The 143,675-nt window shown below is 46.8% G+C and overlaps 10 protein-coding genes; 5 read left to right on the plus strand and 5 right to left on the minus strand.

Annotated features, from left to right (window-relative positions):
- Positions 1-10,448: 10,448 nt before the first annotated feature.
- On the plus strand, positions 10,449-11,154 carry GSTUM_00004606001 (uncharacterized protein; the record flags this gene model as incomplete). The annotated part of the gene is made up of 3 exons (XM_002836267.1): positions 10,449-10,538; positions 10,602-10,900; positions 10,971-11,154. 3 exons carry the CDS (start codon positions 10,449-10,451, stop codon positions 11,152-11,154), a joined length of 573 nt encoding a protein of 190 aa, XP_002836313.1.
- A 41,646-nt stretch (positions 11,155-52,800) lies between these two features.
- Positions 52,801-54,678, plus strand: GSTUM_00004607001 (uncharacterized protein). XM_002836268.2 has 5 exons: positions 52,801-53,367; positions 53,427-53,530; positions 53,589-53,709; positions 53,762-54,266; positions 54,329-54,678. The coding sequence occupies exons 1-5, from the start codon at positions 52,873-52,875 to the stop codon at positions 54,460-54,462; spliced, it is 1,359 nt and encodes a 452-aa protein (XP_002836314.1). The 5' UTR covers positions 52,801-52,872; the 3' UTR covers positions 54,463-54,678.
- A 2,144-nt stretch (positions 54,679-56,822) lies between these two features.
- Positions 56,823-60,198, plus strand: GSTUM_00004608001 (uncharacterized protein; the record flags this gene model as incomplete). XM_002836269.2 has 10 exons in its annotated part: positions 56,823-56,976; positions 57,044-57,074; positions 58,240-58,408; positions 58,457-58,496; positions 58,570-58,604; positions 58,680-58,710; positions 58,766-59,000; positions 59,097-59,235; positions 59,303-59,362; positions 59,462-60,198. The coding sequence occupies 10 exons, from the start codon at positions 56,823-56,825 to the stop codon at positions 60,053-60,055; spliced, it is 1,488 nt and encodes a 495-aa protein (XP_002836315.1). The 3' UTR covers positions 60,056-60,198.
- Positions 60,199-60,453: 255 nt separating this feature from the next.
- Positions 60,454-61,697, minus strand: GSTUM_00004609001 (uncharacterized protein). XM_002836270.2 has 2 exons: positions 61,439-61,697; positions 60,454-61,380 (listed from the first exon to the last, which is right to left on the minus strand). The coding sequence occupies exons 1-2, from the start codon at positions 61,555-61,557 to the stop codon at positions 60,567-60,569; spliced, it is 933 nt and encodes a 310-aa protein (XP_002836316.1). The 5' UTR covers positions 61,558-61,697; the 3' UTR covers positions 60,454-60,566.
- An 11,931-nt stretch (positions 61,698-73,628) lies between these two features.
- On the minus strand, positions 73,629-74,859 carry GSTUM_00004610001 (uncharacterized protein; the record flags this gene model as incomplete). XM_002836271.2 has 2 exons in its annotated part: positions 73,629-74,683; positions 74,744-74,859. The coding sequence occupies 2 exons, from the start codon at positions 74,857-74,859 to the stop codon at positions 73,891-73,893; spliced, it is 909 nt and encodes a 302-aa protein (XP_002836317.1). The 3' UTR covers positions 73,629-73,890.
- Positions 74,860-76,874: 2,015 nt separating this feature from the next.
- On the minus strand, positions 76,875-78,021 carry GSTUM_00004611001 (uncharacterized protein; the record flags this gene model as incomplete). XM_002836272.2 has 3 exons in its annotated part: positions 76,875-77,487; positions 77,546-77,667; positions 77,724-78,021. The coding sequence occupies one exon, from the start codon at positions 78,019-78,021 to the stop codon at positions 77,824-77,826; it is 198 nt and encodes a 65-aa protein (XP_002836318.1). The 3' UTR covers positions 76,875-77,487; positions 77,546-77,667; positions 77,724-77,823.
- Positions 78,022-88,145: 10,124 nt separating this feature from the next.
- GSTUM_00004613001 (uncharacterized protein) lies at positions 88,146-89,535 on the minus strand (the record flags this gene model as incomplete). XM_002836273.2 has 5 exons in its annotated part: positions 88,146-88,864; positions 88,917-89,032; positions 89,096-89,369; positions 89,442-89,448; positions 89,502-89,535. 5 exons carry the CDS (start codon positions 89,533-89,535, stop codon positions 88,261-88,263), a joined length of 1,035 nt encoding a protein of 344 aa, XP_002836319.1. The 3' UTR covers positions 88,146-88,260.
- Positions 89,536-89,557: 22 nt separating this feature from the next.
- GSTUM_00004614001 (uncharacterized protein) lies at positions 89,558-90,118 on the minus strand (the record flags this gene model as incomplete). XM_002836274.2 has 3 exons in its annotated part: positions 89,943-90,118; positions 89,680-89,811; positions 89,558-89,618 (listed from the first exon to the last, which is right to left on the minus strand). Exons 1-3 carry the CDS (start codon positions 90,023-90,025, stop codon positions 89,558-89,560), a joined length of 276 nt encoding a protein of 91 aa, XP_002836320.1. The 5' UTR covers positions 90,026-90,118.
- Positions 90,119-90,864: 746 nt separating this feature from the next.
- On the plus strand, positions 90,865-92,937 carry GSTUM_00004615001 (uncharacterized protein; the record flags this gene model as incomplete). XM_002836275.2 has 2 exons in its annotated part: positions 90,865-91,132; positions 91,191-92,937. Exons 1-2 carry the CDS (start codon positions 90,960-90,962, stop codon positions 92,935-92,937), a joined length of 1,920 nt encoding a protein of 639 aa, XP_002836321.1. The 5' UTR covers positions 90,865-90,959.
- Positions 92,938-99,233: 6,296 nt separating this feature from the next.
- Positions 99,234-102,343, plus strand: GSTUM_00004616001 (uncharacterized protein). XM_002836276.2 has 7 exons: positions 99,234-99,569; positions 99,624-100,282; positions 100,335-100,612; positions 100,663-100,815; positions 100,966-101,111; positions 101,161-101,284; positions 101,354-102,343. Exons 1-7 carry the CDS (start codon positions 99,338-99,340, stop codon positions 102,267-102,269), a joined length of 2,508 nt encoding a protein of 835 aa, XP_002836322.1. The 5' UTR covers positions 99,234-99,337; the 3' UTR covers positions 102,270-102,343.
- The last annotated feature ends 41,332 nt before the right edge of the window (positions 102,344-143,675 follow it).

Below are 143,675 nucleotides of genomic sequence, written 5' to 3' on the forward strand. Positions count from 1 at the left end.
CTCACTGATCAGGTTGAAGTATATTAGGATTGTCCCTGACTTCTCCAGGCTGCATTCTTACAGCTCCTTCCATAGATGATTGGCATTGTAGCCAACCAAAGTCTTGTATGTCCCGGTGACATAGTTCCATATGGTGGTAGGAGTCGTAAAGAGTGAGCCATAGTACGTTACGGTGATTGTGTCTGTCATTCCCAACTAGAGAGTCCAGATTGCCTTCTGAATACTTCTCTGTTGCGCCTGGTATCTTTCCAGTGCCCTCTGGTAGCCTACCACCTCATTAGTCTCCGGCTTAATCACAATCTCTTCCTCACCCATTGTCAGATCCCAGAGTCTCTCCTATTGGAGGAGAGCTGCCATCCGCATTATTAGGTGGAGACAATCTGATAGACTTCAGAATTGTCTAGGCTAATCAAAATTAGTTTCTGTAGATGGAGATTGTCTAGGAAGGCTCAGGTTCAATATTTTCATTTATGACTTCTAAGAGCAAAGTAAATTCGGTAAAGTAAAATAAAATCATAAAAATATTATTATATTGTTAAGGTCTCTTCTCTGTTGCTTGATGATGTCTAAAGCTTGAGAGGGACTTCAATATTTATATTCCGCATCTGAGTATTTGCAGACTACATCTATTTATCATACAACTATGTACCTTTCCAATTATAACTCGCAACATCAGGTATTCTTGAAAGGTGCAAACACCTGAAGACCCTGAAAATCACTACACCCTCTTCACTAATTATGATATAACTAACTTGGAACTATACTATTGCCAATAGTAGTTATCCGATCTTTAGAGTCTTTAAACTTGTGGCCTAATTCTCAAGTTGAACTGAGTTGGCTCCAATTGTCTTTGCTATCAATAAAATGATCAGTTTCATCTGCGGGTTGTATCTGCGAAGGTAGTCGTAATCACAATCCTTTCTTGGTTGCCTAACTTTAAACCTCCATAACTTCTTACCCAACTAATAGATGTCTTCCGGAGGACTTCCTACTAATTCACAGGAATCTATTCTCCCGGATTGACTATTATTCCCTTGGTTGCTTTAGATAACAGGATTTCAATCACTGTTGTAGTATAGGAAGTTGTTTTCGTAACTATAACATATTCCGAAATCTGGTTACAACACTCTGTAAAGTTGAATAACTTTTATAGTAGTATTTCTCGGAGTTCTAGAATCTTCTGGACATTGTAGAATGGGTGTGAATGTATTGGTCTCTGGCTGAGATTCTTTACCATTCACTACCATCTCTTTGTATGGAAACGTCCTATTACCTACAGCCTATGCTAAAGGTATCACCTCTTTGAAGCCTAGTAGCATTCTGAGTAGTTGACGGATTTACTCTGTTCCACTTCTCAGACCTTACCGAAGGTCCCCTCTCATATATTCTGTGAACAGGATCCGGTCGGACAGATGGCGGCAACATATATGGTATTATCCTGACACCTTCAATTCTGTGGTATTATAGTCACAGGACGCAACTGAGATTGATATGTATGATGACATGCAGGCCCCGTCAGGGGGCCAGAGGGGGCTGTTAGAGACTAGAGATTCCGATTCCGGATGAGGTTACCCTACTTAAGGTGACTTCTGGGTATTGGATTCTGGTATTCCTAACACTCATGCTCCAGATGTGATGATTCGTTCTGTCTAGCTTCGGGAAACTCAGTCCCACTGATGGTGTACCGTTATGTTCCCTCATCTTGTATTAGGTGATGCTGGTCTACATAGCATGAAGGCTTTTGAAAAAAGATTCTCCTCTCAGCAAGGAACGTCTGCTGTTCCAATTTGTCTTAAAGTAAAGACGAGCTAATAACCTGATGGCAACACTGTCGAGACGTAATAGATCAATCGTATGTAGGACAATGACTATATGTGTAGCATGTGTGTAATCACCAATACCAGGAACAAAACACCGACGTGTGGTAGAAAGTGAATGTGTGATATAAATGCTAAGTGACAACAACGATGACAACCATTAGTGCTAGCTACTGGAAAGCTCTCAGCTTTATATACATGTAGCTAGTGCACACAATCGGCGAAAACAGGAAAACCCACACAACATGAAAACCCAGTCACCGGTGCACATGATGTCCAGTGCATGCGCCCAAACCAGTCACACTTAACATTGTGCCCTTGGATCTCTAGCACCCTAGTCACCCAATGACGTACTGCACGCAACAGACATGCGGTGCCGTAGCCCAATCTATATACTATGCCATAGGATTCCATCCATCACGAGGCACCCCCACTTCCCCTTAAAAACCGCAATACCTGAAATTATGCCAAGGATCATCACCGCAGCTCCAAGTTCCCTCGTGCAAGACGCTCCCCATATATCAGAACAAATACCGTACCGGTATGGCGACGTTAAAGCAACCATCTTGCCCGAAGTTGGCGCCAGAAACGGAGAGCACAATGGCATATAGCAACCCAAACCATGCGTTTTCGCGCTTTCCGTTCAATACATTCTCAAGCTATAACAAACAGAGAAATTGATAGTATAGTCCAAAGCCCCTTCAAATATCTCCCCGGGTGCCCACAGCTTGTTAAAGAATAGTTGGCTACCGTACTTTGTCATGAGATGTTGTAAAGTTGAGGTCTAAAAATGCGCAAAGACAAATGCACCGACCGTAGCTCTCTTGAAAATCCCTCAGCCGGTTAGGATACAGGGCTCTAAAGGGTCGGAAAGCAGAATCAAGGGAATTCTTTCGCACATAGATGAATATCTGGTTCAGATTGCTTCACTGGATGAGTGGTTGAAAGGTCATGAGCATAGCACTTTCAGTGAAAAACCCTTACGATACATCTCTCATCTTTTTTGTCGCCAGCCTCGCACAATGCACTCCTGTTGCCATTCCCTGTTCGAGTTGTGTTGACCCTTTTCGTTTGAGGGGTGTTTTATGACAATTGAGCCGTATGCCAGGTGTTAATAGGTTCGTATGTCGTTTCCGTGGGAACGTCGGAAAGTTAGGTACGCAGCTCAGACGGAGAAATACGCAGAGAACTACCAAAGCCGATAGAGCGATGACATTACTCACTTGCCTTTGTCAAGAATGCCTCCGCAAGCTGAATATTCGGTGAGGACTCCCGAAAAATATCGCCCGGTGGAGGCATTCTTGGTGGAGATGTGTGAGTTGAAATTCGAAGTCAACCCAAATAACAACAAGAGCCGATACATACAAATTTCCTAGTCCAGCGCAGCCATCATTCCATACCCGCCTTCATTCAAAAGGCGGCTCATTCCATATAACGCATTCCAGGCAACATGAATAGTCTAGATCTGGTCGAACGAGGTTATGTGAAGGCCACGTATTTTGAGGACCGTTGCGGGTACGTGTGTTCCCGGCATGCCCTGCGCAGCGGCGGACCCCCCCGACACGATCTGAGCTCATTATCACCAAATATACGGTACCGGTAGATAGAAATCATTCGGCTAGAGGAATCGGGTAAGCAGAGCGTTAGTGCGCATTATAGAAACTTGCACTTTCTCGGGTAACTTATCGCGTGAGATTCCGTGATGTTATCCCCTTTTCCCGACTCAACTCTCTCCTAGCGGCCTTATGTCATGCTGGGGAGGGCGGGAGTAACGGCAAGTAATATATAATCCCTTTGTCACACTTGAAAGAAACAAATCAGCAACCGAAAAAATCAAGATCAGGCACAACGGTCACTAAATATCACGTTGCAAGCGACCCAGACGAAAGCCGGGTGGTATCACACGGAACGCCGGGTCCATGATATGCCCCCACTCCATAGTCAAAAGGAGTGAGTGGCGCTAAAAATCTAGCTATCTTTCCCATATCCCACCAAGGAAGGCCAAAAAGACTTGTGACAAAAAAGACTTGCCCGAAGAGCAAGGGTCCCGGAGTAATAGCAGTATCACCCACCGAAGGTGCTGTCCGGCAAGTTCGGCAAACAACTCTCCTTCTCTCCTATTGGCTAAGTCCAGTTTGGTTCGGTTCAATTGCTCTAGGCGTACTATGGGTTCCTGAATCTCGAGAAAAATGTATATCATTTTCATCTTCGGAAGGGTGAATGGTTAGACTACGCTAGAGCTACTGTTTACCTAGGAATATGTACTGTACCTCTAGAGGAGCGAAGGGGGTTAGTTGGCAGGTTGCGGCCGGAGTAAGTTCCTTCTGTCTGTCGGAAGAATAGTTTCTCGGGAACACGGGTTGAAGCTCTTTGGCATAGGGCTGGAGTGCTGGTACCAGTATCCTCACGGGATCGATGTCAGCCAAGGAGTTTGTTCTGCGGAACAGATATTCTTGGTTAGAGTTTGAAACGGTCCATCTCCACGGAGCTCCGCTTTTCGTTTAGGGCTGCAGTATGCGGCTTGGCCTTACTGCAAGACTGTGCTCGAGAGACAGGGTGAAAGGAAGCAAAAAAATCGGGAAACGCATGTTGCTTAGAGGACAGATGTACAGTATGCTTGATAACACCTGCAGACAAGGTTACTCAGGTACGAGTAGTCCGAGCTGCAGCCCTGTTCTTCACTATGATTAGTTGGCTTACACCTTCCGCAACCAGGATTGCAAGAGAAAAAAGAGGAAGGAAAAAAGCCAAGGAGAGGATATACCGAGACATGATCGCAAAGGTTCCAACGCCTCCACCATCTCAATGCAAGCATGCGTTGAGATAGCGGCTCAAATAAGGTGTTTTCAGCCGCAACTCGAGCATAGCTTAGCAAGAGCCTCACCGCATTTAACCCGACTGTACCAGTATCTTAACTGCTACTCACCGCACTTCCACAAAACCCCTGATTTATCATAATCAAAGCCCGAGCACTTCAAGCGCTTGTGGTAATGGGCGTACAACAGGGCACCGATGGGAGGAGGGAAAAATAATAATCTTAACCAGGAGAAAGCAGAGAAACTCACCTCCGACCTGTAAAGCCATGCTCAACTCGAGATCCGGCGTTCACAAACTTCAAGGCTCACACCTCGGATAAAGCCGACGCATAATTTCAGCAGCATAAGTTGACCAAATGTTGAACTTTGTGAGACCAAGCTAGGATGCAAGACTTGCCTTTCCAGGTATGATAACAGTCAAGGCATCCAATTTATATGACGCACTGGACCTTGATAGATGGAGATTGGAGGAGTTATGCAGAGTCCAGCGCCATATTGAGCACGGGAAGATAGTCACATCAGGGTAAAAGTTTGCCGCGTAGTTATCTACATCATAGACAGCTCGCAGTGCTTCGTTGATAGCCTGTACTGTATCGTACCGCTAGGTGATCTGGGGATACTACTAAGGTAAAAGGGAACTCGGGGTTTTAGAACACTTACTTCATCCTGAATTCTGCTAGTGTACTAGGGGATAGCACAGCACAGATTTCTCTCGGAGTCGCCCCGGCTCCCTCGACTAATCAATCCTCGCGATGTGTAGGGCGTAACAATCAATAAGAATTGAAATCTCCCTAGGTGGAGCTCTGGTTCCCGAGAACCTCACTATCAGGAAAAGTTGTATAGGGGAAAGGGGGGAATAGAGTGTTTGCACTGATTGTCTTTGGCTTCTGGACGAAGTTACAAACTACGATACTCGACGAAATTGTACTGTACTGTACAGTACCCCCAATCTCACAACCTTCCAAACCATTTTTGCCAATACAATCGAATTCTGCAAAGGTTTCTCCTACGATAGAAGGTGGGGAGGTGGTTTCGGTTATCCATGTAGCCTGTGACTCAATAGGCGACGGAATGATATACTATCTCTGGTCAAACACCAGGGGTGTCCTGTAAGAATTGATAGAGCAGTTGGCGGGAAAGCAAACGGGTTGACCGACTGTTTCATATAAGAAATATGCGATGTATAAGCACACCAAATCTTGTTCGGAGATCGCACGGTCACATTCCATATCCTCTCATCACCAGATAATCGATTATACTACGATGGCACAGCACATCGTCGTCCGGGTATTTTGCCTAAAAAATGACATTATTTTTTCACCTTAGAGCACATAAACTTACTATTCAATTATCAAAATCTGCAGGTAAGATGATTCATTTGTTGCTACCAACATATTAGCATCCTAAGTGTTTTCCTGCGGATTTGGGTTGTGAAATCCGCAGTTTTCCAATCAAGAACCTCTCTCTAGGGCACCCATACAAATTTTAGGCGTTTAGACTGAAATTCGGAGCTCTTCTGAACAGAGCTACCTTTCTAGACAAGTCTGGCTTAATTGACAAAATCCCACTCCGACATTGAACCCTTAGATTCCTAACTACATGTACATGTACATGTATAATATAAGACCAATGAGAGGGTTAACGTAGCAAGTGTGAAACTAGAATCCTCACCTCCCCCGATCATTTTGGTATAGTCTTGTTATAATAGTATAAGCTACAATGATCGACGGACTTTGACACTATCGTTCGGGATCAGAAGCCAGTTTCGTGAATTACATGTATTGCTTCGAGACAAGAAACGGATGGGACTACTAGGGTACCGGCCTAGAGCTATGTAGTGCAAGTACTAAGAGAGATAGCTAGTCCCCAAGAGTCGCTAGCAGTAGCACTAGCATTCCCCACCTCTCCTGCAGCACCCCAAAAAACTTTGTTTCCAATTTCTCACGCAGAACACTTCCCGTGCAAAAGTTAGCCCCTCTAGTCCCTTGAGTTGTTTCTTTCGTAAGGGTCAAGAGTGTGAAACCATTGCTTTTTTTCTTGATTACCGTACTTGACTGCCACCCAGGCGTGCTGTTAATTGAAATTTGGTTGCCTTGCCTGGACTGTATCCATCCTAGATTAGCCGAGTACAGTACTCAGCAAACAAGTTAAATTATGGCTATTCATCGGCGGTCACTCGGGGCCTTTTGTGCCCAATGTCTTGAGGAGAACAGAGAATAATAGGAAATTAGCCCGGCTCGCTTTACCCGTCCGAAAGATTTGGCGAGCCCTGTGTTGAACGGATTGGGTAGAAAGCTCTTCGGCTTGGTTAACGAGATTTGAGTTATGCGCTTAGGATGTTGGATCAATATGTAATGTCACAGGCGAAATTACATCTTCATTCCAGCAGAATGCATTTAGTAAACTGCAGACGGAATGTTTCCGTTATTTCGACAAATTTTCAGCCTCAACGCAGCAGCTCTCCTAAGGGCAGTTTCGGATCAGGGTAAATTAGTCCTCAGTTGCTCTGCGAAACCTAATGCTTGTCGATAGAGAGGTGCAACAGCTATATGACTTTGTTGGGGGTAAGCTAAGGCTCCAATACTCAATCTATGGTGGAGCAAGAACTCAACTTTAACTTCCGCCTCCATTCAATTCTTAGTTCTCCGTTGTTGCGGGTTATTATGATATGGTATCACAATGAACCGAACTTTTGCCATCAAGTGACGGGGCTTCAACCGCGGCCCACTGTGATCTCTCGTTTCAACTTGCATCCGGAAATATCCAAATCTCTAGACCATACATTATTAGTCAAGGATATGATAGGAATAGGTCCAGACATCCCATAAACTCACAAATCCCTACGGAGGTCTAATCTCCTTTCATCGGCCGCCATTATTATTAGCTTATCGTGAATTTATTCGTTCGGAGCATCCGACTGCGGAAACTCCGAGTATAAATTTACCATAATGTTCCAAGTTGCTGTGAGCTTGAGCTGATAAGCGACGCATGTGAGTTTGCGACAGTGGCTCAGTACGAGGGCGGTTAAGGCTTGACAGGTGTGGAGGCTCTGTTATCCATTTCGGGACTAGCTCATCCTAGCCCCCCACCACCATTACTTATCGGTAGTTTAGAGTCTAATACCGGTATGCAGCGGAAACACAGTACTAGTACAGAACCGTATATCGATACAATTCTCTCTGCAGCATCAGATAATCAGGTACAGTGCAAGGCATAAAAACGGCAGTGCAACGGGCTCCAAAGGGAAAGGGTCAAAAACCAACCACCAACAGCGGTGCAATCTTTTTCTTACAAGCACTCACATTCTGGAATACGGTGGGGCACATAGTATAGTATGATACTTCATGATTCTTAAAGACTCTCTTGCCAAGAAAATGACTAGGACTATCGTAGCTACGAGGATCGCTATATATGGTGTTTGTCTCAGGACATAAGTACCCGAAACAGGGATTGAAGAAGTACCGTATCCCGGTAGTAAAATATTTGTTTGTACGAGTATCTGAGCCCCAATGCAAAAATACCCCCCGTTTTCGGGTACTTCTAGTTTAGGACAAGCAGGAATGACTAATATCCCTTCGGTACACACACAATACGGTATACATCCTTGCCTGAACATTCCCGGTTAAATATTGGCACAGGATATGTGCTGGATGTAGATCTAGTGGACTCATGGTACTCGAATACAATACCTTGCCAATCATCCACCATGTTTGCCGTGGAATGGAACTGCCATGGCGCGGAATAGGAGGGCTGGTTAGAACTCTGATGGCTTCCCGGGTATAGCCAGAACCCGTGACCTAGATGGCTCATCAGGATTTAGACACCAGAAATGCTTGGGGACTTTGACAAAGTATACGCCATCACTAGCTCGGGAGAGGCACACCATCAACCGTCCCAGTTCGAGAACTGTATGACAGGACTTTGCGGTGGGATTCTGCCTCACGCACACCACTACAAGCTAAAGAGCCGATAGTTTGGTAGATCTATCGAAATTTGTCCGCCTGGATCTGAAATGCAATGCACGGTAGGGCACATGTGTTACTTTTTTTCCCAGTGTGTGTGCCTCAAATGATATAAGCAGGCGTGAACTTATCTTATAGTGTAAATTCTGGGTAAAACTCGACCTGCAGCTGGTCTCTATATGGCGCTTACTATCCCCAGGAAAGCGGGTTTGCCACAGGATTAGTCCTTGAAAAAAAGCACTCAAAAAATCGGGCTGAGCCTCAAGAATTTGGTGGTAGGCAAGAGTAGTCGTCTTCCAGAAAATTAGGGGCAGTTCCTTTGTATAGCGACGTTTCGAGATCACCTAGAATCCGCGGCACTCTCTTAGTTTTAGGATGGTGGTGGAGACAGGCTGCAAACAATGGATTGGCACCTAGCACTCCTACTGGGAGCCGCAGGGGAGTCAGCTATCATAAAAGAAATATTATGTGAGAAATACTGTTTATGTGTATTAGGCCTTGCATAAAGGATGGAGGAAGGCTCAGCATAGATTTGTCACTTGGCTGTTCCTTCGCCCAAAAGCGGAGCCAAGCCATAGCTCCCTTGCTGTGCCACAGCCAAGCCAGCTGCAAGTGACCAATGAAAAGGAAAAGTCCCTTAATTACCCATTTCGAGGCATTCCGTTGGCACCGCCCCCTTTCGTCCTGATTGTTCATCAAGAATGCTCTGATTAGGGAATTTAATGTCTAGATCGTTGCCCACTTTTGGTCCTCCTATTGGTTAGTGGTCCTCAATGGTTCTTTAGTAGAATCTACTCGTATATCCCTACCCATGCTAATCCGTTTCCACCCACCTGGTACGGTCACAACTATTTTACCTTTTGTCCAGGAACTTTGATGGGGACGGTAGCTGAGGCTACTTCCTGGCGAATGGCGCTTATGATTCAGCTTGATTTTCTCATATGGGTCAGGTCTTAACTACAGATTAGATGGTGACTCGAATGGTTCTATCATAACGAAGGATGTAAGATAGGACGAGTTCTCTAAACTTACTTCTGCCGATTTGTAGTATGCACGATCCTTTCCAGCGGACCTACAGACGCTCCCGCTTTGTAAGTGTTTTGCGGCGAGATTTTTTTTTCTTTGAGCGAGTTCCTCTATGACAAGGAAAACCGGTAAACAACAAACCCGGCAATACATTCGTAAGGAGCAAAAAACAAAAAAATGGCCAAAGGAGAAACCTGTGAGGTCATAGAGCAGCTGGCTACCGCCCCACCGCTCCTTCGTTGCTTCCCTTCCTCCCCCCTTCAGCAACTCAAAGGTGAATATAAGTGTTAGCCACCGTCAGCCCGTTCATGCCGTTGCAGATCAGGAAACTAAGCTTCTAAGCAGTGAAATTCGAATTCATCCAGAGATAGCTGGTGTTTACTGAAGCATCATCTCTAAACAGTGCAGCAAGTATACTCGTGGAAGTTTTAGAACAAGCCATTATTCTTTACGTTGCTCCTATTCCTTACAAATTCCCACAAGGTCTAAGCACAACTCAGCCCGACTTCAAGCAAGCTATCTCACCGACTACCTTCCTTAGATCCTCGAATAACACTGCACCCCAAGCTACCAGCCCACACTTCAATTCACCTCTTATAAGACCTCATTGCTTCCCTCCTCGAAGCATGTCCTCATCAAGCAAGCAACAGCAATCACATCTTTCAGTTCAAGAAACAAGCCGGTCTTCTTCTGCTCCCCCTTCTACTTCTTTAGCTCCAATCCCAATTTCCACTTCAGCAACTCCCGCAATCCGGGTTCATCCAACCCTCCAAGCCCAGATCGACTCATTCAACCACAGTCTAGCCGATCCAAACCACTATCCGGAAATGTCCAACTATTCTAGCTCTCCTTCTGATTATTTATACCCTTCCTCTACCGGCGGGGCTCCGGGGAGCAGCTCAGCCATTGTTTCTCAGGTAATGCTACAATTACTTCCGGAAGTTCACTGCAAAACTCATGGAATGCTAACTATTTCCTAGACTGAGATCAACCAAATGTTACATACTCTCCGCAGCCACAGGGTCAATACCCTCACCGAGTTGCGGAGAATTGAGAAGGTCTTAGCTTCTATCAACACTATCGAATATTGCACAGTCATGAGGGATGCATGGAACCACTACGTTGGTTCCAACTTCCTGAATGAACTGAGAGGCCTAACTCAAAAATATCCCTTCTCAAACGATCTCCTAGAGAATAGCAAATGGAGAGTCTACAACGACCCCACTAGCAACAGGAGCTGGAACTTTGCTTGGCTCCTACTTGTCAAGATGAAGAATGAGTCAGTTCCTCTTGCTCCCCTCCACCTCCAAGGCTCGTATTGAGATTCCTCGAGCTAATATTTTTACCAGCAACATGATTTCTGAATACGCAACAAAGACCGCCTTCCAACCCGCAATGTGGGGCAACGTCGTCCCGGACGCGGCGAGTGCACAGCAACTTTCCAACGTCCTTACCCAAGAATGGACCAATGCTGTCGACAGATTGCTCAAACATTGGTCCAACTCACCTCCGGTCACCGCTGAATTCTACTGAGCTGGAGGTGGAGACAATCAATCAATCACAGCAAGCTTTGTTCCTCATTCATCTGCTCATCTGCTCGACTGCTAAAAGCTCACCTCTAACGGCATTTGCGAGAGCTCAGAAGAGGGAAGGGATGTGGAATATCTTGTCTGGTTGCGGTGGGGGTAGGGTAGCGAGGGAGGAATTTATCTAAAAAGCAAAAAAAAAAAAAATCACCGGGGGTTATAGGAAATTGGAGAAATCGAGGGCAATTGGCGCACAGGCTCAGCTTATAGATTTTTGTCCGCTCTTCCCCATTATTTTCTGGAATTTCATCTTTATGTTTTCATTTTTCTTTAACCATGGACGGGCAAGTTAGTCTTGTGGCTCCTCCGAAATAACTCGGGTTTGCCTGGAGAACGCTCACCATTAGTTTAGCCATTTGTTTATTTAGTTCCTTTGCCTAGTCTAGTTCTAGTTTATTAATATTTAAGTCTTTATACCACCACTACTAATATCGTACTTTTTTCGATCACCTCGTGCTACAGTACCTTTACTGGTACATCAACCAGTCCAGGAGATCACGGAAACTTGAACTAAGGGGGAAAAAAAACATCCCCTAGGCAAATTACCACCCTTAGTTGATACAACATATAGCACCGCAAAGTTATTTACGATAGAAAAGGAAGCAGATTAAATGGCTATGCGAGGAATAGCCCCCCCCATAACCTGCTCCCTCCCTCTATTTCCCACAATTCATTAGCTACTGACAGTACCATAGCTAATACCACGACGTTATGCCCACCCGCTGGTACCATACGATATTACCGAAGGGGCCCGCCACTAATGCGTTTAGCATGTCGTTTGTTTTAGTCTACCGGTACCCGTTTTAAGGCGCAGGGTTTTCTTGCTTGAGGGGGCACTACAAGTACGAGTAATTACTGTTTCGGGAAATGTGTTTTTTCTTGGCAAAGTGAAAAGGTGATTTTCGCGTGGGAGATGGCTGGAGATAGGAGTTAGGTTAGGTAGGTGGGGTTGGATGACTGATATGGTACGGCGGAGATTGGCGTTTAGCGCTCTCTCTCTCTGGGGGATTAGATGGGGGGGGGGGAAAGTTCCGGGGGAGAGAGGGAAAGGTAGAGAATACTCCTTCAGGTTCCATTGGGGAGGGCGATGAGATGGGGTTCACTAATGCTTACCCACCGTGCGGTATTTGCTTGCTTGGGTTGCCAGACTTCGAGTTTCCGAGTCGTAAGCCATGATACCGGTAGTGGGGGATAGAGTATCATACCGGTTTGTGGGTCCTGTATCATAACCGTTATACGGCTAGTAACTTTTTGGTAGCATATGCAGCTTACCTGCCATGCTCCCACCAACTGTCAAACTGCGCAAGTGAAGAAAGCCAACTCGCACCCATCCACTTCTCTCTGTTGCTATGCCATCTTGGTCACTGGCCTACCGGTACTCGTGCCGGCTCGGGGGTGCCAGGGTGATAAATTGTTATTGAAGAATGGGTAAACGTTTTCCATGTCTTGACGAGCAAGTCAATTGTACCCGCCAAGCCCTCTAATGCCTTACCTGCATAGTACTCGTACATCGACCAACCAGCGCGCTAACGCTTGCGTTACCGGTTACGGGAATTTGTCCTATGTAGGGTTGCTTTTGTTACGTTGTATTGTGAGATGAAAGCTTTTTCATTGGCCTTTGATTGGTAGGTGTAATAATTTCAGGGGAATCTTCTGGAGTGTTTTTTTACACGTTTTTTCTTTCCCTGGTGATTGATTATTAATTGAGAGGTTGAAAGAGAGGCTCTACACAAGGAGATCTCTACATCTATAGTGAGTGGGGGGGGGGGGGAATTGAGGGTAAGCAGAAAAAGCAAGGAGAGGGCAAAGTAAACTGGCAAGCGTAAGAGTACAGTACAAAGCTAGAGCTCGCCTGCTGCGGTTGCGGTTATTGTTATTGTGGTTTCAATTACGGTACACAACCGGTACCAACTGCCGCTACTAACCACCACCAACCCAACCGTACTCGCTGCAACTGTGGTGTGTGCAACTGTGGTGTGCCGGGCATTCAATGCATACAATAGAAGGATCCAGAACCGGAGAGTTACCTGGATTTGGGACATGTACTTATATGCTTTGCGTGTATAGGTGGGGGGGAGGGTATGTTTAGGCGAGGTGAGGCTACCTTTTCTGCACTTTGTAAACGGGGACACGCCCGGCAAGCTCCATTCAATACAGCGTGATTTTGGAGGATTTTCACGTGTTGGGGAATGGAGTGGGAGATCGTGGCTCATGCGGGGATATGCGACTGGCGGGGGAGGGTTAACGAGGAGGGCGGACATGCCATGGATGCGCGCTCAGGAAGATTCGCGACCTGACAATGGGGAAGATCAATCACCTATAGGTCGGGTGAGGGAACGCATGAGAGAAGGTTCTTTTGCTCTCTCGGGTGAAAGGTTTGAAGCATTGAACGTATAGTGGTGTGCAACATAAAAGCGTGATGCTGCATCTCACGGGCACAGTTGAGGCTGAGGGGCACAATGGTAGACAGAACTCAATCCGTGGATGCGAACCACACCCCAGTGCTTAGCAACAACAAACTACACTGTCGCCACTACACCAGATACCGGTATGCCCATATCATCGGACCGTTTCTCCCGGGCGAGTGAATTCTCCTCCGAAACCGCGCAACACGCGCCAAATATCCCCCTGCTTGCCAAGGAGCAGGTTAAGCCGAAAAAATGCACAGACAACCGGATATTTTAGCCTCACCTCAACCTTATCAGCAGCCACAAGAGGCTGGCCCGCGTTCCACCAACCAGCCCCACCCACCTACTGTAACAAACCAACTCACCCTTTGCCTTTCGACGCTCACAAGTTTATTCTAACCCATGATATCGAGCATGCCAACCCACCGGCCGTAAAACGGAAGCTTGGCTAGCTTGCGGCTAAGAAAGATGTACGAGAGAGTGGAAAAAAGCGCTATATCCTCGGGCGGCAAGAATTTCCCGGTGATAGGGATCATGAATCATGGTCCCCCTCTCCAGAACCCTGCAGGAGCGAGAGCCAGGAACCAGGACAGGGGGGATATCTACCGGCGGATGGCAGCAAAAGCAGATAAATTTGAGTTCGCTTGGGTGCGGGTAGTCCCCGTCGCGTTGGGATCGGATTGTGTCATGCACTGGCTCGATCCATGGGTTTGCGGTGTGTATGTGTGCGGAAAGAGACAGGAGAGCCCAACTCAACCGGTTCAAGGCTAGTCATGAGGAGAGTATTAGGCTGACTTGAGGGTTTTTTATTGTTTGGTTGTTTCTTCTCCCCTTCCCCGTCACGGCGCAGAATTGACCTTCTGCTAAAGGGATGTGAGTCGGTGAAGGCTAATTGTCTGGTCTTGTTACTTGTTACCCGCTTTGTCTATGCCTTAGCTTAGTTGCTACGGTGGGTTCCAGGAAAATTGTAGGGCTCAAACATTATCCGGATCGGGCTTTTTTGGCATGATACTACATTTAATTTTTAATAACCTAATCTCTACTACCGCCTCTCACCGTGAACCCCACCGGAAATCTAGCTTGAGCGGGGAAGAAAGGAGATGGGGATCGAGAATATGGGAAAAGCGAGGGAATCCATATTTTTATCCTACTTCAAGTACAGGGAGGAGGGATGATAATTCTGGATCATGTTGTTTCACGCGCGGCACATTGGAGAGACTCCTTATTTAGTTTTTTTTTTTTCTGGCCCTTCTGCTGCACTTTATCGCCTCCTTTTGGTAAAGTTTGTCCCCCAATTTACGTTGTTGTGCTTGGGGCCCTGCTAGAGTCACTGATAAAAAAAACAATCTTTTATCGGGTCTTCCGGTCGGGTTCTGTTTCTTGGGGACTGCACCAGAGCCCGATGGCGGCACCCAGGTTGCTTTGGATGGACCGGGGATTTGAGGATGTGGGATGGTATGACAGGGTCGGACAAGGATGTTGATGAGAGTCTGTCATAGGGAACAAGCTTTGTGACACACTATAGTATCGTGTGAGGCTCCTTATTACTTGGGGCTCAGATGGGACTCGAGTGCGAATTAGTAGTGGATCACGAAAGCCTCTGGTGAGGGAATTGAGCTTCTGGGGGGGGGGGTATCGGAGAGAGTGAACTCCAACCCAGTAGAACACCCAGGAGGGGGGAGAATCTATCCTTGTTCTGCAAGGGAATTGGAAAAGCGTTGCAGATCTTCCTTCCTTTAGTTGGCAATTCTCGGGAAGACGCCCTCCTGCGTTGGGGCCTCACGAATCACGGGATTATCCCCAAGGCACTGCTTATCCAACGGTACAGCGATATTCTAATCCTGGACCGCATTTCCCCGCACTCTCTGACCTACGTCCCTCTTCCATCCATTCCCAGCACTACCTCACCCAGGTCCCCCTTGAGCCCACCCCACTCTCTGGTGAGTCAAGGGAGAGGCAAAGGCCTGAGCCACTCACCATGGGCAAGAATTGATATCAATTCCCCCTAAATCTATATTTAGCACCGAGTGATAAGCGATGTTTCCACAAGCGCCGGGGTAGCTAGGATAAACCCTCCCTAAAAAGAAGGTCATCTTCTACGCGAGCGGCTCTTAGCCATGTTCCGCACATTTGAGGCCTATTTGGGGGGTGCTAGAGTCGTACACGAAAGATACCAGTGGAATGCGCAGGGTAGATGACGTGTACGCGGATGATATATTAATCCACAATGTATCACTCGTAGAAGCGCTTTTTGGGCGGTATGGGCGGATGATGGATTCTGTTCGATTCGCCTGATCTGATGCGATTGAGGGTGCCTCTTTGAGGGCTGCTATGAAGACATGCCTGCGCCACGAGCAAGGCACCTCCCCCCTCCCCCCGACAGATGGGGAGTCTAGACTTTGATTCACATGGGGGAGGGGAGAGATCCGGTTGGCATTTCTAGTTACCTGAGAGGCTGGCGGTCGTGTTCAGGGATTGTCGACGAGCAGGTTAAAAGATGGCCACGGTTTTTGTTGGTTGGCTCCTGGTGCGTTGTAGATGCAAGTCTGCATACTGTTGCGGAGTTTCACTACAACATAGCTCATGCAAGTAATATCATAGGCAGAGTTATCAACTTCCTCTAACGTCCTGTATGTTGCAATTGGCTCATGCGTTTATCGGAGTCGCGTTCTTTCCCCTTTACTTTTTACCGTTGGATTCCACAACTGAGAGGGGGAGTGTCTTGGGCTGATGTTGGGGCACTGTCCTCCACCTCAATGGCTGGTCACGGTCCTCATACAAACGTTGTCTGAGGGGGCAGTCGTAACACGTGATTTTTCTTCTCAAGCCACCCGATCTCCACCATGCTGTGTTACTTTCATCTCTGATGCACCCACATCCCTCCGCTTCTGCTGTTAGCAATTATTACCCGAGGTTTTGGTAATGGACTCGAATTTGACCGCACCCCCCCCCCCACTCGTCTATTTAGCACTGGATTGAGGTTCGAGCAGATCAGCCCCGACCAGTCTAAAACCTTCCGATGTGATCAGGTTCTCCGGTCTCCTTCGGCCCGCGCCGGACCTCAACAAATCCATTGGGCCTCGGTCCCGAATCCCCGCGCAAGCCCAAGACTCTTCGGGGAATATATTTTTTTATCTATATCGAACTAGGCCTGCACGGCTAGAGTGAATCCAAAGGGTATGCGCTTTATTTTCGAGAAGGACTAGCTGGTGTTCTTTCCGGTGTTTCAAAAAGTGCTGCGGCGTGTTCTCTCGTAGCGCGTTTCATAAGGGGGGGGTTTGTCCAAAGTCTTTTCCCTTCCCTCCTTTTCAAACCGTTAAGTTAGAGTAATGCATTGGAGGTTCGTAGAGCTTCGGTTCATATGGTCTTGGCTTCAGACATGCGAGATGGGCGTCTCCCTTAACTTATATCGTTCATGCTATTGTTGAAATGACATACTTATGAGGCGAGAATTCCATGTAACTGCGCTCCTATTTCGTTTCATATACCTTCGAGTTTGGGTACATTGTCCCAAAGCTTTCTACTGTGCCTTACAGCACTGGGGATAGACAGGTTAAATTCCTCGAGTTTTTGAATATTGTAGAACATGACTCCGTGAGATTACAGGGCCCCCTAATACTGTTTTTTGCTGATTCTCCCAAAGCGGTCTCTATTGTTTTGTTCTGGTTCATTGATTTTACTTAGTCTCAATATCTCGATGTCTGTTTTTTTTCTTCCTCCTCTGCATATTGCTTACATTTAGGACTTGGAATCTCTATTGATGAATGATTTGGAAAGTACAGTGCCTCGTCAGAAGTGTTTGTGATCTGAGACATGTTTAATTATGGTTGCGCCATGGGATCGTGGGGTGGAGTTGTCAATGGCGTTCGTGCTCACGCGCGTGCGAGTGTATGATGAACTTTCAACTACTACCTCTTAACAATCAACGGTTAATGATCAATGATTTGCTATGTAGATTTTAGAGTAAAATAATAATAAATAAAGCTAGCCAATACTTTGTATAACCTCCCCTTGCTTCCAATACTGCAGCTACTCTACCAGGCATTGATTTCCACAACTTTTCAAAAAACTCCTCGGGAATTGTCTCCCAAACCAAAGGTAATACTTGTGCAAGCCTCTTGTTAACAGCTTCTTTTCCTCCTGGGGTATCTCTAATCCTTGGATACTGCTGGTGTAATCACTTTTTAAGCTCAGCCCATACATGCTCAATAGGATTTAACTCAGGGGAGCAAGGGGGGTGTTCCACCAATTCAATACAATTCCTTCCAAACCATTCCATAACACTACAAGCCTTGGGAATAGGAGTATTGTCTTGGTGAAAATGAATATCTTCAAGTTGCATACAAAAGGAAATCCTTTGATGAATTACAGGAAAAAGATGTTTTCTTAAGAGTCTAACATACCTGGTCTTGTTGATATTTTGGGTAATAAGAACCAAAGAACCTTTTCTCTTTCCCTAAAAGCACCACCATACTATAAGCAAAATACCCTTATCCTTTCCCTTTAGGTGAATACAGTCTGCAAGCCACTGCTCTCCAGCTTCTCTGAAAACCCACTGCTGCCTTGGATCCCTAGATTTATCCACACTGCACTCATCACTCTGGATAACTCTCTCAAAATCCTCAGCTGTCCAATTCCTGTAAGCTGTAGCCCATCTTAGTCTCTTAGCTATATGGACAGCTTTGAGCTTAGGTCTTGACTTGGCTAGCCATTTCTTGATATTGGCATCTCTGAGTACTCTATGCAGAATAAATTTATTAGAGAATTATGTTCTATCACTCAGGCTCAGATGGGTACCAACCAGTAGAAAGAGAAATACCCAGTCCATATTTATCCCTAAAATCTGATCAAGTTATGTTCTGGTTAGATTTGGCAGCCCGGATGATTGTGTGATACTGTTACTGTAATGTGTTTGCAAAGTGCTAATCACGTTATCGGTAATAGATACGATAGTTAGCAGGTGTCCTACTCTTCCAGAGAGAAGGTGAGAGCTGAGAACTAAAGGAGGCTTCGAGGGTGTACTGAGGAACAAAGAAGTAAGCGTTCAACCAAGTATATTGAAATACTGTTTGTCGAAGTCTGCCTTTTCTATTGTAGAAACAGGCAGTCTTTAAATACACAAATCTGTTCATGCCTGGCATGAACAAAACTAATCAAAGGTATCAATCAATATACTTTGGTAAAACTAATAAAGTATCAAAGTGATACTTAAAACAAAACATAAAATAAAGCTAAGTATCAAACGATACTTAAAACAAACCAAGTATCAAAGCGATACTTAAAACATAACACAAAATAAAACTAAGTATCAAATGATACTTAAAACAAACCAAGTATCAAAGTGATACATAATATAAAACAAAACTAAGTATCAAATGATACTTAAAACAAACCAAGTATCAAGGCGATACTTAAAACAAAACATAAAACAAAACTAATAACAGAGTACCCGCACCGGTTAGAGTTACTGGCTGAGAACATGTGTGTGACAGGGATGAGGAATATTATCCAAGGATAGATGCTCACATGCATGAGAGAGGAAGCTTTTAATAGTTGACCACGGTTGGCCAATAATTTGAGCAACCAGAGTAATATTCCGAAAGCAGTAGAAAAATCTGATGATCGTGCCTTTTTCCACATTTGTCATTTCAGGTCGAGTGGTCTTTGAGTTTCGTTTTTTTGGGTTTGATTTATATCCGGATCGGTTAACGATTGGAAATTCAGAGGAAATTAAAATTAAAGAATTATTTAAATAGAGGATCATGGTATCGTGGTGTAAATATTGTATGGGGCAGGTATCATACGGTTGTGTGATCAGCAAGGTGGCAGTTGTTAGGTGGAGAAAACCTGATAGACTTCAAGGTTGTCTAGGCCAATCGAGATTCATTTTTGTAGATAGAGATTGTCTAGGAAGGCTCGGACTTGACTCATTTCATTTATGACTACTAGGAGCTAAGTAAAATAGGTAAAGTAGGGTAGAATCGTAGAAACAGTATTATATTGTTATGGTCTCTTCTCTGTTACTTGATGATGTTTAAAGCTTGGGAGGCACTTTGATATTTATATTCTACGTCTGAGTATTCACGGACTATATTTATTTATCATACAACTATGTACTTCTTCAATCGTAATTCGCAACGTCGAGTTTTCTTCCCAGGTGTGAACACCAGTGGACTCTGAAAACCATCATACCCTCTTCGGTAATTACGATATTTCTTCTTAGGAAACGTACTGTTTCCAATTGTAATATCCCGATTAGCAGAGTCTTTAGACTTATGGCCTAGTTCTTAAGTTGAACTGAGTTGGCTCCAATTGTCTTCGCCATTGATAAAATGATCAGTCTTATCAACAGCTATATCTGCAAATGTGGTCATTATTACAACCATCGTAGGTCATTAGACTCCGATCCTTTGTAACTCCATACCCAACCCATAGATTTTCTTTGGATGACTTCCTATTAACTCACAGGAAGCCACTCCACTAGACTGGTAATTAATTCCTTGGTTGGCAACCCTTGGTTGCTCTCTGGGTAGTAGGTTTCAGTAACCATTGTAGTATTGAGGATCACTCCTGGCTACAACGTGTTCCTAAACCCAGTTGCAACACTCCGTGAAGTTTGTTGGCTTCTTTAGTAGTGTCTTTTGGAGTTCTAGACTCTTCTGGTGTATATAATTGTATTGGTCTCTAGTAGAGATTCTTTACCATTTGATACCATCTCTTTGTGCGAAATCGTCCTGTTACCTACGGCCCATACCAAAGGTGTCATGTCTTTGAAGCCAAGTAACTCTCTGAGTGGTTGACGGAATTACTCCGCTCCACTTCCCAGGCCTAGCCGAATGTCCCCTCACCTATATCCTGCAAACAGGATCCGGTCAAACAGACGGCGATGACGTATATGGTATTATTCTAACGCCTTCAATTCTGTGGTAATATAGTCACAGGACGCAACTGAGATTAATATATATGATGATATGCGGGCCCCGTAAGTGAGCCAGAGGGGGGTGTTGGAGACCAGAGATTCCTATTCTGAGTGGGGTTACCCTACCTAGAGTGGTTCCTAGGTATTGGGCTCTGGTATTCCTAACAGCAGTGGGGGAAGTGGCATTTTTGGTGAAGTTGCTTAGTAAGACGATCATGAACACAACTGACGAGGCACTGTAAGTTGATTCTGAATTTGAGCTCCCATATTTTCATGGAACCTTCCCATTTCCTGAATCTTACTCTTCAGCTCCTCTTCAAGCATCAATGTAATAATCTCTCCTTGGATAGTTAGTTCTTGGCGACAGGGAATGATACTTTTCTTCTTCTTATATTTCTCTCCTTAGTCTTACGATAGCTCTAGGCCTCTGCCTACGTTGCCAATAGTACAAGACTTCCATCTTCTATTAGGAATGCCTATCATAAGCTTTCTCTAACTCTTCTTCGTGGAGAGCTTTCCTTGACGTAACGATAATGAATGTTGCAATAAATATAAAGATAGTAAAGGTGTTTTATATTCGTTAAAGTAATAAGTAGGAAAAGTACGTAGCATTCAATCTAATTTTATTTATGCTAGTACCACCAACACTGGCATACGACCAGTCTCCCCCCCTGCTCCCCATAAAATAAACTATCTAAAATACACTACCACGGACCACTCTGCCTCGCAACCGCTCCCCCCAAACATAAATCTAAAAATCACTACCTAAGTGGGCTCACGGGCACTCGCAGCAACTAGTGCTGCCCCGGATTAATGCGTCTTCCCACCTCGCTACCCAGCCACTATCTCATACCCTCATTCCTATTTACCCCCAATACAATTTGGCCTACATACTCCACAAAAGAAACATACAGTCTATCCCAACATCCTTCCGCCCTCTTGTAATGCAACCCTAGATCCAAGTAGCCCTCTGCCAACACCATACCGCAGTAGGTGCAGCATGATTCCTTTAGCAACCCATTCATCTTAGCCCATCTCAAAACCACTGACGTCTGCGTTGCTAAGTTCAGCTCATCCCACTGCCAATGTTGGGAGTGCCAGAATCAATTGTGACAAATCCATAGACACCGGGGACGTTTTTCGAAGTGTTCTGTGAAGGTGGTGCGTTTCTTTGTGGCTGTAGCTGTAATGGCAGTACCACAACAGGGACAATTACACCGTTGCTGGTCGGGCAAAAAGAACCACTTCTTTGGTCATGTTACCTTACCAGGCAAAATGCAGCCACTACCATCGTGTTTCTTCTCGCACCGGGTGCAGGTCGTAGGGTCTCCTATCAACACCGTCCTCCCATTCCTTTCCACCATCAGTATGCCATCAAAGGGATTACCCGCCACAATCAGTTCTCCATCTATTAGTTTAACATGGTGAGGGACCCCCAGGCCCAGCCACCGATGTTCCGTCTACCAGTACTTCCATCTCGGGACTGCTGAATCCTTATACAAAGCTTCATCAGCAGGTTGTCCCCTAGCATAACGGGGGCACTTAGTCCAGTGATGTCGGTCCTCCTTCCCATCACAGCCATCATGGCTGACCATGCCCATCCCACTACGAATCCTTATCAAAATATAGGAATCCATCTGAGTTAGGCCTCGGAGATGCCGAGGTACCTTCAGTTCTCAAGCATAGTATCCGTACCCTTCTCTAGCATACCAAGTCCCCCATTCCTCCTTTTAAAGCTCTCAGGCCAGAGCTGCATGGCCGACTCCAAAGCTAACCCCTTCCCAACAGAGAGGGCGCAAGGGGCATCCCATACATGCCTTGGCCTTCAAGTCGACCATCTCATTGCCATCAATGCCCATGTGTCTGGGCACCCAGTCGAAACTAACATGTGAGACCGTATTTAACAAGGGCACCATTACCTCCTACAACTCATCTGAGTCGCCATCTGAAAACATGTTGTCAACCATGATGAGGGCCGGCACACAGTCCAAGAACACATGAACTGGGCGTCTTTTGGCCATATCCTGTGCATGCTGGAGGGCACACACAACAGCAAACAGCTCGCATTCCACAATACTCCAGGATGGGGGAACCGAGTACCCGTTAACATGGGTCAAGGCCCCTCTCTCAAATACCGCCCAGGCTACACTAGCCCCTTCTGAGCACTTGGACCCATCTGTGTACAAAACCACATCCGAAGATGTACAGAGGTCTTTGTACAATACTCCGTGGCGTGCAGCCATCACTGCCTTGCCTTTCCCAATCGAGACTGATAGGCGACAGGTGAGCTCCTTATCCGAATTCTGTTAATGTGCCACCATTCCTCCCTCCTTCTACTGTAACCGTATTTCTCTGAACCATGGATGCTGGTCACAGTACTGGTAATTAATGAACTAACTATAACACCTCTGTTGTAGGTACCTTCCCTGAATAGCAACAGGCGGCGTCCCGAACTCAACTAATAGTATGTTGTTTGCCAACTTCATAGGCATTCAAAATACTGATCGGAGGCAGTCGTTAACGTGGACCTGAATCTGCTTCACATACGATGCATGGTCAGTTACAAACCCAAGTCCATAGTAGACGGTCGGAAGATAGGCTGCCTGTACCAAATGGTAAGTCTCCCATGCCCCCAACCCACCAACACTCCCAAACCTCCTCCCTAACACTGAAATCCTTCTCCTAACACCCAACCCCCTTTCCAACCAATACTTCACATGAGAGGAAAAATTAAGAAATACATTAAACCTGTATCTGAGAACCTGTAAGTCCCCAGAAGGCAATACCATCTCTTCTAAGAAGTCCATTTCCCCCCACGCCTTATCTCCAAACCCAATCCACTGAGTCTTGAGAGCACTGAACCCCATTCCCCTAGCCCTGGCTATGCGGTCACAGTCTGCAAATATTTCTCCCGCATGGTATTGGGCCGCTCTACAGGACTCCGCCACTACCATATTGACCCCGTCATTGACGTACGAGACTACCAACTGACATACGCCAGGAGAGTATCGTATGCGTGGCCTGAAAATATCTGCAACATACCCACCGAAAAGGAATGGGGAAAGGAGCGAGCCCTGAGGCACTCCCTTACTGACATAGTAGGGCTTAGAGATGCACCCATTGAAGCGGAACCGTACCAACCGACAGGAAGCCTATCGACGGATCCATTGGCAAAGGTATCTGGAGCACCCCCTAGCCACCAGAAAGTCTGACGGGAGATCGATATCAATGTTATCAAACCCTCCTTTGATGTCCATTGACAAGATCAGTCATTTGTAGCCCTCTTTATGCCACAAGAACTCAAAGACCACTGCCATGGCATCATAAATACCCCTCTTCCATCGCGACCTGAATTGTGTTTCTCCCAGATCCAGGCAGGTGGCCAGTCTCAACAGGACCACCCGCTCCGTGATCTTCGTCAGTGTTGGAAGGAGATGTATTATCCTCCATGATTTCACGACATCATACTGGGGTTTGTCCAGCTTGGGTATGAGCACCACCTCAGCCTTGTGCCAGTCTGGAATATTGTGCCGTAACCTGTAGTCCACCAGGTACCTCAATGTCGTTGTATCTCTTCGCTTCCAAAACCGTAGGAAGGGATAGCCAATATTGTCCTCGCCCAGGCCTATATTCGTAGGGGACTAAACAAGGGCAATTCCCATCTCTTGAGCACTGTCTATATCGATCTTGGAGTCTTCCCAGGGAGTGGGGTCAACAGGGGATAACTGCTGTGCAATCAGGTCACTAATGTCTGAATGTGGGTAGCATAGGACCCATCTGGTCGTGCCATGGAGGGAAGAGCTCTCTTAGCTTCCATCTTCCGTGCCAATCTAAATATATCTGGGTCTTTGCTCTCGGCTAACTTTTCCCTGATATGCTCGAACCTAGCCCTCAGCAGGCATGCTCGGTACACACATTGGACCAATTTGTAGTCCTCCATCTGCTCCCCCTTGCGTTTGGAGTATCGACGTAGCCAGGCCACATCCAACCTCATCCTGTCCAACTCCAGTGTCCACCACTCACACTGACCTCTGCCAACAGCAGCCCATGGGAGTGCGTCCACCACTCATCTCACTCCTTCCCATAACTTCCTATCTTCCACCCCTTGCAGGATGTCTAACTGCTTCCCAACCTTTTCCCATACTGCCATCTTCCAGGCCGGCCTCCGACGCATAATGTTGTCAGGAAGGTCGACCGTCAACTTCAGGGCTTGAGCACTGTGTGCGCAGCCAGCGGTATCCAGGTATCGATGCCTGACATATGGCGCTCTGTGCAGGCAGAGGTCAATTCTGGACACGTCCTGAAAGGTAGGTACTGTTGGGGGGACCATGTTCATATCGCGCATTGGGGCTGTGAACCACTGTTTCAGCCACTGTGCCCCCGTATTGTTATAGTCCGCATTGGGGTCCCAATCCTGGTATCTGATATTGAAGTCACCAAACACGATGTCTGGCTCTCCAAGCTCGTCCAACCAGCCAACGAACTGGTCCTTAGTGTACCCAGGTCAGAAGTAAACCCCAGCAAGTACTCTCTTCACCTTTTTCTCCCAATAGCCTACACTGACACTGCTCTCTCCATGTCCCACCATTTCAAACATCGCACAAATATGGGACTGAACAAACACCTCGACACCTGACTTCTTAACAAAAGAAAACAAATCCCACCCATCAACATCTATAGGTACATGCAGTCCCTCCAAGTCAACTGGCAGTTCAATAATAAAAACAAAATCAACAAAAGAAAACAAATCAAATGCCAGTGCCCGATTCTGACTACTCCGCCCCACGTTTAATGCTATTGTCATAAGAAGCATTAAAAGGGGGCTTCAACTGATCCACTCAGGCCGCAAAGGTCAGAGGCGTAGGGGACAACACTATCCTGGTCCCGGGCTGTCCAAAAGGTATCTTTCCGGTGGGGTTTGCAGGTGGTAGTGGTTTTCAAAATCCCACATACTGGTGAGGGGAAAGGAGAGGAGCGTTCAGGTTCCTTATCCTTGGCCTTGTCCGATCTCTGATGGGGGCCGTCATCTTCCTCATCGCTGCTGATCTCAACCAGTTGTGGCATTGGGAACCTTCCATGGCTGCGACGTCGTCTCCAGGGCCTCTCCGTTTGACTTCCCTGGTGTTCTGGTTTCTTAGCAGGTTCTGTCGATAGGGCTGTCTCTTGTTTTTGACTCAACGAAGACTGAGCTGGGAGTGACGACCTGACCCCTGGGCACTACTCGTATCCAGTGAAATGGTCCATCTGGTCACAAAGCCAGCACTGTCTTCTAGTGTGTCCACAGGCTTGGCCCACACCTCCCATGCATCCAAGCTTGCTGCACATATATTCTCGGGAGAAGTGTACACCAAAACAAAATCGACAGCGAGGTGGGCAGCCACACGTGGCCTCAAAGTGGCTGGTCTCCAGGCACTTACCATAAACCTTTAAGGGTCTGTGTTCTTCAAACACCTGAACATTGCGGGCTCCTCCTCTTAACCAAATCTTTCCCTCGGCCAACCTCTCCCTAATGGCCTCGTTTCTTTCGACCACGAAACGGATACCACATGTCGTAGCATTAGCCTGCCTCATGGCATGGATGGATCCCATAATATCTGGCCTGGACACCATTACTACACCAGTGTTGGATTGCTCCAGGTCAGTGCAGAGGCCATCAGAAGCTGCGCTTCTGGTCTATCCCTCAACTCTCTAAATTGACCCCCGCCCTGTGTCAGCAAGCGGGACACCAGAAACAAAAATCTTCACCTTCTCCAAGTTCCTCTGAAACTCGAATTCTGGTAGCGACAATTCTCTAAGTAAGTCAAGCCTAGCCTTGTCGAGCTGGTTGCCTAACTCTGTAACAGAATGTCCTGCCAAGATCAAAAAGATACAACCAATCTCAGGCCTGACGTGCCCGGCACGGATATATGGGGCACTGCCTCTAATCTTTTCCTGGTTTGAGAAGGTCATGTTGATCCGATTCCGAAGTGCCTCCATGCCCACACTCTCAGGTAGGGCTACTTGTTTGCAGGTGGCGAATCGCATGGTAATATGCCTTCCGCAGGCATCCGGGGTCTGTGACGATTGTGGTTGCACCGGTATCGAGTTGAGTGGATTGGGAGGTCCCTGCAGAACCCTTCGGTACTCTTGTCATGTTGGAGCTACGGTTACCTTGATGCTGGCCATGGCCACAGGTCCCGATTGAGCTAGTATGGTAGCAGGTGCTCCTGCAACAGGGGCCGGTTTCTGGCTGTCAGCGTTCTTTTCTTGAGTTTTGGCCGGGGTCACCTTCTCCTTTCCGCTACCAGATCTACTGGCATTCTTTCTTCTCGTTCTGGCAGCACTGCTAAGGTGCCTACCTCTTTTCCTACATTCTCTCTTTTCTTCTTCCTTCCCATCCTCTTTTTCCCAGTGTACCAATTTGCCCTCTCCTCTACGAGCCACACCTAGAGTTACCCCTCCTTCACTAGAGGAGCTCCCACTGCTAGACTGGTGGGAGGAGGCTGCTGATATAGGGCGGATGGAAGGTGCCTGCTCCCTCTGAGTGGCGGGAGGCTTGGGCACATATGCCATCCGTTTCACTACCTCCATGAAGAAGGCTTTAGCAGTAGGAGCTGCAGCAGCAGTCTCCTTTCCCTCAACCGGGGCAGGGGGTGGTGCAGTTCCCAGCAATGCAAATGGGGCATTGCCGGACCCTACTGAAGGAGATCAGCGGCAGGGGGACAACTTGCCTTGCAGTATTTTTATCTCTTCCCCTTGCCTGCCAACGATATCTTCCAGCGCCTTCACCGCCCGCTCTAGCAGGTGTATTCTGCTCTAGTAATTCACTCCGTCCTCTGGTCCTTCATTACCAAATGCGGCGCCATTGTTCATCTAGGTCCGGACATCACGTACTGTGTCATCCTCAATCAATCCAGATTCTGAAGATAGAAAGGGTTGATTGTTGCTGGAATGGATGTCCTCCAGCCCTTCCAACATGGATCCAATTATGCTACCCGAGCAGGGCCCAGGAGATGGAGTCCTACCTGCTTCCAACATTTCGCAAACTCCCGCCATGATTGAGTCCACCTGAGCCACAGTGGCATCAGCTTCCTCAGGTTGGGTGTCTGGAAGGTGAACCTCTAACAGTGTCTGGACATCATGCGAGACCTCCTGAGAGTCTAATAACTGTCCTTCAGGCAAAGCCCAATCTCTGCTCAAGGCTGGTAGCGATGATGCCATTGCCGGAGAGGGAGCATGGATGCTGTCACCCAGTCCAGTTGCTTCAGAGTTGCGCCCCTCTTCCAAGTCCATGGGAGTGTCCTGAGCTAAGAACTCAGAGGTAGGTAGGACATCTTCTGTTTCTAATGGGGATGGGGTATGCGCTGTATCTTCAATGGTCGAAGAGAGACTCACAGGTGGGGGAATGGCCAGGGATCCTTGGTACACGTCGAGGCCCAAGCCCGGCAGGGCAGGAACAATCTGCTTTTTCCGGCCTTCATCAACATTGATGGCCCTCAAAAATTGTGGCCCCAGAACTGGAGTAGCGGATCGCTTAGCGGGGGATGCCGACTGTGCACAGCGTCACGTTCCAGCAGCAGGAGGGTTGTAGTCCTCATCCTCTGGATCATCTAATCTGAACTTCGGGGTTCTGTAAAGAGCCCTTTCTCCAGATGACATTCCAGTCAGAAAGAAAGAGGTTGATAAGCCAGCCTTGCGTACAGGGACCTGGTGGAGGAAACTAGGCATCTTGCTTTTGACGGCCCTAGTGAGGGGAGGGGTAGTAGACCATGAACTTGCCTCTACCATAGTCATACTCCAGGTTGGTAGTACAGGAGATTCAGGCACCATGGCTTGAGAGTCCTTGGGTGGAGAGGGTACCGGGGCTGGAGAGTATTCCAAGCCATGATTGGAGTTGAACCGAACGAAGAGTCCTGTGGTGGTGTCCTTGTTCAAGCCACATGTAGCTGAACAGCCTCTCCCAATTAGGAAACCCTTCACCAAAACCTCTACTTCTTTCATCGTTTGAGGTGGGAGTTACTCACTGCACCCCACTCGACTGTGACATAGATATTGCTAATATCCTAGTACGCTCCTCTCCTAGTACACCCTACCGGCAATGTGGAGGAAGACCCCTGTGACCTCGCTATACTTCTAAGGAAATTATTGAACCACTGAGATGGGAGGTGGATGGAACTTGGTCGATGGAAGAGAGGAGAGGCCCTTGGAAGATCGAACAAGAAATGTCACACACCACAACTAGGGGCAATGATTACTCGCGCATCCATCATGACAAGGTGGTTGCTCATGCCCCATAACACTAGACATAAATATCTCAACTGTAGAAAGCAGTCTGAGGGGGGGTGTTGAAAATATCTGCTTGCCATGCCGATATCTATCATGACTCTCCCGACCGTGACTACTACGACTACCACCCAACATGCTCACAACCTGTCTGACATGTTTGTAACATGCGTGACATGTTCTGAGAATACTCGGCATGCAGGTTACGCTACTATCCATTATTCATCCATCTATCCATTTAACCATTTGTCTAATCACCTGCTCGTCTATCCGTCCATCTGTTCTCGCCTGTCTGTCTGTCCATCTGTTGATTGGTTAGTTCATTTGTTGCTCATTTGTCTATCCGCTTGTTCATCACCTATCTATCCATCTGTTCCCTGTCCCTCCATCCATAATGGATGTTCTCGCAATGTGTTCACAGGGTGCTAATCACGTTTGAAGATAAGATACAATAGTTTACAGGTGGCCCACTCTACCTGAAAGGAGGCAAGAGCTGTGAACTAAAGGGGTCTTTGAAGGTGCACTGAGAAATTAAAAGAGTAACCATTCAACTAAGTATATTGAAATACTGTCTGTCAAAGTCTGCCTTTTCCATTGTTGAATTAGTCAGTTTTTAAATACACAAATTAGTTCATGTCTAGCATGAATGAAACTAATCAAAGGTATCAAGCGATACACTTTGGTAAAACCACTTAAGTATTAAAATGATAATTAAAACAAAACATAAAACAAAATTAAGTATCATATGATACTTAAAACAAACCAAAAATCAAAGTGATACATAAAAAAAAACATAAAACAAAACCAATAACGGAGTCCCATACTGGTTACAGTTCTCGTTATGTGCTTGGGAAAAGTGCTGCCAGCAGAGAGGGATATTGTAACCGGTACGGGTACTCGGTTATTGGTTTTGTTTTATGTTTTGTTTTAAGTATAGCTTTAATACTTGGTTTTGTTTTATGTTTTATTTTAAGTGTCACTTTGATACTTGATTTGTTTTACCGAAGTGTATCGCTTGATACCTTTGATTAGTTTCGTTCATGCTAGATATAAACAGATTTGTGTATTTAAAGACCGCCTGTTTCCACGATGGAAAAGGCAGACTTCAACAGACAGTATTTCAATATACTTGGTTAAACAGCTATCTCTTTGTTTCTCATTACATTCTTGAAGCCACCTTTGGTTTTCAGCTCTCACCTCTACTTTGGTAGAGCAGGTGTTAGGAATACTAGAACCCAATACCTAGGAACCACCCTAAGTAGGGTAACCCCACTCGGAATCGGAATCTCTTGTCTCCAACACCCCCCTCCGGCTCACTTACGGGGCCCACACGTCATCATCTATATCAATCTCAGTTGCGCCCTGTGACTATATTACCACAGAATTGAATGTGTTAGAATAACTCCATATACGCCATCGCCGTCCGTCCGACCGGATCCTGTTCGCAGGATATAGGAGAGGGGACCTTCCGCTAGGCCTGGGAAGTGGAACGGAGTAATTCCGTCAACCACTCAGAGAGTTACTTGGCTTTAAAGACATGACACCTATGGCATAGGCCGTAAGTAACAGGACGATTTTGCACAAAGAGATGGTATCAAATGGTAAAGAATCTCTACTAGAGACCAATACAATTACATACACCAGAAGAGTCTAGAACTCCAAAAGACACTATCAAAGAAGCCAACAAACTTCACGGAGTGTTGCAACTGGGTTTCAGAATACGTCGTAGCCATGGGGTGATCCTCAATACTACAATGGTTACTGAAACCTACTACCCAGAGAGCAACCAAGGGTTGCCAACCGAGGGATTAATTACCAGTCTAGTGGAGTGGCTTCCTGTGAGTTAATAGGAAGTCATCCAAAGAAAATCTATCGGTTGGGTATTGAGTTACAAAGGATCAGAGTCTAATGACCTACCATGGTTGTAATAATGACCACCTTTGCAGATATAGCCGTTGATAAGAGTAATCATTTTATCAATGGCGAAGACAATTGGAGCCAACTCAGTTCAACTTAAGAACTAGGCCATAAGTCTAAAGACTCTGCTAATCGGGATATTACTATTGGAGACAGTACGTTTCCTAAGAAGAAATATCGTAATTACCGAAGAGGGTGTGATGGTTTTCAGAGTCCACAGGTGTTCGCACCTTGGAAGAACACTCGACGTTGCGAATTACGATTGAAGAAGTACATAGTTGTATGATAAATAAATGTAGTCCGCGAACACTCAGACGTAGAATATAAATATCAAAGTGCCTCCCAAGCTTTAGACATCATCAAGCAACGGAGAAGAGACCATAACAATATAATACTGTTCCTACGATTCTACCCTACTTTGCCTATTTTACTTAGTTCCTAGTAGTCATAAATGAAACAAGTCAAGTCCGAGCCTTCTTAGACAATCTCTGTTTACAAAAATGAATCACGATTGGCCTAGACAATCTTGAAGTCTATCAAGTTGTCTCCACCTAACAGCAGGCCACCTGCCAACTATTATACCATTTACTGATAACGTGATTAGCACCTTGCGAACATGTTGTATTTTTTAACCTCAGCAAGTGGTTAAGAACCTGTCTCCAGATTTAGGCCTGATCAATCTATCGACATCTCCCTCAGAATACTAGTGGAGAAGTGGCAGAATCGTGGTACATTCGGCTTCATCTCAAAACTAATATAGAGTCATTGACATTTAGGAGTGGGAAGCAGATCTCACAACAAGACCTCACAAGAAAGAAACAACCCCGTGCTCAGCAAAAGAGCTGGGAGAATCTGCAGACATATAAGCCCTCCAACCTCTAGGAGAATTCGCACCTAACCCAGCAAAGAAGCCTACCTTTGAACCTTTTAACGACCCCAAAACCAATAGCGAATTAGATATGGCTAGTGAAGGAGGAGGGCCTTCGGGAGGAGGAAAGTCTCAGGCTCGACCTAAAGAAGAGGAAGAACACGAAGTACCTGAACCCCCTAAGTTCAAGCTCCACCTTCCAGCAAAGTTAATAGGAGAAGGAAAAGACCTCAAGCCTGAAGCTTTTGACCAATGGACAACTCAACTTACACACTTCCTTCTCTTACAAAGAGTAGATGTAGAAAACCCTACAGTTGGACTATACATTGGATCATTCTGTGAAGGAAAGACAACTGATACATACCACAAATGCTATAAGAAATATGGCAAAAATGTAAGATTGAAAAGATCCACTGTACTCGATTACCTCAAAAATTGATTCCAATCTTCTATCACAAACAACCTCCTATACAACAAATTCAACCAGCATCATCAAGTCAATAGAGGACATGTCAAAAGAATTACAGACGAAGCTACAGATCTCCTGATTTATAGGGACTGAATGAAGAAAGAAAGCATCTCCAGTTATATCCTTAAGCGGCGATTCTACAATGGCATACACCTTACCCTCCTGCGAGAGGTAGAGCCACTCAAGGAAGATGACGATGATATGCCAGCAATAATCGCAAGAGCAGAGCGAAAGGATGCCATCCTCCATGAAACCAAGGCATACAAGATACAGGTATCCTCTAGCAGTAACAGGCAACCACGATACAAGCCCTCCAACAACTCTGAAGAAAATACATCGTGTGTTTTTAAGAAGAAAACAAAATTCACCAAAGAATCGAAATGACAAAAGGGAGAATGTTTTAAATGTGGAAAAGAATTAGACATATGGCAAAGAATTATCCTACGAAGAAGGGAAAAGGAAAGGCAATTAAGAAAGAGGCATCGGCCTATAACATTGAGAGCAATAGTGATGATGCCCAATCTAATGAATATGAGGAAGTCCATATTGGATATATCAATGTGGAATGTAACAGTATTCAACCTCCTACTACATTCAAGTCACAAACCGTCTTAGAAGGTACTATCCTGATTAATGGCAAAAGAGCTTGAGTTCTATTTAACCCTGACGCAATTGGAAGGGACATGATCAGCAATGCTTTTATCTCTATCCATGGACTTGCAACCTGAGACCTTAACCAGCCCATACCAGTCAATAGGGTAGTAAAGAGGTCATGATCTACAAGCCATAAAACCTGTAGTACTATTATCCGACTTGGTTCTGCTACCCTTCCCCCTCAAGAGATGCTGGTAGGGAACCTGGTCAAATACAATGCCTTGATTGGAATGTCATTCCTAAACAACTATAAGGCCATAATCAGATGTGGAGAATCTACTATTGACTTCCTAGAACAGAAGGTCGGAGTCTCATGTAAACTAACAAGTGGATAATAGCATACTGTAGTCTGTGAAGCAACTGCCCAATTCATATTGGACGAATACTCTGATGTTTTCCCTGATCAGATCCCAGAAGAACTACCATTTTTGAGGGAAATAAAGCATCATATCCGCCTACAGAACTCCTCTAATCTCAAGAACCAACCAACCTACTCTATCCCTGATACATATAAAGACCCACTAAGTGATTAGATAAACCAGAACCAAAGAAGAAGAATCCTCTACCAAGTAGAGGTAATAGGTGCCGCACCAATATTTGTCTAGCTCAAAGTGTAACGTGTTCGTTAGGTGCTAATCACGTTATTGTAATGAATACGATAGTTGGTAGGTGGCCTGCTCTTCCGGAGAGGAGGCGAGAGCTGAGAACTAAAGGAGGATTCGGAGGTGTACTGAGGAACAAAGAAGTAACTGTACAACCAAGTATATTGAAATACTGTCTGTCGAAGTCTGCCTCTTCTATCATAGAAACTGGCAGTCTTTAAATACACAAATCTGTTCATGTCTAGTATGAACGAAACTAATCAAAGGTATCAATCGATACACTTTGGTAAAACTTCTTAACTATCAGAGCGATACTTAAAACAAAATATAAAACAAAACCAAGTATCAAAGCGATACTTAAAACAAAACATAAAACAAAACCAAGTATCAAACGATACTTAAAACAAACCAAGTATCAAAGCGATACTTAAAACAAAACCAAGTATCAAACGATACTTAAAACAAACCAAGTATCAAAGCAAATACTTAAAACAAAACATAAAACAAAACCAATAAACGAGTACACATACCAGTTATATTCCCCAAAACAAAACAACTGTTTAAACAAACAAAACCTAATAATCATCAAAAGCGGATTCTGAGAAACTCATGGCCTCAGTTTCTGCTAAAAACTCTTCATTATAGGTATTACACCAGGGACAAGAAGAAATCCTAAGAAAACATTTAGACTCAAAGAAATGCAAATCGCAGGGTCACAAATACCAGATTCACGCTGTACATCAACCCAAGCGTGGTCGCAATCAGGACAGTAGTCTATCCAGAGGATTTCGAAGTAGTCTTCAAGTTGGATAGCATCACGGTTCAACAACAGTCCAACAATCTATTGTCGCAGCCTCACATTGAGTTCTACATAGTTTGACATCGTTATAGTATTCAGATGGTGATTGGTGACTAGAGAAGGTTTTTGAGAGCCTGCTCCATAGCTTGATTTTCCTCATCGCTGCTTTCGAATTCTGACTCAAAGTATGGTACCCAAAATGCATCTCTCACTTCGAGTTCTGCATGCCATCGCTCTGTTACTGGCATCGTAGGTGTCCAGCACATGGTCATATAATTGATCGTCGGGGGGAGGGATTCGTTTGGCAAGTTATCTTTCTACCAATCATTCACCATACCCATAGCGTGCTCTAGTCCTTCTAGTGGTTCCCAGCTGTTTTCACCTGTTGGATATCCTTTCTATTTGACTAGGAACTGATCATTTACATGCCAAAGGCGATGGTCTCTGATTTCTTCAACTTCCCATTCATCTTTCTTGTCGATGATGATAGGTGCAGGTCAAGAGTGGGTTCTTCCAGGGAACCTGGAGTCGTCATTTGGGTAGAATTGTTTGACAGCAGAGGCGTGGAAGACTGCGGTATTGCGACGGTACATGCGTCCATCCATCTGGACAGTGTAGTTTTCTGTATGCTTATCAAAAGATAAGACTTTGAAAGGTCCTCACCATCGGGGTTGTAATTTCTTGCTGCGTCCCACATTGGTAATGAACATGTTTTCATGTACCATAAGCGTATCACCTGGCGGAATAGGGACATGTTTGCGTTGTCGCTTTTGAGCAGTAGTGGTGTTTCGGAATAGGGCAGCTTTAACAGCTTCGAAGGCATCATTCCGAATTGCTTGATGGCGGTTTAGGTGGTCATTGGAGGCAGGGACTGAGGAGTTCTTAAATATTGTTGTGGGTAGGAGAGGGTATTGACAGCCGAAGATTACCTTGTATGGAGACATTCCTAAGGTGTCTGAGAATCCGGCATTGATATATGCGGCAAGCTCAACAAGAGCTGGTTCCCAATTGGTTTGTCGTTCATTGATCATGTTCCTAATTCCGGTCTTGACTTCGCGAATCTTTCGTTCATCCTGGCCATTAGTCTCATGATGTTCTGAGGCAGCCATAATGTGGTTGATTCCGAGGGAGGTCAAGGTTTGCTTCCAGAATCTGGCGGTGAAATGGGGATCAGCATCACTGACAATAGATAAGGAGTACTCATTGGGTGTGAATAGGTATCGTTGGTGGTTATTCCAGGTGTCTTTGGAAGAGTCGGTAACCTTCATTGGTATTAGCCATGTATATCCGGAAAAGCGATCCACAGCTACCAAGATGGTGTCATATCCTGCGGACTTGTTGAATGGCCCAGCAAAATCGATGGCATAGGATTCGAATATTTCACATGGTAGTTGGAGAGTCTGGGCTTTCCCTTCAGATAGTTGTGTTCGCTCCTTATTTGCCTGGCATATTTCACATTGTTTGACGAAATCGTGGATGTCCTTTCGCATTTCAGGCCAGTAGACATATTCTGTGGCATATTGGAGGTTGCGGTCCGCACTGTGGTATCATTTGTTGTGAATCTCAGTAATGACATATTCCCTAATTGTCATTCCATTGAACATATGGCCTTTTGGAATGTATAGACAATGTTCACCATAATCGGTGCTGGTATAGACCATTCCGTTATATATGTTGTAGGGGGCGAGATCTCCATGCCTGGAGCTATCCATTGCTTTGAACTAGATCGGGTCATAGTGATATCCTGCTATCATTTGGCTTCAGAAAGAGGAGGTTAATTCCGCTGTAGTTGATCTAACATATCACTCATCCTCAATGAGAGATCCTCTTGTTGGTTCGACAGGGGTTTCTTCTTCTTCAAAGGTCTCATAAAGTTGTCGGCGATGCTCGGGGATCCTGGGAGGCATGACAGAAACAATGGTCTCATTGTTGTATACTCGTAAGGGTCCACCATATAGTGGTCGTGAATCGATTATGAGAGGAGATGATGGCAGGGCTGACTGTGGAGGTTGTAGGTAAGATATTGCATCCACGTAAGCTGCGGCTTGTTCGAATTCTTCAAGACCTTGGTGCCGTGTTGGAACAGAATTAAAGGTATGGAGAGGTTGGGTCGATCCATCTTCATCGATCATTTCTTCTGCTTCTTCTGCGGTGTCGAAGCTGGTGTTTTTGGAATCATCAGCAGACATATAGTACAGTCGCTGGTATCTGTTGCCAAACTTAATCTCAGTCTGGTGAAAAGGGCAGGTGTCATAATAACAGTGGGACCAGTGGAGTCTGCTTTGTTCAAGCTCGTTAGGAGGTGTGCTGCGGAGGGTGCAATTGTCTTTCCATTGGTCATCAATGTCTTTTCCTCGTTCAGTTCCGGCAACTCTGTATATGGTGCAAGAGAAAGGATTGGAGAGAGCGTCTGAGCTGGCGGTAGCCATCGAAGGTTCTTGTTCATAGGAGGTGTTGTCAGGACTGTCTTCGCTTTGTCTTGTGTGGTCATGAGCGAGAGGAGGATCTGCGAGGTCTTGATTCTCATATAGGCGGGAGAGAGCATCAGCTAAATATTTCGTTCTTCCAGCGGTATAGATGATTTTTGCATAGTATTTGCTGATCTTGCCTATCCACCTTGTTCTTCTCCTTCCAGGAATTCTTTCTGTTTTGAGATTAGTGAGTGGTTAGTGGTCGGTAACAATAGTGAAGGTATTGCCCATCAGGATATCATTGAAAGCGGCGAGAGCATCAATCACAGCATGGGCTTCCTTGTCTGTTGTTCCATAATTCATCTGTGAGTTAGTAAACTTCCTGCTGTGTAATGCCGCTGGTCTTGCCATTTCATAGGAGGCCCCTTGCCCAACCCATGCTCCAACTCCAACATCCGATGTATCAGTAATCAGCCATATCGGTTCTGGTTTACTATAGTCGATAGGTTGTATAACATTAGCGTTTTTAATTAGTTCCTTGATGTTAGTAAAGGCTTGGTCATGAGTGTGGGTCCAGACAAATTCTGCATTGCCGGTAAGGTCTGTGAGCGGTGCTGTCACAGTGGCCTGGTGTGGTAGGAACTGGGAAATGTAGTTGACTAGTCCTAGGAATCGCATGAGTTCTTTTTGATTCTGGGGTGTCATCCATTCTGTTAAACAGGATATTTTTCCAGGGGCTGCATGTATTCCTTCGTCATCTATAACATGTCCTAGGATATCGAGTTTATCATCAAACAGAATTGATTTGTTTCTGTTAGCATAGAATTTGGCTTCCCTTAGTTTGGTACAGACTAAACCTATATGGCAGGCATGTTCTATTTTAGTGTTCGAGAAGTTGAGAATATCATCAATGTAGACCCAGACAAAATGGTGGCGGTATTCGCTTAGGAGGTTTTCCATTATTCGCATAAAGGTGGCAGGCGCATTCATATCACCTTGCAACATAACTCGGCTAATGAAACTTCTGAAGGGTGTTTTGAAACTATTGTAGTGTTTGCTTTCTGGATCTAACCTTGTCTGGAAATAGGCATCACTTAGGTCAATCTTGCTTCGAAATCTAGCTCTTCCAACTGCATTCATGATTTGGGTTTGGTTTGGGATAGCTGAACTGTCCATAACCGTGTTTTCATTCTGTAGTTTGAGGTCCACCAGGGGGCGGATTCTTTTGCCATCTGCTTTGGGTTGAACAAACATAGGAGCGGCACCTGGGGCTTCTGCCCGGTAGATGACTCCTCTTCTTTGCTGTTGGTTGATCCAATCACAAAGTGGACTTTTGTATGCGTCAGGGATAGAGTAGGTGGGTTGGTTCTTGAGATTAGAGGGGTCTCGGAGGCGAATGTAGTGGTTCACCTCTCTCATAGGTGTTAGTTCTTCGGGTATTTGATCAGTGAAAACATCAGAGTATTACTCTAATAGTTGTTGGGCAGTTGCTTCGCAGACTGTGGCTCGGTACTCTCCGCTTGTCGGCTTGCATGAGACTCTGACCTTCTGATCTGGAAAATCGATGGTTGATTCCCCACACCTGATTATAGCTTTGTGGCAGTTCAGGAATGGCATACCTATTAGGGTATCATATTTGGCTAGATTTCCAACCAGCATTTGCTGGCGGGGTAGGACAGCAGAACTAAGCCGAATAGTCGCACTACAGGTTTTATGGCTTGTAGATCGTGATCCCTTTACTGCTATATTTACTGGTATGGGTTGGTTAAGGTCTCGAGTTGGGAGTCCATGGACAGAGACAAAGGCATTGCTGATCATATCTCTTCTGAATGCGCCAATGTCGAATAGGACTCGAGCCTTTTTGCTATTAATCAGAATAGTATCATCCAGGGTGGTGTGTGCTTTGAATGTAGCCGGAAGTCGAAAACTGTTGCATTCCCCATCGATATACCCAATATGAATCTCCTCGTATTCGCTGGGTTGGGTATTATCACTATCGCTCTCAATATTGTTGGCCGATGCTTCTTGCTTAATTGCATTCCCTTTCCCTTTCTTCGTAGGGCAATTCTTTGCCATTTGTCCTGTTTTTCCACATTCAAAACATTCTCCTTTCTGCCATCTCGATTCTTTGGAAGGTTTTGTTTTCTTCTTGAAAACTCGTGGGGTATCGTCTTCAGCGTTGCTGGAGGCCTTGTGCTGTGGCTGGCTATTCATATTAGAGGGTGTCTGTGTTTTGTAGGCCTTGGTCTCATGGAGAATGGCGTCCTTTCGTTCTACTCTTGCAATTATTACTGTAATATCGTCGCTGTCTTCCTCGAGTGGTTCTACTTCTCGCCGGAGAGTAGGGTGCATAGTGTCATAGAATCGTCGCTTCAGGATGTAATTGGAGATACTTCCTTTCTCCATTCGGTCCTTATACATCATCAGGTCTGTAGCCACATCGGTGATTCTCTTGACATGTATTCCGTTAACTTGCCGGAGCTGGTTGAATTGGTTGTATAGGAGGTCGTTGGTAATAGAGGATTGGAATCATCCTTTCAGGTAATCAAGAACTGTAGATCCTCTTAATCGTACATTTCCACCGTATTTGTAACGTGTTCGCAAGGTGCTGATCACGTTATCGGTAGTAGATACGATAGTTGGCAGGTGGCCTGCTCTTCCAGAGAGGAGGCGAGAGCTGAGAACTAAAGGAGGCTTCGAGAGTGTACTGAGAAACAAAGAAGTAACCGTTCAACCAAGTATATTGAAATAGTGTCTGTCGAAGTCTGCCTTTTCTATCGTAGAAACAGGCGGCCTTTAAATACACAAATCTGTTCATGTCTAGCAAGAAACTAATCAAAGGTATCAATCGATACACTTTGGTAAAACTCCTTAAGTATCAAAGCGATACTTAAAACAAAACATAAAACAAAACCAAGTATCAAACGATACTTAAAACAAACCAAGTATCAAAGCGATACTTAAAACAAAACATAAAACAAAACCAATAACCGAGTACCCGTACCGGTTACAGTATTCCTTATAGTATTGATGGTATGCGTCAGTTGCCTTTCCTTCGCAGAATGGTCCAATGTATGGTCCTGTTGTAGTGTCTTCCACATCTTTCCCTTGCAGGAGAAGATAGTGTGTGAGTTCTGTCGCCCATCGGTCAAAGGCTTCAGGTTTAAGGTCTTTTCCTTCTCCTGTAAACTTCGCTGAGAGGTGGAGTTTAAACTTAGGGGGTTCAAATACTGCAGGTACTTCCTCTTCTTCAGGCCAAGCCCGTGATTTCCCTCCTCCAGAGGGCCCTCCTCCTGTGCTAAACATGTCGGATTCGTTACTGGATTCGGGGCCGATTGGAGGTTCAAAGGAAGGCTTCTTTGCTAGAGTAGAAGGGAATTCTCCGGGAGGTTGTGTGTCTTCTGTGTTTGAAGAATCGCCCGGCTTTTTAGCAGAGTGCCGGGGTTGTTTCTTTCTTGTAAGATCTTGTCATGGGATTTGCTTCCCTCTCCTGATCATCAAAGACTCTATCTTGGATTTGAGACGAAGCCGACTGTGCCTTGATTCTGCCGCTTCTCTCCACTAGCATTCTCAGGTGGATATCGATAGGTTGATCAGGCCTAAATCCGGGGATAGGTTCCTAACCACTTACTGAGGTTAAAAAAATGTAACGTGTTCGCTAGGTGCTAATCACGTTATCGGTAATGAATATGATAGTTGGCAGGTGGCCTGCTCTTCCAGAGAGGAGGCGAGAGCTGAGAACTAAAGGAGGCTTCGAGGGTGTACTGAGGAACAAATAAGTAACCGTTCAACCAAGTATATTGAAATACTGTCTGTCTAAGTCTGCCTCTTCTATCGTAGAAACAGGCGGTCTTTAAATACACAAATCTGTTCATGTCTAGTATGAACGAAACTAATCAATGGTATCAATCGATACACTTTGGTAAAACTCCTTAAGTATCAAAGCGATACTTAAAACAAAATACTTAAAACAAAACCAAGTATCAAACAATACTTAAAATAAACCAAGTATCAAAGCGATACTTAAAACAAAACTAAGTATCAAACGATACTTAAAACAAACCAAGTATTAAAGCAAATACTTAAAACAAAACATAAAATAAAACCAATAACCGAGTACATATACCAGTTACACAAAGCAGATGGCAAAAGAATCCACACCCTGGTTGACCTGAAATTAAGAAATAAAAACACAGTTATGGACAGTTCCGCCATCCAAAACCAGACCCAGATCCTGAATGCAGTAGGACAGGCAAGATTCCGAAGCAAGATTGATCTAAGTGATGCCTATTTTCAGACAAGGTTGGACCCAGAAAGCAAATGCTATAACAGCTTCAAGATACCTTTCCGAAGTTTCATTAGCTGAGTCATGCTACAAGGAGACATAAATGTGCCCACCACCTTCATGTGCATTATGGAAAACCTGGTAAGCAAATCCCTCTACCATTTCATAGAGATTTATATTGATAATATCCTGATTTTTTCAAACTCCGAAGAGGAATATGCATACCATATACGTTTAGTGTGTGCCAAGTTAAGAGAAGCTAAATTCTACACTAGCTGAAACAAATCTATTCTTTTTGCCGATAGACTTGAGATCCTGCAACATGAAATAGACGATAAAGGAATACATGCCACCCTGGGAAAATTACCTGTTTAACAGAATGAACACCCCTTCAAAATCAAAAGAAAATAATGTGATTCCTAGGAGTTGTCAATTACATCTCCCAGTTTCTACCACATTACGCTATAGCGATCGCACCTCTCACAGACTGTACCGGGAATGCAGAATTCGTTTGGACCATTACTCATGACCCAGCCTTTACCAACATTAAGTAATAAGTCAAGAACACGAATGTTATATATGACCTATAGACTACAATAAACCAGAACCAATCTGGCTGATTACTGATGTATTGGATGTTGGAGTTGAAGCATGGGTTGGCTAAGAACTATCGCATAAAACAGCAAGACCAGCAGCATTGCACAGCAGGAAGTTTACTAATTCAGAGATGAACTATGGAATAACAGACAAGGAAGTCCTTGAAGTAATAGATGCCCTTGCCGCTTTCAACCATATCTTGATGGACAACACCTTCATTATTATTACTAACCACCAATCTCTCACTAATCTGAAAACTGACAAGATCTCCGACCGGAGGCAAACATGATAGATAGGAGAAATCAGCAAATACGATGCAAAAATTATCTACACCTCCAGAAAACCAACTATTTAGCTGATGCTCAGTTCCACATTTATGAGAACCTGACACTTCTGGACTCCTCTCTTATTTATGACTATACAAGACAAAGCAAAGATAGCCCCAATGATACCTCCTATGAACAAGAACTAATGTTGGCTACTACCAGTACTGTCCCTCTCTCTGCTCCTTTCTCTTATACCATGTACCGGGCAGCAGGAACAGAGTACGGAAATGAAATAGTTAATGAATAGAAAGATGATTGCACCCTCCAGACTACACCTTCTCATGAGCTTGAACGAAGCAGACTCTACTGGTTCCACTGTTACCTTGATACCTGCACCTTTTACCACAGTGGCGGAAAAAAGTGGAGTTCACACCGGAGGTTTCATGACACAACACAATACTTGCTTTTGCTTTCTACACCACAACAACAAAACATATAGATACAAAACTTATAACCCAGGTTAACCATATTTTCCTCTTACCTCTAGTACTTAATTGGACCACCTCGAGCATGCTTCAGCTTCTCTAAAGGCTTTGACATACTATCCACCCACTTACAGATTCGTACCCAAGGTAGCTAGTTCCAAACCTCCTGCGCAAGAGCAATGATTTCTTCACGACTGTGAGGACACTTACTAGGATCCTGGCAAGCTCTCCTAAGCTGGCGTTTCCAAAGTGACCATAGATTCTCAATAGGATTTAGATCGGGGGAGTGGGACGTCCACTCTATCTGTACCATACCCATCATCTTTCTCCACCGGCATGTTTCTTGGGAAGTATGGAAACTTGCACCATCCTCCATAGTCATACAACCTTCACTTCCACCTCCTAATTTCTCATACAAAGGCACGATTTGGGGAATAAGGATGTAGTTGATGTAGACTTTAGAATTGGGCGTAGTGGTTTCTTTGCTAGTTTCATCCTTTTTCTGAATCGTATGTACTGGAAGAGGAACCAATTGGGAGTGACCTTTAGCTGTAAATACACCCCAGAATCCCACTGTGTTCATATCTTCAAGGAAAGTAGGGGCAAGGTAGTTGATCTGATAGGCAGTATCAGAAGGACGTCGAATATAGGTACAGATATGCTTATTCAGGCTACAGTTGACATATACCTCATCGGTATAAACATGTTGTCTCCACCAAGCTATCTCACATTTTTAATATCACCGTTCAAAAATGCGTCGCTGCTGTCTCGATCTTGCATCTAACCAGGGTTTCCGCCATGCGATACGGACATGGAGGTAATCTTTTCGAAGTAAAGTGCCAACTGTACAGTTGCTCACTGTGAGTTGCGAATTCTGAGTAATCTGAGCCAAGGTTGCGTGAGGATTTCGATTCGCTAACTGTAAGAGATATCGCTCATCGATCTCACTCAGTTTCTTATATCAGCCTCGGTGTTTAGTGTGCCTGATTGTATCTTTTTCCTTCCAATTATCATATACCTTCTTCCCACTATGGGTGGTAACAGGAAATTCACACTCAATTTCCCACCAGGATGCTCCTCGATTAAGGGCTTCAATAATTCGAGCACGTTCAGGGGTTGTCCACTCTCATCTTTTACCATCAGTATTGAAAGGCATAATGCTGTGAGGGTGTGGTAGTAGAGCGAAGTGTTTGGTGTTGTGATGTTGTGGCATGTACCAAGCCGCTAGTGTGAACTCCACTTTTTCCCGCCACTGCCAGACTGAAATTAAATTCAGCAACAAATAGTAGCAATCATATTATACCTCTGCTGGAGATTCCAAATACACTAGCTTCAACACAGCAAAAGGAGAAGAACAACAAATGATGGAAGATGTCAATGATGGATCGATCTAATCGCCTCTTACCCTTAATCCTGCTCTAAGATGACACCAAGGTCTTGAACAATTCAAAGAAGGAGCATCCTACTTAGATGCAAAATCCTACCTAAACCTCCTACAATTAGCACCTCTATCCTGACCTCCTATAATAGATTCATGACCACTATTTAGTAAACACTTGCGAGTATACAATAATGAAAGTATCATTTCTGTCATGCCATCCACAATTCCTGAACATCACCGACAGCTCTATGAAACCTTTGAAGAAGAGAAAGACCCTATCGAACCAATAAGAGGATCCCTCATTGAGGATGAATGTGATATTAGATCAACTATGGAGGAATTAACCTCCTCCTTCTGAAGCTAAATGATAGCAGGATACTACCATGACCCAATCTATTTCAAAGCTATGAACAGCTCCAGACATGAAGATCTCACTCCCTACAATATATCTAATGGAATAGCCTATACCAGCACTCTCTATGGTGAACATTGTTTATACCTCTCAAAGGATCACATGTTCAATGGAATAACTATTAAGGAATATGTCATTACTGATATCCATAATAAAGAACATCACAGTGCTAACCGCAACCTCCAATGCCCCTCAGAATATGTTTACTGGCCCGAAATGCAAAAGGATTTCCGCAATTTCGTCAAACAATGTGAACTCTACCATGCAAATAAGGAATGAATACAACTACCTGAAGTGAAAGCCCCCCTAGACACTCCAATTACCTTGCAAGATATTCGAATCCTTTGCTATCGATTTGGCAGGACCATTCAACAAGATCTTTGGTTAATTGTAACTGGTATGAGTACTCGGTTATTAGTTTTATTTTGTTTTGTTTTAAGTAGCGCTTTGATACTTAGTTTTGTTTTATGTTTTGTTTTAAGTATCGTTTGATACTTAGTTATGTTTTATGTTTTGTTTTAAGTATCATTTTGATACTTGATTTGTTTTACCAAAGTGTATCAATGGATACCTTTGATTAGTTTTATTCATGTTAGGCATGAAGAAATTGTGTATTTAAAGACTGCCTATTTTCATAATAGAAAAAGCAGACTTCAACAGACAGTATTTCAATATACTGGGTTGAATGATTACATATTATTTCTCAGTACACCCTTGAAGTCTTCTTTAATTTCCAGTACTCGCCTCCTCTCTGGTAGAGCAGGCTACCTGCCAACTATGGTACCATTTACCGATAACGTGATTAGTACCTTGCGAACACATTACATTTATGACACTATCTTGGTAACTGTTGATCGATTTTCCGGATATACATGGCTTATACCAATGAAAGTTACTGACTCCTCTAAAGATACCTGGAATAATCTCCAACAATAGCTATTTGCCCCCTATAGATACCTATTGTCTATTGTCAGTGATGCTGATCCCCATTTCACAGCTAAATTTTGGAAACAAACCTTGACTTCCCTAGGAATCAACCACATTATGGCTGCTCCTGAACATCATGAAACTAATGGCTAAGCTGAACAAAGGATCCGTGAAGTCAAGACTGGAATTCAGAACATGATTGATAAAAGACAGATCAGCTGAGAACCCGTCCTCACAGAGCTCACCGCATATATCAATGTGTTAGGAATACCAGAACCTGATACCTAGAAACCACCCTAAGTAGGGTAACCCCACTCGGAATTGGAATCTCTGGTCTCTAACACCCCCCTCCGGCTCCCTTATGAGGCCCACACCTCATTATATATATTAATCTCAGTTGCGTCCTGTAACTATATTACCACAGAATTGAAGGTGTTAGAATAACACCATATGCGTCGTCGCCGTCTGTCCGACCAGATCCTGTTCACAGGATATAGGAGAGGGGACCTTTGGCTAGGCCTGGGAAGTGGAACGGAGTAATTCTATCAACTACTCAGAGAGTTACTTGGCTTCAAAGATATAACACCTTGGGCATGGGTTGTAAGTAACGGGACGATTTCAAACAAAGAGATGGTATCAAATGGTAAAGGATCTCTACTAGAGACCAATACATTTACATCCACCAGAAGAGTCTAGAACTCCAAAAGACACTACTAAAGAAGCCAACGAACTTCATGGAGTGTTGCAACTGGGTTTCGGAACACGTCATAGCCATGGGGTGATCCTCAATACTACAATGATTACTGAAACCTACTACCCAAAGAGAAACCAAGGGTTGCTGACCGAGGGATTAATTACCAATCTGGTGGAATAGCTTCCTGCGAGTTAATAGGAAGTCATCCAAAGAAAATCTATCGGTTGGGTATGGAGTTACAAAGAATCGGAGTCAGACGACCTACGATGGTTGTAATGACGACCACCTTTGCAGATATAGCCGTGGATAAAACTGATCATTTTATCAATGGCGAAGACAATTGGGGCCAACTCAGTTCAACTTAAGAACTAGGCCATTAGTCTAAAGACTCTGCTAATCGGGATATTACTATTGGAGACAGTAAGTTTCCTAAGAAGAAATATCGTAATTACCGAAGAGGGTGTGATGGTTTTCAGAGTCCACAGGTGTTCGCACCTTGGAAGAAAACTCGATGTCGCGAATTATGATTGAAGAAGTACATAGTTGTATGATAAATAGATGTAGTCCACGAACACTCAGATGCGGAATATAAATATCGAAGTACCTCCCAAGCTTTAGATATCATCAAGCAACGGAGAAGAGACCTTAACAATAAAATATTGTTTTTACAATTCTACCCTACTTTACCTATTTTACTTCGCTCCTAGTAGTCATAAACGAAACGAGTAAAGTCCGAGCCTTCCTAGATGATCTCCATCTACAGAAACAAATCTCGATTGGCCTAGACAACCTTGAAGTCTATCAAGTTGTCTCCGCCTAACACAATGCCAGATATTCTGACACTATAGGAATGTCTCCATACAAGGTAATCTTTGGCCACCAATACCCTCTCCTGCCTTTAATCCTATTCAAGAACTTCTGTATTCCCGCCTCTAATGACAACTTAAACTGCCATCAAGCTATTGAGAATAATGTTTTCTAAGCTGTTAATGCTGCACCATTCTAAGGTACTACTACTGCTCAGAAGTGAAAATGTAAACACATACTTATTCTACCCAGCAATATGCTTATGGTCCATGGAAACATATTTATTACCAATGTTGGATGCAGCAAAAAACTACAACCATGATAGCGAGGGCCGTTCAAGGTCTTATCCATTGATGAGCATACAGAAAACTACACTGTCTAGATGGATGGACCCATGTACTGCCACAATGCGGCCGTTTTCCATACCTCCGCTGTCAAATATTTCCACCCTAATGACGACTCTGAGTTTCCTTGAAGATCCCACTCTCACCCTACACCTATCATCATCAATAAGAAGGATGAATGGAAAGTTGAAGAAACCCAAGACCACCACTATTGGCATGGAAATGAGTAGTTCCTGGTCAAATAGAAAGGTTACCCAAGGAGTGAAAACAGTTGGAAACTGTTGTAAGGACTGGAGCACGCTATAGACATGGTGAATAAGTAGTGGGAAGATAATATGCCAAATGATTCTCTACCATCCACGATTAATTACATCACGATGTGCTAGACACCAACTATGCCGGAAACTGAGTAATGCCAAGTTAAACTAGAAGTCCAGGATGGATTCTGGGCACCATACTTTGATTCAGAATTCAAAGGCAGCAATGAGGAAAACCAGACAATGGAACAAGTCCTGCACTATCGTACCTGGTTACCATTTACTATCCGAATACCATAACGATGTCAAACTATGTAGAACTCAATATGAGGCTGTGAGAACAGCTTGTTGAACTGTTGTTGAACTGTGATATTATCTAACATGAAGACTACTTCGCTATTCTCTGGGTAGACTACTATCCTGATTGCAATAACACTTGGGTAGATGTACAGCATAAATCTGGTATTCGTGACTACTGTAACCTGCATTTCTTTGAGTCTCAATGTTTCCTTAGGATATTTTCTTATCCCTTGTGTGATACTTATGACGAAGAACTTATAGCGGAAACTGAAGCCTCTAGCTTCTCGGACTCCACTTTTAATGATTATTAGGTTTTGTTTATTTAAACAGTTATTTTGTTTTGGGAAATATAACAGGTATGGATACTCAGTTATTGGTTTTATTTTATGTTTTGTTTTAAGTATCACATTGATACTTGGTTTGTTTTAAGTATCGTTTGATACTTGGTTTTATTTTATGTTTTGTTTTAAGTATCACTTTGATACTTGATTTGTTCTAAGTATCATTTTGATACTTGATTTGTTTTACCGAAGTGTATCGCTTGATACCTTTGATTAGTTTTGTTCATGCTAGACACGAACAGATTTGTGTATTTAAAGACTGCCTGTTTCCTCAATAGAAAAGGCAGACTTCAACAGACAGTATTTCAATATACTTGGTTGAACTGTTATCTCTTTGTTTCTCAGTACACCCTTGAAGCCTCCTTTAGTTCTTGACTCTCGCCTCCTCTCTGGTAGAACAGGCCACCTGCCAACTATTGTTCCATTTACTGATAACGTGATTAGCATCTTGCGAACAAGTTACAGTGTGTGCAGAAGGCTTAGGAGAACGGGAAGATATTGAAGAGTCTTTGGGAGAGTCTGTTGTTTGTTCTTTCTTTTGTTAGTATAAGGACTGCCCAGAGGGGATAGGAGATGGGTGTGGGAGATATGAAAGATCTGGATGTGAAAGGGCAGTAGAATGGATGGAATATGTGTTCTTTGTTGTTTATTTATACTCCTGTCTTTTCCTGTTAGTTTAGAGTTGTTGAGCAAGCAAGTTGATGAGTGGGTTGTTAGGGAGAGAAAGAATCAGAGAGAGAAAATTTTTCATACCCCTTTTTAGTTGAGTGCCACCTGAAAGCCTTGGCATTTTGTTTCGGCCGAATGATCATCTGTGACGGTAGACCTACCCCCCCTCTCATGACGGTGATTGTTAATTTACTACTCCAGACATTCATCATTTTTATTAGGGGGGGAGCACACGCCTCTGACGTTTGGTCCGAGGGGGCCGGATTAGCTGGCCCGACCTATCACAAGTCTGGACCTGCTTCCAATAATGGGCTCATATGGCAACCGAGTTCTCTGAAATATTCGTACATTATCATGAGATGAATTACACTTCAGATAGTGAACAGGATGGAGTGCTCGCCATTGGTTTTCCTGCATGATATCGTACCTTAGGAATTAGCCAAAAACCCCAGCTGTATTGAACAAGGGCTCTCCGTCATAAATTATCACTCACTGATTCGCTGAGTAGAAGACCCTGCTACTAATTAAGAACCGTATGATATCCTGAAATTCATCACTTGGAAGATCCAATCCATGGGAGTATTGTCTAAAATGAGCCTCAACATTGCGAGGGAGCTTCATCCGTGCTGCCTAAGCCAAAAGAAAAAGCACTTGGGCAGAGAAACTTGGTTTAAGATTCCCCGTCTTTGGACCTGAGAGCAATGCCAGATATTGGCAATCAAGATGCACCTGGGACTAGATCTCCAGTAATATTTACCCCTTGATCCATAATATACTGCTCTCTACTGGAATGGTTCTCTAAAGAATGGTTCTCTAAACACGGGGCACCTCCGGCCGGGGAGCAAAGGAGGAAATAAAAACGGAGAAACGGAGAAACAGGAGGGAGATGAATAAACCAACAGATCCATATCCTAAACCATTCTTCATAAATCTTACCCGCCCAGCTAGAATCTCTGGTACCAGTACGGGGTTCCCTCTGTGAGGCAATACCGTGTGCATCAGGAGATTGGCCAAGAGTTGGATGGGGTGAGAGAGACAGTAACAGGGTCTGGTATTGTCATGAAAGTGTCGTATATATCACTAGAAGGGTTTAAGGAAGCTTGACCATCCTAGGTCCTTTGCCTGCGGTCGAAGTAGAGATATGCAACAGATACTTGTGTCCACTAGTCTCACCGTATAACTTGATATCTAGCGCTTGGGAATAAATCCAATGAGCATTAACAATACTTGCCATTTCTCAAAGCATGCCTCACCCGCCTCGCGACTTCGGGGTCCGGCAAAATACAGATATATTTCTACTACGATAGCCCTTTACAAAACTCAAACGTCACAAGGGCCCAGCTTTCTGACCTCGAGTGACCCCCTCCTCCCCTCCTAGTGTATTGTTTTTCTGGCTTTTCATCGCTCGACGATCTGCTGAGCTTAGCATTCTGAGACTATAGTTTCTGTGGCGATCCGGCCGTAATAATTTCCTTCCGCATACTGATTGATAACAGAAATCCGCTCAGGTTCTGTAGCTTGCTGGGTTTCATCGATTAGCATATTGTGGAGGTTCATAATACTCAGAAAGTTGTTAAAGAGTGTGGAATTTCTGGCGTGCGTCCTGCTACCACCTGCATGGGGTTGTATTACTAAAATTTACAATATTATGTTTTTTTTTGAAAATAGTATATATTTTCTCATTCTGAATTAATGCTTCAGGCTCATCTATATATCGTATACATTACTACGTCTAGGACATATTTATATTGTTTTATTAAGCTTTTATGATAAAAATTAGGGATTATACATGTATTTTCCAGAATCAATACTTCCTACAACACCTCTTCCCAAAAACCATATTTGAGGTATCATATTGTGCAATGTATTACCACCCAATGTGGTTCACACATGGGCAAGTACATGTTCAATAACTATTATGATACTTGGGGAAATAGAGCAGGAATAATTAAAAGGCTATGTTTCCCATTCATTTTATACCAAAAAGAGACATTTTCACCGTAAAACCTCAGTCATGTCACTCTACAACGAACTGGGGATTCTGCTGGAACCTTTAGGACTGCCTAGATATTTCCATCCCTGCACGACAGGCTCTGTTGGTGAATGTCCGCTATGCAATACCAGAGGTAATGGTAGTGGGCGAAAGTTACTTTTAATTTTATAAGAGTTTGATAATATCTGATATGGCACCTTGCCCCTCAGCCACCATGGTGGAGTAGTAAAATTCCCATATCTAGCTAGAAAGCATGAGTGATCGCCTACACTATGGCATTAATTTCGACCGCTTCCGGATGAGTTGTGAGTGTCCGAAATAGGCCATTGGGGTGGGGCCAATCTTCGTCGCCAAGATGGTACAAACTCGAAACTCTCGAACCCCGATGTATACCCGCGCAGGCAACACGGCGCACCGGAAGGGCGGCAAGATTGCTACCAATGTATGTCGAAAGCCCGGCGCAAAAGCTTATTCCTCTCTCTCCTCCCCCTAAAAAGAGCCAAGGGGATTTTCGCAATCGCGGCTGGATCTCGTAGAGGTTGTCATAGCATGGCCCAACTTCTAATAACTCGGTATGATATCACGCCCTTCCACTGATTGGGTTCCTGAGTTATTAGACTACCGTAGGGCATTTCGCTCCCTCGCAATGGGCCTGGTCTATCGCCAGCGATTCCTCGTAGAATCGTGTCGGGGTTATGTCAGTTCCGGGGGTATGTCGGAATAAGACATATACGAGTACAATCTGTGTAGAAACTAGAATCAGCATTAGACATCATTCTTTTCAAACACAATAGTCGAGAGATTCGAGTCAGCACTAGAACACACTTCCCCCGCGTATGCGCGATCCCGACACAACTCCCGAGAAGACATAGCCCCCGACACGATTCTACGGTACTAGGTGAAGCAAGGGAGTACGTATCCATCTTGCTCGGCATAGCCCTAGTCCAACATGCTGACCGAAGCAATTAGAAATCTAGCACTTCATACTTGATACCACTACTAAACCTTTAAACCGACGAGAATCTACCGGAGGGGAAAACAGATCACACAAAGGATGCCTCACACTCTCGCACAATGACGTCACCCCATTCAGTCTACTTTATTATCCTAGTAATGGTGTCACCGAACCAGTACTGTACGATACACAAGACTTCACCGGACCCGCCGCATAGCTGATGAGTATTTCAATTCCCGTCCCCGATATCCATTAGCATGACTTTGGCTATCCTTTCCTATAAAGGCGCCGGGGGTACTACAAGCTGGAGTAGTGAGAATTGGGTGGCACCTAGGTTTACGTGTCGTGCTGATGGGGCGTGGGTACAAGCGGTCTAATAGAAGAAACATCTACTGCAAAAAAATGCATCCAAATGTATAGCCTGCTACCCCCCGATCTGATCAGTCTTATTGCTGGCAGCGAAGCCAAGCGGGTGCCGGCAGATTATTCGTGGGCACCCGCTCCTGCATCTAGTGGCAAACGGAAACTAACTTGTAAATAGTGTGATTATTAAACAGCTACATAAGGCCGACTCGGCACATGAGATTCAGATCAGATACCCCTCAGATAGCCCCACACCGTTTATCGCCCGCACCTATCATATATTAAGGTAATCTAACTTTTATGCAACCAAGACTTGGTTACTAGGAATCCTCCAGCTTCCCCAGCGAGTTTTTCCCACCACAACCGCATTACTCGAGTACTCGTACAGGTACGCCGGCCCACCGTCCCGCAACCGAAACTGACCCTAGCACTGGGTAAGTTATCATACCTCGCCTAAGTAGGCTAACTAGGTATAACCTTGTTTAATCAGGGACGAGACTCTTATCCACATTCTATGAGGGTTAAAACTCTAAGGTTTTTTAAGGGCCCACCACGGATACAACCGTTCTGTTCCGCTGCCACATACAAAGTGACCCTTTCAAAACGCAAGAACGAGTGATTTTATATGGGAAACGGTTGCAGAACGGAACGGAACGGTTGTATCCAAACAGACCCCCAATATAATATCTGTCTCCATTTAGAGAGATAGGGGAGCAGCAGGAAGGAAAGGGAGTGCCAATTGCATATGTAACAACTGAACCGTCAACCACCTTTTTTTTTCTGGGTAATTGAGCGTAAGAATCATGTTCTCCAACATTTCAGGACGGGTTGCTGCCGTCTTGAATACTAATCGGGGGTGACGAGTAGAATGGCCGAAGCTCTGTAAGCACACAAGAGTAAACATGTCGTCCTCATTTACTCTGGCAGAATCTAGCCCCACCCCCACGCTTGTAACGCGTCTATACCATATTAATTGCACCACGGAATGATGGGGGGATTACTTGGCTCCCCAAAAGCGTTGCAGAAAGCATGTGGGGAGTTTTGTCATGAATCACCGCATCAGATATCTGCATGACCACGGGATTTTCGCCGTCTGCCCTTCCCCCATTGAGCCGATACCGACTTCTGATAGTTCCTGATATTCCTCGCTACAAAAGATTCGGTTGCCCCTCTCCCAGTTCTTCTCCTCACAGTTCGCCCTCTCTTCATCTTCGCATCCTACATCCACCATGTCCCCAAAGTACTATCTTCTCCCTCTATTTCTTAGGCTCGTTGCGGTAATGTCTGCTCCGGCCCCGCCCCTTTCACAGGCTGCTACCAAGACATATGCAGTCTCGGGGGATCTCCGAGGGCCCACGTCCCTACGGGGGTATGACCCGGAGCTTCCATTTGCAACGGAGAGCGCAAACCGAGCGCCAGTGCAGCTTGCACCTGGGCAAGATGAAGATGATCCGGAGGGTCGTATTCTAAACTTTGAGAATGTTACCGAACCGCAGCCATTGAGAGGTACCCGCGGTGGTACAATTGCCAGCAATCATGATGTCGAGCTCGAGAAGTTACACCCAGACTCCTTCGCACCACCGACAACAGATCATGGTGCTGTCAAACAGGCGGAGTGGCCTCTTGGGTTGAGCCATGTCAAGCTCGGATTGGAGAGAGCTGGATGGAGTCGACAGCAGAACATCAATGTGCTACCTTCTGCCACAGAAATGGCCGGCGTCAACATGAGACTTGAGGCAGGAGGATACCGTGAATTACACTGCAAGTCACGCCATGTCATTCTGATGAAATAAGCCATTGAAACTGATACCCTATAGGGCATACTGCTGGAGAGTGGGCCCTGATGTTGAATGGATCAGCTAGAATCCAGGCTATGAATGTCGACGGTCAGACATTCATCGATGATGTCACCAAGGGAGATGTTTGGTTCTTTCCTAGGTATGTTTCTATTGGTCCCAGAACTAGATTCGTGCATAAATAGTCAACATGAGTCTAGTGGTGTACCCCACTCCATTCAAGGCCTCGAGAACGGAACCGAGTTCTTGTTGGTCTTCGACGACGGCGAATTCTCTGAGGATAGCACCTTCCTTGTCTCCGAGACATTTGCACTCAATCCTGTTAGTATCCGGCCATCTAGCATAACTCGCATTGAGCTAACGAATCGCGTAGAAAGAGGTCCTTACCAAGAACTTCCAGCTTCCCGAAAGAGCCTTCGACGATATCCCAGAGGGCGAGCTATTCATTTTCCCGGGCACCGAAGCACCGGAAGATATCAAGAAGCAAAATGTCACCGGCCCAGCTGGTATCATTCCCAACAAGGAAAGCTACTCTTACCACTGGTCCCTGCAAAAGCCGATCAAGGCGCCCGGGGGAACCGTCAAGATCCTCGACTCCAATACATTCCCCATTGCTGAGAATTTCGCTGCTGCCCTCGTAACCATCAAGCCCGGAGCCATTCGTGAGATTCATTGGCACCCGGACTCGGATGAATGGTCATATTTCTTGTCTGGAACTGCGCGCCTCACAATCTACGCAGCCCAAGGGAACTCCCGAACCTTCGATTTCAGGACGGGTGACGTTGGATACATCCCCAAGAGTCAGACTCATTACATCGAAAATACCGGAACCGAAGACGTCATTGTCCTAGAGGTCCTCCAGGCAAAGAGGTTCACCGGTAAGGAGTTAACTGGCCGTTGAAATCTTTGAGGTCGACCCTAATAACCCCCGTGAATTTAGACTTTAGTGTCGGTCAATGGCTCGCTCTCACTCCACCCCAGGTTGTCCAAGACACACTACACCTCAGCGACGAGTCCATATCCCAGCTTTCCAAGGACAAGCCATTTATCGTAGATGGACCCATACCGGAATAATTGGGGTATCTGAGCGGTGTCTTCCCGTTTTTTTTTTTGAGGAATCTCTATAAACTCTGATCATTATTTTGTCCGTACGACTATGCCAGACCTTATATTCCTTCCCATAATTATCTTTTCCCTTCCCTTTGAGAGCCCGGGGTGAGGATTTGCTATCGTGTGCATGTATTTATCCAAGGTCTGCTATGCGCGAGACATGCTTAGTTACCCACCGTATCCTATCTTCATTCATGATTGGCTTTCAGTAATCACGCCTCCGTGCCAAGAATTGGAGTCCCCTTGCAACAGATACTACAGACCAAAGACAGGGTAAACGGTTGCCGACTCGGTGCGGAGACACAAGGACGAGCACTCGAGTACAGAGGGCACAATCTGATCCCATAGTTCGCTGGTTCCAAAACAGGCTCTTACCCCATTGAGGCATTTTCCGCTCCGATTGATCCCAGATGGTAGCCGAGAATACGGTACTCTAGCCCAGCTGAGCGGAGATCTGGATGCACAAGCTGGAGAGTAACGAGGAAGGATAGCGGTAATGTTCAAAGAAGCTTGAATTTCCTAAGATACAACACCGTAAGAGCTCTTGGTTACCCGCTAAATATCTCCGGATGCGGGGGGAAAGGCTCAAGATGGATGGCTTGCTACATCATAAATTTATCATACGAGTAAAAGCATACAAATACCTTGACGCCAAGACAGGATTCAAGCAATGCAAAGTCGCCCGGGTCCCTGATGAGGTATGGCCCATGAGCCAGTGGGGTACCTAGGGTCTCATTGACAGGTTTTTCTCGTTTCCGCGAACTTGCTAAACTAAACCTACCGTGGCCTGATGCACCGATTTCCACTGATACGAGTACAAGTACAGTACAGTACAGATGCCAAGGTGTTCGAGAGCGAATTGAGGGCTTTTAGTTCGCACAATTCCTCAGCTCTCTTTCTCGATACCCTACGAGTACTCGAGTACTCGAGTATGATACAGCAGAGTGACGAGCACACGATTATTGGCACTAATCAAGACTACAAGGGTTAGGGCGCCCCACGGCTCGCAAAGGGACCCCAGACAGGATAGAGTGGGAAACAGATACGCGAGAAGATCTCGGTTGAGATGGCGTAGCAAGGGAAGGCGCCCCCTCCCCCAGAGATATCTAAGATGATCGGGAGCTCGGATGATTGTAGTGCGTCATGAGAAATTTCCGGCACGAGTCGACTACGATACCGGTATGTGACAGCCTGTTTAGGTTACTGGTAGCCTCCTAGCATCATGCACAAGTGGTTGAATTTACCTTCACGCCAGGAACAGGTACTCGCACTCGAGTATAGTGTGTGAGTGAGTGAGAGAATATGAACGCGAATGCCAATGCGAAAAAATGGGAGGTAGGCTGTTGCTTAGAGAGAAACCATGGTATACAGTACTATCTTGAGAACCCATTACCTGGATGGAGTTCACTGGTCTCCCATCGCAGTTGGCAACTTCTTAATAGCCATGTTTTAGTTATTGTGTGCTGGGAATGGCTGCCATGCGTATGGCACATCTGTTACCGTAGATGTGATAGTAATAGTGAAAGTAAATTCTGAAGAGAAAAAAAATTCAACATGATACTCGCATGCACCTAGATCTTCACACATGGCATACCCCCTCTACACCCAGAAGTTAGATGCCCTCCTCCCTCGGACTGCCTACGATTCGCCCGGTAAATACCCCCAGAAGAGACCTTGCTTTCCATCACGTGCTGTAGAATACACGTATTCTGTCTCAGTTGGAAAGGAAATTATGATACTACGGTACTATTTTTTAAAAGAGACCGAGTCACGGCCGCATTGAAATAAAATACCCCCCCCCCTCCCTCGCCCAATATCGGCACATCCATAGGTCTGGCCAACGCTTTCCCACCCCCCCCGCACAGAAGTCTTTCATTCTATACGTACTTGAATAGATATCATACGCCGTCTCTTTGTGAATCATCCGTCGTATAAGGGTTTGAACTATTACCTGTATTTCCAGTTGGGCTCCCTTCCCTTCATCCCCTTCCATTTTCAAGTGGGCGAAGGCTACCTTGTCTTGTCCATCGCTTCATTTGTTAATCCGATAGTTGTTCTCTTTGACTAGCCCCTTCTTCCTTCCCTCACTCTAGCCTCTAATCCGCGCTCCCATTCCCACTCCCACTCCCACTCCTCCTCCTCCTCCTCGCAGTATCTCTTGGAAGAAGAGTCTGCCATAGTCTAGCCTTGACAACTGTAACTCGAGAGGAAAACAATGGATCACCAATTCCACTTCAAAACTGGCGCCCCCCACTTGACCCCACATACATATCCCTACTCCCATCCCCACGCCAGTGTCCACCGCGGCTCCGGACAACACAAGCATGTATCACCCCGAGACTAGCACCCCTCACACGTACAAGCGGAAGAAGTTGATCTTGTGCTTCGACGGTACGGGGAATAAATTCAAGGGGAGCGGAGGGGACACGAATATCTTGAAGATATTCAGGATGTTGGATCGGGAGGGGAGCGATCAGTGTATGTCGTCTCATTATCACAGTTGGACTTATCTATATATATAAGTGTTCGGTAATTTGGAAAAAAGCAAGGGGAATATATGCTGACTTAATGATCGCGTGGTTCTCGGGTCGGTTTGGATGGTGTGAGGTAGTTCATTATTACCAACGTAAGTGGGACTAATAAAAATAATCGAAGTCCAGAGTAGTAAATTAACAATCACCGTTGTGGGGGGGGGGGTAGGTCCGCCGTCACAGACTATCACTCGACCGAAATAGAACGCCAAGGCTTTCGGGCGGCAATCAATGAAGAGGGGTATGAAAAATTTTCTCTCTCTGATTCTCTCTCCTCCTAACAACCCACTCATCAACTCGCTTGCTCAACTCTCTCTTGTCCGCGACACTAACTAAACAGGAAAAAACAGGAGTATAAATAAACGACAACGATCAGCTATCCTTCCTCTCCTCCATTCCCCTTAGCGTTATCTCTCACACCCCCCACTCCATACCCTCTCATGTGCTCGCGTGCTAACAAAAGAAAGACAAACAACAGGCTCCCCAAGAACTCTCCAATATCCTTCCGCGCCTCCCCGCTATCTCCCGCGCTCCCCCGCTAACAAAGGAAATACAGGAACAAAGACCGCGACTCCTGACGGCCACAACTACCCCGACGGCCACAACTACCCCGACGTTCGCATCCTTCCCCGCCGGAAGCGCATAACGAGAACGTCCGCCACAACAAATGGAAGTGGCGGGGGGGTGGGGGAGACAAACAGACGGGAACGAACAAACGAATGAACAAATCAACGGACGGACGAATGGACGGACGGGTGGATGAATGATGGGTGGTGGTGTGAACGGCATGCCGAGCATGCTTGGGACATGTCGTACATGTTGCAAACATGTCAGACAGGTTCTGAGCATGTTGGGTAGTAGTCGTAGTAGTTGTAGTCGTGGCAGTCATGATAGCTGTTGGCATGGCGAGCAGCTATTTCCAACAGGGACTACCTCACTCTTTCTTTCCCTCTCTATTTTTCTTTTCTTTCGGCCAAGTTTTACACAATTGCTGTTGCAGAGAATGTTAACGATATGATGCGAGATAGCCGGAATAGGCACATACATCACCAACGGGACGTTATCGCGGGTGCACGTTGGATCAGGGCTTAAATCCTGGTATCGAAAAGCCCTAGACGCAGCTGTTGGGCATGGAAAATCCGCAACACTTGTGATATCGAGATACCGGGGAAAAGGCTAACACGGGGGGGAAATTATGAAACACCGGCAGTACATCATTCGATCAACATGTGATAGGTGGGTACAAGTTCCTAATGCGCTTCTACGCGCCAGGAGACGACATATACCTATTCGGGTTCTCGCGCGGGGCCTACACTGCGAGTTTTCTGGCGGAAATGCTGGACCATGTCGGGCTCGTCTCGCAAGGGAACGAGGAGATGGTTATGTTCGCCTGGAAGACCTTCTCAAATTGGCAGCAGAGGAAGGAGGGGGTGGGGTGGGGTGCTCGGGAGCAGGATATGTACAAATGTGTTGTTCATCCAAAGTGGCTAGCAAGCAGGTGATATTTTGTGCGATTTATTGACCACGCCCCGGGGAATAGCTACAAGCGGATTCCGGGAAACTTTCGCCAGACCGGTGCGCAGAGTCCAATTTTTGGGACTATTCGACACTGTGAATTCGATTCCTAGATTTGAGAACGCATGACTGAAGAGGTCTGCTGGGTTTTCTTATACCGCTAGAAGTGCTCCATTCCCCCACCCCATGACACATTGAACCCCGCACTAACAGGTAAATAGGTACCGCCCGAGTAATCCGGCATGCAGTTGGCATCGACGAACGCCGCGCTAAATTCCGCCAAGACCTCGTCGAAAAAGTCGACTTGCAAGAACTAGCCCGCCGCCGTTCTTTCGGGACAGGACATCTGATAGAGTCCGCCCTAGGCCACCGCCCCGCCTCCAAATCAAAATCGAACAAGAATAATAAAAACGGCCACCCCTGCCAAAACGGCAATTCCGCCAAGGCTGGTCCGAAGTTACAGCGATTCTCGGGGAGTCGAGAGGAGTTGAACATCGCCGGCAACGGCGGCGACAGCGCAAGTTTTATGAGTTTGAACATCCACGTTGAGAGCGACGAGGACGACGAGGACGAGAAGGCCGAGCAGGATATCGAGGAGGTTTGGTTCCCTGGTGCGCACGGTGTTATCGGTGGTGGGTGGGATCTACCCGACGGGGAGGAACCGTTGTCGCATGGGCCGTTAGTCTGGATGGTTAGTCTCCTCTCGCCCCCTCCTTCAGACCGGGTGATAAACCGTGACCAATCGAATTTAATAATAGGTCCGCGAAGCCCGCAAAGCCGGCGTGGTATTCGACAAAGAGCGCATGAAGCAAATGAAAGTCTGGTTAGACGAGTTCGAAGCCAACGAGCTGGCCCCTGAAACATCCGAGACCTCGACAGATCCTGTGCTAATTGGCGACGGGATACTTAAGATTGAGGTATCGTCAACCACTTCCTCGGCGGATAACCCGACGCAAACGCTCCAGCAACCGGAGCAGGAGCAGAGCGCGAATTCTGCCCCAATCTCCACCCACATCGCACACGCCGGCTCCCACTCCTCCGCCCGCACCCCGGCATCGGACCCAACCCCAGCACAAGCGGCAGATCCGAAGACCTACCTGCTAAACTCCTACACCCGCGGTAAAATCCACGACTGTCTTCGTTACCCCTCCTGTGGCCTCTCCCTAGCCGGAACCTACGGCTGGAAATTAATGGAGTACCTCCCCTTTCGCAGGATGGACTTGCAACCCGACGGGTCCCGGAAGCCCATTATCTGGCCGCTGCCCTGCGGCGAGGTCCGTGACATCCCCGATACCGTCAAGACACACAACAGCGTGATCAGGAGAATAAAGGCGGATCCAAAGTATCGCCCGGGAAATCTGATCATCGGAGGGGGTGGGAGGGGGGTGAGAAGGGCACCGAAAAACGCCGGGATTGGTGAGTGGGAGGTGTTGAGGGAGGGGGGAAGTCTGGTCGGCGAGGTGCTTGTCAAGAAGGGGGCTGAGGAGAAGGGGTTGGTTGGGGGGTCTTGAATAGATTATATGTGAAGATCACCGGTAAGTCTGAGGGAGGCTAAGTGGACAGGTGGATGAGGGGCGAATAAAGGATGGGTGGTACTATACGTATTTGGTGTATGTAAATGTATTTTATTGAGCGATCACGATATTGTATCAGATTACCACCATACCATTTTACCAGCCGTGGCGGAATAAATGGGTAAATTAATCGCAATGGGTGACCACCCATGACCCGGAGAGAGAAAAGGTTGTCGACCCGGGCGGCCCCTATATGGTGATATCCTAAGCGAATTCGAAGCATTTCAAGCAAACACAACTGCCCATCACTCCACAACAACACGCACAACACCTGGCGAGCGAGCGAACGATGCAAACAAGCAAGCGGTCGCATGAATCCGGGAAACAAAATAATCGCGTGGGTCAAGATCTTAAGCGGTGAAAGTAACATACATGACGAACCTAACCAAACCCAATCCATTTCATAAACAAAGCCATATCATCAAAACAATAGGAAACTCCACTACCACTAATGCATTCCACCCAACTCATGTGGCAACGGTCCTTGATTCTGCTGCTGCTGCTGCGGCGGCGGCGGCGGCGGCGGCGGCTGGAACTGATGATGTTGTTGCTGCGGTTGTTGTTGTTGTTGGTGCTGACGTTGCTGTTGTTGTAACTGGTGAACCTGCTGTTGCTGCAGATGGTTCTGATGTTGGTGCTGCATCACGGCGGCCTGCTGTGGCATCGTCGGTGCCACGGGCGGTGGCACGTAAGGACTATACGGACTGATTGGTGATCCGACCTGAGGTGGATAAGTCGGGGAATTCATGGGCTGGTACTGTGGCAGAGAGGTCTGTCCCCCATAGTATCCAGCCGCATCGTTCATCATAGGTTTCGACACCCCATACGTTCCCCCTACCGCCGCTACCCGTCCGGCGCCGGCGCCGCCATACATGGCATTCTGCGCAACGGCGTCAACAGCCCCAGCCCTCCCACTGCGATTCTGGTACAGGACGACGCCGTCCCAAATAATCGCGCCGATGAACGTCAACATTTCCAAGACCAGTATGGCGAATAGGCCCCTCAGCTTGTCGCAGTCCTCGATCACCCACAAGTACGTGTCCCAGTCCCATAGCGAGAAGGTGTAGAAGGCGCAGGACCCGCCGATGGCTTCAGGGTTGTAATCTGCGATTGTGGCGATCGAGATGATGTAGAATATTGCTATGAGTACGTCTACGATTATCACGACTAATGGGAGGAGGTTGCCCGTGAAGAAGAGGCCTAGGACTAGGGGGATCCAGACAACGGTTAAGCAGATAGTGGTGAGGGTGAAGGCTGCATACCTATTTTTGCGGTTAGGTATTGTTCTGTTTTATGAGGCGTGAGGGTGGGGGGGGTTACCATGCGACAGGGTATTTAGCTATGAAGAAAGCGGCCAGTCCTAGCGCAATCACAGCCAGCACAAGCTGTGATATGCGCAGGATCAGAAGAGCAACGGCATTCCAGCGCTTATCCCTCATCGCTGGACGAGGGACTCTTCCTTTTTTTTTTTTTCTTTCTTTTCTTCTCTTTATGATACCAAAGAATTAGCTTCCGGAAATGCAGGTGGAGTGGTATGGGATGGGAGGGCAGAAGAATGAGAGTGAACTGAAGAAAAGGGAGGAAGGGGGGGAAGTTGGGCAGGAGGGGAAGAAAGAATAGAGAGGGGCTGTGAAAAGCACAAAAATCGGGTCGCGCTGGGATGGAAGGGCAGGGAGAAATTTGGTACTTGTACTTGAGTACCGTATTTGTACTAGTACTTGTATTAGTGTAGCATTCGTACAAGGTCCTCCAAGAGGTTATAGAATAGTTACTTGAGGTTAAGTTGCCAAATATACCCTTGTGGGTACGGTTAATAGGTCTCTCGCTTGGTGGAGTACTCAGTTCACACCAAGAATAACGTACGGCATATCCCGATTATGGATAGAAGAAGGATGGGTGCTTTTGTGGACTCCTGCTGCTCAGCCCCAAATGTTGGGAATTGGGAGTTTCACCCATATCACAACGCGAGACCCTTGGAAAACCGCCCCGCACGAGCACGGGTGCCAGTCCCAGAGTGCCGTATCGTACTCGTACAGTACTCGAGTACAAGTATGATACCGGTACGAGTACGGTACTCGAGTATGGGTGTACTCGTAAAGTGCTTAAAGCCTGTGCCTGTCGTGTTCCAACAAGTGAATGCCCCGCTGTCCGTAGGCGCCGAACGAGGCCATGAAGGCCTGCGTGAAACAAATTCGACCCACTGCGCTAGTACCCATTAGGTGTTCTCGCTAAGATTTGCTCAAGAGATCCTCTCGGTCCACTCTTTCTGGAGTTCCTTTGCAGTGACAAATAGTCTAAATATTCATACTGGGTTATGGACAAAATGCGGTTTAAAGACCAGGAGTTCGATTTTCCAACCTAGGCGATTTCCTTCAATTTCCTCAAGTGCAATGTACCACACGAGTGACGCAGGCTTGGTACACGCTTTGAGCGCTTCGCACCATACATTTACTCGTACGAGTGCTCAAGTAGGTTGTATCGGGGGGTTGTGGGTACGGTAGGGTAAGTCTGTCGAACTTCCTCTGATACCGGCAGGCTCCAAGGCAGTCTCGACCATACAGAGAACAGTATTACTGGCACCGCTATTTTCTCCAGCCTTTTTTTCCCTTCACCAAAAATTAGCGTACTGTAGGGTAGTGCATAATTTGCGTTACACACCTAATTTCGACCAATCAGAGCCGAGCTGGGCCGAGTTTTGCCCAGACCCTTGGTACTGCGCGGTTGCAGGAATCAACAAGGTTTGGCAGGTGCGCGAGTAAGTTAATTTACCGTGGTGTAGAGTACGAGTAGGCGTGAGTGCCATGGCTGCACATTTTCTGGGCCGAATTTTCATTGGACGATGAAGCTAGGAGTACACCACCACCATTGAAGCTGAAAGTGGACTGGGAAAGAGGGGTAGTCTATGACCGCACTTTACGCCTTAGCTCATAAGTGGTGGTGGGTATCCCAGTGCAGGAATGATATCCCGGTGGCAGTCTTGGCTGTGGGCAGAGAACGGCGTCCGAATGGCTTCATGTATGATAACGAGTAACTTATGATGTTTGCTCGCTTGTAGGGGGTATGCGCAACGGGAATCACTATTAAACCACAGTAGGCTTTAGCACAGTACCGGTAGGTTAACAGAGTTGCGAATACCAATTAATGAGATTGCCCAAGCTATCTCGTCGGAAAAACAACTAATTTACCGGTCCTGGTATTCCTTCTCGGGCTGTTTTTGTCTCTGGTTGCTGAGATCAGAGTGAAAATGCTGAGTTGAACCCTGCGCCAAGAGACCAAACTAGGATAGCGTGCCAAGGAGTGTTGCGCAGTATCAGTTTCAGATTTTGCTCGAGCAGGCGATCATCTCAAGATGCATCTATTCATTAATTCAGCTTACCGATACCCTCCTCAAGGTCAGCCTCAAAAATGCCCAATTAACCCCCCCTGCCTCCTCCTGTCTGTTGGGCCCTCGAGTATATAGATAAACTTTATCAATTCCTTTAACATATTGTAGGCCACGGGGAGTCAAAATACACGGTGGCGGGAAAAAATAAACGGTATGATAACTTAGTGGATTTTGGTTACTAAGCATACTGTCGACGACCGCCGTTTTGTGTCATGCGTTTAGACCTGCCCTTACTAACATAAATTCCCCCAATTATGATATAGTACTACAATCATTAACCACTCCAGTGCCTCTCCAGCTGATCAAGTCGTAAGCTCTCTTTGGCATATCATGTCTTCCACAAACATTTCTCCCACTAATGGTCATTACTCTTCCTTTATATCTATACTTGCATTAGCCGAGTTTTTGCACATTTTCTCCTTTTTAGAGAAAAGTCTGGGCGGAGAGCTGGACCATTATATCCCTAGACAAGGCAATAGAGGCGCTTCAATCATCATCACTCCCTTTGCTTTTACCGACTCCAGCTCGGGGAGCTATAACCGAAAAAGCACAGGTTCCAATCCAAAGGAAGGCGTAATACAAGGCACCAAAACAGGAGTAGCATGCCCAATCCTTCAATAAAGTCTATTGTATCGTGGTCGACCGCGGGAAGACCGCCGACCCGGCATATACGCCTCCCCCCCCACCCCAGGGCATTACGTCCAAGAGGTAAGCCTATCATAGTACATCTGGAAGGTATGATACCACCTGCCCACCCCGTGGCATCTGACGTCTTCTAAAGTCTCCGGAATGTGAGCTAGGTATCCGTGGCCAAGGTTACGGTAGTTGCCGCAAACTATAGTGCCATGAATTATCGTAGGTGAATCACTTATTTGTTTCCCATGCCGGGGACTTTGACAAACCTCGAGGATTGGACTGCCGAGGCGTCCGCTGGACGACGGCAATGGCAACAAATTTTTGCGCTTCTAGACTGACCAAAGTGTAGCGGGCGAGAGGTACCCGAAAACTGGGGCTCACAAAATATGCAGCGAAAAATCCGTGAGTATTTGAACCCCCATACAATACAAGCGCTCTAAGAACTGAGATACAGGCACCGATGCTAGGATGTTGGAGTTGCCTCTCCTAGTATGGTCTGGTGTTCCCCTTTGCTTTTATCTGGGGGGAAAGCTGGTGATTTGTCTGTTTTTGGCACCTTTTCCAAGGGGGAGATTTTAGATAACTTGGCACGTGCTCCGCCTATACGAGCTGTTGTGGTAATGTTGGGGCGAATCTGGGGAAAGATATGTCATGATAGGGGAGTGGGACCGGCAGGGATCGAGTTTAAGCTCTTGGTGCTTCTTGAAGGTAGGTTCATTGGAGAAAGAGAAGCTAGAAGAGGAAGAAAGCGACGCCTTTCGCTTGATATCATAATTTAATCCGACTGCACCCATCTGGCTCCGCTGCGACACCCCGATAGGCTAGTACTATACGTGCGAGGATGATCACAGGACATCACTCGTGGCTACCCATTTTTGGAACGATATGGATGACACCAACAATTCTGGCGGCCTCGACAAGCTCACAACACATCGACAAGTAAGCAAACAATAACCGCTATCTTGAATCTACGAGACCGAGTGACTGTATTGATTAAGAACTTGAAGCAAAATAGATGAACGACCCAACCAAACCCGATCCCTTTCATGAACAAAGTCCTGCTGTCACAATAGAAGGAGACTCCACTAATACGTTGAACATAACTCCTGCGGCGGTTCTCGATTCTGCTGATACTGCTGATTCTGATGCTGAGACTGCAGTTGGTATTGCTGCGGCTGCCAATCCTGATAAATCTGGTGAAGGTGCTGCTGCTGAAGGTGATTCTGATCTTGGCAGCGATTCTGGCATTCACGATGCTGCGCTATGAAGCACTGCTGTGGCATCGCTAGGGGGAAGTGCGGTTGCATGTGAGAATTGAGCGGAGTAGCTGGTGACGCGATCTGAGCTGGGTAAATCGGGGAATTCGCCGGCTGGTACAGTGATAGAGAGGCCTGTTCCCCGTGGGTTCCACATGCACCACGACCACCACTCTCCAGGATCGTTACTCGTATAGGTCCCGAAATCCAGTATGTTTTCCCTATCCAGGCCATCTGCCCACCATCGGCACCGCCACCGTGCCTAGCGCTTTGCGCAGCGGCTCGAGCATCATTGGGCCCCCCATTGCGGTTCTGGTACAGGACTTTCCCATCCCAGATAATCGCTCCGGTAAACGTCAACATCTGTATGACCAAAACGGTGAATCCGGCCTTCACAGTGGCGCAGCCCCTAATCATCATTCGGTCCGTGCTCTGCCCCGAGGGCGTACAGGAGTCACTACTGCCGTTGGGGCCGTACTCTGCGATTGTGGCGATTGGGACAATGTAGGATACTGCTAGGATCAAATCCACAGTTACCGCGAGTAATGGGGGGAGTTTGTTCGTGAAGAAGAGACTTAGGACTACGACCACCCAGGATAGCGTGAAAGCGCTGACTACGATGGTGTAGGATATGCACCTATTTTCATAGTTAGATATTGATTTGTTTGATCTGGCGCGAGGACAGAGGGGGGGATACCAGTCATCGTATTTAGAAGCGAAATAAGCGGACCCTCCCAGCACAACTATCCCTAGCGCGAGCTGTAACATGCGAAGGAGGACAAAGGCAGTGGTATTCCAGCGGTTGTCCCTCATTGGTAGAGGAGGTGATCTTTTCTTGTTTGTTTCCCCTTTTATAATATCAAAGGATAAGTTTCAGTAATGTGAGCTTCTCCAAGGAAGGAATATGGGATGGGAGGAAGAGGTGGAAAGGTTGAAAAGAACAGAAGGGAGGAAGTTAGGGCGGACGCAGGCGAGCGAAGAAGGGAAGGCTACGGAAGGCACAGGATAGGGTAGCCATCGTGAACCGGCGCTCTATCATAGTAGGGATGACATACGGCATATTCCAAAGGCGATAGAAAGAGAAGAAGGATGGTTGTAGGAGTGGACTATTGCTGGTCGGTGCTTGATGTTGGGACTCCCCCCTGTACAGTACATCACGATGCGAGACTAAGAGGAAACTCCCTAGGTTACTTGTGCAAGTACCGGTATCACACTCTTAAACCTACACCCGTCTACGCAATGTAACTGGTTTTCCTATCGGCATCTGGTGGAGAAAGTGAGTGGTCCTGGTTGAGTTGGAAAACTAAGGTATCATACCGGTACAAGTGTTTTGCTCGAGCTCAATCGATTATAGTACCGTGCTCGTACTGACTTCAGTGTGCGATACAGTGCAGCCTCATGCCAATATGTACCTGCCGTCAAATCGACATTTCGACAATTCCACAGTGAGCCTAGTATGATGTTACTTATACTCCTGTTTGCCGGGGATCGGATCTTGCTTTTATCGCTAGGGCTACCGTCCTGTATTTGGCTGTAAGGGACGCTTGGGCGCCGGAGCCGCCAAGGTTTGGCGGGTGTGCGAGTAAATTTAAGCCATGTCCGAAATATGGGCGTTTGGCAACCTTGGAAAATTTACTAGCTGTTAGGCCTTATTATGTAAAATTAAATATTAAAACTTTTTTATCTTCCGTATAATAGATTTTATTTCACACAGTTTCCAATTGAGTAACTTTTCTAGTTTCTTAAAACAGATAGTATGTAAATACTCTGCTACTCTACTTGGTCCAATAATTATATTAAAAGATAGGCTTGTAAATTAAGCTTGTGGACTCCCAGAATATATTAAAAAGGACAGAGAAATCACTCCTTTTAATGGTCATATTTCTCCTTAGCATTGTGTGGGTACAGTAACAAGTTATTTTACTATAAGCACTTACTAATCTCAGAGAAAAAGGTCATAGAAAAGATTATGATAAAATTTAATAAAAATAATGCCTTTTTTTTTATGTGTGCCAAGCATCCTCCATTTTCTTGGTCATTTTTCTGGCTTCGCCAAACGGTTGCGTGGTCTAGGCGTGGGCGCAAGGTTTATGCATTTTCCTGCGGTGGAGTTATCATACCGGTACTCCAATAGTTGAGTTGAGGCTGAAAGTGGACTAAGAGAGAGAGGATTATGTTCGGGATATTAGTCTTTTTAACCGATCAGCAAACTTGATATTTAGTATGAAAGCTCCACACCTTTCAATGATAACTGCTGTGATCAGTTGGCCCACGGTTATCGCTGCATATTTCCGAGATCAAACGAGATCTGCTCTAATAGGCTACGCGAGTACGATACATAGTACAGTACAACCCCACCCCACTACTCGAGTATCTCGGATGGCCAAATTTCCAGGATTTCACCCGGGAAAACGGGCCGCCTGGATCGAGGGTGAGGGGGTCCCTATTGTTTGGGGGGATGGGATCTTTCCCAATTCTTATGAGAAGCACTGTTTCGACTATTTCAACAGATGTTCGTATATAGTATAATAATATTTACTTTTTGCTGTCCCTTTAGTAGCAGCACATAACATGTTCTTCTCCCTCCTCTTCCTGACTATTAATATCGATATGCCAGTATTCCGCCACAACGTCCAAGCTTAGCCCCAAGCCAACAATACTCTTTTTCCTTTCCCCCCCCCCGCGTCCTCTCCCATTTCCTTCCTCCTTTCACTCCTTTGTTCTTCATCCCTGCTTCCCCCTGCTGGGCAGTGTTGCTCTCTCTCACCGGATGGCCCGATAGTGGAGGTCTAGGTTTGAAGAATTGGCGAATCAAAGTCCGTTGGGTTTTTCCAGTGTCACGATAACTAGAGACAACCAGTCCTTGATATGAATAATAGCAAGAAACCCAGGGTGGGAGTTCATCGGGGAAGGACAGAGTCAATATCCTTAAGGACATTCTTTATTCCTGGCCCGGCCCTTTATCCTCATTTGGCATAGCTTTTCGATAGTTACAGTACCGGCGCCGCAGCAGCGGGTTCAGTTGGCTGACTTTGTAGGGAGCAGAGGGAAGATTTCCGAGGATGCGGTATCACACGAAATCCGAAAATGGCATCTTCCGGTTCAGCCGTTGGAATCCTGTGAGAGTTTAGAAGTGTTACAAGTAGAGATTTTGTGTAGCTCAACGGGGTGTCTTGTTCTCTCGTACGAGATCGGAGATAAGTTAGTCTGGTGGGGTGCTAGTGCAACGTAAATTTACGCTTGGCGACAAAATATAATCAGATTTGTTATCCTGGTATCGCCGAATCGTCGTATACCGTAAAAACTCGAATAATTGGACCATGTGCCGGACGGTTAAATTAAGGTATGTATTGCCAAGGGATCCACATGAAAATCACACATATCAGTCTCACTAACTCTTGGCATTTACTCATAGCAAAAGTCTGCCTCCTCATCAGCCACCACAGTGATGAGAGTTTCCTCATCACCTGAACTATTTACATTATCTTCTAAGCCATCAATACCCCCCCTCTCCCAATCCTTTAATTGCCCAACTAGGAGGTCAGTGGCTAACCCTTTAATAGATATCTCCTGGTCCTCACTTCCATCGATTGGAAGTGAGAGACCTACAATGCGAAAAGAGCGACGGACAACTTCTGCTCTTTCGCTTGAGAAGCAGGACCACGCCTCTCCTACAACCCATGTCAGGGCAATATGGCGACGGCCAATCATGCTTCCAGTAAGCCTCCCCCCCTCCTCCAATACTTGCTCCTCCTCACCTTCTATAATCCCCAGCCACTCATCCATTGTATCCTAAAATAGGATAAATTTTTAGATAAGTAACCCCTCTCTTCTATTATGGGATTTGGCTAACCTTTAATATGTCCTTAAAGGGACGGTTTATAGATACATCAAGGGGCTGTACTAATCCAGTACAGCTGTTAGGAATACTAGAACCTGATACCTAGGAACCACCCTAAGTAGGGTAACCCCACTTGGAATCGGAATCTCTGGTCTCCAACACTCCCCTCCGGCTCCCTTACGGGGCCCGCGCGTCATCACATATATTAATCTCAGTTGCGTCCTGTGACTACATTACCACAGAATTGAAGGTGTTAGAATAATACCATATACGTCGCCGCCGTCTGTCTGACCGGATCCTGTTCGCAGGATATATGAGAGGGGACCTTTGGGTAGGCCTGGAAAGTGGAATGGAGTAATTCCGTCAACTACTCAGAGAGTTACTAGGCTTCAAAGGTATGAGACCTTTGGCATGGGCCGTAAGTAATGGAACGATTTCGCATAATGAGATGGTATCAAATAGTAAAGGATCTCTACTAGAGACCAATACAATTGCATACACCAGAAGAGTCTAGAACTCCAAAAGACACTACCAAAGAAGCCAACAAACTTCATGGAGTGTTGCAACTGGGTTTCGGAACACGTGTAGTCATGGGATGATTCTTAAATACTACAATTGTTACTGAAACCTACTACCCAGAGAGCAACCAAAGGTTGCCAACCGAGGGATTAATTACCAGTCTAGTGGAGTGGCTTCCTGCGAGTGAATAGGAAGTCATCCAAAGAAAATCTATCAGTTGAGTATGGAGTTACAAAGGATTGGAATCAAATGACCTACGATAGTTGTAATGACAACCACCTTTGCAGATATAGTCGTGGATAAGACTGATCATTTTATCAATGGCGAAGACTATTGGAGCCAACTCAGTTCAACTTAAGAACTAGGCTATAAGTCTAAAGACTCTGCTAATCGGGATATTACTATTGGGGACAGTACGTTTCCTAAGAAGAAATATCGTAATTACCGAAGAGGGTGTGATGGTTTTCAGGGTCCACAGGTGTTCGCACCTTGGAAGAAAACTCGACATTGTAAATTAACGATTAAAGAAGTACATAGTTGTATGATAAATAGATGTAGTCCGCGAACACTCAGACGTGGAATATAAATATCGAAGTGCCTCCCAAGCTTTAGACATTATCAAGCAACGGAGAAGAGACCTTAACAATATAATATTGTTTTTACGATTCTACCCTACTTTACATACTTTACTTCACTCCTAGTAGTCATAAACGAAACGAGCCAAGTCCGAGCCTTCCTAGACAATCTCCATCTACAAAAACGAGTCTCGATTGGCCTAGACAATCTTGAAGTCTATCAAGTTGTCTCCGCCTAACAACAGCCCTCCTGGTATTACACTCGGTATAATATCGTATACTTGGAAGGTATCAAGTACTTCCTCTGTCTTATGACTAGACAAAAGGTCAATTGCTAGAAGGGTAGGCTGACCATCAAGCACAGGCACAAGTTGCTCGTCCAGCCACTCGAGCATTTTGCTCGAGTTGGCATAGGCGGTTATGTTAAATTTGACGATAACGCGATTGTCATATTGCTCTCTCTCTGCCCGGATAGTGGGCCCACTACCCTGGCCTCAGAAGAAAAGCAGCGGCTTTACCCGTGGGATACCATCCGCAAAAATGGTGAGTTGTATTGTACCTTGCCTTTTGTCCCACCCCAAACGGCTGGATTGCAACCAGATAGTCTTCTCGCCAATCTGATTGTAAGTTTTACCTTCTAGGTACTCGAAAGGGACAGGAGTTTGGTCCATATTACAGATGTTTTGTAATCTATATCGACCTACTTGAGGCAAGATAGGTTCTCCTGCTACTATTTGGATATCCTGTGGTCGGAGTTGGGAGTTATGGCGATTGTATTGTAGCCAGCTAACTATTGCACTAGCAAAATCAGTCGGGAGTTGACTGGCTTTGTTCGTAATATGTTGGAGGCTAATCTGATGTAACGTGTTCGCAAGGTGCTAATCACGTTATTGGTAATAGATACAATAGTTGGCAGGTGGCCTGCTCTTCCGGAGAGGAGGTGAGAGCTGAGAACTAAAGGAGGCTTCAAGGGTGTACTGAGGAACAAAGAACTAACTGTTCAACCAAGTATATTGAAATACTGCCTGTCGAAGTCTGCCCCTTCTATTGTAGAAACAGGTGGTCTTTAAATACACAAATCTGTTCATGTCTGTCATGAATGAAACTAATCAAAGATATCAATCGATACACTTTGGTAAAACTTCTTAAGTATCAAAGCGATACTTAAAACAAAACATAAAACAAAACCAAGTATCAAATGATACTTAAAACAAACCAAGTATCAAAGTGATACTTAAAACAAAACATAAAACAAAACCAAGTATCAAACGATACTTAAAACAAAACATAAAACAAAACCAATAACCGAGTATCTGTACCAGTTACATCTGATGCCCGGATAAATATTCTCAAAACCAGCCATTGGAGAAAGTAAATCTCTGGGAAGTATCTGCCGTTGTAGGATAGTGTTTTTGGAAAAGCTCCCTGCTAACTCTCCAGAACCAGTTTCTTCGAACAGGACGCCCTAATGCCCACCTCTCCCTGAACTTGTCACTAAGTTCTCACTCCATTTCTGGCCACTGACGTGATCTTCCACCACCCCTCATCCGCAACTGGTCTCCCTTCATTTCCGTGAACTTCCCCTCCTTCTCCTCTTTTTTCTAGCATGAAAGGTTCGTAGCTGGAATCCGAAACCTTCTTGCTACCTCGTTACGGCCCACTTCCCATTCTCTTGTTGGCCCATAACTTATTCTGGCTCCAATCCAATACAAGAGAACATGAAGTTTAAAGCTGACTGTATAGGATCGATATGGGTTTTCTGCCTTCCTTGGTTTGCTTCGCATAATCTCACCAAGAGGCTTTCGTTTTGGTCCCCCTTTTTTTTTTTATTCCAGCATAAAATTGATCTGCTGGTAGAGGTGGAATATTTGTTTGAACCCGTGCACGACTACAAGGTTGGGATGGCATAGTGGTTTCCTTTTTTCAAAGTAAAAGAATAGTAGAAAGGACGGTCTGCTATCACAAGTATTGAGATTCTGTAAATATTTGATTTCTTATTTACATTTTATAAAAAGATGGCATCACGTGAGGTTGAGAAATACGTCGCGTGTGGTCTAGTGTTTCTGATTTTTTAAAGTTCAAGACACTAATTTCCGCTTGAACGGGTTTTACACCTTATTTGGACTACCTAGCACATGGTCCAATTATTCGAGTTTTTACGGTATGACAAGACAAATGAAACCGGCCCCACCTGAGTTCCCGTACAAAATAAATAAGTCTAGCTGACCACCACAAAGGTGCACAACCAATTTTCTTCGGAAACTAATCGGGTGGAAGTGGATTACAGAGAATTTGACATGCAGGATGATAGTTATTATTATTATTATCTTGCTCCGCTGAGCGCTGGCGGTGAGCAAATGAGGTTAGTCAGCATGTGGGAACCCCATACTTATGAGTACTGTACTGTACAGTACAAATCTCCCTTTCTTGGTGCTGTTTTCACGCTCGCCCTCTAGGACTCTGGCGCTCGGAATTATTAGAATGGCTTCTGTAACCGGGCTTTCAATCCCGCGATTCTCCGTGTCAAATTTTTTCTATCCAAAAATTTACTAGATTTTTCTGAGGTTAATGGTGGTGAACAGGGGCCTTCTGAGAATGGGCATTTCGCGCAGGAAACTCAGGGGGAGCCTGTTCTTGCCGCCAAGCTAGTAGGGACATCGAGTGATATCTTGTGGATATGATTTGGCGGTGGGAAAACAATCAAGTGCACTCCTAAAAGGTGGGGGAGGGGGGAGCGAAAACTTGAGTTATCATACTGCGCCTAAAATACCGTCACAACCGGGTATGATTACTTATAACGGGCAAAATATCATACCCGAAAACGGGGTTTGCAAAATATGTGGAAGAAAAAAACCCTGGCCTATCTGAGCGCCCGCAGAATACCGCGAGAATTCGAATAAACAGACCTTGTACTAGGGCGTTGAAGTTGCCTCTCTTAGTGAGGTCTGGAGCTTTCCTTCTATTTTGCTTGTCTCTGGGACAGGTTTTTGGTGATAAATTTACCTCGCGTTTTGACTGGTCACGGGTGTTTCTTTGGGGTGGAGGTTTGCGAGGTGGCATTTGGGCCATGTTAGTGATTATTTTATTGGTGTTGGTTTTACCATGTTCTAACCGGCCCCTCAGCTTGTCACGGGGTGCGCGGGTGGTACTTTCCAGGGGTGGTGGATCTTCTTAGGGGTTCTTGGCTGGGGGGAGTATCGTATCTCATGCTGTATACCGCACGGCGATACCTACAGTTAGGTGGTGGGTTTGTAGAATGAAAATAAGGTTTAACCGAGCAAATGGTCCGCCATCCTGATTCTTAGGGTAATATTTAGGCTAAGCTAATTCGAGTAGATTGAGCAAACACAATCTTTCACTCGGCAAAGAAGAAAAAAACGCAGACAACACCTAACATCAAACAAGCAAGAGGCAACCGCATTACCACGAACTTTGGAAACAAAATATCATACTCGCACAGGCTAAGAACTTAACCGGTGAAAGTATCATGCACGACCAACATGACCAACCTAACCCATTTTATAAACAAAGTCATAACAGCATAATAAAAGGAGATTCCGCTAGTACGATCCATCTAGCTCCTGCGGGGGCGGTCCTCGATTCTCCTGATATCGCTGACGCTGGTGCTGAGACCGCCATTGGTGTTGGTATTGTTGCTGGTGCTGCTGAACCTGGTCAAACTGGTAAATCTGTTGCTGCTGGTGATGGTTCTGATGCTGATGAAACTGTGCCATGACGCCCTGCTGTGGCATCGCTGGGGGTAAGTGCTGCTGCATGCGAGGATCAAACAGAGTAGCGATCCGAGTCGGATAAATCGGGAAACCCCTCAGCTGGTGCTGTGATAGAGGGACCCGCGCCCCATGATTTCCATTTTCGCCGTGACCACCGTTTTCCGGGTCCACCATAGGTTCCGGCATCCTATAAGTTCCCCCTATCCTCACCATCTGCCCACTGCCAGCATCTGCACCATGCATAGCATTCTTCGCAGCGTCTTGAACATCCCTAGGCTTCCCATTGCGATTCCGGTGCAAGACTACGCCATCCCAGATAATCGCTCCGAGAAACGTCAACGTCTGCGTAATCAAAACGCGGAACCCCGCCTCCAGCTCTCCGCAATCCCGGAACGCGGCCTCGTCCATGTTCGGTTGCGAGAGGAGGAAGGCACAGGAGTTACCGATTGCGCGGGAGTAGCTGTCTGCCGTTATGGCGATCGAGACGATGTAGAATACAGCTAGAACCAGGTCCACCATGGTCACGATCAATGGGAGGAGTCTACTCGCGAAGAAGAGACCTAGAACCACGGCTACCCAGACTAACGTGAAGGCGCTGAGCACAATATCGAAAGGTATTAACCTGTTTTTGCAGTTAAATATTTCCTACTTTGAGCCAGTCTGAGGATAGAGGGGGGGATACCAGTCGTCGTAATTAGGTGCGAAATAGGCGCATATTCCTAGTATAGTCGCCCCCAGCACGAGCTGCGATATGCGAAGGAGCAGAAGGGCTGTGGTGTTCCAGCGATTATCCCTCATTTCTAGAGAAGGGGATCTTTCTCTTTATGATACCAAAGGTCTCGGTAATAGGAGTTTTGTCTGATGAAGGAGTATAGGAATAGAGAGTAAAAGAAAGAGACGAGGAGGAAGGAAGGGAAATAGAGGAAGTTGGGGTACATGCAGTCGGGGTAAGAAAAAAAGAAGCAAACAGGGCTACGAAAAACATGGAATCGGGTTACGTTCGGGGGGGAGGCCCGCGGAGAAGGGGAGGGGGAGAAGGAGGATCGGCACTCTATCATACTTAGAACAACGTGCAGCATATACCGAAGATGATAGAAGAACGAGGATGGCTGCGAGAGTGGACCACTGCTGGTCAGCCCTGGGCGTTGGCCCTGCCCATATCACAATGCGAAATCAACGGAAAAACTCTGTACTGATGCGAAGGTACTATTAAACGCACACCCATCAACACCATGTAATTGGCTTTTCCTTTGGCACTCGGCGGAAGAAGAAAGTGGTCGGGATTCAGTTGGCAAACGACGGGATTGGTAGGAGTCTGTTTTGCACCATCTCAATCGATTACGGCGCCATTCTCGTACTGACTGAGTTGCACAATCCAGTGCAGCCTCATCCCGATACGTGCCCGGAACCCGACCGACATTTCAGCGATTCACCAGTATGCCTAGCAAGTGCATTGCCGAGTGATGTTCCATGTTACATCTATTTTTGTTTGCCCCCGATCGGAGCCCATCACTTTTCCCGCATTGGTCGTCAGGGACACTTCGGCACTGGAGCCGCCAAGGCTTGGCGGGGGCGCCAGCACTCGTAATAGGGTGACGTTTGCGAGCACATCTATTATTGCATGCCGTCGAGATTGGAGCAGAAAGGCTGAATGTAATAAAAGAAAGGCGACTGACGACATGCATTAATGGGCATGTTCTCAAACGTCGATTCAGGGCCAGTACGAGTACTCGAGTACGAGTAAAGCTTAATTGCGGGGTGTGGGCGTGAGCACAAGGGCTGTGCATTTTCTGGGCAAGATTTTCGCTAGGCAGCCGAGTTGTTATACCGAGTACAGCAGAAACTCGAATCAAAAGATATTTGTGTTATCATATTTATGACAAGGGCGTCGTGGTCTGCTCTCCTGGTAAAGCGCTGGACATATTCCTTTTGTTTTTTTGTCAGTACAATTTTCTTCTATCATATGGGTATTGGAGTATTGGCGCCCCTGTGCATGGAGGGAAGCCAGAAGTCCGAAGTCGGAGGCTTGGCAGTTATGCCCCTTGAAGTAAAATAAAATCGTTTATCGGAATGTGAGGAGAGAAAAGTATAGACGGAGGAATAAAGGATAAGAACCAGCAGGAGAGTTTCTTAGGTGCACGATTGAAAGGTCAGAATTCGCATATCATTTCTAAGTAGATAACAAGGCCCTTTTAACCCAAGATGATCTACATCTTGTCCGGTGCCTGTGTGGATGAAAATTTTCATCTCCGGTAAGGGGACTAAAGTCTTGTCCCTCTGAAACAACAAGGAAACAGAAAAGAAACAAGAGAGAAATTTTCACTGCAAGGAGATAGAGAGGAAACAGTATGGAGACAACAGGGTGATAACAGTTTCAGACATCAAGTAAGGTATAACAGAAAGTTCGTGAAGATTATATAGGAAACCAATAGTAGGTATGAAATCGAAACTCAGGGACAATATTCCAACACCCCTAACAACAACACCAGAGACAAGTATTAAGGAATGCGCAATGATGAAGTAGTTTCCTTCCCTCCCAGGCCGACCCCTCTGCCGTCAACGCTACGGGATGCACAGGTGGTACTTTCTAGATGTATTGGTACTGCGGGGTAGGTGGAATGGAGTTGGCTCATCCCCTTGGACGTAATGTCGCAAGTGTCGTGCCCGTTCGGTGAGGCTCTTTGAGTCAGCCTTGAGCAAGCCCGATTGAACTTTCATCTCAAATATGATATTAGCCATGAGTTCCGACTCCAGCTTCCAACTTTCTCTTCTGGGTAGAGCGCTGTCACACTATTCGAGTACTTATCGTGCTCCGATGGTTGAGACTGGGAGTGGGCTGGGAGAGAGGGAACCGAGCTAGGGATCGTCTTTCCAATCGATCAACAAACTTACTAGTGCTGGTCTCACCTCGTGAGCTCAGCAACTCCCTGATATGCTTGCTGGGCTGACCAGTGAGAAGATGGCTGATGTAACCGATCAGCCCACCATAATCACGGTGTTTCCGGAGAACGGATGAGAGCCTCCGCTCCAATACCGTGAAAACTCCTCCGATTCGATATCAGATTATGGTGCTAGAAACCGTGGAGGGGAAGTGTGTGACCCCGCCCCACTCCAATTTTTTTGATTCGCAGAATTCAGTCGACTCAGCTATTTTGATGGTGTCTAGAACCACGATGAATTCAATGATTTCACGCAAACTACTATGCGGTTAGGGGAGTTGCTTGTACTGTACTCGAGCACTCGTTCACACCTCCCCCTTGTCGCCCCGGGCACCATGCCGGTACCGACTGAAACCGCCGCGCTAGCCCCCGATAGGCTTGGTTTGGCAATTAACAGAATTGTGAAACACAAGTTAATAGAATCCAACATGTCCAAAGGACTCGCAGGATAAATCGTGTCAGGGAAGCATTATTCCTTCTTAGAGCTCTGGCTTGAATCCGGAGATTAGAGGCTACCGGAGATAGTGAATCATGAGAGCTCTTACGGTACTTGTACTATACTATACGGTACTAGGGGGTGGATAATAACCTGTAGCGTCCGTTCCGGTCTCCGCGAGCTCTGGAAGAATAGAAGGCCCGGGGCGGTGGGCCATCGGAGCAACCCTGGCTAGTGAACAACGCTCGTAAAAGTAGGACCACCTCTTGGAGAAGGGATCCTCTCACCTAATGAGCATCGGCTGCTATGCATACCAGTACTGCGCTAGTACATTACAACCGGTGCAATATCCCACAATTGATAGGAAGTTGCCAAGTTGGCGGGCGATCAACGGTCAGTTCCGCGTATGGTACTGTTCGACTGAGGGTAAAATACATAAACGGGTGATAATCTGGAGGAGGGATTGGACTTACGGAAAAATGGCTCGGGGCTGCGGGGTAACTTGATTGTATCGAGCGTGTACGGTACTGCACTCGAGTAGACGGAGAAGTTTTCTCTAGCGATCGTTTGTTGCCGGTATATCATGAAGAACCGAGGTCCAAAGTTTATATAGGTAAAGGTGGAGTTTCCAAGCCGGATCTGCGAACAAGGGTGGTCATAAATTTATTGAACCCCCACCAAGACATCAGCATCCCAACTCCACCTTACAACAAGCGAAAAATAACTGGAGGGAAAAAGCAAAAAATCCCTCCGTATCCAAGCACCCATAAAATACTTCTTACCTGCTACGAGTACGAGCACGAGCACAGTCGCACCCCGTTATCCCAGGCGACCAGAGTCTTAGAATCTGTTCCGATACGGAGCGTGCGGGGCGATGGGGGATGAGCTTTCCTGATTCTCGGGGCGCAAAATAAACCGGCCCTACCTGTATTAACGGCTTTTCATTTTAGGTGGTCCGGTTGAAGCTCCTATGATTTTTTCCCTTCAATCTCCACTTCATGAAATCCTGCACCCCCGGTGATACAGTACTTGTACCATGATTCTACTGCAACTTACAGTACTTGTATCCTCACACATACTTTCTTCCTCTTTTCCTTTTCAGGAATAGTCCTTTTTAAGTTTACTACAGGAATGCGGTTCAGCAGAATAGGATTGTACGAGTGTAGGGGGACCGGTAGGGTACATTCGAATTCCAAACGGATCCGAATGCCCTTGATTCCTGGCCCAGCGAGCCCCCCCATACAGATGAGACTTTGGGACTGCCATTCAATACAGGTACGGTACTCGTACTGTAGGTCTTGTTTATCCTGGCACCACCGACCCAGGACCGTGTGGCTGGCCTGACATTCTACTGTAAGGTTCGGCGAGGTATCCGGTCGAGGGAGATCCGATGCTTCTAGCTGTGTTTCAAGCGCTACTCGTAACCATTATTAATAGCGCTCACCCAGAAAAAACAATCGAGCGCCGGGTACGACTTGCGAGCAGAAAATAGAGTAGTTGACACACTGGTGCGGAAGGACAGAACATCCCAACCAATGAATGCCTCGTTCCGTAGGGGAGACGAGAAATCCCACCGGCATTGCCGATACAGTAGTCCATGAGGCTCCATTTACCGCATGGTAGCGGTGCTCGAGTGAGGAGCCCCAATCCCCGAAACGATCTTGCTTGGCACTAGAGTCTGTGAGACCATAAGTGACAGGAACCTGAGGTTTGGCAACTTTACCTCAACCACATCGCAACCTCGAAATAGAGAGACCCTTGCGCTACTCCTACAGCGCAATCAATATCTACAGCCAGTGTGTGGAAATCTTGGCGACATGGGATCTCTCTTGCCCATAGAGTAGCCCCTTCCCTACTGTACACTGACCCTATTGTACTAGCGCAATACTCGTAGCAGGCAAGAGGTACTGTACTGTACTGTACTCGTACAGTGCAAGTACCTGATGATTACAGGGATTCGCGAAATATACGGCAAAAAATCCGTTCGCATCCGAGTGCCCATACAAACTCGTCATCCCCGTTACCGGCCACTTCTCGCCCGACACTGTACAGTACTCGAGTACGAGGGCCTACTAATCCCCATCAAGGAGGGACTCCGTTTCATGAGGACCTTTAAGGAGCGACCGCACCGTAAAAACTCGGACATCCTGCTATCCCCGTCAGGCATCTGATCTCCGCAATCGGAGAGTGTTTGCCCGACGCGGTATGGCTTGAGCGAGCTGGACTTCTTGGATCCCATTTAACTGGAGTTCGTAATTTCGTTAACTTGCCCAGTCGAGCCAAACCTATATAGCAGTTCAACTCGGTTGCTTATAGTGCCTTATAGCGGGTTGTTGATTAATTGTTTTGTCTCCGACATTGCACTACAAGTAAGGCAATCGGACCTCGCTATCCTGGGGTTCAGCAGTAGGGATATCTCGCTGTCCCGTATGAAATGCTGTGAGCTCAGAAGCAATTTACCGCAAAACTTGACCCGTTGTCCCCGATCACTCGTCGTACCGTGGAGATTCTACGGATTTTGGCCAACCGGGATGGCGCGGGGCAACTGTAAAGGCTCCACTTCTAGAAGACCCATGGAAGAGGTTATGGTGATACCTGTAACCCAGCCGATAAAACTGATGTAGCCCATGCCATTTTTGTCTTTTTTATAATTGGCGTCAAAGCCCTTTTTGTTATAACTACTCGAGTACCGGTATATACAATACAAATGCAAATGTTAGTGGGGGGTCATTTGTGGATATGCAAAGCCCAGGGCTTCTTCTGTGTACAACTGGGCTTCCACACTCTTAATACTGGTAGAGTACGAGTACAGTACTGTACCGTACTGTACTCTTAATTAGTAGTGTTCGAGGCACTGGTTTGTTACCAGGGCCAAGCGCTTGAGTTACAGCTTTTACCGCCATCACTATTGTTTAAAACCATAATGCTTTCTAATCTTTTTTTTTTTTTTTGTTTAAATCCCAGAGACGGTCATCCCACACCCGGGTTAATTAGTGATTGCGGTGGGGAAGTTTGCGAAAAATGGAAATGTGGTTCTCTTAAACGGCACCTGTCCCACATGAATAATGAAAACTCGGGTTCACCCATACAGTATGAGTACAACTGTTCCCGCACCATTTTCTGTTCTAGACAGAACCACTGTATTGAACTGTAGGGAAAAAAGGGTCTCGGGGATGTGGTTCAATCTAATCCTGCTCCAATACAGTCCTGCAAGGATTTTTTTTCTTTTTTTCGGTCATCTCTACCACACTGTCATTGCTTCTCCGTACATACATACGAGTACTGTACCGCAGCTAGAATACCCTGCAGGGTCCCGCCCCTTCTCTTCCTTCCACACTTGTGCATCTTGGGGAGTCTTTCACCCTCTCTCCCTTTCAAAAAGGATAAATAAAATAAAAACCACCCTGTAAACCTCTTGTACTTGTTTGTAATAATCGCCCCCCCCCCGCGCGCGCGCCCATCATCACCAAAATCCACCAAAATGGCAAATCATGGAGATTCAATGGAAGAAGTGTTCCCGCGAAACTCATACTTTGACATAGGCACGAACCGCCGCGGTAGCAACGCTGATTTCAGATTGTCGGCCTTCGCCGGTAGGATCGGTGGAAACCAGAGGTTCACCATCTCCCGATTCGATCCCGAATTCCAACAAATCAAGAAGGATAGACCTGATGCGACGACGGAGGGGACGTGGGCGGAGTTGTGCGATCTGAGGGGGTTAGGCAAGATAGAGATTTGGAAGTCTGGTTTCATCGAGTTCTGGGGTGAGTTTCGCTGAGACTCTGCCTCATGGGAATTACATTTGCTGATACACCATTTTGTAGCATCATTACTCATGACCTTCACGACGGGTGCCGCTGCAATTTCTTTAGCTAAATATGGGTATTCATCTCTATGACGATGTAATGCTAGGCTACCTGCTAATAATTTTCTTCATCTTCTTAGGAGTGCCTACTCCCCAGTTACTCTTGCAGCAGCGGGAGGGATGTCAATATTGCTTACGCTTCCGCTATTCATTCATGCTGCCGGCCCTGCTTCGGGAGGTCACATAAACTCAATGATTACCATCGCCACGTTCACAGCCAAGCTCGCTGCCCTGCCTAGGACGATCGTCTACGTTTTCTTGCAGAGCCTCGGTGGAGTTGCGGGTGGTTTTCTGCTGCGGGCCGGACTCGGCGAAGCCAATACCGTTGGGGTGAGCTAATCTTTACCAACCTCGAGTTATCCTTCTCCTGACCTCCGTGTTTTTAGGCGGTGGTTCCAGGGTGCTACTGGGCGCCAAACGCGGGGATAACCGATTTGCAGGCCTTCTTGATTGAATTCTCATCCTGCTGCATTGTGCTGTTTATTGCTTTCGGGGTTGGTCTCGACCCCCGTCAAAGGGATATTTTTGGCCCCGCACTGGGGCCCATACTCATTGGCTTGGCCATTGGTATAATATCGTTCATAACGGGTATCATGAGGACAGGGTATGCTGGTGCTTGTGAGTAGATACAGGTTCCCCTAGTGGTCGAGGTTGAAGCTTACAGATACCCCCTCGCAGCGATGAACCCCACTAGGTGCCTTGGCCTCGTCGCCGCCACTCAGACCTTTAGGGGCCATTGGGTCACCTGGGCAGGGGGCATTGCAGCGGCTTGTGTCAATGGGCTATTCTATATCGTAGTTCCACCTTACCATGCTGAACTTCCCGAAGATGAAGAGCGAGGGGACAAGCGAGAATAGTGCTTGCCCTATTGTGAGAAGTGGCACGAACCATAAGCCACTATAAGATTTGAAGGCTTAAATTCTGTGTAGACCTTTTAATCGATTTCCCAATTCCGTGTGGGAAGATACCATTTTGTCATATTTATTATCTCCTAGTCGTGTCAGAGCCTTTTTTTTTTTTTTTTTTTTTTGGTCATATGATATAGTTTCTTGAATTATCGCACTTTGTCATTTCTCTCCCCAATTGATAAATGGAATTGAACGCCCTTCGAGATAATCTAACCACTTCAATCACGTGAACAGATAACTCCTAGAATACTGACTTATTGCGCGATGTGACAAGAATATCGCCCCAGGAGCAAAAACGAGGGTGAGCTCGCTCGTAACAACCACAGGAAGGCAAGTAGAGAGAGACATTGGGGTCCGAAAGAATAGAAGCAAGATGGTATAGACATGACGCAAGTTCTCAAGACACGCAAAGAATGAACTAAGCTTATCTTCGCCGGGGACCCCGACAGGAATATGAGCAATCTTCCGCACCCCGCACAATAGAGTTCTAGACTATCCGTGCGCGACATAATACAAACTCTACGGAACAATTAACGAGCACCCAGCGTTTATACTTGTATAGCATGCCGCAATTTTGACATTGCCGAGCAAATATTTTCATAGCTTGAGGTTCGTGAAGGTTGATCCACTTCCAGGATGGAACATGGATCCATGGGATAAAGTCGTAAGGTTAAGTTACTCCGCGTCTTTACCGTGCGTATTATAGTTTGTGTTGTTATTGGCATGCTCCGTTCCTATAATACAAGTATGTACGAGTACAGTACAGTACAGGTACAGTAACCGTACGGGTTCAATATACTGGTAATTTGTTATCCTTGTTTGCCGAACCGGCTCCAACGGGTATCATGCACACGTCTGAGTATCGACGATCCCACAACATGAACCTAGAACGAACATACTCCAGCGACCAATTATTTTGTGAAAAACTCTATAGAATTGGTCGGTATTGACTCCTTGTTCATTTATTAGAAGCTATTTTTTTATTGAGTGGGTATTGTTTGAGAATGGTAAGGTGGGCATTTTTGACATGTGAACGCACACGCGAATATGACAGGTATGATACTAAGTTTTGTAGGTATTATTACTAAGCAAGCGGTGGCCGTCCGGAACTATATGATACTGTGGTTACGAGTACTCGTACAAGAAGTTTGGGCCTCTCACGACTACCATCCACTATCCCTTCACCTATCTGCAGTCTAACAGGCGTCAGCGCACTACTTACTATCACAGCAGGGGTATCCAGTAAAGAAAGGTAATCCCTACGGAAAGCGTCATAGCCAGAGAAATAGTGATAGATCACGAAAGGCAAATTACCAAGTGCTCTCACTTGGCATTCTTTCTAGGGATCATGAACTCCCTACCACCCACAAATAGTCTGTTGCACTCGTGCAATGCAAGTGCAAGTGGGGGTAGCGGTTATCCTTGCGGTAGATGCCGAGGTGTCAGCAGTGGCTAGGGCGAAATCTGGACTGCGACGGGCATGGCAGCTGGCAGTACTGTAGTGTACCGGTACGAGTACTCGAGCATTTCTGCCCACAATCCCGACAATTTGGAGTAGGCTGGGTCTTAGGCTGTCTCGCCCTTGTCTTCGGATGAGCTTCGCATCTAGGCTTAATGCTGAATCTTAAAGGTTTCCGGAAGTTTAAGTCAACCCCGCACCGTCATGCCTGGCTTTTAAGCAGGGATTATGCCTCACTGCTGGATCCCTCGAATGGAGTTCTCTCCGGCGACGGAAAAAACCTCTGCTAACCCTTCCCTTTCGTGTTTTGATAGAGATCAAGCAATTCTTTCCCCCTCTTTGGCTCAACGGTATAAGCTTTGTTTTTCCTCCATATCTTACCCTTCGTTGGATAAACCTAGTTCTGGCAAGAGCTGGGTTCATGACTACATATCTCGCCACAGGGCATTTCCATTTCGTGATTTACCCTTCTCAGTGGAGTTCCCCATTCGTAAGCGTGGTGTGTGTGTGTTCAGGAACGGAGGAGGATAATCGATGGTGTATTTCCCACCTGCGTCCCCGTCTGTACAAGTTGAACTGCAAAACAGCCGAGACTGGCCCATTGCCTCTCCCCCACCCTAACTCTCTATGGATATCCCTAGTACCCACACCTGCTAGCACTATCGTCCTCGACAGGAGGTGGTGCCGTACGAGTAGGCAGGAGTAATAATTGGAACGCGGGGTTTCGCAGGGTAGGATGGGTTGGAGTGCCGGGGTACCACAGCCGGATGTTGAGAGCGCTTAAGGAGCGGGGGTCGAGGACGATAAGAACGGTTGCGGGGGGAGGGGGAAAAGGTAGAAAGGGACGGAGGGGAGGGAAAGCATGATACATGAAGATAATAGTTTTTTAACGCTGGCGTGCTCTTGTGCGTACTAGCTCATATATTTCCAACAGGGGGCGGGAAAACCTTTCCGAGTGACCAACTATGGATCAATAACCTTGGTTTCTTAATCAATAGCGCACATTTGCGAGGGTTTATGGTTCGGGCATCCGGTTGCGCCTGGAACCTCTACGCCTTGTGAGGGATTTTTTTTCCTCTGGTGACACCAAGATCATATTCTTCCACTATTGCGGTTGTGCTTGATACGAATGCTGTGTCATGCGATGTGGTGCGGTTTGGCTTGTCTGCGTTTGTTCCCTATATCATACCATTATATTCATGATTTCAATTTTTCGTTTGTAGGAATTTTTACCCTTGGCTTCCTGGTGTTATTCTGTTGGCTCAACGCCCATAATATGTGGTAACTATTTCCTCTCTCACTTTCCTTTCTTTCGCCAGTGTCGACGGGCTCATCTTCCCTTCCACCAAGCTGTGCCTCGGGAAGGGGAACTCCTCTTCTCCATGGAGGCAAGCGACTCTCTCCATACGGGCTTAAACTTCATCTATCTTCGGTGCCCTTTCTGACCCTTTACCGTCGTCATTCTAATATCCTCTCTAGACGCTAACAATGGGCGATAGTGGAAAGTTTTGCTAATACTTGGCTCTCTATTCTTTATACGAATAGTTATCGGCTATTGAGATTAGCCAAGATCCTGGAAGGTAGGGCACAGGGTTTGCAATTCCAATCTTAGACCCAGAAACCACTAGGCTGCAACTTTCCAATCCTCATATCCCACCATTAAGACCTCCAATCACTGTGAAAAAAACATTATTATTCTCCTTAGTATTCCCGGTGATCTAGGGTTCTTTTTGGATCAATATTTTAACGTGGCGGAGACGTATAATCATTTAACAATACTAACACTTCGGGCAGGTTCTGGATGGCACGAACCATACAAGAGCATCTCTGATATCAAAATTTTGCTCACCCCAAAAGCACAGAAATCTGGGCGAAAATCACTCCAAGCACCCACCACTCATGCGGTGCATGAATCCGGTTTTGACGTTATTCAGATTGCAATGACGGTAGCCCGAAGGGATTCCAATTTCCAGATCTCCTGGTGTCCCGGTATTGGGTCGTGAGCCTAAGGATTGTTTGGTCGCAGGGGCCAAGTGGCAAAACTCCACCCTTCTCAAGTGCTACCTGAGGGAGAATAATTAGCTCCACGTCGCAATGCCAAGCTGCACCACACTTCCACATCCGAGTCGAGCTCAATCACTCGGAAACCACACATGATGGCCAGATGGGATTCCCAGGTACAGTACTGATGAACTGCGATGCTCTCAAATTCCTCGGGTTTCGCTCGTGCGTTGGAAAGAGCGTGTCACGTTGTCTTATGTTGTTACTGAACGATTTGGGCGATTTTGGGAAATACACTGTAGAAATATCCGGCTACTTGCGCCCTTAGCGGGGAGAAGCGAGACAGGTTTTGGTCGTTCGCATCTACGGGTTGGTGGCTCTACTGCGCCTCTGTTCCTTGTTTTTAACGCAATGGAGATTCTTGTGTGATACATTATGACTGACGCTGTTAGAAGAGACATGGCACCATCTGGAATATTTTTTGTCCTACGGATATCTCCGCTACCTCCGCATCTACCTCCCCTATTTACAGAAGAATAGCGTACAGCAAGTTTGTAGGGCTGCCTTCCTGGGTGTGTTCCCTGCGGGTGATCTCCGAAAACCGAACCTACTTGATATCCATCAAAGCAAAGCCACTCACGATGACCCAATTCATAAATCTCTGATCCGGAAATGATTCAAACGGGATGCGAACTTTCAAAGTTAACTACTGCGCTAGGTAAAAACGTATAAATTCCATAGGCCAGGAAAGAAGCGCTCTGACGTGCCAGTTTTTTCTTCTTCTCTTTTTCTTTTTCCTCACGGATTCCAGGTTAGATTTCTTCACAGATGCTTGGCGAGTGGGTTACAGGTCCAAGACTTACAAAACTACGAACTCGGCATTTCACTTAATATTATGCGGGAACATGGATGTGATGGGAAAACCCAAGTTTGTTTTCTACAAAACTCTATGCATTCTTAGGTAAAAGCTAACAAACCTGCGTAAACGCGTCCTCAGAGTTTCCATGACCTTCCAAGTAGCACTTGCCTTTGGAAAACGCTTCACTAGCCCTCCCTTTCCAACTATTCAGTAAAACGGATCGTGATAGAGGTTCGCAATGTCCCTGGAAATGAATATTAAACGGAATATGGATCACCGCTAGCAAGTTAGATAGAACATAACCCTGATAGGTTAATATTGATTTGCCTTTGGGTCTAGAAAATCATAAAGTTACTATTTTGAGAAAATAAAGGAAGCGCGGCGATAATAGTTGAGAGCCTTTCAGAATCTAGTTGGATAAGGCCATGGGCGGAAAAGAGAGAGCGGCCCACAAACACCGGCACCTGAGAAGTGTGTAGGCTGCTCCTCTCGATATCACCGCAGAATGCAGAAAAATCCAATAGGGATGTCACCTCCCTGGCCCCCATTCCAGTCCCTAGGACTCAAATTCAGCCCACATCTACCTCCTCTCCCCCCCCCAAAAAAAACCTAAAATACCGATTGGAAGTTGTATTTTCTAATATCGAAACAAACCGCAAGGAAGCGCCAACTTTTGCCAGTCCTCTAGAAAGTACGAAGCACGTTTCGGGTAAGCTATAGTAAGGGGCGTTGAAATATTGAGGTTGGGGGCACTTTCCCTCAGACAATATATCAATATTCACAAAACTACGGGAACGCCGCGCTGAATAAACTTCAACAATCTGCAAGTACGTATGAAGTCACTGGGACACAGCTTATATCACTATCACTCTCGACCTTTTCTAGGCTTCCCCATACCCCTATGCGGATAAAAAATCCTTTATTTTCCGAGCGCAGTTGCACTGCTGCACCAAACTAAGAAAGGCCAAGCAAAACCACAAATCATGACAAGCTATTGGACACCGGTCTTGCGCTGCTCCTTTGGGGAGTTTCCGGGGCTTTCTATGGCGAGTGATCGTTTGTAGTTGCGATTATTGGGTGGTCTGTGTTGGAAATCGTCTTATTACAAAAACTCCGCTCCTCGAGTGACATTGAATGACTGCTTGCGTCACTCTCATGTCTGTAGGCCTACCTCTACGCGTTCTTCTCTTTCTCTTCTTTTCTGGGTTGTTATCATCTTCGTTTAGCAATCAATATTCGAACCTCAATCCTACATTTGCTCATTCAATATCTACTCCCGTGATTACGTTTAGCGGTTGGGAGTAAAGCTGAGTGATTCGCGATGTTAGGATTCGTATCTATAGGGTATAATTGGATAGCATGTGCAAGGATAGCTGGGATATGAAAGAACCAAAGTCCTATTTAGCAATAGCTATTGAGTTATGATACGGCAACGTCTATTTTTCGAAAAAAAAAAACTGGTGGGGAAATGTAGGTAGGACTAAGGGGGTAATTAGTTAATCCAATTGAGCGTGCCACTCCAGCAGCTGTGAGGGAACTCCCATGCCTATCCTAAGGGAATATGGGAACCACCGGGACCTGCACACACAACATATCATAACTAGTTCAGATGAACCCTTACAAAAAGTAACCAATCTGGACAATGTATCAAACCCTAGTATCACCGTAATATGGTAACAATATTATGATATCATATCCCATAAAGAAACTAGGGTTGCCCAAGGGACATCATCTACATTCCAATCTCCCAAACGACGCTCCACCCACCCCCACTCTGCCCTTTCTCCACTACCTTTCCCCAAACCTCCTCTCCAACAACTCTCTCCCACTCCCCCAACTCTGCGCCTCTTCCCAAACTTACCATAGCTATTGCACAAATAGTCGCACATCTCTTCAGCATCCCAAATCTACGGAACACGTTCGGAAACTCTAGATGCAAACCCAACGCGCGTGAGAGTCTAACCTCCGGATTCGAGCGGGCAATCTGGTTGCTCGGGTTATCCAGTATCAGGAGAGCTAGTACGGTTGCGTGGAGGAGTTGCATCACTGACTCTGGCGACATAAATTTGTCTGGCATAGTCCCGGTCGGCGGGGAAGGAGTGCGCACTTGTGTCTGTGTGTGAGGGAGTGAGTATTCCCAAACCTCTAGAGCCTGGTACGGCGTCGGCGCCAGGCTAGGGGTTAACTCTGCAAGTGATGTAGGGCGGATTATCGAGCGGAGGATTTCAGATAGTGTAAGAAGATGTGTAAAGAGTGGCGGAGCTGTTGTTGTCGGTCTCGGGACGGCAAAGTCTTTGTATCTTATGACCATGGGGATGCCAGAGTACAAATACAGCCTGCGTCTCTATTAGTGCGTCCCCTCCGAAGCGGCGGGAGATAGGGGAGGACCAAATATCCTGGATTACCAACGCCCACCACAAATTCCTCACATAAGTCGACTCACCCCCCTCCTCTACATCGCCAGGTTGTAAATTCCATCCCAGAGAACATGCCATTCGTACGGCCTAGCTTATCAACAGGCGTACACCCTCGCCTCCCGCCGTGTCTGCCCTTCCTGGGGAACGTACCGTAGTAAACTTCATCCCATAGCCCTCTTTGTCAACCAGTAGCGCCAAGAGCATTAACGCTTGTACATTTTGTATCGCCGGGGTTTTGAACGGACTCTTGGTTAGCATGTATGTCTCTAATGACTTCTTCAGTTCATCGACGTCAAAATTCGGGCCCGACTCGGAACATAAAGTTGTAAGTAGCCGAGCACAGTAATTGAGCAGAATCGAAGAATCATGAGAAAGGTCCTTCGGAGCTATTATCGGAATGCAATTGGCTAGAAATGCTTTGAACCTAAATCACGGTCAGCCACAACCCTAACCCTGGCCTCTGGAGGATGAGAAAGATGGTATAATGTTACTTCACCTTTCCACTGGATCGGAATATGCACCGACAGTAGATGGAATAGAATATGCCCTACTAAACCATCAGATTCGAAATTGGGTTGGGGCGGACCCATCGGTTAGAGTAGAGCATTGGATTTATTCTACTTGCCTAGCTTCGGTGGTAGGGGATTCCCGGGTAGGCGAGTTTAAATCCTGTCTAGAGAGTCGTTAACCACCGTAAAACCGGCTGGGGGGAAACTGTTGAAAACTGATGGTACTTTTGAGCCGTGGTCCTCTTCCCTCTAGTCTCTTTAATAGACAATACAGATGTGCACTCGAAGCCATGTTCCATACACCTCTGGCAATTGCTGTTCTCGGGGCTGCTGGCGGGTAGAGCTGCAATATCGCAACTTAATAAGGGCCGGGGTTAGTTTGGGGTACGGTCTGACTTGATGGATAAAGAAACATTCCCTCTTTTTTTGCGTCTGAAGATCTCCGAAGGAGGGATGGCGGGACGGAAGGAAAGAAAGAAGGGTTTTACCGTGAACGACCACGCCTACATTGGTCGCAAGCTCGAGCGGTTTTAAGCCTTTTGATACGATTCTGTTTGGTGTCGTCTGCCATGGAGAAGAGAGGGGCGAATTTCGAAAGAGAGCAAACCTGGGTTGTGGTTGCGGTAATAGATGGAGGTAGGACCTGTGGAAGGATAAAAGGAATGTAAAAGGGCGGATAGGCGAATGTGGGGCATATCGTGACTTTAGCAATAGGAAAAAGAAAGCAAAAATGCTTGGAAACGATATCCACTCATCGCCCCCATACTAAACCCATCAATAAACTAAACCACACTAAACTACGTCCTGGTGAACCGGTATTGTACCTGTACTTTGCTACAACAACCCAAGTCCGGCAGCAGTACGGTAGGGTATTGATTGGTACAGTACAATATCGATTTCGGCACAGCATGTTTTACATTTGCAGTAAATGATAAGTTAAACCGAGCTTCGCCAATGCGGTATCATGCCTTCCCCCACTTATTAGGGATTCAGTATGTATTTACGCATGCAGTGTACACGAGAGGAAAAATCTCTTCAAGGACATTCTCACCACTCCACTAATTCAACTTCACACAGATCCCTCTTGGGACGTGCGAAGTGCAGATGCTCCGGCATTATTGTGGGGAGAAAAGATAGGCTCTGTGTAACAACACAACTTCACTTTCCTGCTGAAAGATTGTGTCTGACAGGATGCACACACCAAATGGTCAGACAAGGCTAACCAAGGCTTGCCAGCCCCTTCCCCACATCCACCTACCCACTATCCTTGAACCCTGCGCTGTCAGACGGTCCTCGTCTGCTCAGCATATTACAGTACTGTACTGTACTCGTACCAACCACTTCCTCCCCCGCTACCCTTAGCTCCGGGTACTATCATAGAAAACTCCAGCATCCTCCAAGGCGAAACGGCAACGTCTGCCGAAACCTCCAGAAAATACTCACGACGCACGACGCACGACGACTGAGGTGAAGAGGAATAGTGGATGTGAAAAAAACACGGTAAAATGGTCTACCACAAGCCTAGAAAATCGTGCCTAGGCTGCCGCCGCCGGCATCTAAAATGCGAACTAGAAGAGGGTTCGTCAAGCTGTTCCTGGTGCACAGAACGCGGACTAGAATGCGTCAAAGATCCAGAAGCTCGAGACAAACATTTATCTTCTCAAACAGCAAAAGACGGGTCTTCCTCCCCTTCCTTCGTCCTCCACCTATCCAACTAACTATGGAATGAAACACAGAGCAATAGTCCTCAACGGCTCCACCTCTGCATACGGCGGCCTCCAGCTCGGAGAATCCAGCTTTCTCCCGGCTGACGGGCCTAGCGCGAACCGAGTTCTCTGCCTTCGACAAGAACTGGGATTACAACACAAGCACCCAGCCAGCTGGACCGAAGAGCGAGACCCGGACCACGAGCTCCGCCTGGATAAACCGGTGTTGGACTACCTGCGGCAACTATACTTTACACGTGTGCACCCGTACATCCCCATCATCACGCAGACCTACCTCGACGATCCCGTCACCCGGCCGGGCCAGCTTCTGCTCTCGGCAATGTACGGCGTGGCGGCCAAGCTTCCCGGGGTGATCGTATCGACACGGGACTTCCTGCATATAAAGCGGGTGTTCGAGCACCAGCTTAAGAAGCTCACCGCAAACTATGTCCCAAGCCTGCAAGCGTGTCAGGCGCTCACGCTGATCCACCTGACGTTGGAGATGCAGTGCGAGGGGCTGGAAGGCGTAGAAACCTGGCCGCTACGTCTAGCCAGCGCGGTGCGAATGGCTCTGGAATTAAAGCTACACGACCAGTCCAAGTACCCTCCCTCACCGCCATACATGGCGGAACTCCACCGTAGGCTGTTCTGGGTACTTTTCACGAAGGATAGGTGGACGAGTACGGGGAAGGGGTACCCGCTCATGCTCGATATAGCGGACATCCGAACTTCCCTACCTACAGCAAAAGACCTCGACGATGACAGTAATGGCTCCGCCAATAACGATACCCCAGCTGCGCACGAATTCTTCCTAGAGCTAGTCCATCAGGCACTCGTCCTTGGGGCCATCCACCCAATCTGCTTCCGCGCGGATAGATATGCACACGTAACAGCCGCGCAATTCCGCAAAATCGAGGCCGAGGTTGACGCCCTCGGTTCCCGACTCCACTCCTCCAAACTCTCACCGACAGCCCAAGCCCATCTGGAACTCAATTACACCGCCATCCGCCTCCTCTTCTACGGCCCCTTCTTCAAGCCATCTTCTGACGCGGAAGCCACGCTCTTCAGCTCCTTCATACCAGACATCGCGAGCGCGCGCCTGCACCTCGCGAACGGGGCTGTCCACGCCCTTGGCTTTGCAAGCAAGGAATTGTTGTACACGGGGCCGAGCATTTGGAGTATTCTGTTCTATGCTATCGTGAGGTGCTTCCTCGTGGCGCTGAGCATTATGCATGACCCCATTGGCGGGTACTCACCACAGTTACGAAATGCCGCCGCGGAGGCGGTGGCCAAGGTTAGTGATATTGCAAGGTTCATGTGCGAGGAGCGGAGGTGGTGCTTTATGGTGCTCTCTGGGACGCTGATGTTGTTTACCAAGAGGGTTGCCGAGGATAAGGATACTATTCGGAAGATTAAGGGGAGTAGGGAAGCTTCGCCCGTGGCTGCTGCGGCGAGGGAGCAAGGGAGGAAAAGGAAGGCTGTGGTCGAGGAGGAGGTTACGAGAGTTAAGAAGCCTGTGAAGGGAGAGGCGGGGTCGAGGGCCAGGGGCGTGATTCCTGGAGAGGCGATGACTGGTGTTCAGGCGGCAATCATGCCACAGCAGGTAGGCTCAGGTACTGCGCCAGCAGCCGCGGCGGGTGGCATGGCTGGGATGGCGAGGATACAAGTATCGCCAGGAGAATTCACGGAATTTGGCAACTGGGGTTTGGGTAATGAGTATAGCGAGGAAATTGACTGGCGAGAGTGGGATACGTTGTTTTCCTCCATCACCAAGTGATCGACTACGGTATCCCGGTTGATTAATTTTATGTCTTATATCCTACGTGTATTGTAACTAGGAAGATCTCTCTACCTTATCCGGCTGGGGGCGTTTCACCCATACTACCGGTACTAGAAGTAATTACTGTGCGAAAGAAAAGGGGTTAGAAAGTTCCTCGGCCTTGGTAATCACCACTACAGTCACCACCATCCCCCATCTTAACATTTTCTTTTCTTTTCTTTTCACAACGATAAGATAGAGAACCAGCCGAACCTAACTTCCATTAAACCCTATACCGGTATTCCACCACCACCACTACTTCTGCTCAAACCCGTTCCTGCATTCATTCTACCCAACGCAGTACAAGTACAGTACCCGCCAACGCTTTCCCCTTCCGTGGCGCATCCCTCGCGGGACACCATATCGTATTCCTCCACGCGTCGGTGCGCTCGCACCAAGGCGTTCGTTTACCCGGCGAGGCACCGACCAAAGCTAGACGTATTAGACTATAGGATGCAACAAAGAAGCCGACTACAGCGTCTCACCGGTGTGCTGTAAGTCAAATAATACTTCTTGCATGAGCGCGGTGCCTTTCTCTCTTAGCTGGACAAATAAGTTACTAGTGATTATACGAAGTCAGGATGATACTCGTGCGTTGATCACAGTTGGCACTCGAATCCACGAGAAATGTGCTGAGTTCCTTGTAATCTTGGCAGGTGTTTGAAATTCCCCCTCTAGGATAAGGTCCGAAAGCTCGGCCCTTAGCCGAGATAGAAAAAAATCTACGGTGAGCGGTTACGCTATGACGTCCTAGCAGATTTCTCTCATTTCGAACACTTAAATTTACGGTATGCAGTGCCCCCACCTTTATGTCTCGTCTGTGCGCATGGCTCTTCGACAATCGAAACGCTTGGTCGGGAGAACCGATACGTCTCTCTTACGATGCTTAAAATATTTGCCAGGCAGAGGAGTCATGTTCATTCTCGCCGGGGGGTTACGTGCGATGCTCTACAGATTCCCGCTTCAATCCTCGCAGAGTAATATCGTTGGTTGGTAGGACTATGGCTAACTTAGGTGCGAGAGAAGGCCCGTGTATTATACATAGGGGAAGCTATTTCCTCTTTTCCTCATGTCCCCCCCCTCCCCCACAACGCTCCTGTTGTGGTAATGGACAATGATGCCCCAGAAAAAGTAAGGGAAGCAGATATTGTCATCACAGAATGTCACTCGATACATGGCCAATAAACCCTTTCCAGACCGACTTCTATAAGGGGGTTGTGATGGAGAATCTAGGAAACCCGAACGTAAACGCGCCTGCTAGCTAGATCTCGTGGAACCTTCCCATCCCCCCTTTTCGATCGAATCCGAGCTAATACCGCACATCAAGGTAGAGTGGCACTTTGCAAAGTTTATATCGCGGGGAATCAGTCTGGTGCTAGCAGAGCCATCTTGGCAGGTCTTACTTCACCGGAACAACCTCAGGTCCGGTACCCCGCGTGCGAAGCTAGTGATCCCAAGCGTCCCGGATGCCCGGCAGACATCTGCAGGACCGTAGGAATCCTAGACATGGTGTCTCATACTGTAGGTCCCTGTATCCGAGCAGTCTCCGTCCATCACCTACGGGGGTCCACCACGTTCCGGAATCCGAAGCAATAACGGAGCCTATCCTCCTGCCCCGGCCAGAGGTCCGGACGGTCGGACTGGGCGCCCGGGTCCAATAGCGTCAACAATATAACCACGCTTAACAGTAGCCTACTGTACTACAGGAAATCCATTCAACAGATTTTAATCTATTCTGGACAGGGACAGCTCTGTGCCAGGGTAACGACCCATACAACCGGGTGTGATCTAGCTCTCGGCTACTCAACCACATCAACTCTTTACAGGTACCAGTGCCCTGGCAACGGTGATCGTCGCATGCCCTTTTCACACCAACAGTGGACATTTTTGCAGCGATGCAACAATGTTATTGTGACCTTGATTGATTATTTAACAGCTCCAGGTATCAGGCCCTGATATGTACTTCACAGTACCCAAATTTTAGTTGGGTCGGACGCATCTTGCATTGTCAGCCAAGTTGTGAAAATCAGAAGCTTCAAAACAAGTGCCGTTTTCTATGCGTGCCCATACAATTTGCGAGAAATGGTGCAAATACTTGGACACTTGAGCGGCTGAGCCTCTCTTGTTTGTGGAATGGCGGATACACGATCAATTGTGGCCAAAGAAACATGGACCAAATACCTGGGCTACTCGCTAAGTTACCCTCAATTACATTTTGGTAATAGTTGGTATTGAGGTTCTTGAATCACTGAGGATTTAGTTGAGGCCAAATTTAGCCGGTTCTGGTATGTTTTTAGTGGTATTACTTTACCCGACTGAGGACGATTTCTGTATGCCCAAGGACTATACTGTACTCGAGTCATTGCATCCTACAACTAGATCCGTAACCGCGTCAGCGGTAAGTCCAGAATAGCTTCCAATCTATCCTAACGACAATGTGCTTGCCATACGCAAAGGTTGTGATAATGCCCCTGTCATACCCCGGATACGTGAGCGGACACCCATGAAAATTTAACGACTTAGTTTTGAAAACAGAGTCCCATCGCCACTCGGACTCAATCTGTAAAGTAGAGCAAGCTAATGCTGATAGCAACAGTCAAATGGGAGACTGGTTGTGCGCAGGGAAATTCGGTGGTGGGAGAAGCACAACGGTGTTGCACACGTCGATCTCGTGTTCTAGGGTAACTGTGTGTGGAGAAGATCGTTCAATTCGATGTACGAGTACTGTACTGTACATGCTCAAGAAAGACTCGGAGAGGAAGGGAGGATCCCAGTACTGTTAAATACAAGTTGCGGTGGCCAAGTCCACCACGTGTGTTACCTAAAACAGTTCTCCTGGGGCATCCGACCCGCTGTGCCCAACTTAATACTAATATCATCCCATGATGAGATTACTCCATCAAATGCCGGTAGATTAGGTCCGCTGAGCTTGTCTTGATATTCCAACGCCCTACTGCCAAAGCACGTGTGCCGGCATCTTATTGCGGTCTCGGTTGCTTGCTCGCACAACCACTCTAGAGGCTTGGGAGTGAAATGACGAGGCAATAAAATTTTGGAGAAAATCCACCGGCCAAAGGGAAAAACACTCCTCAAAAGGCCCGTAATTGCCTCTATTCCCGGACATGGAAGTTCGCTTTGGGCTCCATCTTTATCAGGGAAATCAATCCGAACTCGCAGGTCCATTGGAGTGGTTGAATACCATACATGCGGCGCATCACTGCGGCTATAGTGGTCCCCACTCTTGGTTTCCAAGACTGCCGGCACCGGCCCCGCGTCAGTTTCTCCAAGGGTGAAAGCCAAAGTGTGCCAATTATAAATGACTGATAAAATGTTGAGATGTGGGTCGTCTAGTTGACGTATAACAGCCACTAATATCATTAACGGGTCAGAGCGACTAGGTCGGTTGAAGAGGGGAAAGGTTTTTATGATAGCGAGTGTGGTTGGGTCCAGTTTTGAGGTTACCTCTCTATCAGTTGGCGCCGCAGCCTTCTCACACTCTGCATTAGTCGTAAAAGAAGTAACTCACCGTAGGACCCCAAATAATTGAACAGTTTGCTATCGCCCAAGCTGCTTCCTCTGGTCAGATCTGGCATTTTTCACTTTTCACTTTTCTTCTTTCAGGGAAGCTGAACAGCTCACCTTTTGCCGCGTTTTTTTGCGCCTTTTCCTGAGAGAGAAATTTTGGACTATGATACCAATGCATCCGTTCCAATTGTCTGAGATTCCACAGTAAATAAAAACCGAGCCACTCAATAGCTTCATCGACGGGTTCGTTCCCTTCCCTTGGCTGCTACTTCGAAATTGATACATCGGAGGAAAACCGGGGATACAAATTAAAGGATAACTACTCGAGCAAGTTACATGTGAAGGCTTCTAGCGTAGAAGGTCTGAGCTTCTGTACGAGCATGATATCTGGTTATGCTAGTAGCATTTACTGTACGGAGTATTGTACAGTATTGTGCGTTGACAAAATTAACCGCGATTCAACAATCGGTGGCAACCCACCCCTCTTCATCACCCTGCACTCTCAACAGTACCTAAAAGAATTGCTCTAAGTCAACCAAGAAGAAACCATTCTGCTCAATTCTTTTTTTCAATAAACTATGCCTCCTATTATTTGCAGTCATGCCAAAAAACCTATTCCCTCTACACATCTCTCTGAGTTTACCAGGGGGAGGATTCTCGGATTACACGAGCCCCAGATGAGATATCAGCAAATTTCCCACTACCTTAATATCCCCTACACTACTGTCAGAAACACAATTGCAAAGGGACATCAAGAGGGCAAGGAGAATAATTGTAGAGGAAGACATCCTAAAACTACCAAGTCACAGGATGATGATATGGTGGAGGAAGCTCTTAAAAATCGCCATACTATCTATTCTGACATTGCTGAGCAAGTTGCTCCCAATGTTTCTAGTAGGACAGTAAGGAGAAGACTTGAAAAAAAGCATCTTAGAAAGTGGATAGTACAAGAGAGAGTTTATTTGGATGAGGATCTAGCTTAAGAGAGGTTGGGATGGGCATTAGCTCATAGGCATTGGACAAAGGAGATGTGGAGAAGGAAGGCAATATGGGGGGGTGAGGTAGCTGTGGAAAGGGGAGGAGGAAAGAGGAGAAAATGGGTTTTCAGATACCCATATGAGAAAGAGAATAAGGATTGTGTTGAGCCTAAGGCTAGGAGAGGGGAGAGAGGGATTAGCCAGATGATGACTGGTTGTTTTTATAGTCAAACTCATGGTCTTTTTTTGCCTGTTTTTCCTGATCCTTCTTCTGCTAGGGGTGGAGTTACTGGGAAGTCAATTATTGATGTTTATGATCATTATGACTTTCTAGGGATATGAGAGAATATCAGAGAAAAGGCTGGAGAAGAAGAGGTATTTTTTATCATTGACAATGCTAAGACTCACTTGCCATTTAGGAGATGGCTCAGAGGGCAGGGAATTACACTGATGGAAATTCCTGCCTATTTACCAGATCTCAATCCAATTGAAAATATTTAGTCTCTGGTGAAAGGTAAGCTTCACAAGCACTGCCCTGAGCTATATCTTATGAAGGGTAATGTCAATGTGGTCAAGAAGGCAATAGTAGAGACCATCACTCATGGTTGGGAACTTCTTGACCCAAAGGTTTTTGATACTTTAGCTGGATCAATGGTGGATAGAATAGAGGCAATTATTAAGGCTGATGGATGGTATACCAAATATTAATTTCTACTATGTATTTACATCTTTTAATTTTTTTTTGGTTTTCATGATAGTGGATTGGTGGGTGAGTGTGGTTGTCATCGCGGAATAGTTTCCTCTGTTGAATCGCGGTTAATTTTGTCCACGCACAATACCTGTGTATAGGGCTATAATTACGGTTGGTCTTCATAAGGCGATGCTTAGGTAAGTCACTGTCAAGTACTAGTACTCGTACTTGTGCCGCACTGTGCTCGCATTTGTTTGAATACTACCCTACTCGTACAGCGCGATCATAACTATTGTGGAATTCGAGTATTCGTATATACATTGATAGGTCTAAGACCACCGCCTAAGGGATGTGCCGCCGCTGCAGAGAGGTGAAATATCCTGGCCGAGGCAATAGTGGGTGGGGGTGGGGGGTTTGGTGGATAGGAATGTGACGCCGCCCAGCGGTTAAGTTTATCAGCGCCCAGCGGTTTGCTACAGGTAGTTCTAGCCGTGCATGGTTACCACTTGCCCCAATAGGGGTGCAATTCCCATTTCAACCACGTCAAGAATTAAATTTACCCGAGACACAAGGGCTACGGCTTCAGGGAATTCGAGCGACATCACAAGAGCAAACCATGGCGCTAAAGGTGGGATGATGTGGGCGCGAGCAGGTGGAGCAGACAGCCAGCCGACTAAGAGGCATATTGAACATTGCCAAAGGCCTCAAGCGGACCCTTTCCACTTCCACATCAACTAATTCATCAGACCCTGAGCTGGCATGACGGTGATGAAAAGATCGCGGCTCTTCTTCACGCGGCTCGAAGAACCTCCAGGAGTCCTTTCCCCTTGATACATGCTCTCTGACGAACTGAGGAGGACCGGTCATGGAAATATCTTGCCCAAGTCGCAAGTAGGTGGAGATCACCAAATTCAATCTATCCGTTGGTCTATTCATCTTGCCGGCCGTCCGCATGTCACGCAGGGCAGCGGCAGGTCCACACCCCCCGCTCCCCCGCTCCCCCTCGGAACCCTGATTTTAACCTTCCCCTCTCGAACTTCTTGCGAGAAGTTAAATATCCTACAGCCCTCAATTTCCCTTTCGCTCCCAATCCGCTCGGTCCATCCTGTGAATAGGGGGTGAGCCAATTGTGGCCATTTCTGTCTCTCTTTTTGTTCATTACAATATGCTATCCCTGACCTTCAGCACAGCGATCCTAGTGTCCATCTGCCTAATCTCAGCTGCCACGGCCATCCGCCCCCGCGCTCCCGATGCCAATTCGTGTCCGGGTTACAAGGCGATCAACGTCAAGAAGACCGATAGTGGTCTCACGGCGGAATTGCAGCTCGCTGGGACTGCCTGTGATATTTATGGTAGGGACTTGGCAAACTTGAAGCTGCAAGTGGCATACGACTCAAGTATGCACCTGCCCCTCTTTATCACGCGCGCAATTGACTGACAGTTTGTCGCAGAATCTCGCATTCATGTTAAGATAACCGACCCGGAAGAGAAGAGATACCAAGTTCCGGAGGAAGTATTCCCTCGGCCAGACAACAGAGTCAATGGGCCAGCGAAACCGTCCGACATTACCTTTACCTATGCCGCTTCCCCCTTCGGTTTCACCATTACCCGGCGCTCCACTGGCGAGAAGCTGTTCGACACCACTGGGAATGCGCTCGTCTTCGAGAGCCAGTACTTGCGACTGAAAACCTCTTTGCCCAACGATCCTAACATCTACGGTCTTGGAGAACATTCTGACTCTTTCCGTCTCCCCAATATCAATCACACCCGCACCCTCTGGTCTAGAGACTCTTATGGTATTCCGCAGAATAGCAATCTGTATGGGAACCATCCCATCTACTTCGATCATCGCGAGTCAGGTACCCACGGTGTCTTCCTTTTGAACTCCAATGGCATGGACATCAAGCTTGAGACCGTGGATGGCAAGTCAAGCCTTGAGTATAATGTCATTGGAGGTGTCTTGGATCTTTACTTCTTTGCTGGCCCTGAGCCGGCTGCTGTTGCGAGGCAGTACGCTGAAGTTGTTGGACTTCCTGCCATGATGCCCTACTGGGGATTGGGTTTCCACCAGTGCCGCTATGGTTACAGAGATTGGATTGAAGTTGCTGAGGTAACATATGGCCGAGTGCTCGGTTATGATTATAACTAACCTGGAAAAATAGGCTATTGCAAACTACTCCATTGCCGAGATTCCCTTGGAGACTATGTGGACTGATATCGACTACATGTACAACCGCTGGATCTTTACTCTTGATCCCGAGCGATTTCCTCTCGACAAGGTTCGCGAGATCGTCGACTACCTTCACGAGCACGACCAGCACTACATCGTCATGGTTGATCCTGCCACCGCTCACCAAGACTACCCAACTTTTAACCGCGGCAAGGAGGATGACATTTGGCTCAAGGAGGCTGACGGCTCCATCCACAAGGGTGTCGTCTGGTAAGTCACTAATTCAACCTCTTGTCGAAGCCACAGCTAACCTTAGCTAGGCCCGGCGTGACCGCGTTCCCCGATTGGTTTCACCCTAACGCTGGCTCTTTTTGGACTGGCGAGTTTGTTGAGTTCTTCTCCGCTGATGCCGGTGTCAACATTGACGGTGTCTGGATCGACATGAATGAGCCCGCCAGTTTCTGCAGCTACCCGTGCAGCTACCCCGAGACCGACGCCGCCGAGCAGAAGATGCCCCCTCAGCGCCCCCCTGCCCGTAACCCTCCCAGATCTATTCCTAGATTCCCCGGCATCGGAAGCACCGCTGTGACCGCTCAGAGCACCAAGCGTAGAGTGCGTAAGAGACAAAAGGGCTCGATTGATCTTATCTCTCCCCCGTACGCTATTGCTAACGATGCACCATTGGGATTGGGTGACCGCACCGTCCACACTGACATTACACACTACGGGGGCCTTTCTGAGTACGACACCCATAACCTTTACGGAACTAGTAAGTTCATTAGAGACACCTTGGAAATATAGATATTAATCATTTCCAGTGATGGGCGACGTCACCTACGAAGCTATGCTTGCCCGCCGCCCCGGATTGAGGCCCTTGGTCATCACTCGTAGCACTTTTGCCGGTGCCGGTAAGCGTGTTGGAAAGTGGCTCGGGGACAACTTGTCCCAATGGGACCATTAGCGCGTCCCCCTCTTCCACGTTTTCCGCCGGATCTAGCTAATAACCCTTAGCCGCTGGTCGATCGCCGGTATGCTCGGCTTCGCCAGCATCTACCAAATCCCCATGGTCGGCTCCGACGTCTGCGGCTTCGGCGGCAATACCACAGAAATCCTCTGCGCACGCTGGGCCTCTCTCGGAGCTTTCAATCCCTTCTTCCGCAACCACAACGGGGACACCTCCATTCCCCAGGAATTCTACCTCTGGCCGCTCGTCGCCTCCTCGGCGCGCAAGTCAATCGACATCCGCTATCGCCTGCTAGACTACATCTACACTGCCATGCACCACCAATCTATCGACGGAACCCCGCTTCTTAGCCCGCTCTTCTTCAAATACCCCAAGGACACAAATACCTACAAAATAGACACCCAATTCATCTACGGCAACGCACTCCTCGTCTCCCCAGTCATCGAGGAGAACAGTACTAGCGCAGAAGTCTACCTACCTAAGGACACCCTTTACGACTTCCACACTGGCAGGAAGATCAAAGGAGAGGGCAAAAACGTAACACTCACAAACATTCCCTTCGACGAAATCCCTTTGCACATCATCGGCGGGAATATCCTGCCTTTCCGCTCCTCCAGTGCACACACCACCACTAAGCTCCGCACCCGGCCATTCACGATCGTAATTGCGGCGGACGAGCGTGGTGAGGCGAGCGGGGAACTGTACATAGATGATGGAGTTAGCATCCAGCAGAAGGCTGTCATCGACATCACGATGGAGTACAAGAGTGGAAGGTTGAGCATTAAGGGGAAGTTCGGGTTTACTGGTGGGATGGAAGGTGCTGGTGTTATGGTTGAGTCGGTGAAGGTGCTTGGGAAGAAGAGGGGGAATTGGGAGAGGGATGGAGAGGGAGCGGAGGAGGTTGTTGAGAAGAAGGTTTATGTGGAGCTTGTTGGGGATGTGGAGATTGAGGTTAACTGTTGAGGAGTGGGTGGCAAGATATCTGAATTGTGTGTTTGTATGTATCTATGTGCCAATATGTACACAAGGTGAATATATTTTCTTTCTTTCTTACCGCCAATTGGGATCACAAAATCAGAGCTTGGTGCGAGCAGTTACCGTGATAGCGACAAGACCGGATAAGAGCCCAAGCTAACCTAACCCAACCTATCTCTAATATCTCAATAATTGTACAGTATATAGCCCCCCCCCTCACCCCTCCCCGTCCTATAGTCTCCGCTGGGTGGCCTCCAATCGGATATCTTCACATGAGTTCGCCTGAAAAGATTTTCCGTGTTCGTGACATGATCACGTACGACCACAATCACCAAAAGTTCGGCTAGTTTCATGGGCACTCTCCTACAAGAACTGCAATGGCAGGGATAGATATCACAACGAGTTGATATGATGTTCCGGTCATGTTCGGGCATAATGCTTACGAGAAAGAAAGAAAGAAAGAAGAAAAGAACGGGAAGCAGAAATAAGGGGTGTGCGAGGGGGAAAGAAGGGTTAGCTTAATGGGGTATTCGAGTTACAGTAAGAGTACCCTCAGGTCCCGTCACGGCGCTGTCCAAATCTAACAATTACCTGCACAACCATTGTTAGTATTCAAGCACGATCTCACTAGCTGTTCGAACTCACACATAACCAGGGCGCAAGTAACACATCATCCCGAGTGGAATAAGTAAATAAGAATTCTTGGCATGGTATGAATTCCGAGTTATATCACCAATGAGCTGATATATATACAATCGAAAAAAACCACAAAACTCCATCGTCACCACTAGTTGTATTCCACCCACTACGAGTAACTCAAACCTTCTCCTGTTTCTCAACCTTAAGCCTCCCCCCATCAGCTAGCGCTGCAGCGCCAGTGATTTCATACGCCTTAAACTTCCTCGCCGGCACACCCTTCTGGAACAGCTCGTCTAACTCCTCCAGCGCACGCCCGCCGGTCTCGGGAACCCAGATAAAAGTGTAAATCCCACCGGCGATGACACAGGCAGCGAATATGAAACCGACCTTGGGACCTAGGCCTGCCCCGTCGTCGTTTGTGAGGTAGGGCAATGCGAAGGTGACAGTCCACGAGAAGAGGATGTTGGAAGCACTGCCTAGGGCTTGGGTCTTTTCTCGCAGGGTGTTTGTCGAGACTTCAGAGGTTATTACCCATGCTCTATTCTTCACGTTAGTCTGATACTGTTGGTCACATGCGGGAGAGATGGGAAGGGGATTTTACAGGGGACCCCAGGACGCGGCGAAACCAAAGACGTAGATTAGCACAAAGGCGACTATAGCACGCTGGGCGACGATGATCTCTTCCGATTTCATCCCTGCGATTCCCACCACGATATGCCCGATAAACATTACCGCCGAACCTGCGAGGAGCAGCGGCCGACGGCCTAATCTATCGACCAGTAAGAATGAGACTACCGTCCCAACCAGGTTTACCAGATTTGTCACTATCGTTATTATGAAGGGGCCCCCGACCCCAATTTGCGAGAAGAACACAGTTCCGTAATTGAAGATGAAGGAGACGCCGGTCAGCTGCTGCATCACCTGGATGAGAATAGCCAGGAAGGTTCGTCGCTGCAAGTACATAAATTGTTATCGGGATACCTTCTCCCTTCTGATTCAGCGCGGGGGGGAAATGGAGTACCGTACCCTATTCGTAGTCTTGAAACAGTCAGCCCAGCTAGATGCTTTGTTAATTTCCTGCTGCTCGCTTATTGTCTTCTTGAGGAATAAAACTTCGCTTTCGACGGAGAATCCAATGTCCCCCCTGTGAATGACTTCCAGACTCTTTCGGGCATCCTCTTCACGTCCCTTCTTCATCAACCATCCTGCTTATGTTAGTCCATAATAAGCTATGAAGGCTTCGCCCAAGTCACCTACTTGGCGATTCCGGCAGGAGCGGTAGCCCTGGGATAATCAAGATTGGGAATACCAAAAGCAAGCCGATAGGAATCCTATACGAGGCATCGCTCTTAATTTTCTGGGCAAAATTGTTCACAATGGATATCAAAAAGCTTCCAACGACGATGTTAAGCTGATATAGGGTGATCATGGTGCCACGTATCCGTCGTGGAGAACATTCAGCTATCGATTCCCTCCGGGTAAACAAATTGTCACTGTCGGGATCAAATCACGGATCACGAGCTCTCACCTTGATATATGGGAACAAAAATGGTAGCAAAGCCAATCGATACATCTGGTTTAAATAATCAGCCATAAGCCACCCCACCCGACGAAATGGGATCGCTGCCGCGCTAGACATACAATTAAAGAGCCTCCCAGCAACAAAGAGAGCTTCGTTTTTCGTGACGATTTGCATCACAACCCCAATTATGCTGGTAGCGCACATAATGAATAGGCCCCATCGTCGCCCCAGAACATCCCCAATGTACCCACCCGACAGCGCCGCCAAGAATTGTCCCACATATGGAAATGAGGTGATGAAGGATTGCTTCCCAGCGGGAATATAATACTTCCCGGTCTTGCCGTTGAAACTTCCGAAATCCTCAATAAAGTTGGGCATGGCAAGGACACCGGAAAGGTACCCGCCGTCCATGCCGAAAATCAACGCTCCCAAGGAGACGAAGATGCAAAGGCCGATGACCACTATCCTTGCCATTTGGTGGTAGGATATGATTGGGAGAATAAAATAATTGTAGGAAATTTGCGTGTGCAGGTGTTAGGGACTTAGTTAGATGCTAAGGAAACGGACAAAGCATACAGGTACCCTTGGCTGGTTCTTATAACCCGAATTTCCGTTCCATTATATCGTCTCTATCTTAACATCTCAATCTATGGATGGTTTACCCCCATGGGGGAGAATGAAACCCCCACTCCCACCCACGCACCACTAGCCTGGCACCGGCGACGGCCCGCGAGATTCAGCTCGTTCTCCTGCAGCCTGAGGTAAAATGTTAAGGTCATACCTACCTTGAAATATACTGGAATTGTCTATGCATCCCCTTCTCCCACTTCTACTTACGGTAACTATATATATGTGTGTCGCCGCAAGCACGGTATTGTAGGAGACAAGCCGCCAAAGTCCTCTCTGTGGGCTCCTGGCCTGACGTAATAGATATTTATCACACACAGGCTCAATTGAGAAGACTTAAGCTAGTGCCCTCTTTCCAGTCCGTATTGAGCCGGCCTTGTGAATATATCTCGAACTCTGAGTACCGTAGATAATAATCCTATAGTATAATGACACGAAACCTCCGGTACGAATGAGTCCACTTCATACCCGCGAAGGAGGGGTTGAAATATGTTCGAGCATGACCGTGTATCAAGAAGTCCTTCTCCCGGAATCCGAGATCTGAGGCTTGCAGCACAGTCCCGTACCTGAACCTGACAGCTACCCCCATTTACTATACCGTCCTAGCTAGAACGGGGTGTAAGGTTAATTAAACACCTCAACTCGGCAGAGAAAAGCAAAGCCAAAGTACATTAAGAAATTGGAATAATTGGACCTTCGCACTAAGACTTCTAAAATCCCCTCTCTTAGGCGGGTAGGGGGAGAGCGAAAACACCGCGAAACCTGACCCCATCAATCCCAGCATAAGCCAAAAAAAAAAAGCAAAAAACTACCCCGTCTTACCAGCAAAATAAACTCCATCATCCAAGTATGAGATTCAATTATTCCAGTTCTTACGGCAGTCCCCTGTACAGGAAAACCTCTACCGTAAGAACCCTAAATGGACGCACTATGTACTATTTTTATTTGGTTCGTGCAACCCAAAACGTGCACCAGGCTACAACTCGTCAATTGATTGTATCTCACTATCAAGACCAGTAATTACTTCAAAAAACCACTACGTTATTCTCATTAGTATTTCCAATACCAGAGTGGTTTTTTTTGAAGTCATATTAAATTTTTATATTAGTGGAGGGGTGTTATCATTTAAAAATGCTAATTGCTGGTGTACGTTTTGGGCTGCACGAACCATACATAGACCAACGCCCCAACGGGTAAACGGGTGAGATACACACCAGCGCGCAGGCATATGATTTGATCATTCGAGTTCTTACGGTATGGAACCCTGATTGCAACTAGAGTTAGGGGAAGAGAACTCTATTATCGTACCCAGAAATCCCTACGGTAGAGAGCTACTCGGATAGTGACAAGAAAGCCCACTCCAATTCTAACATGACATTGTGAAATATTTGCACACGATAGAACAGTACCATCCATGAAGTATAATGTAGAGTTGTAAAAGCCAATTGTTAAAAGCGCAAATGAGTATCATATCAGAGAAAGAGATAAGGAGTGACAGATCGCAGGAGCTATTCCACAGAACAGAAATTGTAGCTAATTAAAAGTGGGAGGAAGTGTGAAAATAGTAGAGATTTTTGCACGCATCAGATCCACTGAGCGAGAACGTGCAATCACCCATTTACTAACCAAAAGCAAAGTTAAGAGAGTGGTAGTAATACACATTACAGTGCCGTTCTCGTTACAGACAAGAAGTGCCCGCAAACAGAGATTCCCAAAATATATGGCAAAAAATCCGTGCTTATCCGGGCGTCCACGCCAATTCACGACCCCCGTTTTCGGCGCCTCTCGAGCGTCACGAGTATAAACACTAGAGGGGCTAAAGATACTCTAATACCGAGCCAGGGCTATCTCTCCCCTCCAAGAGGGTTTAACAGCATTCCCGGCAAGCCGCAACCCAGCAGTATGTTGGAAATGCAGCTCGGCATGCTTTTGTTTTTTAGTTTCTTTTGTTCTTTGGGAGTACGGGTATTTTCCAAGGGGAGCAGGTATTATGGAGGGGTATTTCTTTTGTCCGGGAATTATGCAGGATGTTTTGGAAGGTTCAGAATGTCGCTACGTTTTTCATTTACACTCCTGTTATTGCCGTCAGTTGGGTAAGTAAGACTAACACAATTTAAGTTGCACACTATCCTCTCCCACTGTTCTCCCTCATCGTGATGCCGTATTTTGCCACCCCGTTTACGACAGTAAAGCTCTCGGCTCCGATAACTTCTGTTGGGAGGCATCGCGACATCGTTGTGCTAGGGCGACAAAGCGGTAATCTCCGCATAACGTGAGATCAGGTACAGTACCGGTATTGGGTGCCGAATTTTTGCAAATTACATAAACTTACTTCAAGTTCAAGAGTGTTTTTTTATTTCGAAAGTGGGGAGATGGGAAAAGAGGCAGAAGGCGGACATGGAGCAAACTATGCTTTTTTCTCTCTTCTTTTTCTAGAAAACAACTTTCTGGCCTCCCAGTGGTAGATTTACACTATGCAGTAATGTGTAGCAATGACGGGAATTAATTGAGGCTCTCAAAGCAATTATATAATAACACACACACGATAGGGAAATTCCATCATTTCAGAGCTCCTCGCAACCTTTCCTCAATAAGGGTTGGTCATATACTGAACAGTACCGCACAGTGTCTCGCGCTCACGTTGAGAATGGGACCAATCCGTAAATTGACCACTCTCGTTCCACGTCACTTTTGCTGGGCAAGGTATCGATGCGAGAAAATATTGCGGTATATCCAAACCGACGAAACAAGGCGTGGAGAAGGGGGTGGCGTTTGGCAGCTGTATTGTCGGGGTTGCATGACCAGTTACAAAGCTCCAAGGCAGACAAGGCTGTAAGCAGCCAACAGCTAGAGTAGAGAGTAATTACCACTTCCTGCTTCAGAATTACTGAAGGCACTCAACCTAACCCTTCACCCCGCCTCCGCAACCACCGATTAGATACCTGGGATTCTCTGAAAATCGAGAGCAGTATATACAAGGCAGGGTGCTGGCCGGGACAGATCAAGGAAGGGAAACCTCGGGGAACAGGCGCAGAGGGGAAGGGATCTTCTGCTATCGGTAATCCTGTATTACCTGGGCGTGGCATGACAGATATTGTATCGTGAGAGGTGGGGGAAAGGAGAGGGGAAGTAACACCAGAGCGCAGTTGGAAACTTGAATGCATCGTAGAAATCCCTTACCGGTGTTAGTGGTGACCAATATTACGGGTGCAAGCTAACACATTGGTTCATCTCACACAGTATGCGTTGGTGTAATATACATTTCCTCATGAACCAAACCACTCCTTCTAGCCGGGAATTTGTGTGGGCTCATGTTATTTCCTCTGCAGATACCCGCTTACGCTTAGCGATATACGGGGTACCGCCGCTGAATCTTGTGCGTAATTACACAGTAGGGATTCTATGCATCGAAATTGGTAAAGATAGCACTATCATCCCGTCCAAGCGTGATCTGTATCAACATAAGATATCACTCGAATATGTATGAATGCCCGAGAAGACCACGGAAGACACCACCAGAGCACGGCAACCCTTTATCCAACCTTCACAAAAAAAAGAGAGAACAGTCATTCACGCTACATCACTCATGAAATATACATCTGGGCCCATCACTCCCTACTATTGTCGTTCCCGTCGCCACCAGGAACAACCCCCCCCAGATCTTTTAAATCTGGCGGCAAGAACATCGCCGCTGCATCCGCGCTCCACCAGCTCTCAGCAGAATAATACTCCATCCACAAATTCTCGTTCGCGATCTCCCGATTCTCTGCCAAAAACCTTCTAGCATCAGCCAGACAGATATTTCTATCCCAGAGACTGTCCCTGACGGTGATTTTGAACCCGGCTATTCGCTGAAGCATGACCTGCGCCCAAAATGTTTTCTCCGTGACACCTCGGGGTGATTCGTTTCTTAAGAGCTCGTCTTTCACGAGGAGTCTTGTGGCAGCGCCGAGGGAAGAGGAGGTAGGAGCGGCTGTATTAGGGGATGGGGAAGAGGAAATGTGGGAGGAAGATTGAGAACGTATGACGGCCCACAGTGCCGAAAAATACCACCATATCATTCCCCCATGCGAACGTAGCATCAAGCTCAGGTCTTGCATATCAGAAAGAACCCAATGTTCGGCTAACATAAGCTCTATATCGTCTGCAATCACTTTTCCAGCAGCTTGGTTGTGCACCTCTCTTGCCGCCGCAGCGGTGATATCCACGAGGGGAATGATATTCGGTAGTGGTTTGATCCCCGGGGGGACAAACTCAGCCCGGGCTTGAACACTTTCCCACACCTTCTCCTTGTAATATTCCCGCCAAATATTCCCTTGTACAAGATCCGGGAATGCGAGAGCGAAAGCGTCGTACGAGAGACGAGTGATGTCGACGCTTGTCCCCAAACCCTCAATAGCTGCATGGAATATCTGTATGTAAAAGTAGGCTTTCGTCGTGGAGTAGGGCTCTACGGTGGGATCTCGAACCCTCCAACAGATTATGTGGTGGTTGAGGGCTTCGAGAGCATCGGCGATCACTTTCCCGCGGCGGGATTTGGTGGTTTTGGTTCGCTTTAGGGTCGAGAGAGCGAAGATTTTATAGTGCTTGTTCAGGTCTGAGGGAATGTGCGAAGAGGGAAAAAGAGGCACTTGGCCGCTTGAACGGAAATAGGTTGGTAGCGGCTTGAGGTCTGGAAGGCGCCAGGATTCTTTGGCGGGTGGTGAGAACATGAGGTCACGGGAGTAGTAGATTGTCCATAAGGATGAGCTCAAGTGAGTATTTATTTGTATGAAAGCCTCAAAATCGGTGTGCTCGGGAATTCGAGGAGGATTACGGAACTCCATGAACTTAAGTATGGATAGGTATATGCTATGGAGATAGAAGGTAGTCATGGTTCTACGCTTGGGATTAGCTTGGCGGTGTGTGGATATTAGGCTATAGCTTACCTATGAACCGTGTTTCTAAATTTCCTTTCCGTCCCTTCAACCTGAGCCCTCGCAGTATCTGTGGCCAACATCTTTTCCAGGATATTCAGGAAATCCTCTACGGCGTCCCATAAACTTAAGCCAGATCCGAGACCCTTGATAAGCACATAAAACCCGCCTCGTACATGACTTCGATGACCCCATAGAGGAAAACTTGCGGATTCCATCATCCCAAAGAACCTCTCCGGTGCAAGGCCAACATAAGGGTCGTTCGCATGCTCCGTGATGGGTTTATGAACAGGTTCCACAGAGCTCCCTGGCTCAGGAATAGTAGGATTGACATTATTCCTTTTAACACCTGCCACCAGCGCATCTAACAGTTCTTCCACCCCACTGCCTTCATCAGAGCTGAAGCCGGCGCTCATGACCGAAAACAGGCCCTTCTCAGCGCCCATAGGGAGAAGAGCATCCATTGTCTCCCTAACGTGCTGCTTAACAGCTGTTTCTTGGATGTGCTGAGTTTCAGTTAACAAGTCCTGCTTGGAAAAGGCCACAAGGATAAAAACGACACCGGCTTGCACCGATCCTATTACTTGGGCTGTGAGTTCATCGATCGTATCTTTGTATCTTTCCGCATCCCGGATACATTCGCTGGTATTAACGAGGAAAAGTACGGAATGACCAGGAGTCATGTAATGGCGTATAAGAGGCCTTATGCTGCCACAACCCCCGATGTCCCAAAATGTGATGCTATCTTTTCCGCGAGGAACATCCTCACCTGCGAAGTGTCAGCCAGCACATGGTATAGGAATTAGGGCAGCTCTCTCGCACAATTAAATCCGATAGTAGGAATAGTTACCACTTTCTCTCCTAATTTCATTCGGTAGAGAAGCGCGGTTTTCCCAGAAGCATCCAGGCCGGTAATTAAACATCTGGCTGTTGGCCCTGGGGCACCATACAGAGACCGGAGGTATGATGTCAACTTGGACATGATTGTTAGGCTCCTACCGGTACTTTGCTGTTGGTCCCCGAGCAGTATTTAAAGACAGTTGGAGAAATCTATCCTAGTATTCTCGGTGAGTCACTTGATACTGTAGATCCAAACAACTTTCGGTAAAGCTATCTCTTATCAAAGTCAGTTTCTACTCCTTTCAAGCTGCGCCTCCATTTGGCATGGAGCTGTGCAAGCTACTCGAGTACCGGTGCAGTGAAACCTTGAAACGTGTCGTTATGCCCTTCAAAGCTTGAATTGACCAGGCCTCATACCGGTATCATACCGGTAGTCTCTTTGTAGGTCAAATACGGGTTCAGCCGCACTTGGGTTAGGGTTATTTGTAGGGTTTGCTCAGATGATAAGGCGATCCTGACACATCCCGACGCGTCTCCGTCTGATAGTCTAACACTCTCCCCGTTGTATGATACGGTGCCCCGCTTCTCCCTCGCAGCTTTCAGATTCCTTATTGACATCTGTGATTTGTCGCAACTCCACGCGAGCCTTTGATACCAAAGAGATGAGTTATCATACACGAGGAGAAGGACTAGCCTCTTGCAAGGCACACTATGGACTCGAGTAGAAAAAGGGAGGAAAACACAGCAAAAGGAGAGCCTTTCAGCTCCTCTGAAGGAAAAATGCCAGAGCTTGCCACGGGGGGTAACTCGAACGGCATGGCACGCGGTTTGATTGCAGCGCTAGACATTTTACGGCGGTAGCACCATCTCCAAGGCTTTCGCAATCTAGGATCCTGCCCGAAGGTCTGCCATCTAAATACCGGTAATTCACCACAATGCCGGCGGTGTAAGTATATTTTTAGAACAGCTGTTACGCCTTCTGAAACCTTATACGAGTAAAAAGAGAAGCGAGAGGCCCCCTCTTGCTCTCCACTCAGCCCATGAAGCGCGTACTGTACCAAACCCACTTACGAGAACTCTACTCGAGTACATCGGCCCGCCGGCGGGGGGGGGGGACGCTGGAGAAAGAGATCCTGAAAGCGAGAAATCCTGGAGGCTGAAGTTCGATCAATGTAAATTTATGAGCTTCACGACCTTATCCAAGCGTGTGAAAAAGAAAAAAATTCCCATAATACTCGTATAGGACGAGAGGGGGAAGAAGTTTACCAGCCACTGAAGGTCTACGGTAATTATTGTCATCCTCCCCTCCCTAGGACCGGAAGACTCCAAACAGGAAGCAAGTTGCATTCCAACAATGGTGGTAGTTGTGTGTAATGCGATTGAACATCTGAATTTATATAAATTTCAACATTCCCTCACACAATGATACTCGAGTACGGTATCATAAATTACCTGCTCACTTATCTCCACTCTGCTCCCTGTCACCCCAATAGGAGCCATGATTCGGTCGGGTGTATCAGTCCGCCCCCAAGTCATTTTGGAAGCTCACAGCTCGCTCGGCAATCCCACTCTCCATCAAATTGACCTTCGATGTGTTTTCGTGACAGATCGCTCCAAGGACGAAGACAGAGATCACGGAGTAGACGCAAGTGATCCAACCACCCTCATCCGCTCAGGATTTTGGCTAACCCCAGCACCCCGAGCACCCGTTATTGATGACAAATTACACCACTCTTTATTTCGCGCGAACCCATTGGGGAGGTTTTGCTACGACTGTCGTAATGCGTCCTTATTTTTTGGTGGATTGGGTGGTTGTGGGCACTGAGGTTTTGCAAAGTTCAGTACGAGCCTGGCAGCACGGGGGGGGGGCTGGTCCCCGCCGGGTTTTTCATATAAAACGCCTATTCCTAGTAGGTTCCTACTCGCCACAACCATTCCAAAAACTCTGAGCATTAGAGCTCTTGGGGGTGAGCTTGGGGGCAGTACTAAGACGGGGAATTTGTATGGAATTTCTACATGGCAACTCTAGAGGCTACCCTCATTCACTCACTACGAGTGTTCAGCAGATCAGAAAAAGTTAGAAATTTTATATGCCAAATCCCCTGCGATTCCCTTCCGTATGATTGCTGTTTGAAGAGGAAAGTTTTTTTTGTGCACTTTTATGGTGGTTGGCGAAACTTGTATACTCGAGTACGTTTTATATGGAAACCTAGGTTGGTGTTGGTTTCTTTTGTCGCAAGGTTCGTCAATCGGCCTCCATGAAACCAGCTTCTCCCAAACCAGACATTTCTGAATTCCGATACGCCAAGGCAGCCGACTCCCATGAAAAGGGTATCCTCTCGAGACTGATTTGGAATAACACTGCCATACCTGAGAAAGATCCAACCGGCTGTCACGCTCGTCTCGATCCTCGATAGGCTATTCTAAATTCACTATTCCCAAGGCCGACATGCGCACGCGGATTCTTGTGTACTTTACTTCCACTAGCCGCATCTCCACGTTTCAGTACGAATGTTTTTACTGGTAGGGGAGACGCAAAATACTTGGGAGAACATCCCAGCACTTCCCATGGCCTTCCTCTAGAGGAGTCGCTACGGGTGGATTGCGAGCATATGAACTTTTTCCTATCGGCTATGCCGTGGGGCAGTGATAATAGTAATGGAGGTGGTAGATATACTGCACATAGAATTTTATTTAGATGGGAGAGTAGTGTGCAATAGTGTAAGGATTCTCGAGGCGATTGTGAACAAATATGTAAAGACCGTACCTACGATAGTAGGCTAGTCACCATAGATGGTATGGCTCAATGGGTAGTACGATATCATACTCGAGTAGATAGAGAACACCTACTAGCCACCCCCACTACAGATGTGAGTGTGGAAGGTGGGAGGCAACTTGAAGGGCTAGCTGACTGGCTTTTCATCTTATCGTACTCACGAGTCTTACGTCCCGAGATCAATTTGATGGCGTGAAACTTAGCAACGAAATATAACAAGGGATATATCGTACTGTAGCAAGTATTCAAAGACTTTAAGACACTCCCTGCAGATGTCGCGTGAATGTCGCCGGATGCCCGACACCCTAGTAGTGCGCCTTACTAGATCGGAGGAAAGGAACATCCCGAGGCGGCTTGCCTAAAAGCTACTCAACAATAACCGAGCACTTGCCTAATCACTACAAGAATCAAGGAAAAGCCAGAAGAAGTCTTTCAACTCCCATTGAGATCTCCTCGTCCTGGTTGAAGAAAGAGGGATCAAGAGCTCACAGTGCCATACCGCCTCATCTTTTAGTGAGTTGGAGGCGCGGGGAGGGGGAAAGTAGGATGGCGCGGGGAGCTTTTTTCTTTCCTTTCTTGGTATCATAAAATACCGTAATATGATGTTTGTTGAGTTGGGAATCCTCCATTAGTGTGGTGTTATGATTGACAGACCGCGGCGCGGATTAACCTAGCACGGTGGAAGATGAACAAAAGCCCATTCTCTACACCACGTATGTGAAATTATCACACAGCAATGCAATGCAGGAATGAAATGATCGCTTATAAAGCATTTATGGACAGTTCCCAAATCTGGTCACTGTGTCGGTATTGTTACGCTCTTTCTAAGTCCCGCGTCCTTTCATGGGCATTTGGCACTCTCGGAATTCTTGGTCAAGGTGAGATGAGAACACAGGAAAAGGGGTATGCTCTAAGCTCGAGCACAAGTATAAACCCTTCAACCAACGTGAAGGTTCGATGGATGAAGAAACAACAGAGGCAGAGAGAGAAATGAAAACCACAGGTAGGAAGGATCCACAATCGCCAATATGCTCCTTTGATCCTATGCCGAATGCTCTTCCTGTTCGATGTCTGATAAATTACCTGTTTCTCCAAGCCCCTATTGGTACCGTGCGTCCTACAATAGTATCGACAAACTGCTGACAAAGAAACAACACGTCATGATTGCGAACTTCCTTGAAAGTCTCTGAGCTTTCCACGACATGACCCACAGTATTTGAACCCGGAGATACAGCTCTGATCAAAGGTAGAAGAGTGCTTGAGTAACTGGGCTGCAAAGGTCAACTCACATACCACAGTTCTTGATTCGACCCTTCACAATGATCAACGGGAGGAAATTTGTACCGGGGGGACGGGGGTAGCCGTGCTCGTAGCTCTGCCTCTGATACATCCTACTGTAATTGTCTTCTTTTAGTAATGACAAAGCCTCTCATTTGAATTAATAATTTCAATTGCCTTCATTTCCTACTCCATATAGTGGTATAGTGCTAGTAAGGCTACGGGCACGAGTGTTGCTTCCAAGTATCATACTGAAGCGATCCCTTCTCTGTCGGTGTACACAAATCCGCCCCTCCTAATCAAGCCTTGCAATGGGCTAGCCCGGTTCGAAAAAAGGGCCGACCCGGCCCAGCCCAAGCCCAAGGAAGTATAGCCCGGGCTAACCCAACGAGCCCATCGGGCCCCCGCACAGATGAACAGCCATAAAAGAGATGAATGTAGATCTATTAATACTAGATTAAAATACAGAATTGCCAATGAGAACAGATGGTGCTTGAAATAGGAGATGAACACAACACAGTGGGAAATAGTAGTGATTATTTTCAATAGAAAGAGTGAATTTTATATGGACTGCCAACTTCGGAGGCACTCGGTTGACTCAATTGTTTCAGCATTGAGAGAGTGACGGGAGACAGAAATAGTCCTTTTGCCTCCTGAGAATACGCGTTCAGGTTCGGAAGACATGGCAGGAATTGATAGGAGGGTAATTGCCCATGCCACAAGTGTTGGGTATTCGTTTTGTTGACGATTCTCCTGCCACCAACTGGAAGGAAATTAGCAATTGAAAAAGGAAAATCAGGAAGACAATTAAGTTGAGATTCAGGAGGAGATACATTCTAGATATAGAGATGGTTGGGTTGGATCTTACCGCTTGTAGTAACGCACTTCCGGAAAGCCATGTTCTCGGACAATCGTTTCCCCGGTGATACGGATTGCAAGACACCATACAAACCTTAAAAATAAGGCTAATCCTTGGCCGGGCCCGCCGGGCCGCCCGGGCTTGTCCCCCCCTCAACCCGGCCCAGCCCAAGGAAGCCCATGAGTGAGCCCCGCCCAATGAGCCCGACCCAGCCCAACGAATAGCCCGGGCTAGCCCAACGAAGGCCCGACCCATTGCAAGGCTTGCTCCTAATGGAAATCATATTTTCACTCATCTGGTAAATAGAACTATTGCCTTCATCGCGAGAAACAATATTTCCATTCATGTGACTGAATACCATTATCACCTCTGTTGTCACTGCCACCGTGGCCACCTCATTTTTAGTTTTTGGACTTTTGTTCGTAAATGCCGCCGCCAGTATCAATGATGAATAGCGGAGGTTGGGCTAGGAGGAAGACACAATGTACCCCTTGTATACCGACAAGCGAATAACACAAGAGTGCTACAGTATTCCTAAAGCGCAAAAATCCTTTTCAGGGCTTAGCGTCCTTCCTTTCGGGCCAGGAATCATTGATCCGGGATAGCTGTAGGCTAAGTTACTAGCGCAATTCGTGACAGTCGAGTGGTACTAGATGAATGAGCGGTGGGTGGGAGGGGGCTTTTGGAGGGATGAACTTGTATTCCAAGGGACCACATTGGAGACACGGCTTCTCAGGAGCACTTATATGTGCCGATGTAGTCACACTTTTGGGGTATAATACCTAATTAGTATTGTTTTGTCTGGAATTCACATGCAGGTTCCTATAGCAGATCATCTTTAATATCTACTCCTAGTATCCAGAAGTTTAGACCTGAAGCGGAATCACAACCGGACCCCAACCCAACCCAACCGGAATTTAACTTGAGTTGGCCCTTAAATATAGAGACTACTTTAGGCATTGTCCGGCACTTCATTATCCCATCCCCCTTTCCGGCCTCCGCGATCACCTCGTCGTTTCAGTGACAAATATATCTAGTCTGTTGGATGCCACCCCTCGGAGTAACTAGCTCCTTTGGCCCTGGAGTGGAAGGATGCAAAGGAATGTAAAAGGTCAGGTGTTTCCTTAGCTTCTTCAAGCAACCAAACACGTAACCAATTAATTGAACCACCGATATCTATTTATATCCTACTTTGACTATAATTCCACACTCTACCGCTTGCGTAACGAAAACACTGCCTATCCAACATATCACGTCAAGACTGCTGTAGCAATAGCTCTTATGAAAAAAAGGTTAATAACAATATTAGTAGATTCTCTGGTGATAATTCAGTTATCTGAAATACAAGAAAGGATATAGCATAGCTATATAGAAAAATTGTTTGGCCATGACACCCTCGACAAGAAAGCAGGAAACAAAGATCAATCAATAGGCATACGAGAGTAATGGGAGGAGAAAGGAGAAAAGAATGAAGAGAACAAGAAGTAAAAGTAAACAACCAGGTGTGACAAAAGGAATACGAAGCCTTTGAGAGTATAAAGAAATACTCGAATAAGAACCACCACATTCTTGTGCTTGATTACTAGAGATTAGGAAAATGCAATGAATGGGTAGGCAGAAGATGCTACACCCCTGGTTATTCTAATTAATGATATTATCTTTCCTTTGAGGTCTCGTGTATGGGCGAACAGGCTGGATGAGGGATACTTCCGTGAGAAATTAAGTTGTATGAGGGGAGAAGGAAAGAATGGAGAGAACTGCTGAGCACCGCATAGGTGTCTGTGAAAAGTTTATTTCATTCTACATGCAGATAGTTGCCTAGGTTCCCCGTTGAGGGATACCTCCACTTGATTTCCTCCCCTTTCTCTCCACTGTGGGTATCATTCTAAATATTGGTGAGTGGAGCCCGATCACCCCCCTAGCCCGAGAATGTAGTTAGTGAATTACTTGTGGTAATAATCCAGGACTTAAGATTGCTGGCCAAGGGGTTTGACGCCTGGGCTAATCGGGTTGATATCACAATAATAACAATATTCTCCAAATTGACCAAAACCTGCTCTCCAAAACTATAATAACAAACTCCGCTCGAGTATACCTCCAATACCAGGAGTAACCCTCCCGACCCACCTCAAGCAAGAGTATTAAGCCAATGTTCATACACATTAAATAAACCCCTCCACTGCCCCGCCGCGTCCAAACAGGGTAATATACCACTCAAAACTTCTTCGAACAAAACCGACAACGGTTTTAGCGCCCGCCCGTATCACGCCTCCCATTCCGAGATCGTGCTTGAAGAATGAGACAGCATGTCACCGCACCAAGGACACACAACACATGCACGCGCGTCCTCCCCAAAGGAAGATCAACCCCACGAATGGGTGGTCTGTGTCCGACAATTAATCAAGTATCGCCGCATACACAAGCAAGGCAAGGTTGCACAATACTCGAACGCACAAGTGCTCTCACTCGGAATCCATGATATACCCCATCCGACCTTTGCACTTCTCATACAACCCAGCTCCGAGATGCGCTACGCCTACTGAAGCGGAAGTGCAACAACTACAAGAAAGTATATCTCATGTTCTAGCATAGCAGTCAATGATTGACTTGCGCAGCGATAGAGAGAAAAAACTAAAAGACTATGTGAGAACTGTCACAGAATGTGTGTGAATGTGTGCGTTCCGGAGTAGGAGAGAAGAAGCTTGATTTTTCAAATACAAAGCGAGAAGAGATACTAATATACTACATCGACCGAGCAGTCACACTGGACACTGTGTCCTATACCACATAGGCCACCTTTCCAACATGACGCAGTAGTGGTACCCTTATTCCGACATCCAACTACAAGAGGTACCCAATGCGGTAAACGACTTATAATTAGATCAGGTGTAGTCACAGATTGAGAAAACAAACAAGAGTCTTGTGACTAAAGGAAAGGAAAAGGAAACTACCTCTGTACGGCGGATAAGGACTAAGTCCAACAGTGGGCAAGAGTGAGAGGCAAGGAAAAGCCACTTCGTTCGTTCGTTTCTAAACTAAAGGTAAAGACAGGCGTATAAGTAAAACATAAACAATGTATCCTGACCATTCCATGAATCACCACACCCATCCGTATCTCTCCAAGCATGCTACCATTTCCTCCATACACTCCGGCGATAATAAAGGAAAGACATGTCTGGAGAACCCCCCTTCAATCTCTTAACCTCCATACTAATCCATTGAACCTGTGAACTCTTCGCTAGACTCCAGCAACCTCCTTAATCTATCCCAATCAATCAACATCCATCTAGAACCTTCAGCAGTATCAAGAGAAAGAAAGAGAGAGTCCTTCAATTCCCATTGGGGACGCCCGTGTCCAGGTTGAAAAAAGAGGGATCAGAGAGCTCATAGCGCCGTAGAGTTCTATATCCAGTGAATCGGAGGGGGGGATAGGATAAGGATGCTTTCCCCGGCGTTACGATATGATACTACTTAGGTTTTGATTGTGCTGCTCTATGATATGATAGACTGCGATAGAAATTAAGTTAGAAGTCTGGTTAGCGCATGAGTAGTTAGGGTACAGTTACCTATCAAGAGTGAACCAAGCGGAAGTTGTGCTCATGGTTATTCAAACTGAGTAATATCCCATAAATGAGTTCCACAGAGCATGCTCAAATAGGTTACCCAAGGGTCCTCTATAGAAAATTCCAAATTCCAGCTTGGGAAAGAGATTTCAGAACTTTGGAAATGTCAGATAGGGCTTTGCTGCCCTGCTCCAAGTTAGCGGTCATGTAAGTTATGCTGTTTCCAAAGCGCGCTCTAGAGAGATTAATCTGGCGGCTCAAGTCGCTGAGAGTGCAACCCCCTCATTTTGTCTTGGAGTCTAATGGACCCCAGAAGGCCTGGATAAAATATGGGCGTAATATGCGTTTCTTGGAGTAGGATATCGGGCGGATATCATGGGAAAGACTCTTGCATGTGGGTTGAGAAGATTATTACAGTTGAAACCCACGATAATATTGCTGCAAGTCCTATTTGTGATCTCAATCAAGAACTGGTTTCACGGTGTCTGCCACCAAGGCTGCTGGAGCTTGTCTATGGATTTTCCATAACTGGTACTTGGAGGATCGTGGATGGCAGTTTGCATAGGATATTGTGATATGTGTGACAGGCTACGACTCGGGTTCGAGTACATGCAACCCCTCATTAACTAGCCACAGGAATGTTATTGGTTTCACTCGTTTCGGGTGGCATAATTAGACTTTGATTTGTGTTGTAATGGTATCCGATGCTACTTTGGCGACAGCTTGCCCCCGCCTTTCTTCATAAACCCCGCTTTTCCGCTAGCTCCCCAAGACTATCATCAACAATATTCAAATAACTCCTCCCCAATAGCGCAAGCAGGAAAGAACGGAAGATGTCTCAATACAATAATAATTATTATTCCGGTAATACAAACTCTTTTAATAATGTGTGGAATAGCTATAATACCGATGATCGGTCTCAACTCCTAAACTGGCTATCACCCTTGGAGCCCAGGTTACGCCATCGGGACGTTCAAGAGCACCGTGTCGAAAATGTGGGGGAATGGCTCCTACATAGCGAAGAATTCAGAAGGTGGTACGACCGGAGTAGAGAAGGTGAAGGCGATAAGACAGTCTTGTTTTGTTATGGAGATCCGGGGGTCGGCAAGACATTTATCAGGTAAAAGGATCATTATTGGGGGGGTAAATAAGAGATCTGGTGCTAACAAGGTGCGATGTCAGTTCACTAGTAGTGGACAGGGTATGCGATCGGGCCAGAGGAAAAAATACCGCCGTTACATGCTTTTACTTTGACTTTGCGGCACGAAAGGAGCAGTCTGCGACAAACATGTTGGGCTCCTTACTCAAACAGATTGTCAGCGGAATGGAGGCCATTCCGGAAGAAATATCACGCGCATTTCAAGACCAGAAAAAAGCTATTGGTGGACGGGGGCCGCAGCTATCCGATATCGTGAAGATGCTACAGACCATCGCCTCCTCGCAGGGCATATTTATATGCATTGACGCAATAGACGAGTGTGTACCATTGCAACGAGCCAAAATCCTTGATGCGCTTCGACAAGTTCTCGAAAGGTGCCCCGGCATTGGAATATTCGTGACGGGGAGGCCCCATATCAAGGCCGAGATCGAAAAGCGCCTTTCTGGACGAGTGGTGAGCGTATCTGTGGGTCCCAGCAAAACCGATATCATCACATACATCCATGCTAGACTAGCCGAGGACGAAACGCCCGATGCCATGGACGAGAGCCTAGAGGCAGATATTCTGGAGAAGATTCCGGAAAATATATCGGAGATGTACGTGGGGAGAATAATACAGAGAACCCCACTTCACGTTACCCGCTAATAGATGTATCTAGGTTCCTACTGGTTTCTCTAAATATCGACGCAATCTTACAAGAATCGACAATCCATCGGAGACGAGAAAGGCTAAGTAAAATGACAGATGGATTGGGATTGGGAGATGCTTATGGTGCGACTATAGAACGGATAAAGTCCCAGGGTGGAGACAAATCGAGACTCGGGATGGCGGCTTTGTTGTGGATCAGTCATGCGGAAAGGCCATTGAAAGCAAATGAGCTCTGCCATGCCCTAGCAGTCGAGCTAGGCTCCACGGATTTCAATACGGGGAATATCCCTTCGGTGTTGACATTGGTGAACTCCTGTCAGGGCCTTATCACCGTAGATAAGGAGGCATCAACTGTGCGACTGATCCACTTTACTCTACAAGAGTATCTTTCCGCTCATCCGCATATTTTCAGTCAACCTCATGCAACAATCGCAGAAATCTGTTTGACCTTTTTGAATTCCCAACAGGTAAAGGCCCTTGGGGCCAGTCCCTTTCCTGACACCCGAAACATGCCTTTTCTAGAATATTGTTCCGTATACTGGGGAGTGCATGCAAAGAAGGAGCTCTCGGACTGTGCAAGATCACTTTCTTTAGAACTGTTTCAGGAGTATGATGACCACATATCCACCAAATTGCTCTTGGAACGGATAAAGCACTTCAATATTCCGGATTCCGCTACCTGCTCCCCGTTCAGCGGACTACACTGTGCATCACTCTTCGGAATTGTTGGGCATGTATCTGCTTTGATAGATGAGGAATGTTATGATGTCAACGATGGAGACTTTTCAGGCTATACCCCACTTGCATGGGCTGCTTTTAATGGACATCATGGGGTAGTGAATATACTCCTCGAGCGGGAAGATATCAACCCCGATAAGCCAGATAATCACGGCAATACACCGCTCTCGTATGCAGCTCGGTCTGGAAATGAAAGAGTGGTGAAAATACTACTCGGGCGGGATGACGTCAACCCCGATAAGCCAGATAATCACGGCAATACACCGCTCTCGTATGCAGCTCGGTCTGGAAATGAAAGAGTGGTGAAAATACTACTCGGGCGGGATGACGTCAACCCCGATAAGCCAGATAATCACGGCAATACACCGCTCTCGTATGCAGCTCGGTCTGGACATGAAAGAGTGGTGAAAATACTCCTCGAGCGGGAAGATATCAACCCCGATAAGCCAGATAATCACGGCAACACACCGCTCTCGTGGGCCGCTTTGTGTGGACATGAAGGAGTAGTGAAAATACTACTCGGGCGGGAAGAGGTCAACCCCGATAAGCCAGATAATGATGGCAAAACACCGCTGTCATATGCCGCTCGGTTTGGACATGAAGGAGTGGTGAAAATACTACTCTGGCGGGAAGAGGTCAACCCTGGCAAGCAAGATAATTCCGGAGGAACGCCGCTCTCACTCGCTGCTCGCAACGGCCATAACAGAGTGGTAGCGCTACTACAGTCTAGCACACTTGTAACCCCCAGCACTGCTTGAGACCTTGGAGACATCACCTTGTGGAACCCATCGCCATCCCCTCCCCTTCCGGAGCGTCACTCACGGGAGTTGTCATTGGGCACCACCCTTTCTAGTCAAAGAAAGTCATAGGGATGGGAATCCACATATTTGTCATCATAGCCCCCCAAATCTCCTTATTGGTTTCCTTTCATAGCCGGGTGGGGATTCATCAATTTCTCCCTTTCCCCAAGCGCGGTAGTGTTTGGTCCGCGGGTGGAAATTGTTCTATTGTTGTGAGGCGGTCCAGTTTATAACTTGCAGTTTTCACCATATTTGTTGTTTCTCTAGTTATAAATTCTTGCCCTCCTGGGCTTCTTGTTTTCTTATACGCTTCTTCCTCTCTTTCCTCCCTCCCCCCCCCAACGATATATAAACTGTGTAATATATATAGAGTGTTGTTTAGATAGAAAGGGGGTAGCGCAAAAACAATGCAATGATTCTCGATGCGATTGTGAACAACTATGTAAAGTCCGTACCTACGACAGGAGGCTATTCGTTGTAAATGATATAAATGATATAGCTCAATAGATAATACAATATCACATTTCTCAGATACCTACTTGCCCCCCTCCGCGCTACAGGCTTGAGGATGGATACTTGATGGGTGGTGGGGGGCAGGGGTAGCAGACTTGCTTTATCATTTTCCTCATGAGTCTCACGTTCAGGGATCAATTTCATAGCATTGATCATACCAACGAAGAAACCACCAAGAAGATATACTATCAGTTAGCAGGTAGTCTGAGACTACAAGGCCCTCTCGGTAGATGTCGTGTGAATGTTGCTGAATGCCCAGCACCCCAATAATACGCATCACGAGATCGGGGAGAGGGAAAATCCCGAGACGGCTTGCTGAAAAGCCACTCAGCAGTAACTTAAGTTCCTTCCTAAGTACTACAAAGAGTACCAAAGACATGCAAGAGGGATGCCAGTCCAATTTGAAAAAAGAGGGATTAAGAAGCTCACAGTGCAGTACGACACCATCTACCGGTGAATTGGAGGGCGGGGAGTGTGAAAGTAGAATGAAGGGGGAGCGTTTTTCTCTCCTTTCTTAGTACCACAATATGATGTTAGTTTGGCTGAGATTACTTGACTATTGCCGTGTTATGCAAGATATACTGCAGTGCAAATCAAGTTAAATGCGGTATATGAACAAAGCCACAATATCCATGTTAATATAGAGTAGGCAACAGAAGTGATAACCCAACCCCACCTCCCAGATGAAGCTACGTTCCGATCACTGCTATCCGAACTTTCGAAACACCTTTTAATTGCCGCCGGCAGCCCATCGTCGTTCATACCCTCTCTAGTTGGAACTAAGGTAATCCCTAGAATAGCTCGACAGCCCCTGTTAAATTTGAGAAAGCCACTCGTGTTGACCCAAAAGACACTGCGGAAACCTTTTCCTGCGTAGACATACTAGAGTGCGATTTGTGTTTTGCCGTAAAGCTTTAGCAAGTGATTTAGAGATCAAATGCGAGGTGTATACACACCCACATCCGACCAGCCCATAGAGCGAAATCCGATTTTGGATCCTGGGCCCAGTTATACTCAATGCCTTCAATGGCACTATTTCGCCCTGCGAACTCGACTTTCCAAGAATATCGGACCATCCAGCGAGCGCCCGAATTTGCTCCGGAATCCTTAAGAGCACTAGAAATTAGACCAACAACGAGCCGAACCAATGATAGCACAAGTATCATATGTTTAACACCGTTACCCGCTCCACAGTCCTCCCCATCCTCAGGCCAGCAACGACAGATAACATCTACGGCATAAAAGTTATTTAGATTTCCACTATAGTGACTCACACAGCACTGCGTTTGGGAGTATATCGCCTCGCGCCGGTGCCCAGATAGCGGAGATCCGTTAGCAAGTTGGTTTTCCGTTTGAGGGTAAGGTCGGCGGCCTTTAACATGGGCAGCATACATCCATTCAATAGTGCCTTCACAAGTAAGGCTCAGGGCAGATTTCACAATGATCGAACAAGATAAAAAAACACCGGAAGCAAGTGCCAGAAAATGCCGTGGCCTATTCCTTGGTTCCCTTTCCGGCTTATGGAATAAAGATAACCTAATTTTACTTCTATGCAACCGTCTAAGTTAGCGACAAAGTTTCCCCGATTAGCTTACCAATATAGGCGACAAACGTGGAGCACAAATCCCAACCAACGAAAAAGAGACTTGCGAGAATAAATTTATGAGACAAAGACTTCACCGTTGAGGTCTAGATAGGAGGTTCCGAAACTTCGGGAAAAATTGAAGAAAATGAGCGGGGTCTCAGGGGGTCTCCAACGGAGCCAGTACTTTGGTATCAGCCCCCTAGGGGAGCTATACAGTGCTATTGAGGCCTCGTTGGGGATCTTGGGTGTTAGTTTTTGCTCTCGTAAGCCGGTAAGCGTTGGTTCACTGTAGTGTTTAACTCGCTATAATTTTTCTGTCATTTCAGATGTTTTTGTTTCTGTTTTTGCATGCAAATCTCCTCCTTTCCTTTTACGTTCCGCCCGTCTTGTCGGGGTTGCAGTGGTTTCGGCGGGCAGTGAGGGATCGCTCCCAGCAAGTAAGAGAGAAAGCGTAATGCTGATTTGCGGGCACCGGGCAGCGACCCTATTGATAGATGTTGCTACCAGTATCCCATCTCTGTAGAACTCCGCTCCATCAGTTGCAAAAGCAATCTTTATTCCTTTTTTGGTTAACTGGCTAACAGAGATAAGACTTGTTTCTACAGCTCGTATGATATGGAGTACATCTGTCAAAACCAGGTTTTACTCTCCACCAATAGGGGTCCAGACTCGTGTCTGAATAGATCCAATTCCTGCGGCAGATACCAGCTCTCCAGTTGCTGTTTTCATTTGTCGGCGGTTTGGTGGGAGGGTTGTATAGACATCACGAAGAAAAATATGGCGGTGCTTGGTCACGTGGTTTGTGTAATTGGAGTCAACAATCCACTCTACTGGTTCCACCACATCCATTCCACTCATCAACTTGTCCAGACAATATTCCATCTCTGTTCTCTCCATCCTATCACCTTCTTCTGCCAGTTTGGCCATCCCCATCTCCAATTTCCTTCCTTTCTCTGCTCCAACATCAACCTCTCTTGTCAACCATATTTGGTCATCCATTACTCCTGCTCTTTCCCTTCTTCCTTTTATAGGAAAGTTTTCCATTCCACCTCTCTTAACACCTGTTTTTAGCCTATCTCCTGATCCGCTCTTATCCTGCCAACACTCGACTACCTTGTGTAATGTGTTCGCAAGGTGCTAATCACATTTCGGGGTAAAGTACAATAGTTGGCAGGTGGCCTGCTCCACCAGAGAGGAGGCAAGAGCTGAGAACTAATGGAGGCTTCAAAGATGTACTGGGAAAACCAAAGAGTAACCATTCAACCAAGTATATTGAAATGCTGTCTGTCAAAGTCTGCCTTTTCTATTGTGGAATCAGGCGGTATTTAAATACACAAATCAGTTCATGTCTAGCATGAACAAAACTTACCCAAAGGTATCAAGTGATACACTTTGGTAAAAACACTCAAGTATCAAAACAATACTTAAAAACAAAACATAAAACAAAACCAAGTATCAAATAATACTTAAAGCAAACCAAGTATTAAAATGATACTTAAAACAAAACATAAAATAAAATCAAGTATCAAATGATACTTAAAACAAACCAAGTATCAAAATGATACTTAAAACAAAACTTAAAACAAAACCCTTAACCAAGTACCCGCACCTGTTACATATTCCAGGTTTTGCCATAGTACAATACCGCAATTACATCTATCATCAACAGTCACAAAGTTCCAATAGCTCTCTGTATTCTTTGCTCCTGTTGTTGGTACTTCTCAAGCCTTTTCTCGGATTCAACATCTACAGAACTTGGTTGTCCTAAGATTTGCTCCTTCTCATTTCTTGAAATTCCATAGACCTTCTCATTGGAGATAGTCAGTGATTCGTATTCACCAAATTCAGTAGTTGGTGCCATCAAGCTTCTCAAAACTCATTCCCATTAAGGATGATGAACCACCATGTTCATTAATGATGTAGGACAAAACGGTACAAAACCTTTATCAATGCAGTCAATGTCAAAAAAATCCTTTCACACCAGGAGGCCACTGAGCTAAGCAAAGGAAAATAATGCTGAAAATTTCCCCTTACTCACCCGGGCTCATAACCTGATAGATGTTGATCAATCGGGCGCACACGGAAGAATGCCATTGGTCTTGATGAAGTGTTGTTCGTTGTCTATTCGACTATGGAGAGAAATTTTCTGCTAGTTATATATGAACCCGACAGATGCCGCATGGCATTATCTACACACAAATGAGCACCATGCCCACTTCAATACCACCTCAAATCAATCCCTAAGGTTACCAGACCAAACTTCTTTCTTGCACGCCACAACACTACAATGGGATTACTCCATCACCTATCAGAAGATCCAGTCATAAGAGAGCATTCTCTACGTCACAAAAGAAAAATTATCGCGCAACGCAATGGATCAATTAAATAACCGCTTCTAAATCATTTACAGACAGCCCCCAAACCTTAACACAGCGCCGGTATTTGATGCCAGAGGTTCAGTTCCTGCCGATGGCAGCAGATGGTTTGAGTAACTGGGCTGCAAAGCTCAACTCACATCTCATGGCCCTTGAGTTGGTGCCCTTCCGCAATGACCAAGAGAAGGAAATCTGTACCGGGGGCAGCCGTGGTCGTACCAATAGCTCTGGCTGGGACAACCTGCTTGACTTCTTTCAGTATGATACAAAAGAAGTTCCTAATCCGCATTAATAATCTCTTCAAATCCACTAACAGATTATCAGCGGAAATCAGCCCGCCAACCCACGATGGGCTTAGTTTGATGGGTTAACAGGATTGCCAACACTAGTTAACGAGACCAAACACGCCCAGTGTGCGAATCTTATATACCGTGTCGGGAAAACGCTAGTCCTTCCCACGAGCTTTCTCCCCAGAGTACTGATATTACTGGGCTGTCGGAGATATCGGTAACTTGGTGGATTTCAAGGGGCTATGCTGCACACGCACTCGAGTAAAGTTGCAAGCACGAGTACTGCTTCCAAGTGCAGGAGCGGTCATTTCTTTAAAGGGGTGAACAGAAAAACCGCTTCCCCTTGTAGGAGCCATATTTTCACTCACCTCGCGAACTGAACCACAGCCTTCATTGCGGGGAGCGATATCCCCATTCGTATGGCTGAATCCCACTATCCCCTCTATTGCCGCCTTCGGCCATAGCCACCTCACTTTTATTTAATTTTTGCACTTTTGTTCGTAAATACATAACCCCGTAAATGTCAATGGTGAATAATGGTACCTTTGGCCGAGAGGAAGACACGATCCGCCATCCATATAGTGGCAAGTAAATAAATTAAGAGTGCTACAATATTCCTGAACCGGAATAATCCCGCCCAGAGTGTCGTTCCCACTTTTCAACCTAGGGATCCCTTACGGCCTCTAGGTAGCTGCCTATTGCAGTTGGTAGCCGTCGAATGATACTGGATGAATGAACTGCCCGTCGAAGCAGACTTTCCAAGGGATGAATTTCCGAAACGAGTATTCTAAGAGGCCAACTATATTGGAGCCATGGCTTCCTAGGAATACCCATATGTGTCAATGTAGCCACCTGTTTGCGCATAGTACCCAACTCACAAAATATTTTTTCCGCACAACTGTCGAGTGAATGCCCAGCCTGAGCCGAGGGACAGTCCACGAACATTTGCCAAAACTAGCCCAATCCCCACGTTGATATCAACCATGCAACAGGAGAAAAGAAAAAATGGAGATACGGCGAATCGAACGCCGGACCACCTCTATGCTAAAGAGGTATTATACCACTAAACCATATCCCCATGGAGTCCCAAACCAAGCGCACATATGTAAACAAATTTCCCGCACCCCGGCCGAACAATTGCAAGCCGTGTCTTACAGATTAGATCCGAAGGTCCCCTTCACAAACCAATATCGTAAAACCTCGAATAGAAGATTAATATGCCAGGGCGCTGTAGTTGCCTCTCCTAGTGGGGCGCTGTGCATATCCCCATAGTTTTGTGTCAAAAAAAAAGGCTGACCTTGCGGTGTCTTCCTCTGGTGCAGGCCGAGAAGGGGAACCCCCACCCTCCGGCACATGTGTCTCCTATTTAGTACTAACGAAAAACCAAACCGGGGACTTTGGAGTGAGCAACTCTGACAGCAGCAAACTCATACTGCAGATAGCGATGCGCCAAGTACCCAGTAAGTTACCGGTATCTCGCACTCCTGCATTGTAGGTTAACAAATTTGTCATGGGTAGTCACTCGTAAATGGTTCAACAGTGGCCTAGCAGACACCTACGACAGTTCCACGTTGGCATGAAGTCGGCGAAGCATCCTGCGCAAGTTGAAACTAGTGTATCGGGGCAATTTGTCTGTTGTGGGAGGGTAAACCCCCAGGAAAAAAGACTCTTGGAAGCTTTTGTATCATATTAAATGACTGTTATCTGGTATTTGATTTTATCGGTTACGATACAACCGTGGCTCTATTAATTCTATATTATCGGACGGGGGCGGTATTGTTAATCAAACCAAGTATTGCGGTTGAAGTCGCAGACCGTGTTTTGTCCATTGGGATAGATACTGAGGAGGATTCAAAAAGGTTGTCCGGTGATTTGAGCGGAAATTTGCACGCCACCCTAAATGTTCGTTGCTTTCGCTTGCTCAATGAGTAAGTAAAGCCAATATCTCTCCAAGACTTAAGAAAAATACACAATCCCAATTAAATGTTAAGAGAACCCAAACCGAGGGTAAAACATTCTATTGAAAAAGGCATGGGAACAATTGAGTGGGCGGTGGGGTGCCGTATCGGTGTAGTGGTCCGGAAAGGTTGATGGTGCGAGCTCTATTACAACACCAAACAGCTGACTAATATCAACTTGGTGGGGGGAGGGCGGCGACAGTGTACGACCATTCCTGGGGTCTACCGGTAGAGTCCGAGGGTATGGTATTTACCATTGGTTATTTAGAGTCAAATACGAAGCACCGCCTCAACTCATGAGTCAGCGCTTCCGTCTGAACATTGATGATGAAAAATACTTGCCCGAGAGTTTAGCAAGTGTAGGTACAAGTATTACCGGCGCCTCCAAACTATATTTAGGTAAGAGTACTCATATCATACCGCACGGTACTCAAGTATCATAGCTTCTTTGATTCTTCCTAAGTTCATTAACTCCTCAAAGCTCAACTTTCATAGCCCTAAGCCTTGTAAGCCCTACTTGATCACGGAATCGGGGTTCCTTCGGGATTGGTCAAGAGCAACTTGTTGGGTGTTTGAATTTCCTGTACGGTACTTCCCACCGTTAGACTTAATTTTTGTGGCGATTGAGTCGGCCCTGTCATGTCCGCCGTTCGCCGAGCCAGTCAGGGAGTTGCGACAACACCATTAACCCCGACAGATCCCGTATCCAAATTAGATCCGAGCAGGGGTTCTAATACCGTGCCAACCAGGCCCCACGGCTTCACTCGAGGTCACTCAATCGCATTTGTCCACTGATCATCAGGGCACAATGACCAACGTGCTTCTTCACAGAACCAATCAGCCATCCTCTTTACCTGCTTAAATTCCGCCCCACACCCCAGCAAAGAGGCACGCCCGCAGAAAGTTCTTCATACCTAAAAAAAACATTCCCTAATGTGACTGCTTGAGCAAATGGTAAATCGAGCTCTGAGACGCTGTCATCCTTTCAGACGGTTAAGATTCCGGATGTTACCGCCACCCCCTTGGAAGTGGGGATAGGATGCGTGGGTGAGTCAGTCAGCCCCACATTTCCTCGTCTCCTCACTTCATAAGTACTATACCGATTTGCACCCAACACTTGAGCAATTGGTACGTATTGGCTATATAATACCCACTAGTGCACCAAAATCCAAACTAATCAAATCCCCCCAGCGCTGAGCACACTCCATCACAACCACTACTCGCCATGGCGCTCCTACTTGACCTCCCCAACGAGCTCCTCTTCCAAATAACCCATTACCTAACGCACAACGAGATCTTCAACTTCCTCCGAGCGAACCGACGCCTAGCGAGGCTGCTCCAAACCGCACAATTCGACCGCCTCCGCCGTTTCCGCTCGCTGCCTCACGGACGAAAAGCGCTCATCCACGCAGCGGCGCAGGAAGACATCGCTACGGTAGTGGAACTGGTGCGCATCGGCGCTCACAAGTTCACCATTGGCAAGGCGCAATTCCTCAACTTCGCGATTCAAGACGGATGCAGTGCGGAGGCCATCAGCGTATTTCTACGGTGCGGGATCGAGGCGGAGGGTACCGACATCCGGGGCCGCACCCCGCTCGCCATCGCGGCGAGGGAGGGGCACGCAGATATCGTTAAGGTCCTGCTGAAGGAGGAGGGGGTCAGCGTTAACGCGCAATGCCAGGAAGGCCGGACACCATTCATGTTCGCGGCCCTGGCCGGACATGCGGATGTCGTGCGGTTGCTCCTAGATGACCTGAGGGTGAATGTTGGCTTGCGGGATGCGCCCCCGTTGGCGAACCCCGCGGTTGCTCACTCCACGCTGCTCTTCCGCGTCGCGGCTGCCGGCTTGTACGATGTTGCCAAGCTCCTCCTCGAGAGTACGAGGATCGACCATGAGACCGAGCTACTTGGGAGCAACTCCCGCACCGTCCTATGCAAAGCCGTCGAGACGGGGCATCGGAAGGTGATAAAGCTCCTCCTGGACGATGGGCGCTCGGATCCGAATTTCCTGAGCAGCGGCGAGACCCCGCTCCACTACGCTGTCCGAGAAGGCCGCCTGGAGGCTGTGCGCTTGCTCCTCGCTGACCCGCGCATCGACGTCCGTAAAGTGTCCGCCCTGGGTATCACCCCGATACACCTGGCCGCGAGGCAAAAACACAAGCCAATGATTCTGAAGACTCTGCTCCAAGATGGGAGGGCTGATGTTAACGCTAGAAATCCCCGGGGGGAGACACCGTTGTTTACAGCGGTTATCGCGAATGCGCACGCTTGCGTTAAGCTCCTGCTAGAGGTGGAGGGGATTGATATTTCTACTGCTAACAATAATGGGTTGACACCAATGATGGCTGCACGGTCTCATCATCCACCCGTGAGTCGGGCAGTGGTTGACATGCTAAAAGAGTCCATCGATAAGCAGAATGAGAAGAGCAGGATGGAGGCTCAGTTGCTAGAGTTGCAGGGAGAATTGGAGAAACTGAGGATTGAGAGGCTCGAGCTTCAGGCGAGGGATTTACCGGCAGGCGCAGCTTCTGGGGAGTCGGAAGTCCAAGTCCAAGAGGTCAGGAGCAATGTTAAAAGGAAGGGGATTAGTAGATTTAGGCCCCGGTTAACGTGGCTCACGAGAATATTTGTGCGGAGGCGGAAAGCGAATATATGAGCGGGTTGCCGAGGAAAATATCTACAAAAAGCATCCGATGTTGGAGTTTTTCGGGTTTTCGTGAATGTAGTTTAGTCATTTGCCGTATTCTAGAAATCACAACACAGTCCATGCTTTACCTAGTACGAGTACCATGCTTCGGATGTATCCGTGACCAAAGCGTTTAAAAACCGTGCCCCCCTGAAGTAAAATTAATATCTTTATTATCTGACACCCTTGTAAATCGCCAGTGCGAAATGTATGAAGAGGCAGCATTTGGCCGTTAAGGGATTGCGGGTGGGCCGGGTGGCAGGGAAGCTACTCGTACCGGGCAGGGCACTTCCAAGTTGTGGGGTTCCCTCATCAACTTACTCGGGTATGGACGTGGGTGACCGGACAGCCAGGGATTCTAGATGCCTGACCGTTCTACCCTCATAGGAGATCAAAGGATGGACCTAGAATGGAAATTGCTCAAACAAGAAAGAAGCTCTGACACCTCGAATCCCTGGCTGTCCGGCCACCAGCGTCCATCCCCGAGCACTATGCGAAAACAATTTATGGAAGATTACACACCGAAACCAGTATTTTTTCGGAATTTATTCCAGCGCCTGCGAAACCTATCATACCGGAGATTTCGTAGAGGTGGGACAGGGCGTTTTTTTAAAACTGTTCGCCACCGTAGAGTACCCTGCCAACAGAGGACCATATCGGCAATCTATTTCAACAGCATCGGTAGTCCGTTCGTTATGAGATATAGGCCACCGGAAATTTAAGAAACACATTCTAGATGTCTCGGGGAAGTCTCCCGTTATGACACCTGGAACTAAGAAGTCCGCTAAGTTAATGCACGATTCCTGACCTCTGAGCCGAAATTCCGAGTGAGATATTGTGGGTTCGATAAGGCGACACAGCCACCACGGAGAAACAGAACTTCCGGAATACCGCACCATAACAAATCCACAACTCTATTTCCAGTTAGTCAATGTACCGGCACCAGTGCCCGTGCGAGTTGGGAATTAATACTCAGTGCTCAGTGGCGATGCAATACAGAACACGGTGCTCATATACTTGTACGCTCAGCGTATCAGTCCGTGACCGCCGTGACCCAACACTGGATCCAGCACCAAAGAAGCCCAAAGTGCACAGAACACACGGTGTGCGGTGTAGCGGTTCCGCCGAATTAGGTAAAGACTAAGCTAGCCTCGGTTCATAGAAATTTTAGCACGGTGCTGTTCTCAGTGCTCTGTGGTGCTTTGATGAACCAATGGCCTGTGCAAACCTTCCATTGGCTTCCGTTGTTTCGAGGATGTACGGTACAAGTACGGTATTCCCATAGAATCTCAAATACCGTAATCGAACATGTGCATGGTTCAGTAGTGAAAGGGGCCAAAGGCGAGTCGCTCAGCCGGTCCGAAAGACATGGGAGAAGAAAAAAAGTACCGGTACAGGGGCATCAGCTTACCAGAGGAAGCAACTCGGACGACATAGCATACGGTTGACTACTTGTATCTTAAACCTTACAGGGGCGGATATTACTCGTACTTGTAGGGGGTATAATAACCTACTTTGGTAATAGAGGCTGGGGAACAGGAGAGATAATTTGCTGTTAGCGGAAGGAGGGCAAATTTCGACGGTGCGCTCGAGTTCAGCACGGCCTTTCGGCATTTTTATGTAGACATAATTATTATGGTGTCGACGTGTAGCTCCGCCCAGTATTCCATTGGTGACATTTTGAAGATATCTCGAGGACGAACACCACCTTAGAGTTTCAGGCACATAACTTTTACTGGGCTACTCATAAAGTATCCGGACAGCTTGGCTTGATTAATATATGTCTTAGCGCCAAGTGTCCGGATACTTTCCAGACGGCCAAGCACCCCTACGTACCGGTCCCCCCACATCCCAGACCACGGTCGGGGAATGTGGTTCAGAGAAAACCCTAACCCTATCAAATGTCTCACCTCGCTTCACCTCTGTCAGACAGCAATTTACGCTCCACCCAACGGTTTGCCGTAGCCAAAGATCTCCCAGCGGGCTGAAACTCGACAAGGTAAAGTCAACATTGCCAATGCCCAAGCAGCATAGTCTAAGCTGCCATTTAATTTCAGCAGTTTCCCTTCACGAGCCAATTATGTAGTCTCTGTCAGGAGGCGGAAAATAATTCCCCCACGAGATGCCCCTGGCACATATTATCTTGTGTCTGCCAGACGTTGCGCTGGATATAAGATTCTGACCTCGGCCGCTATTGTAAGGAGTTTTGGAGAACACCGGAGTTTTTACAATACGCATGCCAAAATGCGCCCATATAAAGCGAAGATCTCCCTCTTGGATTTACCGAGCGAGATCATCTGCCAGATCGGCCAATACCATAACCCACCTGAGTTATATTCCCTCCTACGAGCTCACCGCCGGCTAGCACTCCTGCTGGGTCCCCAGCTCATAGAGTCCATCTTCCATACAAACTCCGCCAAATATGCGGAGCGAGCGTTGACCCACGCACTTCGGTACTGCGACAAAGATGCCATTGAACAGCTCCTTAGTCGAGGAATCCTAACATTCATCGAGCTACAAACTTGCCTTGACGATGAGCACTCGTTACGCACACTTCTATACTACGGCCTAGGACCAGACTATCAAGACAAACAAGGACGCAGCATACTCTCCATATCAGCATCATCTGGCCAAGCCTCAACCGTGCGATTCGCCCTGACCGGACTCAACCCGGATGTTAATGCAATCGACAACGACGGCAGGTCTGCACTTCACGCTGCTGCAATGGCACCCTTTCCCGATGCGCTGGAAGTTCTCTTAGAAGATGACCGATTAGACGTAAATCTCCAGGACAACAAAGGGAACACACCCCTTCACCTCGCCGTCTTCAAAAAGCGTGTCGAGGCCGTACAATTGCTGTTGAGACGCTGGGACCTCGATATCACGATCAAGAACCACCGAAATCTTACCCCGGCCCAGGCATCGCAGGTAGACTACCGGGCGAGGGATAAGGCTATCTCGGATGCGCTATTGGGGAGGGTTTTATCGTCTACAAAGCCTCGGCCAGTTCAACCGAGACTGGTATGGCGGGAGGAGGATTATATGTCTGCAGTTGGGCTCCGGAACCGGTATCCGCCCCCACCCCCGCCAAAAGAGGAGAAACCAAAGCCTCACATTCGGAACTCGTGTGATTGGCAGCCGCAGTTTTTACCTGCGATTATTGCGAAGGACGTCGAAAGGAGCCGGAGTCGGACGAGATCTCGGTGGGAGAGGGTCAGGGGGTTGTTTGTCGGGGAGAAAGCTTGAGGGAGGGGACGATATTGGTGTTTGCTTTTGCATAGAGGCGGCTCGTACATAAGTCAGGGAAGCGGTCGGTTGGCTGTTAAGCCCAAAAATGCCGTGGGTATGTTTGATAGGAAACCAGAAGCTATTGTATATATTTATCAATACTATATTGCAAAATAAACCATTTGTAGTATCATATTAATTATTTTGAACCCTTTCCCCTGTCAAGGAATGATGTTACGCCATGAATGGGGTTACCCGTAGTGAAAACACGGTAGGTCAATTAGGCGGTAAAACTCCGCGTTCCATGATCCAATCATCAGACACCCGTGGCTCTCGCATAAGTAGAACACAGTGCAACCAGGATTCGATTAGACCGCGGAGGGTGCAGTGGGGGTAGAGCGAGGCAGATAGATGTAAACGCCCTCCCACCCCCGAGAGGGGCGGGTGGGACCCTGGCCGTATTCTCAGGAGGCCCAGTAGACCTGTGCATAGCGTGGGGACGGGGGTACTCTGGGAACAAGTGGCCTCCCAATGTCTGCTGCAAGAGAGATTAACGAAAAGCAGATGCAGCAACCAAAATGAGGAGGGATGGGAGAGTGTCTAAGAGTTTTAGAGAAAGCATCTATCCGCGGAGACGGTAAAACAAAGAAATCGATGGAGTGGAATTGTAAGGGTACAAGTCCCTGATTGATTGGTGATCTCTCCCAGGGCTCTTCGAGCTCTATAAATACCCCTTTTCTACAACGAATCTCCCATCGATTCCGGGGTTGAAAAATCCCCGGAGACATTACTGAGACCTGCTCGCTGGCAGCGAGTCCACCTGCGTGGGCTGTAGCTACTGCAAACGGGTAATCTACTTGACCAGAGGATGTGGTGTTAGAATTTGGATTTGCTGTCGCACACTCAGGGTCTTCGCGCTGTGTGGTATTGCATATGCTTGTAGGAATGTGATGTTATAGACCTCTTATGCATTTCTACATATCAATGCTTCCCCGGCGAGTGTGCAAATTTACTGTCACTGTCCGATTCCCTTCCCAAATAAGGGGTGGTCTTTCTTTCTTCGTTCTCTATCTGATCAGCTTTCCGTCTCTTTTTCAATTAATTAGCCAAGAACATCTTCTGAACTTATGGCAATCAATCCTCCCACCTCGCAACATAATATAAGATCGTACCTCCCATATGGAAAAACAGTACTTATCCCCTTACTTTTTAGTCTGACAGCTAGTCTCCAGCACCCAAACCCTGTTCTCCAATGGCTTCACTTACAATTTTAGTTTCTCTTAGATGGTTTGATTTGCGAGTGATCCTAAGTGATCTGGTTTCCTCTTCAGACATCTTCCCCCTTAGGAACATACCCGACTTTTGGCATGTTTTAGCCTTTTTGTTCATTCCTTTGGCTCCGCGTTGGGAGAGCTTATACTTTTTCTGGGGCTGCGGCCTCGGGGGGTTGGTGAGTAAATACACCGTGAGCATACGGTCAATGCATAGAGCAGCTTATGTCCTTTAGGCCATGTATCTACTTTTTTATCACGAGAGGAGTGGATGAGGGGCGTTGTAGCGGAGGTCCTTTTTTGGGGAGCCAGGGATTCCGGAAGAAGCTATTCGATCCCCCCTTACCACCTGCGTGTTTATACGATAGATGTCTAAAACCTCCACTTAAAAGTATAGCTCTGCACTGCCAAGGTGCTACGATAGTGTCAATTTGACTGCGCGGTGCTGTGAATGAGTTGTGTCGCGGTAGTCTTGGATGGGGAAGGATTAGCCAATTGAGTGGTGATGGAAATGTAGATCTTGTGCTTAGAGTGATGTGATATGACGCATCTCTGCTTGATCGCCACATTCCGCAAGTATTTAGAAGTGTTTGGGTCTTCGCTACACTTACTAATGTTTCCGGGACCTGCTTTACTGGGATTTTCTGGGCTATCTGAAAGAATCGTCGGGGGATTAAATCAACTGAAGAGGACCAGGGGTTTGCTCTGGCTCGCTTCAAGCTAAATTAGGTTGTTGGTGGTAAGGTACGGGAGGAGGTGCAATGTTGGAGTTCGATTCCTGGACTGCTTGGTGTGGGGGAACTTGGGGTTCGGACGTGGCCTGGGTGGCCAGTGAAGTGGGAGGTAGCTCGCGGGCTCAATGTGAATGAGGTGAAACAGAAGGTTCGCATACTTGTTGTGAACTCCTGCTGGCCTCGTTGCAGAGATGCTTTGATCCATAGCAATGGTGTTACTAACTGGGGATTCCTAAGTTCTTAGGTGAGGTGAGGCGGTTTTTCCATCGCGCGACATTAGTAATCGCTTTGTGCGGTAAACGGACTTTTTTTTTCCCGGAGGTCATTGGTCCCGGAATTCTCTCTCCCGGCTATATATGTGATCTACAACGCCTCGGAGCATCATATACTCTATTCGGACACTTTACTTGTTACAGGCAAAGAGTGCCCGACAGCAGGGATTAAACGGATGTGTGTGGCTAATCGTCTGCGCGCATTGGTGAGCCTGCTCAAATTTCGGAGTTGGTGTTGGGGCGTTTGTTGTGGGAAAAATGATAATTTCCGATTGTATCGTACCAATATCATACCTATCATTAAACCTCATAGCTAATCTTTATTATAAAAATTATGATACCCCCTAAAATAATCCCTCTCAACCCCGCTCACCACCCCCGTCCTTCTTTCCTACTGCTATACCCGAATACCCCCCCCCCCCCAAGGTCTACTTATCATAAAGCCTCTACTGTCTTAGGCTATTTATCACAACTCGTCCAACCATGACACCCCACTACCGGTATAGTACACCAAGTTCGTCACAAACCCGCTAGAACAAGCACTGCCTTTACCCACCCCCCATCGTAAACCCACCAACGGCTACCGATGCCATCCCGCCGGGGAGAGCGCGGATTGGCGCACCAAGTGCTGAATTTCAAGCATTCCCCATCGCATCCAATCACCCGGAACACAGTGCATCAGCTGAAGCATCACAACCGATCACTCCAGTTTCATTCCCTTTTTTTTCCCTCGGGCGTAGCTCAGCCTGATTGGTGCCTGTATGGCGTTTTTGTTGGTTGGTTCCGTGGATCGCGGGTTTTTTTTACTGTCGGACGAGCGGGGGGTTGAGGTTTGGTGGTGGATTGTGTGGCCTGCCAGCCTGTATGGAGCTTCGTGGAATAACAAGCCTTCTTCGAGTGACTAATTGTGACGGTAAGGATGAGTCAGACGAAGGATTCCAGAGTTATTTGGTTATCAGATCCCCGGTTAGGGGTTTGGGCCTGTGGTGGCCCATTGGTCGGTTTGGCGATTTTGGCACTTTGGGGGGTAAAATGCGGGAGTATGATACTGTAGCTGACGCTGTGTGCTCTTCTGATGGACGACCTACCGTGTTCAGAGACATATTTACGCACATGTTGTGTGGCACAGCCAGCGCTCTATTACTCGCAGGGTGCCGGTGTTGAAGAACACCCGTGTCATATGATACCTTTCCTACTCGAGCATGGTACTTGTGCGCATATACTCACTCATACCGCGATCAAGCAACTAATCCACTCCACCACTAAAGATGCCACTTCCTCCTGAACCCCGAGTCATCATCACCACGCAAAATCTCCAGCCTTATCCGTTCCCATCCCGTTCTGAAACAGCCCGGCATAGGGTGGCCGTTCTCCCTTTTAATCCTTTTAATTTTTTTTAAATCTATCGATAAAGTCAGCCTACCCCCCCCCCTCCTCCCTCCCAAAAGTAGTATCATCAACCGATTCCCCTTCAAAGATGCGGCCCTCAAGATCACAACACCTCACTCGCCAAAAGTCTGCGAGTTTGACAGACTAGGCGCCGGGGATGCTTCCTGATCCGAAGCTGTTGCTGCGTATCGCCTACCTACCGGAGGTGGTTATCGATACAGTGCTTACCGTGCATTATCTTGGCTAGGCAGTGGTGGTATCGGGTACAGGTATGTGTATAAGGTTGTTCGGTAACAGGGACTGTTCTAGATCTTATGTCCGTTTCACGCATGGCCAGGGGTGTTGCTGTGCAGTACTTGTAATGTATGATATTATATCATAGGTGTACAGCACCGCTCACTACGGTAGCGTGTGGTGCGGTACAGTTTCCGAGGTGAGTTCAATCAAATATATTATCAGAGGTGGGCCTTTCTTATTCCCCGGGTCGGTACTTCGGAGATCATACGTGGCAGTGATAAACCTTTTTATTTATTTGTTTCTATCCATCCATCGCAGACTTCCTAAAGGTTGAGGAAAAGTTCACTAGGGAAAAGCTTGTGAATCCTCCCCCCCCCTTTCCCCCCAGAGCTCTCTATCTATCCTATCTATCTGTACTGGTAGTGCGCGAGCGGCCAAACTCGAGAATTTGCGGTATATCAGAACCCACAGAACGAAACTCTCAGTATGGCCCCCGGCGAACGCTATTGCATGATCAAACTCCGGGAAAAAAAAGGAAAAAAAATTATCGTGGAGCTTTTTGGCTCCCTTTCGCTGCCTTTGAGGGATTCGCGGTAATGTACTGTACACATTACGTATGTACTAGTACAGTACTGTCGTGAACGGTGGGGTGTAGCACAGTGCTGCGGGCGGGGTGTATTTTTTTCTCTCCGAAGTGCATTTTCTTGAGGGGTGGTAACCCGTTTTTGATAGGAGTCCGATGGGGAGAGCGGATGTGAGGATTCATCGAGTTAGCGAACCGTGGCTTGCGGGTGATTTTTATTTTTTATTTCTCCGGCATACTCAGATACGAGTATATTATCCCTCCTATTATACTTATACTTATGATACCAAGAGTATTCCTGTTGACTTCTGGGATTGGGCTTCTGCGGCGAGTTGGGAGGGGGCCAGTTCTCCTCGTACAGTACGTCTGCGGCTGAGTTGGAGTTGGACAGCAAAGATCGCAATTCCCGTAGAAAGTGTTCAACTTCAGCTCGTGCTAGTGCTGTCAGCGTGTTGCTAATTGCGACGCAGTTGGACAAGCTATCCCTTGGGGCGGTGCGCCAGACGGTAAAATTCGCCGCAAGGCATTTCAAGAAAGGTCCTGAACGAATGTGAGTTTTGTGGTTTCGCTGAGGAAGCTCGCTAATACCGCAGAATCTCAAACGATTGGATGCGTGTTGTTCGAGTTGCTTCCTCTGGTAAGGTCGGGTATTTTTATATATATATTTTTACCTCATGACTGTCTCTCGGGGGGGGGGGCGCTGGGCGGCTCATCCTAAGTTATTGTGTTACCCTATTTTGCAGGTCAGGGGATTTTGGACTACATATACAAGTATCGTCCCGTCGACAACTCTACGGAGAGACATTTGCTAAAGGAGGTTGCCTCAAGAATATATCACTTTCGGAGACGGTTGGGATCACCCGAACTCTCCTTCCCCTGTGCAACGGCTTCTATATTCCGAGTGGGTTTAGTACGTAGCATAGCACTCGGTTCAATCATTTGAGATTTTATCATATGGTATCATATCACACAACTCAAATGCCAGCAAACACCCCTTGATACGATACTAGTATAACTTCTTCGGGTTGGCGCGTTCCTGGCAACGAGTTTTGAGAGAACCTACCCACCGTATTCAATAGACTATACCAGGAGTTTCAGGGCACTCTCTGCAGAGTATCGTACCATTAATGCCTTCCCCGCGTCACCCGAGTCGCAGTGTTTAACTTCCAGCTATAATAAGAAACTTCTGCTACCGATCGCAAGCTCGAAAACTATTTATGGAACCGAAAGGAAATGAAAAGGGAAAGACCCGATAATGGTGAAGGAGAAAAGTTAAAGGGAGATTTGAAGTAGCTGTATGGCTGGTTTTTAAATTTCATTAAATTTTATCGTGGGTCAAAAGGTGATTATCTGGATATCTTCTTATCCCAACGGCTTTTGCCAATCCAAGAGTTTTCGTCGGTCGCTTTAATGGCGACCCAACCACCACTGCAAATTCACTCTGATGCTTATGCAATGACAACTGCTCAGGGACTACCGGTACTCGAACTGGAATTTATGGCAGATAGTAAATATGAGGGAAGTTTTATGCGAAACCAAGTTACGGAATAAGAAAAAAATATTTAATATTTTGTATACGGGTCTTTGCGTCCGAAACAGCATCCGCCCCTCTTAGACAGTCCTCCGATGCACAACCTTTCCGAAAAATCCCCCCCAAACATGGTGAGCCCAAGCCCAATTGAGAGCTTCTGCTACCTAGATGCTTTCTAACAGAGCAGGAACCCCCCCCCCCCCTTTGCCTTATGAATGCTATCCCAAGTTCCTTGTTTAAGACCACGAAGGAAAAGGGAATAGACTTTTTGCTGGGATCGCCCAGCACGACCGATTCGCCTAGTACCGGTATGCCTTCATTACGTTTTCTCGCGTGATATAGAGTGAGTGTTTTCTCTCTATAACGGTAGTATCCTTTTTGGCTGCGAGCGGAACATTTACATTTTGACTGGCGCAAGAAGACCATCGACCGTCTTTTGCAGGGAAGGTCAGCGACTTGTTGGTATTATTATTAATGGACAGGTTTCTCGACGGATTTTACTACCTCGCACGGCCCAAGGGATAAATTCCCACAAGTCCCCTGCACGGATCTGTCTGGGAGCCCATTGACGATTTGTAACGGTATGAGACCTGGATCGGTCAAATGACATGTGGCAGGCGACCAGATTTTTTCCTCTGCCCGCCGTATTCGTGCCGGTATTGTCACCGCCCAATTGGTGTGTGGGGTACGGGGGGGGGACCGGATAATTATATAACGGGAGTCCATTCCATACCTGGAAGTCCAGGCCGGGGACAAAGGTTTTCGCGGATCCGGTGGGATGGTTCCCCACGCGAGACTGAGCACATTCCCGAACGTTTGCTTAAAGAGTCGTGCTTGCTTGCGGTTGATCGTAGCAGAGTAGGGTCCGCAATACTCTCGGAATTCCCGAGTTTTCCATTCGCTGATTATTCGCCGAGTATCGGGGGGTAGGGGAGCCCCTTGTTCTGCTCACTTTCAAGTACGGTATTATACCGGTACTCGAGTACAAGTAGCACCGTACCTGCGCCTGTACGGAAATAGTACCGTACCTAGGGGGTGAGCATGGGTGAGAGATCGATCTCAAATTTTGCTGCCAAAAATTGGGGCTGGTGGGGAAGAGTGAGGCGAACCTCCTGCTACTCTAGCCATAGCGCCTTCGAGATGTTTGACTCTTTTGATTGGCTGATGGAGATGGTAGCCAATTAGAGTAGGTTCGCTTCACTACCCTTAACCCCGGTACTGCACTGGTGACAGGGATTGGACGGAGGTGAACCTCTGAGTCTATCCTCCTCTTTTTTTTTTTTTTTTTTTTGCAGCGTTCTGATATGATACTGTTCCGTATTTAAGACACTATGCGGTGTTTCTGTGACGCTTTTCTTTGTGTATAGTACACCGCAGTGCTTGTGTTGTGAGTTGTGGAAATGATAAGTAGAGTTCACTCGTGATCATGGGAGGGGGACGTACTGCGGGCACTCTGAGCGAGTATGTGCCATAGCCTTACTCAATCTTGTCCACCTAGAATTCCTTCCATTGCTGTGCAGAGATATGTCTCTTTTCCCGCCAGAATAGTGGGGGGCATCCAAGTCGATAATCACCCATCCCATCGGATTGGAGTTATAGAATACCAACGAAATCTAATAAAATCAGACTTAGGGTAGATTACTCCCCATTGGCCGTTGGGTTTGATGGCCATGGAGTACCCAGTGAGGGGGTGAGGGAAAGCTTACGGAGCAAAAACGAATGTAGAAGTAGTTGATGTGCTGTTCTGGGATCTTGGCCACCGGGAGATAATTGCAGTGGAATGTCGGCCCCGGATGGGTGTCATAATGCAATCAACGATAATACCCTGCTAGTATCATGATACGACTCTCGTCCCTGAAGCTGAAATTGGTTCCTTAATGAGCCAATAACAGGATTCTCGGATTTGTTGGCGGTGAGTGTTGAGTTTTCAGCCCTGTGGTAGTGAGATGTGGGCTTACAATTGGGCACAAGGTTCCATTGGTTAGGGTGTGTGGTATTGCGGGTACGTTTCTTTTCTATGCCACTTTTCTGCATCCCGCGTAGTACGGCGTTGGGGCAAAAAATTGGTCATGCCCGTGGCATCACACGCGAGCTTGGACCTGAGCATTCCCGGGATTTCCACTGCTCGCCTTTGCTGTCATCCTCCCCCCACTCCTTGCCCAACGCACATCAAACTTGTCTTCCCTCTAGCACTTAACCCTCTCCTATCCCGACCAAACGGAAGAAATATATTTCTACAATTGGGTCACACAAGAGCTTGTTTTTCTACGTTTCAGGAAAGACATCTACGGTTTGCTAAAATGTTTATCGATTCAATCCCAGAACTTGACTTCCATGGTTACTACTTTGCCGCTGGAATTTTCCTCGGGGGCATTTT

The sequence above is a fragment of the Tuber melanosporum genome, assembly GCF_000151645.1.
Source record: "Tuber melanosporum whole genome shotgun sequence assembly, scaffold_14, strain Mel28".
NCBI classification, from domain to species: domain Eukaryota; kingdom Fungi; phylum Ascomycota; class Pezizomycetes; order Pezizales; family Tuberaceae; genus Tuber; species Tuber melanosporum.

Excerpts from the sequence above, each read along its gene's own strand:
- GSTUM_00004616001 (XM_002836276.2), top strand. The coding sequence starts at position 99,338 with ATGCTATCCCTGACCTTCAGCACAGCGATCCTAGTGTCCATCTGCCTA. Across the intron at positions 100,283-100,334 it reads ATTGGATTGAAGTTGCTGAG|GCTATTGCAAACTACTCCAT; the intron begins GTAACATATGGC and ends CTGGAAAAATAG. Across the intron at positions 100,613-100,662 it reads ATCCACAAGGGTGTCGTCTG|GCCCGGCGTGACCGCGTTCC; the intron begins GTAAGTCACTAA and ends AACCTTAGCTAG.
- GSTUM_00004609001 (XM_002836270.2), bottom strand. The coding sequence starts at position 61,557 with ATGAGGGATAAGCGCTGGAATGCCGTTGCTCTTCTGATCCTGCGCATA. Across the intron at positions 61,381-61,438 it reads GCTAAATACCCTGTCGCATG|GTATGCAGCCTTCACCCTCA; the intron begins GTAACCCCCCCC and ends CCGCAAAAATAG.
- GSTUM_00004607001 (XM_002836268.2), top strand. The coding sequence starts at position 52,873 with ATGTCTGCTCCGGCCCCGCCCCTTTCACAGGCTGCTACCAAGACATAT. Across the intron at positions 53,531-53,588 it reads GATGTTTGGTTCTTTCCTAG|TGGTGTACCCCACTCCATTC; the intron begins GTATGTTTCTAT and ends ACATGAGTCTAG. Across the intron at positions 54,267-54,328 it reads CCAGGCAAAGAGGTTCACCG|ACTTTAGTGTCGGTCAATGG; the intron begins GTAAGGAGTTAA and ends CCGTGAATTTAG.